At 39.9% G+C, this 144,179-nt stretch overlaps 1 protein-coding gene across 1 annotated transcript; it reads left to right on the forward strand.

Annotated features, from left to right (window-relative positions):
• The first annotated feature begins 13,309 nt into the window (after positions 1-13,309).
• On the forward strand, positions 13,310-107,046 carry Vcan (versican). Its single transcript, XM_051172618.1, has 15 exons — positions 13,310-13,810; positions 23,672-23,747; positions 28,955-29,329; positions 32,581-32,755; positions 32,835-32,962; positions 45,295-45,588; positions 51,806-54,733; positions 66,154-71,361; positions 74,450-74,563; positions 75,149-75,262; positions 81,168-81,326; positions 82,493-82,575; positions 101,250-101,394; positions 106,057-106,239; positions 106,385-107,046. The coding sequence occupies exons 2-15, from the start codon at positions 23,678-23,680 to the stop codon at positions 106,510-106,512; spliced, it is 10,104 nt and encodes a 3,367-aa protein (XP_051028575.1). The 5' UTR covers positions 13,310-13,810; positions 23,672-23,677; the 3' UTR covers positions 106,513-107,046.
• Positions 107,047-144,179: the final 37,133 nt, after the last annotated feature.

Here is a 144,179-nt window from a genome sequence, read left to right on the forward strand (position 1 = left end):
GTCGGTTAGCAAATGGAATACATATAAGAATGACTTCTGGGGGTAAAGAGAGCTCTTAGTGCACAAAGTACTTGCTGAAGAACTGTCAGAACTGAACTGGGATTTGGAGCCCCGGCATTTAGTAAATGTCAAGCCACTGCGGTGGAATACATATAGTCCCAACACTGAGCAACTAGTCAGGGGGTGCCTGGGGCAGGTAGCCAGACTAGTTGAATTGGCCAACTTGCCTTCAAGTGGGAGACGTTGCCTCAAAACATAAGGTGGGGAGTGGTGGGAGAAGATAGACATCAACCTCTGATTTTCTTATGTTCAAGCATGCCTGTGCATGCAAGTACACACAAACACACACACACACACACACACACACACACACACACACACACACACCATGCTACCATATATGGACATATATACATGCAACCACACATGCACATACATACATGCAAATACATACACACACCCCACAACACATGCAAAAATGTTTTCTATGAATCTGTGTATGTTAAATATGTAGTATAGTTTATTCACAGAAATTCAAATTTACTAGACCTGGAAAAGAGTTTGATACCTACAATTTTAACAGGTATACTAGGTAATTTTTCAAAAGTATACACTCAGTTTTCTGGTAATACCATTAAGTAATATAATTCATATACCATACAGTTTATTATTTAAATTATACAATAAATGAGATTTAATATATTCACAGAGTGAAGCATCCATAACTGCTGATACACTGCAAAATCTGTTCATTACCACAAAATGAAGCCTCATGCTCATTAGTAATCATTATGTCCTTTCCTTTGCTCCCCAGCCTGAACCAGCCACTTTCTGTCTGTATTGACATTCCAATTGTCATATAAATGAAACCATTCAAGATATGTTCCTCTGTAACTGATTTCTTTCACCTTGTGTGTTGTCAGGGTCCATCCATGATGTAGAATGTACCAGCACTTCATTCCCTTTTAACACTAAATAATATTCTGTTGCCTGGACATATCACATCTTACGTGTCCATTCGTCAACTGATGGACTTTGATTTGTTTCCAGCTTTTGTTTATAAGAACTGATGCTGTTATAAACTTTCATGATCAAGTTTTTATGTTTTCATTTATGTTGGGTCAAATAGTGTCTCCTGCACTTAATTTTTGAAAGTGGCTACAAGATTTGCACTCCAATTAGCAGCGGGGAAGCCTTCTCACTCCATGTTCTCACCTATACTTGCGATTATCTGACTTTTGATTTCACTATCCTAGTAAGTGCAGAGCAGTACTTCACTGTGGTTTGAATTGTGCTCCATGATTAATAACAACACTGGGAATGTTTTTATTAATTTCACAGTAAGCTACAAACACACACACACACACACACACACATACACACTTTCGGGAAATACTCATTCAATATACCCCTTTAAAATCAGGATTATTTGACTTTGAATGTTAAGTGGTAGAGTTTTTTTTTTAATTCTAAGTTTCTTATTATTTATATTTATATTATTTGCAAAGTTTTCTTACTTTCTTTAGAAATCATTGGAATGTCTTAAAGCTTCTTTTTGAAGCACAAGAGACAGGTTGAAGAAAGAGAAAAAAGAGGGGGGGAAAAGGGAGGGAGAGAAGGGAGGTGGGTTGGTTGGTTGTGGCTTCTGCTTTCCTGTTTTTCATATGATACTTCTGTTGGCTCCAACTCCTTAATGATTCTACTTTGCTAGGGATTTATTAAAGGCATGTACTTCCCTTACAACCTGACTACCCTAAATAGGAGGGAAAGGAGATTAAGGAGAACAAGAATGAAACCTTCTGGATAAGTTCCAGTGAGCAATTCCCCTGGCATAATTCTCAGGAGTCTTGCAGATCATCTATCCGACAGAAGAAGCTGCACCATCCAGTGGATTGAACCTGGAGGTCTCCATTGAGCTTGCTGCTGCTGCCAAATCCTCCAACTCCCTGTGCCATGGGCTGGAACCTCTGATTTCTATCTCCAGTTCCCCAGTGTCCTCCTCCTCCTCCTCCTCCTCCTCCTCCTCCTCCTCCTCCTCCTCCCTCTCCTCCTCCTCTTCCTCCTCCTCCTCCTTCTTTTTCTTTCTCTCTCTCTCCCTTCCTCTCTCCTTCTAGGTTCTTTCTCCCAATCGATGATCCTTTTGGCAATACAATACCCCGTCTGGAATCTCTGGCCCCTGTCTTTTGTCTTGGGCTGATCCTTCCTCTTTGTCTGAGTCTATACTAAGATCTTCATCAGTTTGTGGAGACAAAGTCTCAGTGGGGTCAACCATACCAAGACTGTTTTCACCTTGGGTTCAGACTAAGGTAAGGTTATATTCTCTTCACATATTTCTGCTATAATGTCACCCACAATGCTGTGGTGGAGCCAGGAAGGCTTTCATCCAGCTGATGGCATGATCCTCCCAACCCCCAGAACTGTGCCCAGCCAGCCAGAGAAGGTCTGCAATTAAAACAAATAAGAAAGCATGGTGATGGGACAAATGGACAAACTCAATAAGACCAAAGCATACAGAATCAACCTAAAAGCACAGCATATGGGCTTGGGAGATAGCTCACTGGGCAAAGCAGTGACTTTTCAAGTGCCAGGCCTTCAGGTAAATCCCCGGAAGCCATGTATAAAAAAGAAGTCTTGGTGTGGAGTCTGTGCTGGAAACCCCAGGACTGGAGATGTGGAGACAAGTAGATACCTGGATACCTCCAGCCGAGTGAGGGTCTCTTTTAAACAAATAAGTGAATGGCTCCTGATTAATGGCACCTGAAGTTATCCTCTGGCCTCCTAGCACACACATGAACATGCACACTCACACACACAGCACAAATCACTTAAGTATAGTGCATAGATTAACAACAAATTATCACTTATAGAGTTGGTGTGCAATATCAATATTCTCTTTTTATCAGTCTACTTTCTAAAGATAGAGAAGAACATCTGACTGGGTAATATTTTTGTTGCCTCCAAGTTTGGTGGAATAAGAGCACAGCAATAGCATTTGTTTCCCTCTGCTGAGAGCCTTCTGCCTATACATCACCATGACAGGACCACATTTTGAGACTAGAAGCAAGAGGAATTCAAGAGCCAGGTTTGGCTCTTTTTTCTTCCTAGCTGCTTTTTATGGAGCTATCCTTAGTTCCATGAAAATAGCATAACTCCATCTAAAGGTGAGATTGCCAGTGGTCTCATTACTTTTCACTAGGCTCTGACTCTCTACAGAAGCACCCTGAGAATGAGATTTCAGTATATTAGCTGTGGGGGACATGTTCAAACATGTCACACTGTAACCATCTTTACAGAAACAGAAAAAATATGAAATGACTATGAAACCATACAAATTATAAAATTCCTGTGAGCAAAATGGAAAGAAGCACAGTTTCTTATTTTAAACTTTATTACAAAACTATAATACTCCAAATGGCATGGTACTCCATAAAAACAGATGCACAGAAAACAAAAATGTGCAAAGTACAGAAGTAAGCTTATTTACACACAGTGAAGTAGTCTTCTGAAAAGTACATGAAAAAAACATTATGAGAAAAATAGTTTTTTTTTTTCAGAAAAAGGTATTTGAAAAACTAACCAGATGCAGAAGAAATTAAATTGGATGTTTATACTGCAAAAGTTCACTAAAAATGTATTAGTGATTTAAACATAGGATCAGAAACTGTAAGATGCTTCTAGAAGAAAACAGGAGAAATGTTCTGTGGCATGGTTCTTGGCAATTATTCTTTTTGATACAACACAAGTCAGACAACAAAACAAAAACAAACAAGTGGATTATATCAAATGAAAAAAGTTTTTGCATGGCAAAGGAAACAGTCAGTGAAAAAGACAGCAATAAATGGAGACATCTGATAAAAGACTGATAATTCAAAATATTTAAGGAACTGATAAAATCACTATTTAAACATGGTAGCCTAAATGAAAACGGGCAACACACTTCTGTAGACATTTTCCAAGGATGCCATTGAAATGGGTAAGACACGTAAAAAAAAGAGTGCTCTACATCACAATTCATCAGGGAATGAAAATCAAAATGGTGACATCATTTTACACCTCTCAAGATGATCAGTATGGAGCCTACAGAGAAGGGTCAGCAGTTGCAAACTCTTGTTGCTGTTTCGGAGGATTTTGGTTCAGTTCCCAGCATCCACATGGTGGCTCACAACTATCTGTGACTTCAGTTCTGGAAGCTTCAATGCCCTCTTCTGACCCCCACTGGCTCTAGGCATGCACATGATGAACGTACATACATGCAGGCAAAACACTCATATACACAAAATAAAATAAATACATCTAGAATAACTTTTTTGAAAGAAAACATGTAGGAAAAATGGAACATTACACACATCATTATAAAAATACAAATGTATGGATCTATTATGGAAACAATATGCCGTTTTTTTTTTTAAAGTAAGATTAGCATTTCAATATTATCCAACAATTCCACTTTTGGGCATATGATCTCAAAAGTAAAGTTAAATATCAAAGAGCCACTCACATTTCAATATTTATGATAGAATTAACATGTAATAACAGAGAGAGACAGACAGAGACAGAGAGACACAGAGAGAGACAGAGACACAGAGACACAGATACAGAGAGGGCTTGAAAAGTAAAAGAGCTGAGGACCAAGTGCAGCCCACACTTGTTGCAGCTCTTCTCCAGAGTGAGGAAGAAGGGAAGAACAAAAGAGAGCTAGCCGTCTCTCCTTCCTTCCTACTTCATGCTCCTTGAGCAACAAACACGGGAGCTTCTGAGAGGGAGATCCTTGACTAGAGCAGGAGGCTGTCCTCAACTGAAGGGGGAATCTGGTAGTTACAAGTACACAAAGAGTTATGGCTTCTACAACAAGAGTAAAGACGCCTAACCTCTTGGTGAGGAGAGGGCATTCAGGCAGTGAGTTCAGTCAGGACTGGAAAGAAAGCCGCTTCCCACTCTCACTGCATGGTTTGTCAGATAATCTGATTTTAAGCAACAGGAACTTATATTCTCTTCGCTCTTCCCTTCTGTTTCATCTTCCTCCAGGTTACACTGCCCTCTCTCCATTTCGGTATTTGACATGTACACTTTCAGTCTTGACAAAGCATCTCTGGGTAGTTCAAGAAGCAGTGTATAATCATAAGTAAGTCTCTGGCTTATTCACCAGGTTCATGCATTCTTAAAATCTGTTTTTCTATTTCTTCCTCCTGTATTAAAATATAATTATATTTCCCAGAGTGCATCAAGTGTTGTTGCTGTTGTTGGTATTTTTTTTTCTGTTTTATTTACACGATAATGTGCCAGTCTCTATTTATAATGGCTGGGAAATTGTTCCTTACTTCTGGGAATATAGTCTCTAGGATATAAAATCCTGGAAAGCCTATTGCTTAAGACTGTACATGAGAAGTGCAGACTTAGCAGCCTTGTTACTGAACACTCCCTTAGAGAAATACAACAGTGAGTGCTATTTGGCTGCTACAAAGCGGATCTCCTCACTGCAAGGGCTTTTTTTTTTTTTTTTTTTTGGCTGCCAGAGTAAGAGCTCAAGTAAAACAGAGCTGCTAGTAGCAAACACTGAGGGCACGTGACTCTAAGAGAGGGAACTGAACAAGGCTGGGACATCTTCCTTCCCTTTCTTGTCTCATCAAGAAACAATATGTATTGGTGTCTTCTCCCCCTTGGAACATGCCCCCCACCCCATTGGCTTCAGCTCTTTCCCAAACCTCTGTGGAACATACTATCCTCTTGGAGATAAAGATGTTTGCTGATAAGGAAAAAAGATGGGTCCTAATAAAAGGAGCGAATGGATGATGGGAATAAAACAACTCCCTGCTCTTCGTCTTCATCTTCTCATCGCCTTTCCCAGGATCATTTAACTCTGGCCTTGCGCTCTGGTGTGTCCTAGGTGGGCGTCACCCTCCAGTTTAGTTTTATTTGATTCCCTTAATGTCTTAAGATCTTAAAGTCCTAGAGCAAGTGCTCCCAATGCAGCCATCTTGCACTACACAACAGCGTGCTCTCTATTTCACCACACTCCCCATGATGGACCATATTTTTCTTCTCTGTCTTCTCTCTTGTTTTACCTAAACCTCGGGGCTCAGCTAGCTATTAGAGTATATGTTCCTTCTCAAAGCAGAGAGCATGTTTTATTTCCATCGTCATCTCTATTATATAACAAATGTCCCAGGGTTTAGAGTACTCTCAACTGGTGTAGACTTTCTACACACACACACACACACACACACACACACACACTGAAAAGAACAAATATAGAAGTGATTCCTAGGTCTGTGTATATGGACTTTCCAAAGACTGCTAATGGATAGGGGGCAAACTCACTTTGACCGTGAACAGTACCATCCTACAGGCTGAGCCTCTGACTAAATAAGAGGGAAATAGGAGAAAGCCAGCTTCCTTTGGCATCTTCCCTTTTTGCTTCAAACTAACCAAGAGAGGTGGCGGTTAGCCTTCAGCACACACTTCTGAAGCTATAATATTCTGCCCAATTGCACGGATCTAAACAACTATAAACTGACTCCTCAAAAACTGTGAGCCTCAGGAAACCTTTTTCTAGGTTCTTTGAATCAGATGCACTGCTGTGCTGACGAGAAAAATAATTATTATGGAAAGTAGCATAGGAGGAGGAGAGAGAGAGAGCCCTGCCAGAGAGAGAACTCATGTCTACTGTAAGGATCATTTAGCCACGTTTAAGAAGCATGCCTACTATTGGACATCACAACATGAAAAGGTCCTGCTTATGTGGATGTATAGTCTTTCTTGTTTTGTGTCTGTGAATTTATGACTCACCAATCGTTTTCAGGATAGTTCTCATGTGGCACCTGAGTGTTTTCCAGAGTTGAGACATCTGAGTGTCAAAGAAGGTCTTGGTAGGTTAGAGAAATTTGGAGAGACTCAGGAAGAAGTGCTTGCTAAGCATGTGCCTGGGTATCAGAATGGAGCTAGAAGGAAAGTCCCCGAGTGTGAGGAAGATGACCTTGGCTAAGAGGAAGAAGCTGGTGGGAGGATTTCCCTTCTTTTTCCATTTATCCTAGGACTTACTACCACAACCTGCTCTGACAGAGTAAAAAAAAAGCCCATTGTTGATAATTTTGCAACTTTCTCAAGCTGGGTAGTGATGAAAAAAATGGGGATTACAGCAAGCATAACTCCTACTGTAGTCACGGACCTTCCCCCTTTTCATTTCTAGACACATCTGCTCACCTTCCCACCGCAGCTCAGTTATCTTTTAGCCTAGAGCACTGCCTAGCTCTCTTCCCATAAAAATAAAACTACAGCCCAGACAGCTTTCCCACATGGCAGCAGGACAGGATTAACACCCCTTGGAGAAGCTTTTAACCAAGCACCCAGATGCTTCAGAATCTCTTCCCCCAACCCCTTAAAAGCATCATCTCTGAGTCATCATCCATCCCCTATAGAGTAAATGCCTGTTGCCTAAAGTAAAAACTGCTTGAAATGTTCCATGCTCCCTCCATACTTTCTTACCCATGTTTGGTGACCCTTGCCTCCGCATCTGCAGATTTTCTGCTGTGGGACTCTAGAATGAGAGAGGCACCTTGTCGTATGATGCTTAAGAAAGAGGCACCCAAAAAATAAAGGAGATGTAGGGTCCCAAAATATTCCTGGAAATGGGGGAATGAAAGTAGTGATTGTACATTCTCAGTGGATTGTGTTTTGTTTTCTTTTGAAAGACATTTTTAAAATTGATTTTTGGGGAGGCAGGGGGTTGAGACAGAGGGTCTCTGTGTAGCATTGACTGTCCTGAAACTCACTCTGTGGACCAGGCTGGCCTTTGAAATCATAGAGTTCTACCTGCTTTTGCATCCCAAGTGATGGAATGAAAGGGCTGCACCTCTACTGCCCAGATTTAAAAAAAAAAAAAAAAAAAAAAGGATTTTTAAAAAATCATACTATTTTAAATTCTTGATAGCCAGGAACACTTTTAGCAAGTTGTTCTTTTTTTTTTTTTCTTGGTGTTAATTCCTACCTGTTCCTGGAAGTACAGAGCCTCTCAGCATGTTCACTTTCTCTGGCTTCTTTTCTTGTTAGCATAATATTTAATGTTTTCCATTCACTCTTTGTTTTTTTTTTTTTAACATGGCACCACCTTTCTATATATCAACTATGGGAGACATTCAGAAGTTGAAATGAACCTTAAAGCTGTGTCATTTAACTGCTTCCACTGTGCAGAAATACGAAACATGATTTCTCCAATGTGCAATGGAGATAAAATGTCATCAGAATAGGCTCATGGAATACTGTGTCCAGTAAAGAATATAGTTATGTTCAGCATTGTTCCTCTCTAACACACTTGTGGTCAACGGGCTGCTTTTATTTATTTTTTTAAGCCTGTGACTTAACTGGTTAATAGAAATAAGGAAACTGTATTTTCTAGTACAAAACTACATAAAATGTGGTAAATGATTTGTTGAATTGAACAAATAAGAACGCGTGATGAACAGTCTGTGACAAGTGTTTGCTGAGTCTTCTATAATCTCTGATATTTGCTAGAGTTATTATGACAAATATTGGACTTCCATTTAGTCCTGTGTTAAAATGTGACTGATCATACATATTTTTGGACAAGAACCTAAAGTCCATGCTGTTCAAATAGTACTACAATCCTGCCTGCCAATCGATGTTCTGATGCTCATGTGAGTGTTCTCAAATTGTCCCTTGCACTCTGTACAAATGTTTCCTGTTTTACTTCCTGACTCACTTGCCATGGACACACTGATGGGGTCTTTTGGCTCTATCAGTTCAGCAACTTTTGTTAACTTCCTTGTGTCTGTACCTTTTGTGGTCTAATTAAATAATTGGGGGCTGGTAGCCACTGAAAACAAACAGTAACCGCCAAAGTTTTGCCTCTCCCCAAACCTCTGCATTGTTTTCAGCTTGCCTCTAAGATGCTAAGGTCTCTAAGGCTTCCTTGTGTTCAGAAACCAACACTTCATTTCCTGGTCCAGTCAGAACAATCTTCTACAAAAACTGGCCCATATTTTGTCAGAGGACTCGGGAGGAAGGGAAAGAGTTTGAGAAAGTGGTATGGAAGGAAGAAAGACTGAGAGGATTTTGTTCAGTTGGACTGCTTTCTTAAGGTCTTGATCTCTTTCTTTGTAGCTAGGATAGTGTTTGGATGCTTTGTCTGGGGCAGCCTCCCTGGGTGAGCCAGATGTGCTGAGACATCTGGCAGCTGTGTGGACAGACTCAGAGCCTCTCTTCTCCCTAATGAAGTCATCTTTGCTCGCAGCAGCCCAACCTCTCCCATCACACCATGTAGAACTTGGCTTTGGCTTGCATAGTTCTGTTGTGATGTAGATGGCCTTCCCCTGAAGTTCTAGAGAAATCTATCCAACCTTGTACAGAAAGCAAGAAAATATTTTTAAACATTTCAATTACCTCTAGATGTTACCATACAAAGTGATTGGTTTCATTTTGACATTTATAAATGTATGTCCTTTAACAGGGCATGGGGAGGACTGGTGAACAGAAACACTATCCACTGAAAGAAATATTTTACTCAAACATTTTTATTTGGGAGCATGAGGGGACAAGGGTCCAGTATCTGTTTTTTGTTTGGGAAAATTATTTTCTTGTAGTTGTTCCTTCCTCAGTATATTTGTTTGTGCTAAGTCTCTCTCTCTCTCTCTCTCTCTCTCTCTCTCTCTCTATTCTCTCTCTCTCTCTCTCTCTGTGTATGTGTGTGTGCGTGTGTGCGTGAGAGAGACAGAGAGAGAGAGAGAGAGAGAGAGAGAGAGAGAGAGATGTTATTATGCATTCCTATAAAATTGTTAAAAGGTTGAAAGTACAAAATACTTGTCCTAATTTCTTTTTTATATTTCTGTCAATCTTGAAGAAATGGCTCTTTTTTTTTTTTTTTTTTTTGAATTAAAAAAAATCATCTGAAACTTTCTTTAATGATCCAAGCAGCATACTTTGTCTGCTTGTGCCTAAGATCAGCAGATTGGGGCACAGAAACATGAGCTCTATGTTATTTCACTTTGAGTAGGACAGCCTGGTCCAGAGCCCAGCAATAGATACTGCCATGGCTAGAAGCACTTCACCGAATCATCATCAGGAGAACAGTGAAATGAGATCCCAATACCTTGGCGAGGAGTGTAGATGATGATAATGGAATTCCCTGGAGATACACCTGCCACCTATATCTTTCTTCCACGTCAAGTCCTTGAGTGGTTGCCCCAAGATCAGCCAAGTTCCTTAAGGCTAGACCAAAGGAAGACAGCAAGGCACAGTGCTTCATGCTTTTAAGTCCATGTAGACAGCAATAATATGAATGGATATGTTGCATTATCTGCCTGAGATTCTGGAATTTTCATACACAACATCCCCTGTGCATGCACAAGATCTCAAGGGAGCACGCACAGAATGAGATTTTAATTAGATTTAGATTTGAGTGTAATATTAGTGTAAATATATTATTAGCATTAAAACCTATAGAACAATATTTACCACTTTAAAAGTTCTGGTAATTTTTTCAGACATTGGAGAATCAGAAATTACTACTTTCTATTTTTCTTCAAAGAAAGTCTTCAAGAACACTTAGGTCAGGGCTGGAGAGATGGCTTAAACAGTGACGTGCTCTCAGGGCACAAGCGAAAGGCTCTGAGTTCAGCTATCTGGCATCTACATAAAGAATAGGGCATCATGGTTCATGTCTGTAACCAAAATGTTTGGGAGGTAGAAGCAAAAGGACACTGTCTTAACAACAACAACAACAACAACAGCAGAAGCAGCAGCAGCAGCAGCAACAACACAGAGAATGATTTAGGGAGATGCCAGGTTAAAAGGCTTAGAATTCACTTATACACATGCACATAAGAAAACACTAACATACATATTTTACAGAGAGAGAGAGAGAGAGAGAGAGAGAGAGAGAGAGAGAGAGACAGAGAGAGACAGAGACAGACAGAGATGAGACACAAAGATACACACAGAGAGAAAACAAAAAGTTCAATGTATTTATAGACGATCCTAAATATACCTTGGTGGTTTTTTTTCTAACTTTAAAAAACTCTTTATTTTAGGGTAGCCAAAGCTGAAGATATGACACCAGAGAAAGAAAGTAGGTTTTAAGGTACATATAATTTTATTTGTTATTTGACAGCGTTAAAAAAGTTGTGTAGTTTTCTAAGTAATAATTTTGGGAGAGAAGAAAAGTGTCAAGACACGCAGTATAAGGCGTTTCAGCGTAGTCCATCCCTTGGCAAGTTGACAGGGCTTAAGAAAGTGCCTTTGCCCTGTAGACCACTTGTCTGTAGATGATGCGAGGGAGGGTAAATGCTGGCTAGCTAGAGAAACACATTTGACAAGATAAAGCAAAACATCTCATGATAAAAAATTATCCACCCAATGAGTTCGTTTGTAGTAAATACTGATCAATGGCATGTCTGGGAAATGGATATCAATTTGTAGTAATAGTTGCTTACTTCTGCTCTACTTCTTTGTAAAGCTGTTTATTCAACTGTATTATGAAGGAAAAGTACGATAACAGAGACTTGATAAGCTCTTAGGCCAATGATCTGTCACAGCGTAGCCCCGGGGAAACCACTTAAACTCTATAAAACTCAGACTAGGTCCACTCAACTTTAAGAAAGATTAAGGATAACAACTTAAATCATTTCAGAGAAAAATCTACCTCAGTGCCTGGAATATATATATTCCAATGGAAATCGATTATGTTTTACTTTTCTTCTTAATGAATGAATTCATGTTGACTCAAAGAGTTGTGTTCTGATAAAATCTCTGGTCTGAGCAAGCATGGGTGAGTCACTTTCTGTCCCAGGTTACGCAGGAATAGAAAACGCAGTGGCTGAAGTCTGATTTCAAGATACTACGCGGCTCATTCTAAACAGCAAGTGGGATGAGATTTCAATTTTAGCCACTGGTAGAATAATCATTGGGTAAAGGTTAAATAATCCACCACAAGCCAAACTGATTTCTAAGTGGCCCTTAGACAGTTAAGTCAGTCATCACTGTGAGTGATAAGTAGAGGGGCACAGGAAGAACACTTTTGAGAAAGAAATTATACCGATAAATCTAACACATGTTTATCACTTAAAATCTACGATCATATTGATTCTATAAACCTTAGAAAAGGAAGCCACATGCTCAGGAGTCGAGGTTATAAGTTTAGAACTGTGGTTACAGCCAATCTAATTCAAGAAATCCCGAGTAAAAACAATCTTCCTGTGGTAGTCGCTACTGTTTCTGAAGTCCTGGGCTTGATGTAATTTTCTAAGCAAAACATTCAGAGCCAATAATTACAAGGATACTTCCATATTGGTGTAGGAGGGAAAAGTTTGTAATTGTTTCAGTACCCCTAGAGTTACTTCGACATGTCTTGTGAACTTATTTTGTCCCCACTGCCTAAGATCATACCAGACTTCAAAGTAAGGGAAAATTCAAAGTTGCCCTTTTCTGGGGGCAGAAATCCTTTGTGTTAACTGGTTGACCCTTTGCTCTTTAAGGTCCTAATGGAAGGCTTTTGTGACTCAGTGAAGGGTGCTCTTCCTTATATTGATGTTGTTTACATCGTTGGGTAAGCCTGAGTAGAAATTAAAAAACAAAACAAAACAAAAAAACCAAACATTTCCTGACAACATGGAAGGAATGGTAAATCCTAGAAATCTATGTTAGGTAGAAAATTATCCAAGAGGTTCTATGAAAGCCAGGGGGATGTAAGAAAGAAGGAAGCAGAGTTCATTTAAGGAAAGATGCGGATTTGTGTCAGAGAAAGGATTCTTTTTGAATGGGACAAGAGATTGCCTGGGGGGATTTCCTGTCCAGCCCTTTATTGCCAGGGTCTTTGTGTTGGGCCTGATGCCGCGGGCTCCCCATGGAGCAGTTCCCTAGAGAGAGCTGTGGCAAAGGCTTATGCATCTCTTTGGGGTTCAGGGTCTCACTTTCTAGGTATCTCTTTCAGGTTGGCAGGAGGCCTGAGCCTGACACCTCTTTCAGATGGGACAGGAAAGATCCGTTGGCGCATAAACATATTAAACCCAAGTTCTTTGCTGATTTTATAGAGTCCCGTCCTCTTCTAAAAACTGACTCAATTGCTCCGGACTTGCCTACCCCAACTAGAGCTAGGACTCCGTTCCCCTAATTCAGAGGTGGCAGCACGGGGCGGGAGGAAACAGGGGTGGGGTGGGGTGGGGAAGGGTGGGAAGGCGGTTGTGTGAGAGCGCGCAGCGAGGTGGTTCCGAGTCGCTGACTGAGGAGCCCAACCCCCCCCCCGCCCCCCTCATCCCCAGCCTATTGGTACTTCTCGCCACGAAGAAACGCTGAGAGGTGGGAGTGCCTGGTGAGGGAGGCAGGCGGTCCCTACCGCAGGCTCTTGGAGCTCCTTTCCGCTCCCTCCGCCTGTTTCCTAGCCTGGGCTCTTTGGAGTGGCTGAAGCTGTTGATCGCTTCTGGAGCCTGTGAATGAACCCTCCTCCTCTCCCTCCTCCTTCTTGCTGAGTCTCCTCCTCGGCTCTGACGGTACAGTGATATAATGACGATGGGTGTCACAACCCGCATTTGAACTTGCAGGCGAGCTGCCTCGAGCCTTTCTGGTGGAAGAACTGAAGGCGCGCGGTTGCAGCCACCGCGAGCACTAGGTGCTGTGGACCCGCGCTGGGACCGGCATCTGCAGCAAGCAGCGCATCCTCTCTTACCTCCAGCTCCGTCCTGTACTCGCCCCATCCTTCCCCGGGTCACCGCACTTCCTATGTGATCTGCCGGGGCAACGCGGAGCCCAATCTCACAGCTCAGCAGTGAATTTTTCCCCAAACTGTAGTAAGGCGCCTTTCAAGGTAACGCGTTTCTTTTGTTCCTCATTTAAAAGAAAGCGGGGGAAAACTTGTTGGGAAAGGAAAACCCGCCGAGCTCAGTAGGGGGGTGGCGGGGAGCTACCTCGCAATTGGAAGAGGGCTTTAATTAAAGCCAAAAGGACTAGCTGTAAGGCAAAGTTAAGAAAATGTGCGCACTTCAGGTAACTTTGAAGAGGCGTGTTAAAGAGAGGAATTCTGGCCGACCTTAGTGCTGAAAAAAAATCTAGACAAAAGAAACCCGGGGTGGGGTAGAGGAAAAAGACGAACGGAATAAGGGGAAGGGATTTTGTAGAGACATCTTAGAAAAGTCCTGCTATCTTGAGTTGGAAGGATGGGAGGGAGTCCTCACACCTTGATTTGTGTTGTCTTTAAACTGGTTAGGGCAAAAGTTTGAATGGGGAGTCCCCAAACTTGCCCAAATACAAGTGCTTGAACACCTTAGGGCAGACCACCTGGTCTCCTGGCTCCTGGTGTGTGGTCAGTATCTCGCGTTCCTGGAAAGCCACCCCTGGGCAGCTAGTTCCTGACGAGCGCTGGGTACTTGAGCTGCTTTGAGCTGCTCCGACCTGCGCGGACGTGACCCTTCCCTCCTACCCCTGCAGGCAACGTGGAAGGCTATCTGGCAGGGGTTGGGCAGGATACTGGGCTTGGGTTTCTTTGATGACTTGGGGGCTGTCAAAGCTCTCTCTCCCTTTGCCCCAGTGTTCTTTTGTCCTGCGCGTGGTGCGCCGGAGCCAGCCGGGAAGGCGCAGTGGATGGGGGGTGGGGTTGTTGGAACACCGGAGAGGTCTGGGAGGCTCCTGGGCGGGAAAGCTTTCCCTGAAACAGAGGAATATGCAGTACTTTTTTCTCCTCGCCCTGGGAAGCGAAATGGGGTATTGTCATCCTCGTCTTTACCAGCAAACCGGGACCCAAAGCGCTCTCCAGACAAAGGTGGCATGGAGACCCGAGTTAGGGACCAATTGGTTCAGTCTTCTCGCCTGGAATTCAGCAGTCCTCTGTTCCCTTCTATCTCTTTACTCGCTCCTATTTTCCAGACGAGTTGAGCAACTTTACCGCCTAGTGGAGTGGTCGCGGAAAGCTCGAGCCGGGAAGTCCCCGTGGACGCCCTGGCTGAGAGAGTCCCACAGCCCTGAGTAGGCGTGGGCATTGCGGAGACTTCTCTACATACAGCCTGTAGACCCGGGACATCCCGGTTGTCCCAGCTTGTTCTCGGTCTCAATGGGCGTGGAGGGGTCATGGGCTTAGACAGAAGAAATAGTGGTACGAAAATAATGTCATAGTCTAAACTATTTACTCTCGGGTCCAACTACGTACGCCTCCGCATGTCCTGCGTGTTCTCGGGATCCTATGAAAAGGGGGAAGAAATCTCTCTTGAGGCTGCAGGGCTCTACCGTCTCGAGTACACCCGCAGCGGAGTCTGGCTATCTGCATCCCCTCATCTTTGTGTCTCCCCTGTCCCCATCTTCTCGGTCTTCTCTTGCTCTGTTCTGCCTTCTCTCGGCTTTTGCGTCCCCTCCCCCATGGCTGACAAATGAATGGCTAGTGTGAAATCCCTTCCTTCTTTGCCCAAGAAGGCAGGCCCAGAGGGAGGAGCAAGGGGGGCGGTGCGCTCCTTAAGTCCTGCTCGCTGTTGGGTCTTTCAGACAAGCAGAGCCCAGATGTCTAGGAACCGAGAGTTTTGTAGTAGGTGTGGGCTCCCCCTGATGGAGGAATTCAGCACAAGACCCAGGTTCTCTTTTAATGGTCAATTTTCCACTTCCAAATCTGGGACGTGAATCTAGGGTTTGGAAAAGATAGAAAAAGGGGGGTTTGGTCATCCCAAGAGCTTTCTTCAGTCCTCCCGGCTCCCAACGGCGCGCTGGGCGGCGCCTGCAGCTAGGTGGGCTAGCACACAAAGTCCGCTATGGTGTCAGGTTTGTCGTTTCCTCACATTCAGTTGGCTCCTCTTTAAGAAAAGTAATAAAGGTACTTTCTCTGGCAAATTTAGCAAAGACCCTTCAACACAATGCTAGGGCCCTGTTCCAGGCTATTGAAAAAAAAAAAAAAAAACCCGGCCCCATGCAAAACTTAACTTCCTCAACACCAGGACACTCATTGCACTGGGGAAAAGGCCGGCGCCTAGAGGCCAAGGAAAGGAGTGGAAAAGATAGGGAAGGAGTGGGGACAATGGAGTGTAGGCGGAGAAAGAAAGGAAGGGAGACGGAACAGATGAATGCAATAGCCAGGAGCCGGAAGGACTCGTTCCGAAATTTTCATCTCAATTTCGTGTCTATTATGCTCAAAGCGATAACAAGCGCATCTTTGCCTGGTGCTGGCCTGGGAAGGAACTACAGAAGCAGAGGTGGTCCAGCCCCTGCCCACCGGAGTCAGGCTAGTACCACCCTCCCAAGCTCACCCTGATTTGAGGGAGGGACCCTGTTAGGCACTCCCTTCGGTGCTGGGGGTTCGCCACGTGGGCTGGGGCTTCGGCTCAGGGCGCGAGACGGGTGTGACTTCCTGGGCTCGGAGACAGCCGCACAGCTGCTGGGGAGATCTGCTCAGCCTAGATCTCCAGCGGCTGCAGCCAACTGGGGCGGGGCTGGGCTAGACCCGGGTGGGGCCTTGGCTGGCTTGGCTCCTAAAGCGCCAAAGGCTTGCTGAAGCTGGAGCGGACCCAACTTCTATTTAGATGGCACTAAATGCTCATTTTAAAAGCTTTTAAAATACTCTTTTCTCTTGCTTCTTGGGAGTGATATGCAAGGTTCACGAGTTTTGCTTTAAAAGGAGAAGTGAAGATTTACTTTTTCAATCAACTCCTGGCACAAAAATGAGACAAATTTGTGATTGCTCCATGCATTCGTTCTAAAATTATTCACATTTGCCTAAAGACCATTTTTAGACAGCGACAAATTAATGCTGCTGTAACTGAGTATCAATAAGGATCTTAGAGTGGGCACAAGTTGACTAAATGGCTGAAAAAAGACTTGGGTTGGGGCGGGCGGTGCAGGGCACAAGAGTGGGTGCAGCTGCTAAGGGCATAGGCTGGACCCTGGTACTGCTACTGCGATCTTCCCTTTAAATTCTTCAGCTTCTAATTCGGAAGAGATAAGTTTTTATGGTCCTCTCTCCTTCCTTAAATTCCATTTACAATTGGTCCATTTTCGTTTTTGTTTCTCTCCCAAAACTAAGGCCTAAATTGTGCTAAGAACCACTTGGCAACTGTGTCAAACTAAGAAAATATTCACATAAATGCCTAAAATGGAATATTTTCAGTTTAATAGGAAAACGCTAATGGAAGCCTCAGACAGGTTTCTGTGGGTGGATTTGTGAGGACAATGTAGAAAGGAGGGGTCCCAGAAAGGAATATGTGACAAATTGCATCTACATGTCCCCACCAATGCTGCAAAGGGTTCCAATGGATTCCGAAATATTGAGCAATTACTTCCTTCAGGAGGAAGTACACAGACCTTAATCTCCTTGTGGGGGGTGGAAAGAGGGATGGGATTCAAGACCATCACTTAGGATTTATGTAAGAGCTCCAAGTTGGGTTTTTCTTGGTGGCTTAGAAAATTAAGCCTCTTCATAACTTGTATTTCTTCCTTTATTTTTTTAAAGGAAGTTTGTAAAGAATTTCTCAAGGTTCATAGGTGTTTATTATGCAGTTAGGATTCCTCCTTTTCTTTGCTGATGCAAACTGCAGGGAAATCCCTCTGCTATTCCAAGCAGCCTCTCTCTATATATGAGTAACCTTCTGTCCTGAAAGGATATAAAGAGCTAACTCAAAGCTAAACACGATTAGTGTGGGTGATCCACCGGTTGCTCTGTCTCTTCTACTGCTATGCTTAAACACTCTTAGGTTAATGATTGGTCGACAATGGGACATCCTGGAGTCCTTAAAAGCACAAAGGTCAACGAACTCTGTCTTCCTCAGACAATACATACTTAAGCTCTTTTATTTTTTTTCCTGTTGGAGTTTAAACGTTTTTGTTGACTTTGTTCATGGACAAGCATCCCTAGATTCTGTATTTTAGATGGGATATGATTTGGAGAAGAGAGGAACTTCTAAAGACACATGGCTCTTTGGGGCAAAAGAATGACTGCTTATACTAGGTAGATTTTTAAGATTTCCTCCACCCACCTAGAGAAATCACTTAGGAGGCAGACAAACACTCATTGTTAGAGGTTACTTGCTCTGGTCTAGAAAAATGTGCTGCCTGTTGCATACACTTGGAGTCAGAACAAGGGAGAGCACATGTCTTGACCAAGATCCATTTGGATTAGTAAAGATTTGTCAGTTTCTTCTTATAATATAGGTTTGGCATATATAAAAATCTACAAATGCATCGTGGACACAAAATCAAATCTGATATAAACTTCTTGGAAATGGATGTGACAGGGGTAGTTTCTTTCAGTTGTCACTACATAGGATCTTTGTTAAAAGTTTGTTAATTACATGACTTAAAATTCTTCTAATATATATACACTAGTATAAATATAGAATGCTTGCCAGAAATGACCTATTTTCAGCACGTCAGTGGAGGAGAGTCCGTGCCAGGCTACTCACAATTGTCCTTAACTCCATCTGCAGAGGGATCTGACACCTCTGATCTCTGAAGGCACCTGTAGCCAGACACACACACACACACACACACACACACACTTTAAAAATAAAAGAAATGTTTTAAGAAATTAATTGCTCATTCGATAGTAAACCTAAGAATAATGGTATAAATAACAGACTTTAAAAAACCCATTAAGTTATGGCTTCGACCTGACCTGAGAGAAAATAGAGTAACCAGTACACTTGTTCATCAGAAAGTTTGTGTGGGATGTTATAGCTTGGGAAGCAAGTTAAATGGAACAGCTGGACCTTTGGTGTCATTATTTATTAAGGTTTATAAATCTTAAAAGACTAAATACCTTAAAAAGTTTGAAAATAGAAAATACTAATTTATTATGCTTATTAAAATATTGAATCTAGCAAAACCTTGGAAAATTACAAATTGATAGTGTTGCAGAAAAAAATATTTTTGAATCCCATGAGAATCCCATTCATAGTTATAAAAAATAAGTAGTCATACGGGGGCGGAGAAATGCCTCAGTGGTTCAGGACACTTGCTCATCCAGAGGACCTTGGCTCAGTTCCCAGTGCCAACATGGTGGTTCACAACAATCTGCAACTCAAGTTTCAGGGGATCAGATGCCCCCTTTTCACCTCTGTGAACACCAGGTGTGCACATGGTATGCATGCGCGCACGTGCACAGGCACACACACATGTACGTACATCAGAACACTTGTATATCAAATAAAGTAAATATGTCTATTAAAGAGTTACTAAAACAGCAACAATACACTGTACCATTATTAACCAGTCAGACAAAGACATTGATCTGGGAAACATGTAGTTTGGCTTGTAGAGACCGTAAGTTATAAATTATGGGAACTTCAATAAGTTTACTTCCTTTAGAAAATAATTTAGCAAACTTGTTTTTTTTTTTTAATTTACCAGCAAAAGATACTAAAAAGTGTATATATCCTTTTACTTAGAAATTCTATTTTCGATATTATGTAGCCAATGGTACAAATATCACTAAAGATAAATACACAAGGATTTTTCCTCTCTAGTGTTTTATCGATTGATTGGTCTGTTGTAGGGAAGGGTCTGTCTATGTAGCAAGGCAAGTCTGGCATGCTTTATGGACCCCGGTTCTCTCTTTGACCTTGCAATCTTTGTGTTTTGTTCAGCCTGCCTAGTGCTGGAATTACAGGTGTGCCTTACTACATATGGATTGAAACACAATTTTTTAATAGGAACGACTTGTGACCATTCTAAGGATTCATCCTAGGGAAATTGCTGCATTAGCATCTCTAACATAATCATGGAAAACTGGATGTTCTGATTGGGAGGTGTGGTTTAAGAGAAAAGAGGAAAAGGCACAAGTGCAGAGAGACTGCATGTAATGATAGAAAAATAAGCATTCATTCTTATAAGACACACAGCTACTGAATATCCTGGGCATTATAGAACTAGAAGTAAGGAAATATTAGACATTCTGTCTTGAAACTTCTATGTTGGCTAAAAGAGGAGGATCAATTCCCAATAGGTAAGTGAAATGGTGACGCGTGTTACAGTGAAAACAGCATGACGGAGATAGAGTAATGAGATAAGTCATCCTAACCAGAAGAGAGAATACTAAGGGACATCACTAAAAAGCCTAACTGAGCCTAGGTGCAGGAAGCTGTGTCAAATTCATGTGGTACAGCCAGTCCTGTGAAATCTAAACCGTGAGACATTGCTCAAAGATTCCTCTTGAGATGAGCTACTAAGTAATATACCATAGCATGTAAATATCTAATTTGTAATTGAGCTATCCAAGATAACTAGTGGTCCAGAGCAACTAAGTGGCAGGACGGTAGACAAAATCACTGTGTCTTTGTCCTTAGCTTACCCCTTGCTCCTCTAGGCTTCCCTGAGAGTGAGGGAGAATACTAAATATCTATTTAATAGAACCCTGGCAGCCTCTCCCTGGTGTGATGTGCCCCTCTTCTCTGGAGACATTTCCCAGGGATAGAAGTTCCGTTGACCTTGTCTTTTGTCTCCTAGGCAACTAAACAGCTGCAGTCAGCTGGACTGTGATTGTTAGATGACTTTTTCCTATTTTTGACTTTACTGAAGTATATGGCTAAATATAGCCACCTCTGGCTCTCTTATCTCCTCAGTCTTTCCATGTACAGAGATTTTTTATCACCAACAGACCACACTTGCAAGACAGACATTCTGGAGTGGACTAGAAATGGAGGTTGGAGGCGAGCTAGAAACAGAGTCAACTATCTCACTTCATAGGATGAACTGCAGAAGAGAAGTGCTACAGCTTAATTAAAGACACAGGTCTAGAGCTCACTAAGCTGAATAAGGAAAGGGAACCATATGTCCTCATATATTTATGATGATGGAACAATAGAAATACTGATCTGAGACACCCAATATGAGGAGTCACTCTCTGTCAAATTTCATAGTTACCAAAGCCATAACTGATCATCTTTCAGCTTGAATGTAGCTTAGGTGCTGACAGGGGCAAGAATGAGTGGAGGTAGAGAAGAGGCTAGCTGGATCATCAAATTACAAGTTAGGAGGGCCTTGTGTGGTGACTGCTGGTGAACGGACAGTTGGAATATAGAGCTATCACTAGATCTTCTGGTTTAGTTTCTAACGAAGTTGGAGATCTGGGACTTAGTTTGAGAGCTCTTGTATTTACTTTGGGGCAATTTATTCAAGCACATTTTTGTAGATGATACCAATACATTCAAAACACATACCACCTCTATGTTTTTAATGCATTGACTTCATCCTTTCTTTAGGTTTCATGGCTGTGACATAAACCATATGTCCTCATATATTTATGATGATGGAACGATACAAATACTGATCTGAGACACTCAATATGAGGAGTCACTCTCTGACAAATTCCATATTTACCAAAGCAGAGGAGAATATCTTTTGTAGAGAGAAAGACAATTTTTCTCTTTAATTTAAAAAATGGTAGATACATTATTATAAGGATTAAGCATGGTATATTAGCAGTTTTTTAGGGCTTTAAATTATTTTATTATTAGTGATCTGAAGAAAGAAGTAAAGCCTCTATAGAAATTTTAATAATTGTACTGATTGTATTGACTATTAGATATGGATGAGCATAATTCCTGTACATTATTTTCAGGTGTTTCAATAATTTCTACAATGTGTATTAATTTTGACTCTTAAATAACTAGATAAATAAGTTTTAGAGAGGCATAGTCATTTACTTATAACCTGAGAGTTTAAGTAGAAAATGAAGACTTTTAATTCAAGACTATTCAATAGTGGAGCCCAGACTTAAAAAAATATTTTACAAAGTTTTCTTGGAAAAAAAGGAAAAAAAAAAAAAAAAAGACAGAGACCAAATTTTCTTTAAATAAACAAAGAAAATAATATTTGGAAGTATGATTAAAAGAATGTTTCCTATCTAGATTTAATTAATATTTGTGGATTGCATCCACAATTTTATACCCAAAGTTCTCACCTTGTCTATGAAACTAATATCTCTTGTTTCTAAAATGCTGCCAGGCCACTGGGACACAAGTAAAGCCACAAAGTCATAAGCCACAGCCTACTGTTGGACAGCTTATAAGAAACCCAGAAATGCAGAAACACTACGAATTTCCCACTTAATGGTTAATGAGGTCTGTTAGCATGCTATGGTGAGTTCATGATAAGTCCGTTTAGATGCCAAGGTTAACTGAGGAGTCCTCAAACATCTTCTGCTCTGAATTATCAGTTGACCTATGGATGGAAAAGGTGACATCTACGGTATATTAGGTTTACAAATCCTTTTCAGGAAGTATCTCAAATGATAGTAGTTTACAGTTTTGCTTTAGCGTGGCTACAGCATGCATTTTGAGATTTATAAAATAAGACCAAATGCAGAGTATTAACGAAATAAGAGTAGCTGTCATAGAATATTAAATTATGTTTGAGCACAAACTGGACTTGGTTCTTTCATCATTTCCTTATTCAGTCCAAGTTGCCTAGGTAATACAGAATTTGTTTTCTAAGGAAGGCAAAGGCAGTTCATCAGAGTACCAACTTACGTATGAGCCAGTGAAGATATCTTCGGCTATAAGTAACAAAACATTTATTCAGACAGTAATGTACCTGTGTGTTTGCGCCCAAGACTATCGCAAAAAGGCTACACAATCAACTTATGCATAGAGAGGTTTCTTTTGCTCTATAGTTTTGGGCATGATTGAGTGGCCTTGTTTGAGGGCCTGTGGCCAGGTAACATGTCATGCGTGGGAACACGTGGTGGAATGTGCTGCTCATGTGAAGACAGTGGGAAAGAAAACAGAGAGGAGGAGAGATGGATCCGTAGCCCACATTCCCTTTGAGAACACAGCGTTGATGACCTGAGACTTCCCACCAGGCACCATGTCTGTTAGTTTCTCCAACTTCAGCAGAGCTACATTGAGGACCAAACCTTCAATACAAGGGTCTTTGAGAGATGTTTAAGTCCAGCCACTAACAAGTATCAACCCCGGTTCTCATCCTTACTAGGATGGTTTCCACAAATTCAGACTTGGAAGGGCTCATTTTGTGACTTAGCCTGTTAAACGTCTTTCCCAAAGTACACAGTAAATTAGTAGCTAAGCCAAGGTCAGCGTTGCCTGACTCTCATCGTAGAATATCTTCTTTCATTGTTTACTCTTGAGACTTGAAAGATGTGGAGAGCGCTTTAAAACTGGTCACTTCTGTAATTAGCAGCTCTTAAGTTACATTTATTTTGTTTGTCCAGCCAGCCAGCCAGTCAGTGGTGTTTGCATTTCAACAACAACCTTATTCTTGCTGTTGATAACATCTGCCAGAGCCACCCGTCAGTTCCTTCTCTTCTCACCTTGATGAGCGCTTTGCGCTTTCCGTGTCTCTTTTGCGTCACCTTTGTCATGTTCTCATTCTGTCCACATTCGTGTTTCTCTTTCTGATTAGATTTTGAGAGGGCTTCTTCCTCCGTGTGCCAGCTCTTCCTCTTATTTACATAGGCTATGATTCCCAGTGATGCCTGTGGCCTACCTAACTGTGGCCACCACGTGGAAGCCCAGGGTTGTGAGTCTCTAAACAAAGACTTGCAATTATTTTGGTAACGATTGTCCCAGGTTTTGACTCAAATTAATAATTAAGGTGTTGTGATATCTTCTATTCCCAGCCTCCTGTTTTTCACAGCCCACAGAGAACTGCCTCTTTCATTGTACTGTGTGGTTGCACCTTACTAACATACGTGTTTTAGTCTTCCACTACCATTAATTCTTGTGGTATACTTTGTTTTTAGAACAAGATGTTGATAAATATGAAAAGTGTCCTATGGATGTGGTCAACCTTATTAATAACCCACGCACTAAATAAAGGTGAGTAGAGTAACATTTTTTAGTTGATATCTGAAAAAACACTGGGGAATGTAAATATTAATATGGGATCACTACAATGAAGAATCATTTAAAAATCTATTTATTGCTAAGGATTTTCCTTAAAATATTATCACTGAATATAATCTTTCTTTTTTTTCATTTTTCTCTTTCTTTCTTTCTTTCTTTCTTTCTTTCTTTCTTTCTTTCTTTCTTTCTTTCTCTCAAGACAGGGTTTCTCTGTGTATCCTTGGCTGTCCTGGACTCACTTTGTAGACCAGGATGGCTTGGAACTAACCGAGATTCACCTGACTCTGACTCCCTGAGTGCTGGGATTGGGAAAAGGTTTGGTGGCTAATAATGGAAGAAGAGTTATAGTGAAAACCGCAGCAAGACATCCCTCACTCGAAACAGAGATTTGCATAGTGAAAACAAAACAACGTGTGGTGTATTCCCTTCTTATAACTAAAAAAGCATCAGCAGCTAACGGTATCATGCAATTACTATATTTGAGACCCCATCCTTTACAAAATACACAATCAAATTTTAGCTAACTTGGGGGATATTTATTTCTCTCCTATGAGAGACAGAAGCAGACTGTATAAAAGTTTAAGATCCACATAAAAACATTCCCCCAGTTTATAGTGGGGTAGGCAGCAGCAACTTGCTGAGCTGCCACAGGGCTTTCTAGTCAGTCATAAGACTCTAAAAGTCAGTGGCTCAGGGTTCAGGAACAGCATGCCACACTACTGAGTGTTGGATTTAACACAGGAAGAAACCTTTGCTTTAACAAGTCCTGTTGGGTTAGAAACCATCTTGGTCATTGATAATTTACCCACTTATTTTGATATCCCTACAATAAGATGAAATAGAGTGTAGAGTTGTGAGCTCACAAATTGAACAAGAGCATAATAAATTCCAGTATTCTCAATCTGATATTTGTCTGGTGACCTCCCTCTCTCCCTGCACAGATAGAGTTCACGCCATTCTTACCGTGCAGGGTCTACACACAGGATAAGGAGTAACGGGTCACCCATACATAGTGCTTCTCTCTTATTGTAGACACTTAGACCACAAACCATCTGTGAGAACAGTGACGTTTTTTGGTCAGGATCCATTTTTATTAGATTCAGACAAGTTCCTGCAGTGGGAAGATTTTTAAAACTCTGCACACTTTGTCTGTGTTGTACTTCAGACTATTAAAATAACTCTTAAACTATTTACATGTAGCTAACTTAGTTCTTGTGAGCTAGTAAGGTAAGGCCCAAGTATTAATACTCAAAAGCTTTGACCACAGATCTTTTTTAAAAATCTTATCCTGAAGACTGGATTACACGTAAGCTTACATTTGTGCCAGAGCAAAGTTTTGATATTTGAGTGTTTATGAATAGCTAGAACAATGCACAGCCCTTGTGAGACTGCCTTTTTCCAAGTGTGCCTTCATTGGAGCAGTAGACTAAGCCATGTCTCACGTTTTAGTTTCTTCCCTACTTAATGGATTTGGGTGAATCCCGTGTCTTCCCCTACGCATTTATAATTGTGAAAACAATTGTAATTTAGCAATAGATATGATGGAAGCAGAGATCATTTATCCTACACTATTATAAAATTGGTGTTTTTTTCCTACTAACCCCCTTCCCCTAAGCATACATGGTATTGTTACTATGCTTTATTTTGGTTAAATGATTCTTTAGGAGGGAAAATATGAACTCCTAGGACATACAGTAAGTGTAAGCTAGATTTTTAGGCACATAATTTACAAGTCTTAGAATCCCCCAACCCTGAAATATAGATCATTAAGTTATACAAACAGAAATGCTGGCATCCCTTGATGTGAGTCAAATTAAAGGAACGTGAACCAGCAGGGGTCACTTTTCACTTTTAGCAAAGTCCCCTGCTGGCTTTATGGATGTATGAAGGAGACCTTGAAACTACGAAAAGATCTCAGTTCTGGGAATGACTAAAGCAGGTGTTTTAAGACAAAGACTGCCTATGTGAATGAATTTAGGGTCAGGAGAAGAAGTTAATAAATGCCAAGGCTAGAAATTATTTGGTTAGGGCTGGAGAGTTGGCTCAGTGGTTAAGAGCACTGTCTGCTCTTCCAAAGGTCCCTGGTTCAATTCCCAGCACCCACATGGCAGCTCACAACTGTCTGTATCTCCAAGATCTGACACCCTCACACCAATGCACATAAATTAAAATTACATTTTAAAAAAAGGAATTATTTGGTTAGATATAATGAGACACGTGTTCGGGCTCACATTTGTCGCCAGCCAGCTGGGACCTTGCCACTGCCTCTCGGGGGGGGGGGGGGCATCTTCACCAAGACATCAGGCTCATTTCAGAGAGTGAACTTTTAACTTAGAGGTTTTATTTTTTTAAGCAATGGAAACGATATTGTTGCCTTGCTATTACGCTACAAAACGAACAACCCCTCCCCCCAAAAAAAACCTAAGTAGCACTTAAGCTCACTTCATTTTTAATTTTGTTAAGCACCGTCAACAAGCTATGTATTTAGATTAATAGAATGATTAACAAATCCTGAGCTTAATGTTATAGTTTTGGAATAAGTGAGTGATTTCTATCATAAATACACCAAATGTAATATTGTTTTGATCACATTTTTGGGAGGGGAAGTCAGGGCCTTGCTATGCAGCCCAGGATAGCCTGAAATTTTTTATGTAGCACAGGATGAACTCTCACTAGCTGAGATTTCACCTACTCTGATGCCTCTAGTCCTAGGATTGAAAGTGAGAGGCACTGTGCCCACTTTAGGCCTATCATCTGCTGTTGGCAATGGACTTTCTTTTCTTTTTCTTCGTCTTCTTAAAGGGAATAATATCTTCCTTTAATTTTGAAAAATGACCCAACTCACTGTTAAGGATCTGATGAGCTAGTTCGTGTGGACACATGCTTATTTTTCAGACCACTAGCACAGTGTTAGAAAAAATCAAAAACATCAGCAGTTAAAAGTCACAGTGTCACTTGACGTGGAGGTGACTCTAAAGTTTTGGTTTTTTTGTTTGGTTTTTGTTTTTTTTTTAAACACATTTTTATTGAAAAATAAAATAATTCATATTACATCTCATTTTCTATCCCATCCCCTACACCCTCCCATTCCTCCCTCCCTCCCACTTTCAACCCAATCCCTTTCCCTATGACTGTGACCCAAGGGGACCTCCTCACCCTGAATATGGTGCTAGGGTATCAAGTCTCTTCTTGGTAGTCCGCTATCCTTCCTCCGAGTGCCATTGGGCCTCCCCACAAAGGGACATGGCCAAATATGGGGCACCAGAGATCCTGTGAAAGTCAGTCCCCAGTCTCCACTTAACTGTGGAGAATGTTCTGTCCCTTGGTTAGATCTGGGTAGGGGTTTGATGATGACTGCACATTTTGTCCTTGGTTGGTGCCATTGATCAAGCAGAACCCCTGGGCTCAGATCCACCCATCATAATGTTCCTCTTGTAGGTTTCTAGGACCCTCTGGATCCACCTACTTCCCTATCCCCTATATTTTTCTCACCTAGAGTCTCAATAGGATGTTCTCACCTCTATCCCACTTTCCTGGTAGGTGCAGATTTTGATGGGACCTGCCCCTTGGGCTAGTGTCCAGTTATAAGTGAGTATATACTATTTGAGTCTCTCTGCTTCTGGGTTAGCTCACTCATTATGATCATTTCTAGTTCAATCCATTTGTCCACAAATTTCGGGAATTCCTTGTTTTTAATAGTTGAGTAGTATTCCATAGTGTAAATGTACCACAGTTTCTTTATCCATTCTTCTACTGAGGGACACTTAGGCTGTTTCCATGTTCTGGCGATTATCAGAGACTCTAAAGTTTTGGCTACCGGTTCATGAAGTGAGGTTTGCTTGTGCAACAAACAATGATTTCTATCATTTCTAACACCTGGATTAGCCTTGCCAGTGGAAGCTGCAAAGTGGCAGGAGGGCTGGGGCCCAGGATTCGAGTGAGGGTGAAAGGATGTTTTCTTTTGCATGCAGTGGTGTTAAGTTGTAACCAGTGTACCCTTTGTCATGAAATGTTTAAGAGCTTAAACAGAATAAGTACATTGGGAGGGTTAGGTGAGCAGAAGCAGGCTTTCCGGCCAGGGGCTAATGGAAGGCAGTGCTTCTCTGCAAAGTGATTGCAGCTGGGTTGCCATCCTCGTAAAGAAGCCTCATCCTTTATAAAGAGCCCAAAGAGGGCTCTTCAAACGTTAGACCTGCCCCCACTCTGGGCTCATGAAGTTTGAAATTCTTCTTTTAACTTAATTTCATTTTCTCTAAGGTAATGTGGTAGTTACCTTAAATGTTGTTCGTCTCTGACCTATTAGTGTAACAAGTTCAGGCTAGCCTTGGAAAGCTGCCTGCCTCCATTGCCTGGCCTGAGGAAGAGCCCTGCCCTCTCTCTCTGGTCTTCTCAAGCACGGTTTACAATTCTAGCTTCCACTGCAAATGTTAATTTTTACTGGACTTTTCTAAAGTAATATTTAGGGCAGTTATCCTAAATGAGGTTTTTTTTTTTCTGATCCATAAACATAAATGTTTACCTTTGAACTGCTTTCCCTAAAACCAGTCTAGATTCTGTTTGGTTTGGTTTTTATTTTTTTAATTTATTTTTTATTTTTTATTTTTTTAGATAAAGAAGGGGATGGCAGTGATAGAAATTAAAATAGAGATAGAAATAGAAATAGAGATACAGATACAGATAGATGAGAGGGAAAGAGAGGTGGAAAGACTTTTTTTCCACTGTAGTCTAGGCTAGCCTGGAACTTAGAGCAATCCTGCATCATTCTCCTAAGAACTAGTATTACAGGTGTGAGCACCAACCAACCCAGTTTGGTCTAGTCTTTTAGTCTGTGGTATTGACTCTAGCTTGCCTGATTCTTTTCTGTCCTTAATTTCTTTGCTTTCCCTTTCCTTATTTTATCTTTTTGTTGTTGTTGTTGTTGTTAAATACCAAGTAACAAATGCTTTCAAATGAGTTCTGCACTTCAGTGTACAAAGATGAGCATCATTAATCCCCAACTTTGTTATAAAGCGTTATTGAAGTTCCATGCTATTTTCTTTATATAAATCATTCTCACTTTTCCTGCCACATACTCAAGATGTAATGAAAGCTCTGTAACAGTCTCATATCCATTCACACATTCAATAGGCTCAGTATCAGCTTTTGGGGAATATTAATCTGATATTTTGTCTTTTCTCTAGCAAACATGGAAAGAAGCCCCCCTGTCAAAGGCTCTCTGTCTGGAAAAGTGAGCCTACCTTGTCATTTTTCCACCATGCCTACCTTACCACCCAATCACAACACGAGTGAATTTCTCAGAATCAAATGGTCTAAAATGGAAGTGGACAAAAATGGAAAAGACATAAAGGAGACTACTGTCCTGGTGGCCCAAAATGGAAATATCAAGATTGGTCAGGACTACAAAGGGCGTGTGTCAGTGCCTACACATCCCGAGGATGTGGGAGATGCCTCTCTCACCATGGTCAAACTCCGTGCTAGTGACGCAGGCATTTACCGCTGTGATGTCATGTATGGGATTGAAGACACTCAGGACACCATGTCACTGCATGTGGATGGTAAGGCTTTTAGACTGGTAAGAAAGGCTGTAGCATGGTACCCATGGTAGAAGTGTGGGCCAGTACGCAAGGGTATTTCTTGTTCTGGATATGAGCTAGTGGGAAACTCATCAATTCAAGAGGCTCTGCTTTTCACTGAAAACAAACTTACTCATTCAGAACAGGTAACTTTTTGTGAAGCATCTTTACCAATTGAGTCTAGTAAAGCACAGTATATTGGAACTATTGAAGACATGGTACATAGTTTTTAAGTCATTATTTCAGGGCTGAGACCTACTTAGTGATTGCATTTGAATACTATAAAAAGCTTTTCTTCATTTTAATTTCAATGCTGTATGTATGTTGTCTTAGTTAATTTTATATTGCCATGATGAAACACTATGACCAAGATAAGTTAAAAAGCAAAAGGAGTTCACAGTTACAAAGGAGCAGAGTCTATGGTCATTGTGTTGAAGAGTGAGAGACAAAAGGACATCAGGCCTGGTGCTGGAACAACAGCTGAGATTGTGCACTCTTATCTGCAAGCAGAAGGCAGAGACCTAACTGGAAATGGTGTGGAGGAGTTTTGAAAACTGAGGTCCCCCGCACCAATGACATACCTCTTCTAACAGGGTCACACTTCCTAGTCCTCAAACAGTTCTACCAACTAAGGACCAACTATCCAAATACAATAACCTCTAGGAGCATTCTTATTCCATGTATAGACATATGCAGATATAAAACTTCCCTTTGTTCTGTCTTAATTCTTAGTGTGATTTTTTTGGGGGGATGCTGAAGATCAACCCCAATGTCTTCTGTGTGCTGGGCGAGCCCTCTATCACGAACCACAACTTCAGGCTCTTTCCTTTGATTATGAATGATCACTGGTGGCTTGAGTCAGCATAGTGACACTGGTTGCCAAGCCTGACAAGCTGCCCTGGAACCGACACAGTAGAAGTGCATGCATTTGCCCAGGCCTTTGTGCACGCACACAGACACACAAAATAAACATTTTTTAAAAACCCAACAAAACAACTTTGAGTTAAAGAAATTATCCATGATTTATATCATAATGTCTTACAAAGGCAATCAATATTCGAATTGTCAGTTGGTTCAGAGGGAAAAAAAAAATCAGAATTTTAAAAATGTAACCTTAATACTAGTTGCTATCCATTAAGTTTTGTAATGACACATTTCACCTTTATCTTCCTTTTAATGATGGTTTATATGTCACTTGAGCTTAAGTTAGAAGACAAAGCAAAGAGAAATTGCTCTAATTGGGCACACACATAATGCCACAACTCTTGGAAGCAGAACGTTGGCAAGTTATTAAGCGAAAGTTTAATATCCAGACATGATGGAACAGATTTTCTTCCGACTCTCAATTTCCCTATAAAATGTTCACCTTTCAGAAATACATAAAAGGAGTTCTGTTAAAAACCCTTTCTTGTTTAGCCAAAAGGAAATGGTTTGAATTTCAGGTGCAACAAGCAAATGTATTGAGCCTCCTTTATTATTAATTTCATCTGTTTCCTGCTGTCCATGTGTCCATTAAATCCCTGGGTTCTTTTTATCCCCGAGTTCCTCACCATTGATTTTAGTTAGCCTAAGATTGTACCTTCAAATACATGTAAATGCATAGATGTGTATCACACACATTTATTGTCTAAAATTCTCCAAGACTTTAACAGAGTCTTATCTTTTAATTTTTTTTCATCATTAAAGTTTTAGCAATGGATTTGCCTGTTAGCTGCCCGGGAACAATGGCTATAGTCTACTTAATCTCCTTAGCCTTGGGATAGCTTCAAGTTATTCTGACAATCGCAGACACTTACATATGGACTGATGGTCTTTGCCTTAGGCAAGGAGGCCCTCTGCTCTGTCCCCTCTCAGCATCAATAGTCAGTGTATGAGGAAGACTTATAAGTCCCAAGATTACTTGAAACTTTAACTGCTTTACACCATTTAAAACCCATTCAAGTTTTTACTTAAAGCTTACAAACTATCCTAGGCTATTTCTCGTGGTTACTAGATGCGTGGCACAGATGTACTTCCCAGACAGTTTTTGAGAGGCCACATGAAGGGAGAGAGTGGCATTTGGTGACATTTTGAGAGATGAAAGCTCAGAGACAGGAAAAGGAATGCTCCTTGCCAGTCAGGGCATCTTTGAGCTGCTGTGCAGCTCCCTCTGTGTGGGAGCTGATAACGGGGCTTGTCTGCGAGGTGCCTACTCTCCTTCCTGCACATTTCTTTTGCTGGCATGCACTTGTCTTGAGACGGAGACATGGTATGAAGACTAACATGAGAGAGATGGTCTGATAGCGAGTCTCACGATGGGAGATGGATCTGTCTACCCTAGGAAATGACTCAGAGTTATAAGTGGGTGACAGATATCTCTGAAACCACAATTCATTCAAAGCAACAACAAAGGGTGTTCTTGAGTCTTATGGGTTGATGAAGTTTTACTTATAACATCCAGGTATTCCAGTCTATATTTTGTGACTTTCCTAGCATATCAGTTGGATTCATTTTGATGAATCATGATATTTAGTCCAGTTTAAAAATGGAACTAGAGGGAAGAAAGGACCAACATTTCCACCCTTTAGATGTTTTTTTTTTTTTCCCCAGCTCTTTGACATTCTCTTGAGACTTTGAGCACAGCTTTTTAACTACTACTTCAGCAATACATAAAATACAACCAAGAGGATCTCATGGCATACATGTCTTGCTTTTACTTGGCAAAGTGTGGAGAGCTTTATTTCAGGCCTCTGCTCAGATAACACTTGTATATTTGTGTCAGTCACAGCAGAAGACCAAACATTATGCTAGTCACACAGTGGATATAGTGCATACTCGGACAGTGTGCAGTAACCGACTTACCATTCAGATGAACCAAATAAATATCAGATCTACAGGATAAGAAAGGCGATTAAGACTCGTAGAGTCTGACTAGCTTATGAGTAGGGAGCAAAGAGAAGATTGCAGTAGGCATTCTCACACATAACGCCTGGTGTTTCCTCTACCTGATCACACTCTCTGTGAAAGTCAATGTCATCATGCTGCACGTTTCGAGGACATAGAATAAGGGGCAGGGCAGGACACCTACATAAATGGCATATTTGAAGTGCCTTTGAATCAGCGAGAGTTTTGCATACTAAGTATAAGTAACTGTGATGACTGTAATACGTGGTATATTATTTCATTCTGGAATTCTGCACAATACAGTGAGGGATTTGAATGCTGAAGCAGTCCGCGGTTTGCTCGCTTTGCAGGAGTTGTGTTTCACTACAGGGCAGCAACCAGCAGATACACACTGAACTTTGCGGCTGCCCAGCAGGCCTGTGTGGACATTGGGGCTGTCATCGCAACCCCAGAGCAGCTGTTTGCTGCCTATGAAGATGGATTTGAGCAGTGTGACGCAGGCTGGCTGTCGGATCAAACTGTCAGGTGAGAGGGCTGCAGCCACAAGCTTTTAAGTATCAATCTGCCAGTGAAAGTGGCACTCACCAGGGCTTTCCCTCCCCAGATATCCCATACGGGCTCCAAGAGAAGGCTGTTATGGAGACATGATGGGGAAGGAAGGGGTTCGGACCTATGGATTCCGCTCTCCCCAGGAAACCTATGATGTGTACTGCTATGTGGATCATCTGGATGGTAAGACATTTATTTAACTTTCTAAAGCAGTGGTTCGCAACCTTCCTAATGCTGTGTCCCTTTAATCCAGCTCCTCATTTTGTGCTGACCCCGCCCCAACAACCATAAAATTATTTTCGTTGCTACTTTATAGCTGTGATTTTGCTACTCTTGTCAATTGTAATGTAAATACCAAGTGTTTTCTGGTTGTCCTAGAAAACACTTGCAAAAGGATGATTGATCTCCAAGAGGGTTGCAGCACACAAGTTGAGAACTGCTGCTCTATTGCGTCACTTGAATTCATAAAAGTGAGAGAAAACTAGAACCAAGAGCACAGAGCAAGTCCTCAGGTTTATTTGCATTCCACATAGCAGGCTTTTATTTCCACGACTGTATGATTTTGTGGTGAGATAAGCCAAAATTATAGCGGAAAGGGAAGGAGGGATGAGGAAACGGTTATGCAGGGTAGAAATAGCTCAGCCAGTGGCAGGTTCTTCACAGCTATGGTGTCCTTTTAGAGCATTCAGAATAGAAAACTGTAAGGGCGGCACCTATTCTAGTGAGAGCCAGGTAGAAACCGTGTAATGTTTAATCGCTGTGAGCCCAAGTGCAGATAAATACAAGCCCCCCCCCCCCAAAGCAGCAGGGCTGGCAAATAAGGTCATATCAAAAAATTTTCCCCAGTTCCTCTTTGTCACAAATACTTTTTTTCCCCCAGAAGAGTCATCCATCCAACCAATCCACACAATCAAAATGACAAATCACCCACTGCTGTAGATTGTCTGCTATTCACCAGGGATGGAAAGGCAGCTTCGGATAAAGTCTTTTCTTCTCTTCAACGTGTTAGAGTCTGATTAATTTTAGCTCTGTCATTTTTCTGCCCGAGTAAAGAGTATTGGAGTTCAGTGCTTGATAGTAGCTAAAGAGTTGCAGATAGATTTACAATGGAAGGCACAAGCGATGGCATTTACCACTCTAGAGGCAGATGGTGGTGGTGGGGGGTTGCTGGGATAATGGAGCTGATCACTGAGGTGCGTTAAAGTCTCATGCAACAGTCAACATTATTCAAAGTGCCAGAAGTTCTACTCTGATTGCTAAGAGGAGCCACGTGAGTAAAGTGTACAGCCACAGGGCAAACTGCACATGGCAGACAATCCTCATGCAGCAAAAACATGTTTGTCCGCAGAGGCCTATAAACAAATATCAATAGGCAGTTGTGGTGAGTAATCTGAAGGAAACAATCCTGTCCAGTGCACCCTAGAAGGGCACGAAAACACTCCAACAACAATTTCATGGTTTTAAAGAAACCGAGGTCACAAGACTCTTGTCTTGTTTTCTTGGCATTTTTTTTTCACAGCACTCAGAATTCTCAGAGAACTCTGTTCTTGCAATTGTGTTCCAAGGGCATGGAAGTTTCTATGACTTTTGAAGTGGGTTTTCATTTATTGTGACAGGTATCTTAGAAGCCTGAGTAAATCATAAATATAATAATAAATTGACTTATTCTTATGACTTTGACTTCGTACACAGTGCATTAGGTATAAAATGAGGCAGGATGAGATAAATCTTCCAGCCTGAAAAGTATGTGATTTAATGCTTTTATTTGTTTGTTTTATTTGTTTATTTGTTATTTTGAGTCTGGCTGTGTTGGCCAGGCAAGTTTCATATTCCTGGACTCAAAAGGTCCTGCTGTTCAGCATCTCATGTAACTGGAGTTCAGGTGTGTGCTACTTTGCTAGGCTTTTAAAAAATACATTTTATTAATTTATTCATATTACATCTCAGTTGTTATCCTATCCCTTGTATACTCCCATTCCTCTCTCCCTCCCATTTTCTCCTTACTCCTCTCTCCTATGACTGTGACTGAGGGGGACCTCCTCCCACTGTATTATGAGCTTTGCTAGGCTTTGAATCTCCAATTGTATTCACTGAAGAATAGTTTACAAGACGTGAGAGCTAGATTATAAATGTTCCATGTTTTCCTTGTGTGCTGATTAAATGTGCCTCAAAAGATACCATAGCATTCTTGTCATAATCATTTGATAACAGTAGATGTGTTTTCTATGTTTTTGTATATAGGCAAAGGAAGACGTATATAATAGGCAAAGCTACTATTGATACACATATTATTAGAACCTTTCTCTTCTTATTATTTTACCTGCTTAAAATATCTTTAAACTAGTTTTTAATAACAGCTTTTTGAAATTGGAGATGTGGGCTTGGAAGGCTTGTCTCTAGTAAATAAATTTCCTATTGCCATCCCAGTAAGATGAAAATCTGTATCATGATTCATGGTTTTAGCTTAGAATAAAATCTTTCAGGAAAGTACTGCATATATCTGGGATGCTGCTGAGTCTACACTAGAGGCAGAGGTAGTTTAGGAAAGATATTTTTGAGATCTAATCTACTGAAAAGAACATTATCAAACTTTATTGACGGTGAATAGTCAAGCACAAACCCCTTTTTTCCTTTTTTTTAAAGACATGGTTTCTTGTAGGCACAAATCTTTTTATTTACTTATTTTTTTATTAATTTATTCAGATTACATCACAATTGTTATCCCATCCCTTGTATCCCCCAGTTCTTCCCTTCCTCCCACTTTAACCCTATGCCCCTCTCCTATGTCTGTGACTGAGTGGGACCTCCTTCCCCTCTATATAATCATAGGGTATCAAGCCTCTTCTTCATAGCCTGTTATCCTTCCTCTGAGTGCCACTAGGCGCAAATCTTAAGCTAGACTTTCTGATGGAAAGCCAGGCTTGGGTACTCAGGGACTCCCTCTGTTGGTCCAGTCTTCTGTGTCCCTTAAGGGACACTGCATTCTAGGGCTGTAGACTTTTTTAAAGTCTGGGTGGTAGAAGTCTGCCAAGGATGGCTTAGCCACTCTGCACCAGTTGGGAGTTGGTCCTTATCATCTGCAATGTCACTTCAGTGTTCAGGGACTAATATTGTCAGAGAGTAGTTCTGGGTTTCTGTATGGATCTTACCATGAAGAAGAATGTATCAGTCATCTATCTATCTACCTATCTATATATTTATTTTTAAACCAGCCTGTGTAACATGGGTTGGCTTTCTTTCTTTCTTTCTTTCTTTCTTTCTTTCTTTCTTTCTTTCTTTCTAAACCAGGTTGTGTAACATAGATTGGTTTTATTTATTTATTTACTTACTTATTTATAAACCAGGCTGTGTAGTATGGATTGGCTTGAAACTCAGTCCTTCTGCTTTAACTTCCTGGTACGGGCCTTACAGGCATGGGTTTGCTATTCTTAATAGGAGTCCCTTGCCACCTCTGTAGTCACACTTATTTCCAAGACAGATGTTCTGTATAAATCTTGCTTGTATCCCAATGTAATTCACCTCCATTGTATAACATTACTTGGGGTAAATGTTTTACATCCTTGAGGACTACAAACTTGTCATGTGGAATATAGCATGGCAAAACCAGCAAGCTTTAAACGATGCTGTTGTAAAACATAAAAGTTGGAAGAGTAAGAAAAAAGAATCACTACAAACAGTATGTCCATCACTGACTAAAATCTGTGTCAACTGAGCAACAAGGCTTCTGTTTTGTATTTGTTTGATGATTCTGGGGACACCCAGCAGGCTTATAATGATATTGCTGTGAAAGCATTTCCTCCTGTGTTTCCCTGAGGAAACTGGAAAATATTCTCATGCTGATCTTTTCTCAAACTTTGAAACTGGATTGGATTGATGGTTAAGGAGAATTTTATGGCTGGTGATCTAAATGGAAGATCGAGATCATTCTTACAGAGTTTCTCTCATTCCCTTACTAAGGTTCTGGCTTTTAGCTGAATTGAATTGACAAAGATTCTTATTGAAAGCTGACATCAGAAAATTGCATCTGATTTTTTAAAAAAAAATTGCTGCACTAATAAAGGGCATTTGAAAGTGAGGCAGAATTCTCATAAAATATATCTATTGCTGCATTCACAGATCTCATATTTCATTGTGGTCAGGGAAGCCAAGTGTATGAAAGATACTGGAGGCAGTTAAAATTGGATATCCCAACACTAATTTTTATTTAACTTTAGTTATTTATCATGAAAGATATTACATTAATAGAAGATTAGACATTTTTATTTCTTGATTTAGAATGTCATATTATACAGACACTATTCTTAACATTTACTCATTATATACATTATATCCGATTAGTTTTCTGGCTTTCCTTCAGTTTCTTTATAACATTGTTTAGCATATGAACATAACATTTAGCTTTATTTTGAAAACTAGATGAGAAACTATAAAGGGCACATATTCATCTATATCAATATTAGCTTGTGTTCTTTGAAATCTTCTAGGCCTTATGATGCTTTGCTAGATATCATTAGGAATCAGAATACTATTATTAGAGAAATCAACGGGAAGTAGAGTTCGCAATAGGAACTCAGAAGTCAAGATTCATGAAATAATCATTACTATATGTACCTTTGTTTTCCCATCATCTGATTTGGAAGATGTTGAGATGCCCTTTAGCTGTAGCTGAGATGATGGCAGGATTCAGAAAAACTAGAGAAAGATTGAGATCCCAGATGACTTGGATTTGTGATGAAGTTACATACCAATACACGTACTAGGCATTGAACATGCATTTACTATGCAGCCTACAGGGCATTATCACTTGGCAACAGTGACTTGAAGAAGACTAGTTGTTACCCTTATCTGGGCAAATGGCTGAACGGAAGCTCTGGCTTAATGCTGGTGCCAATACAGTGAGAAACAAAACTACACATTGTTGGTTCCGGAATATGTCAAACTGACAGTTCTAATTATGGTTTCTATGGAATACATGTTATGTTTATGTTGCTGGGAAGTCTGAGAATCATAACTCAGGCCTCACGTCTTCCCTGAGGCAGCTCACTTTCTCAGCTTCAAGAAAAGAAAGGGCAAGCAGACCATGGTGGCGCAGGTCATTAATTCCAGCACTTGGAGGCAGAGTTTATGTCCAGTCTGGTCAATATTCTAAGTTCTGGGCCAGGTGAGGGGGAACATAGTGAGACCCTTAAAAAATGCAATCAATAAATAAAGTACCTGTAGAGAAACGCCAATGTGGAGGGAATGTGGACACAAAAAGGCACACTTGGCATTTGGTACCTGTTTTGAGAGGGAAAGTGAGGCTTACCACACCACAGGGTGGGCCCCACTCCCAAGAGTAACTGGATGACTCAAGCTGAACCCAATGGGGAGGGATAGGGGCAGACATGGGAGGGCAGTGAATGTGATAAAGTGATTGTATCAACGTTTTTAAAGAATTAATAAAATATTATTTAAAAAGAAGAACCAATGGTGTTTCATCTTGCCATTTACTGCTTGTCAGGTCTCGAGTAAATTTTGTATCTTGAAACTTTAACTAGATACTTCTCTTAAGAGATTTAGAAGAAAGAGAGCATTTACTTTTGAAGCACGGCAAGGGGATGGAGTGAAATAATATGTGGGGCTTTTAATACATTGTACGACACAAAGTTAGTGATTAATAAATACTAGTCGTCGTGTGGTTTATGAGAATGAGAGGGCCCCTTTTTCCCACTGCACTCAGAGAAGAAAAGCATGTTGACACCATACCTGCGTGTATTAGGTTCTATACCTCTATAGGAGGTGAAATTTTTCTAACAACAAAGATTGTCAAATATTAAAAAAAAGACTTCGGACACTACAAAGTTTCATCCCTAGAGATTTCCCGAAATAGACTCGATCTGAGGGGGCTAGAGTGCAGCGCTCTGTCGAAGTCAGCTTGAGGCTTGGCACTTTGAGGACTATGAGGAGCAACCGGAACTGCGTCGTGAAGACCGGATCACTTTGAATGGGGTTAACGTAACGCTCGGGCGTTATTGAGCAATTACAAGATAACGTGGTGGCAGACAAATGGCTTCATATTATCCCTCCAGATTTGTTTGAAATAACTCTACTCTGACTAGCCACCATCTGCCCAAATCATGGCATTCAGCAGCATCCTGGTCTCTACCTCTCCACAGGGTCATTGGCACTCAGAGCATGGCCTTGGTCTTGCTATCTGAGGGCTTAAATCTTTGCAAAGGTGCTCTGTGAGTTAATGTGTTTCCCTGCTGAAGTCAACAGTGGATTAGGAGGTTTGTGTTCCTAGCTGCATACGATGGCAAAAAAAGAAGATAATCCCCAGATGAGATAGGTCACAAGCATGATGTAAGCATTTCAGCTAAAACCACCTCAAGCTAAAAAAATTATTAAAAATTATTTTAAAAAATCAATACCCTTTAAATAAAAGTGGAGTATTTTTTGGGGTTTCTTATGGAAGCAAGTGCTTGTCAGAAAATAATTGGCATTTCAAAGCCATTTTATTGTTTCTGCAGATGTGACCGATGAGGTCAGTTCGTCTCCCTTCATGGTTGACCCACTTAGCTCCCTTGCAAATGAATCAATCCCGGGATCCAGACCTGACTGACTGGCTCAGAGTTCCATCACCTCTAACTGTAGAGACCCATGTTTTCCATGCAGCCCCGCCTTTAAGGATTTTTACCTCACCTACATGAACTTGGTGCCTCTCTGGCTCTCTTGTGCATGCCCATTTTGCAGTGATGCTCTGCTTGTCACGGAGAATACTCCCCCCACCTTGCTCCCCACCCCCGACCACCACAGCCCATCTTCCGACATTCTCTATTACTGGTAATCAAAACCTTAGTGCTTCCAGAATCTCTTGGTTGCTTCTTCTGACACTAGGACTTATCGACAGCATCTTTTGCTTTATTTGGAGTTAGTTTCATGTACTTTGCTTTTGTTTTCTGGTTTATTTTTCCAACTATGATATGCTACCAGTTTTATTTCTGAAAATGCTTTAAGCACTCAGTTGAGGAAAGGCTACAAGTTTTTAAAATATATTTTAGTAATTTATTCATATTACATCTCAAATGTTATCCCATCCCTTGTATCCTCCCATTCCTCCCTCCCTTCCACTTTTGTCTTACTCCCTTCCCCTATGACTGTGACTGAGGGGGACCTCCTCCCCCTTTATATGCTCATAGACTATCAAGTCTCTTCTTGGTAGCCTGCTATCCTTCCTCTGAGTGCCACCAGGCCTCCCCATCCAGGGGACGTGGTCAAATATGGGGCACCAGAGTTCATGTGAAAGTCAGACCCCACTCTCCACTCAACTGTGGAGAATGTCCTGTCTACTGGCTAGATCTGGGTAGGGGTTCAAAGTTTATTTGCTGCCAAAGTTTGAGCAGGACCCCTCGGCCCAGATCTGCCTATCATAATGTTCTACTTGTAGGTTTCTAGGACCCTCTGGATCCTTCTATTTCCCTATTGGCTCAAAACAAAACAATACAAAAGCTTGTAGCATGGGGGAATGGCTACAAGTTTTTGTACTGTTTTGTTTTGAGCCAATATCAAGGGATGGGTGTAGGCATGAACACACATGATAGTTAGCCAAGAAATGCTTGATAGAAATAGTTTGTTTTCTTTAAAGTTTATCTTTCTTTCTCTCTTTAATTGTTTCCCATTACTTGGTATACTACTGGCTTTTATTCAGGTTATAAGGCCCAGTCTTAGTAGAACTGACACATTTACAGCACTTATAAATAGTGGCCCTTCAAGGTGTGAGAGAGCAGTGTATATGAAAGGCTATCCCAGAATGTGTAGTTAACTAATATGTGACTCGGAGGACAATGAGTATTCATTTTTAAACTGAGCATTGTGTATATGTGAGTATACGTGTATTTTAGTTAAAGTATGACAGAGAACGAGTGAAAGAGAAATCCCTTGAAAAAATGTAAATCAATACTTCGAAGCTAATTATTTTGAATTGCTGTTACCACCATGTGACCCGGAATGACAAATGTGTGTGTGTGTTTACACGTATTTACATGCATATGTATATATGGTATATGATGTGTATATGTATACACATATACATTACACACACATAAATACATATAAATCTCCTAAAACGCAAGCATGGATTTTGCTAGTTTACTGAACTGCTATTCACAGCACATATTTTCCATAGAACAGGACCATGTCATGCAAATAAAAGAGACAACATCGTTGATGCTGCCCTCCAAATTCTCTGGTTCATGAAAGCACAGTGAGATCTCAGCTGTGAGGACCAAGAGCAGCCATCACCTGTCATAGTCTTACGCTCTTGACTTTGGCTTTTTGACAGTTCTGCCAAGTGTCTCCTGAGAGGTCGCTTCGGTGTTTGAGCACCATGAATCATTTTTTTCATGCTTTAATTTGTTTTACCATTGCTTGCTGTTTCACCATGTGTCACTTTTTAGTTTGCCAAGAAGCATCTTTGCTGTCAGGCACTCAGAAGAATGGAAAAAGTTCAGGCCTGATCTCTTTTCAAGGGAGACTTGCGGTAGCTGCTGGTCAAACTGAAGTAATTTTCCTTAGTATTTCTCATGATGTTAATTTCCATGATTAAGAAAGTTTTAGTTTGTGCAGTGTGTCCAGACATGAAAATCTAAATAAAAATGCCTCCTCTCTGTCGCTGTCTGTCTCTGTCTGTCTCTGTCTTTCTTTTGTTCCTCCCTCTCTCCCTCCTACTTCTTCTTTCTTTTCTCTGTGTAGCCCTGGCTGTTCTGAACTCACAGAGATCTGGCTGCCTCTGCCTCCTGAGTGCTGAGATTAAAACCAGACCAGTGATTCTCCTCCTTCCTAATCCTGAGACCCTCCCCCCTTTTTAATTGGTGGTGGTGATGGGTGTTCCAATGGTCATTTATTTCTTTTTTCTTTTTTCTTGTTTTTAAAATTTTGTTCACTTTCTATCCTGATTGTAGCCACCTCCCTTATCACATCCCAGTCCCCCTCTCCCTCACTCATCCTTCCTCCCCCCTCCCCTGCTCCTCAGAGAGGGGAAGCCCTCCTCCCCTATCAACTGACTTCAACCTATCAAGTCTCATCAGGACTGCCTTCACCCTCTTCCTTTGTGGCCTGCCAAGGCTGCCCCATCAGGAGGAAGAGTTGCTCATGTTGTGGTGACCTCCGCCATAAAATTATTTCTGTTGCTACTTCATAACTGTAAATTTGGGGTTGTTATGGATTGTAATGCAAATATCAGATATACCAGATATCTTCTATGAGGTCCCTGTGAAAAGGATGGTCAACCGTATGAGGGTGCCATGACCCACAAGTTGAGAAGCCATGTTTTAGACCATCTCTGGAGAGGTAACCAAAATAGTAAACTAAATCTTGAAGCAATTAGCTTGAAAACATGTGATAATGTGACATATGATATTGTTTACACTTTTTCTTTTTGAATAGGCACATTGTCTTGTATATAAAATCCTCTGTTCTCCTTTATATTATGTATTGTATGCTAATATCAGTATGTATGTATAGATCTTAAAAACGTTGCTGTTTTGATGAGGCATCTGCCAGAAATTTATAATGGACTTCTTGTCAACTATAAGAAGTCATTCTTCTCCTGGGAGGCAACTGCTTGCTAAATCTAAAATTACCTTGATTTCTCAGGTGCATGTGTGCATGAGGAGTGGTATAGCAGTGCTGGCCTATCCTAGTACAACTGCAATTTGCCCGCGGAATACTTTGCACCTGCCTGCTAAACTCCAAAGGTGGTGCTGAGATTCAAACACGGGCGCGCTTTCCTTGTTTGCTGAGCTCCTTTGTTTGGTTTAAATTGCTGACTTAGCGCCAAGAGCAAGGAACCCTGCTCTGGTCCCCTTCTGTACCCACTGTCCTTGACATAACCATGGTAGGCAACTGCCTCCATACTTGGATGTGCTCTCTCCTGCTTTGGATTCACTTGTTTACTTCCTACGAACAGACTTCCTGGAATCTACCAGAACTTTAAGATATGCTTACTATAAATTATTTGTGAGTTCTCTACTCCATTGAAATACATGTTTTTAGAGCAAAACCTTTTCAGAATATTTCATGAAATGAGCTCAGTACCAGATGTTCTCTTTCAGTATTTGGAAACTGTCACATGTGGAGGCAGTGTGATTAGCTATGGACTGAGCATTAATTCTAAGTGAATAAGAACAATAATATAGTTATGTGGTGTGGGACTCGTTATCTTGTTATGGTTGTGATATGAGCAAAGGTAATGTTTATGCTAAGATATTATGGCAAAGGAAGGCTTAAGTCATTAATTTTGGAGCGTAGTTAAATTAAATGATTTCCCCTTTTTTCTTATTCCAAAATAACATGCCACAGAAGGTGAGTGACTACATATTATCTTTTTGAATAATGTTATTTTTTCTATTCTTACCTCAAGATAAGCTCAATCAATCTAGTTAACAATCTAGTTTTCTTTAATGAGTGAGGTTTTTTTTTTTTTTTCCCCTCACTCTGGTTAGCAGATGGCTCTTGTGAGTCAGGATCAATAGCAGTTTTGCCTCAGAACAGAGTGTTTAGCAGGAAGCTAAGGAGCCAGGAGCAGTGTCAGCAGGGATAACAAACCCAGGAGTTCTACCTTTGAGGGACAGATGTGGGGTGCTCGCCTTCCTAAACAAGCATCCATTTCAGGCCTCAGCCACCTGTGACACTGAGCTAAGAGAGGCTGCTTACGCTGACCTCTCCCTCAAGCCTTTTCCAAGTTGCTTCGTGCCATGTCGATAGATGAAACTCAGTGACTGTTCTAGGTGGCAACAGAGCTAATTTTTATTTGAGGTGTTGCTTGACAGCATGAAAAACAAAACAAACTGTTCTGCTAAAGAAGAGCTAGAAATGCCGTGTATTGAACATATATTTCTGAATACACACTGTGAACATGGTAGAGTGACTTTGGTGCTTTTAAACTTTATGGGGAGGGTTTTGTTCGTTATGTGCGTTTTGGGATGTGAGGTTCCTGTTGTTGTTGCTGTTTGCCAGCGTAGGTGATTTAACATATAAGCCTATTCTTAACCCCATGATAAAAATTAGTTTCTTTCTTTTAGTACAGCAGCTCTTAATGGGGTTTTGGTTTATTTTCCTCAGTACAAATTTTGGATTTATATCAAGAACAGCTGATATGTGTATTTTGGCCATTTTTTCCCTATGACTAATTTTCTTTCTCTCATAAAACTATCACACACTTAGACTAATGGTACCATTCATTTAAAGCAGTTGGCTTGTTCCATCTGGCTTGGGTCTACAGTAGATCAACACTGGAAGAATTCTGTGTCCCTGTTGTCTGATCTATCACAGCATTAGAGATCACCTCTGCGGCATGGAAACATGACCCTGGCTTCTGCAATACTGGCCTGATAGCATTTTAGCTTCCTCTCCATCTCAGTTGTACTCCTGCCTGTCAGGTTATATTTATCTAGGTGTTTTTCCGTGTTTCCTCTGACCTTTTCTTTTCTTTTTCTTTTTTTCTTTCTTTCATTTTTTTTCCATTTGTGCCCATATCTTAGAAGCATCATTTAATTGGAGTTAAATTTATTTTGGCAAATTGTTGTTACACTTGTTGCTCACATTTAACAAACTGCATTTCCCCCGAATTGTATTGTAATAGTTAGCTAAAATGAACAGTGTTCTCTGCTAATTGGACCTAGTGATGAGCACAGCAAGCATTCAGAAGTTGCTTATTGATTAATCAGCAGGTCTAGCAGCCCATCGATTTTGGCTAGAGCCCCTGATGACATTTGTGGTGACTTAATGAAGGTTAGAGCGCATGCTCTTCTCGTTCTCTGGGTACAGCAAACAGGAAAAAATGAGCAAGGCGGGGCTTTCTTTGCCCTGTAGAGGCCTGGTCCCCTGAGCTACTCTGTGTGAGCTGGTATCAGCCCGCCTAGCTTGCACTGCTGTGCAACTGCAGCCTGCAGCACTGTTACAGTTGACCCTGAGACAGGGACACACGGAAGAATGACATTCTTTCTGTTTCTAATGCTTCTACCCTTTCCCAAATCGAATTCCTGGGGATTTTTCTTGTCTAGTTGTTTAATCAATAAGTTTAATCTGGACGGCAGTAATATGTCGGAAGAGGGGGGTGGGGTCAGAGAACTGTGTTTGATTTTAGAACTAACTCTCTGGACAGGATGTTGAATAATCACTTGGAAAGCTTTTTTGTTTGTTTGTTTAATTTTACAATAGCTTAATCACACTTTATTAGCAAATGAATGCTTCACCAAATTGTTGGAAGGAATATGTGTCTATGTGCATACACACATATATCCCTCCACATGCACACATATACAGATACTTATGTAGAATGAAGCTTGTATGGTATGTTATTTTTATTATATAATAATAATAGTTTTATCAAAGAAACCGTGTGGCTGTTTGCTTTCTCACATGAGAAGCTGCCTTCTTACTGTAGAGCGTATCGCACGTCCTCTCGCGGTATTTATCAAAAGAGGAACAGGATGAAGACTACACTTAAGCCCCTTTTCTTCCTCCTCTTATTTCAGGCGATGTGTTTCACATCACTGCTCCCCATAAGTTCACCTTTGAGGAGGCCGAAGCAGAGTGTGAAAACCAAGACGCCAGGCTGGCGACCGTTGGAGAGCTTCAAGCAGCTTGGAGGAACGGCTTTGACCAATGCGATTACGGGTGGCTGTCGGATGCCAGCGTGCGGCACCCCGTGACTGTGGCCAGGGCCCAGTGTGGAGGTGGTCTACTTGGGGTGAGAACCCTGTATCGTTTTGAGAACCAGACATGCTTCCCTCTCCCTGATAGCAGATTTGATGCCTACTGCTTTAAACGTAAGTGTTTGGTATCTCTAAAGAATACAGATTAAAAAGCGGCAGCAAAGATAACTCATTGAGCTTCCAGTGGAGTCGGGATGGATTCTGTATTCTGTACTAAGTGCATGGAACGCCAACAGTTCAGTGATACAAATAGACAATACCAGCATCATAGTTAGCACAGTAGGGAGCTTGGCGTGTGTTTGCTTCTTTTCTTTTGTCGGGAATGCCAGATTGGCGTCTTAACTGCCCCCTGCTATACCAAGAATCATAGAACAGCTCCTGATTGCCATTGCACATTAATTGAACTGAAGCCTTTAAATTCAGCTTCACTGTTGGTATAACCATGTTAAGCCAACAGCAGCTGAGTTAAACTGTTGAATCCTATTTATTTTGTCTTTGATATCTTTTTTGGGGGGGTGGTGGTGGTTTTGAGACAGGGTTTCACTGTGTAGCCTTGGCTGTCCTAGACTTGCTTTGTAGACCAGGCTGGCCTCGAACTCGCAGTGATCCACTTGCCTCTGCCTCCTGGGTTCTGGGATTAAAGGTGTGTGCCACCATGCCCAGCTTGATATCATTCTTAATGCAAAAAGCAGTAACTTAAATTTAAGTCATTGCAGGTGAGTATTTGTGTGGAAATTGATAATGATTAAGTTTAATTCCTCCCTAAAAATCAGCAATCCTGTCAAGTTATCAATATAATATCTTTTTTGTTTGAAGTAATAGACTATGTACCTTTTGATGATTACTTTTGCTTTGAAATGGTTAAAGTACCATAAAGCCTCTTTGTAACATGTAGCATGAAATAGCTATGTTTAGTTAGGTTTACCTTATAAAATTAATTTTAAGTAGCATTCATGCTATACATATTTAAATTTTTTAGACATCTTTAAATTATTTTTAAATATTAGTCCCATTATATAATATTACAATTGTAGAATGCTCAACTAAACAAATAATTAGTAAAAGTTTTTATGGTTATATTTACTGTAGGTTCTGTAATATGCTAACTAACTAATGCTTAGATATTTCAGTGACCTAGGCTAAGCCTGAGATTGACTAATGTTATAATAAAATATCAATATAACACATGAAATATTTTGAACTAGCTTTCTAATTCCTAATAGGTAACTAAAATAGTTATAAAGTATACTAGTTTGTTATTAATTGGTCTCGAAAATGAAATATGCAGGCATTTTTCAGTGGAAAAAAAAAAAAAGGACAAAGATATGCACCTAAGCAGCGTGTTGGAAAAGACACTGGATACATGACCTAATGGCAAGGAAAAGTTTCATTTCACAGACTTTTGTTTCCCCACTAGGCTGCCTCTGCCTAAATCCTCTGCGTCAGGCTGCCCTTTCTGAGTGTTATAACCATCTGTTGTGTAGTAGTTTAATTCAAGCTGGCTGATCCATAAAAGGCCTAGTGAATTCTAGCTTTTCTTCTCAGGCTTTGAAACAACAAAGTTCATCATAATTTTTTATTTCAGAAAGACAAAATAACAATGAAAAATCTTAGCCTAAATATGCTCATATACATGTATACATATATGTCATGTATATTAACTTACACGAAATTCTTTCATTAGGGATATTAAAGCAAATCGGGTTATAAAGCAACTTTTACATTAGGCTAACAATGTGATGAAGGAACAGGCTTGGGTTGATAGTAAGGGATGGAAAAGGAAATGTTTATGTAAGGGGTGAATAGAGTGGCTGGCCTGACTATCTTAGTTTATAATTTATCCTGTGCTGTATAAAATTAACAGAAAAAAAAATCCCAAATAACACATTTTCTCTTCAGGGAAATGGAAATCCAAGCTTGAATGTAGCCATTGAGAATATTATTAAAGATTTGGTCCTGGCAGTCTTTAAACTAATTATCGAAATGAGTTTACATGGATACATGAAATAATAAGGTCCTTAGATTTAAATAGATTGACCACATTAAGTTTAACTTACATAAAAGCAGATTATATTTATTCTTTTTCTGTTCATGTAAATATATAGCATCTTATAATAAAATACAGAAAGCCTTTCCCTGTGTAACCTGAAGCTGAGATTCTTGCTTACGTTTTCCTCCCTTAAGACTACCATTTAAAAATGTGGCAGTGCCAACAACTTTCTCCAGGCTCTACTGCATTTTACAATGATTCTTCTACTATGTGAATATGTTAAGATTTAAAATTATTTCCAAATGATTTGACTGAGGCCCAGTTTTCCCATGCAGTCCAGTGGTGACTAAGCATAGCCTCTGCTGCAGTTCCCATGGTGATGTCTCGATAAGTTGAAAAAGCAAGAGATACATGCGTGCTGTAAGTCATTTGGTTTTTGTCAAGCAAAGAAAGTGGGTTTTTAGGCGTCACTGTGCAAAAACATACCAAATCTGATTTTGTTCTGGTGCCCTCCTCTTTACAAAGGCAGTTAATATCAGATAATGCACACAGATGGAATTACCTGGTTAAATAGATTTGAAAACAAAAACAAAAACAAGTCAACTAAATGCCTCTTAAAAATAACCTACCTATTCTCCCGTGATGAAAACTGCCTACTTTCTAATTGCCTTTGGCCTCAGGATTAAAAATATTCTGTGAAAGAATGCAGTTCAATGCTGTGAAAGTCCAGGTGAAATTTAAGTGACTCAAAAATAATTGAACTTTTTGAAAATCCCATAATATATGTCATTAAGGACCTTGAGGAGACGGGAAGGGACATATTTCCTAAACAATTTATTTTAATATTCTTTAGCCCTCAGTCTTAGTTTGTTTATTTTTTTTTTAATCAAAGTTTGAACATTAGAATTTGAGCTATTTTTTTTAAAAGTTGTTGATCAAATAAATTCAAATAGCAGCCTTTGTATTGAACACAGTTCTTTTGTTGTCTCTCTGGATCTTCTCCAACTGGAACAAGTCCGTTGAGGACAATTTTTGTGTCTAAACTTCTAGTTACTATTCGATCTGGGTTTGAGCCTCCTTGCTTCTCCATCCTTCCTTATCTGATTATGTTTGGAGCTAGAATCTCGAGCAGGCTCAATTGGTCCCCAACACTTCATGTACTTGCATATGTATTTGTTCATGTTTATAATCAGGCTGTTCTTCAACTCTATGATTACATCGTTGCCTTTTCTTTTTTGTGCCCTCAACAATTATGGGCCATTAGCTACCAAGTATAAATGCCTCCTTAGTCTGCATCTCAAACTGTTTCCGGTTTACTGAATTTGACTTTATTACTATCCAATCACTTACAAAACCTTAAAGTGACAGTTCTAGTTCTGATCCCACTGTGCCAATATAAACACTTATCATGGATGCGGCCCTCAAGTCATACTGTGAAATACCCACTACTTTTGTCACGTCTTCCCTTGTTTACATGTGATGCGTCACATAATAAGAAGGAGTTGATTCAAAGTCAGTCAATTCCTCCAAGATGTAGCCAGTGTAAGAGTTAAATTTGGGCTTTATGTTTTGTTAGGGGGATCTGCCTCATCTGTTCCAGCAGAAGCCCATAGAAAATAGTCCATAGGATGTAAAACGCCATAAGCATGTTGATGTAAAACATCTGTGTGGCCGACAGCTGCAATGATTGGAAAGGAGGATTTGTGGGAAAAGAAGCATGCTGGATTTTGTTGGCTTCCTCAATAATGTCATAAAAAAAAAAAAAAAAAAGATTTTCTAAAACCCGTGTATCCAATGTGAATGAAACTACGGGAAGGGTATTTTTATAATAATCTAGAATTGTCTTCTCCTCCTTATACAAATCGTCAGTAAAGTAGTACAGTGGCATTTATTCATTCCTATGATATTTCTTTGTAGATGGTGTCTGAAAAAAATCATTTCCTTTTTTGGAATGGCTGAAGCAAATGGCACATATTATCAGATACACTGGGTTTTGATGGAAATCAGCTGTTGGGTTGACAAAAAAGCCACCCAACCCAAAAGGAAGTCTGAGGTTTTTCCATTCCAAGTCATAGAATTAATTAACTTAATTGTAAGCAGACTTTCTTAAACAGGCCTCTAAAATTATCAAACCCCTCCTTTTTTCTGAAAACAAAGTCACATAAATGCTGGATTTATAAGACAGACTGCCCAAGACTCGCTGCTATCACCTTACCATGCAACAAGACTAGGGGAGAACAACAGAAAACTAGAGTCATAATTGACAAAGACATGTGCTTATTTAATTTTCAAAAATCTGAGTCCATTTTTTCAAAACACTGTAAAAATATTTTCATGGGATTACAGAGTTGCTAGGTTGAGCAGGAGGACCTGATCCATAGGCCTTCACTTTGCTCCAAATCAATGTCACCTTCTTCTAAGTTAATTTCATCAGCCACAAAAAAATACTCTAAGGGTAAAAGGAAAATTACCATCCTGTTGTTATTAATAATGATGTGATTAAATTTTCTCTTATACAAAAGCATCTAAGAATTTGTATTATGTTTCCATGGGAACTTCCTCCATACATATTTTTTACCATTTCCCTAAAGAATGCAGTTATAAGACAAACATGAAATCTGGCAGTTAAGTGAGGTAATGGTGATGGAATTTCAGAGGATAGAGAATTGAATTAAAAGAAAAATAGTCAGACACATTTTAGATCTTTAAGTTGTTCATGTCAATCAAAATTGACCAATGTTTGTGCCAGGAAATACACACAGAGGCAGATTTTTTTTTTTTTTTTTTTTTTTTAACAAGAGGAAAAAATGTTCTAACACATCTTTCAAGGTCCCAGTATTCCTTTTGGTTAATTTCTTTTTTAATATAAAAGGAAAAGAAGTGATGGATTTTTATATAGCTTGTAGTATAGTTTAAGTGGACACCACGTTTTCATTGGACAATTGATGATTTTGTACTTTTAACGTGGTTTGGAATATCAACAGCTAATAGTAAATTCCAGTGCCCTTCCCCTAAAATGGAACTTATTATGTCCTATTTGGACATCATCATGTCATGAAGTTCTGACCAAAAGCATGAAGCCAAAAGGCACCCAATTTTGTTTTTTTGTTTAACAGTTTGTTTTAGATACAAAGCTTTTAGAGGCTACTGATGCAACAATTTCTAATAGGAATGATCAGCATTGTTCAAACAGCTATTTTATAACATATGATTATAGCAAGATGGTAGCTGTGGGTTTTCTCACAACCATTCCTTATGTATTCACTGGCAACTATTTTTTGATTTTTAGAGAGTACTGAAGTACAATCCTTGCATGCTAAATTGCTACATTTACTCTGTGTTGAGGACTTTTGCGTATACTATTATCACTTTTGTATACAACCTCGATTTCCTTGAGCCAGGCCTCCTCCATAAACCTGGAGTCATTATGATGTAGCATTTTTTAGTGACAAGGCTACTTTATGTAGCATGAGTTCATTCTCTGATGATCGAGATTGTCCCAGGAATTTGTAGTTATGGGCTGAAGATGTGTCACGCAGCTCCTTTACTTCCTACGCACACATTTGTGTTTCATGCTAAAGACTGAAACCAAGACCCGGAATAAGTACAAACACTGTGTGTAGATATTCAGAAAACAGTAGAAGTACAACAAATGCCAACCATCCTCTGCCAGACATGTCATAATAATCTGTTGGCAACAAGTCTACAGAGCTGAAAGGAAGATGAAGACAAATGCCCAACACCTGGAGCCAAATGAAGAGTGGGTATTACCAGTTTAATATCCTGTTTTTATGAAAGTCTACACATTATGGACAATGGCATGGTTTATGTGTAACTTGGTTCCATTTGATGTGGCTTTTGGTTGTTTTGCAGTCTGAAACACTTCCTCTCCCCCGAGACACTATGCAGCTTGAAAAAAAAAAAAAAAAAAAAAAAAAGGCAATATTTGGAGAAACCCAGCATCAGGGGCTCTTGGCCTCCAGATAACAAAGTCAAGCTCTCCTTCTGACTACTGTAGTTCATTACAGAAAACCATCTATGAAAATTCTGCATTAATAACTTTTTGACATGTACTTATCTTAAAACACGTAATACTCATTTTTGTGAGAGCAATTATTTATACAATCAAGTATCACACTTACAGCACAATACAACTTACCATTTTGTGGTTTTTATGGGATCAATTGTCCTCCTTTTTGTTCATTTAGGTTTAGATTTTTGACTCCTTTGTATCACAGGTCACTTGGGTCCATTTAAAAATACACAGCTACACTTAAGCACTGGTCATGCAACCCCTTATTAGTGACTTGTCTAATTAACTCTTTGAAATTATCTTTCTAGCTAAACAGAATGTATCAGAGGCAACCACCATCGAAATGAATATCCTCGCAGAAACTGCATCACCCAGTTTATCCAAAGACCCACACATGGTACCCGACAGAGCTACACCAGTCATTCCGTTAGTCACCGAATTACCTATTATTACCACACACTTCCCTCCTGCAGGAAATATAGTCAATTCTGAACCCAAATCTGTAGTCCACTCTCAGGCTATCACAGACAGATTAACTACAGAATTACCCACAGCTGCTGGGAGCACCAACAACACTCAGGATGTGGATGGCTACTTACTTTCTGGGTCAGGACCACTTGGAAAGCCAGACATATCTGAAATTAAGGAGGATGGACTCCAAAGTACAACTGTCATCTCCCAACATACTACTGGCTCACAGGATGGAACTACAGAAGATATGCAAACACATGAATCAGTCATGCAGATTGAACAAATAGAAGTGGGCCCCTTAGTAACTTCTATGGAAATCACAAAGCACATCTCTTCAAAGGAGTTACAAGCAACTGAAACGCCATTTGAATCCACAGAAGTGACCATGAGTCACAAAACTGAAATGCCAACAGTAAGCACCAGTTCTGAATTGGCAACCACAATCCACCACAGGGTCACCTTGAGAGAAGATGATAGTGAAGACAGGCCACTGACAGGTAGATCTGATCAGAGTACTCGGGTCTTTAGCCAAATACCTGAAGTCATCACAGTATCGAAAACATCGGAAGACACAACCTACTCCCAGCTAGGGGAATTAGAGTCCTTTTCAACACCAACAACTGTTTCACCTATAACTCTGCTTGACATAAATGGATCATTCATAGAGAAAGAGAAGGCACACAAAAATAATGGTGAGATGACCGAAGATGATTTTGGTCAATCAGAGCCTACACCCCCCTTCTCGTCACAGCATCTTACAGAAATAGAATTGTTTCCATATTCTGGTGACACAACATCTGTAGAGAGAGTATCCACAGTTATTTATCCACCCTTACTAACAGAAGTGACGCAAGGAAGAGAAAGAACAGAAACACCAAGACCAGAGTTGAAAAAAGATACTGACTCAGTTCCAGAAAAGGTCACCAAGGATCCCTTTATAGGAACAACAGAAGAAGGCTTCTCTGGAATCAAGCTCTCTGCATCTTCCTCAGAGCAAATCCACTTTACAGTGTCTTCAGGGGAAATGAGCGAATCTGTTTCCCCAGCATTGACAACTGGGAAGCTAAGTGTGGAGCCAACAGAAGCAGGATACGTAGAAGAAATGACAACTCTGACTAGATTAGAAACAGATGATGTCACACAGTTCCACAAAGATGTTACCACTGCCTATGTGACCCACAGTACTTTAAATACGGAAGTGGTCACAGTATCAAAATGGTCATGGGATGAAGATAACGTGACCTCAAAGCCTTTAGCGTCAACAGAAGTTGAAGGCTCTACAGTATTGCCTCCTGTCTCACTTAGCACTATAGGAACAAATGGAAAGGATAAAGAAACCCCAAGTCTTAAGGATGTAGGAGAGGAATATACTCTTTTCCCCGACGGTACCCAAAAACCATTAGAAAAGGTTTCTGAGGAAGATTTAACATCTGAAGAGTTTACAGTTACACTTCAGCCAACTTCATCAATTGGAGGTGCAGAACAGTCAACTTTGAGAGCTTCTACAACTAGATATGGGGTTCTGCCCGCCGCAAGCACAGAAGACCAAGTCATTAACATGACCGTGGAAGGAAGTGCTTTAGCTGAAGACGCCTCCAAACCACTATTTACTACCCTCCCATTTGCTCACACCTCTGAGGTGGAAGAATTGGCATTTGTTAATTATAGTAGCACCCAGAAGCCCACTGCTTATGTAGACACATCCCATACTAGTCCTCTTTCTGTAATTCCAAAGACAGAATGGAGTGTGCCCGAGCCCTCTGCTACACTGGAAGATGAAGTTCTAGGCAAATCTGATCAAGATATCATTGAACAGATTCATCTAGAAGCAACTATGTCCCCGGAAGCTTTGGGAACAACAGAAATCATACAGGGAGAAACCCGGGAAGAACCACAAAGACCAGCGAGTTCATTTCCTGCCCTCAGTTCTATCACAGTTATGACAAAGGAGACAACAGCATTTGAAGAAGAGGGGGAGGAGTCAGCACACACAGTCTCAGAAGACAGATTTGTTACAGGTTTTGAAAGAGTCCCCATTTTAGAAACAACTCCAGTTGGCACAATTGAGCATGGTGCGTCGTTTTCCCCTGGTGCGATAACGCAGCATGAAGTGGAAGTGGGTACAGTGGTAACACTGATACCAACCATTAGGCCAAAAGTGGTTTCAAGTACAGAGCCAGAGTTAAGTTATGAAGTAGAAGGTAGTAGCCCAACAGAATTTGCATCAACTTCGAGGCCCATTGGGACGCGTGTCACAGAGCTTTTGGAGGAAACTACTGAGGAAGGAAAAAAGACATCCCCAGATGATACAGATCTAGGCTCAGGATTATTTGAAAAACCCAGAGCCACTGAACTCCCAGAATTTCCAATAGCTACAAGTGTTATCAGTGTCCTTACGTCCATAGACAGCCTTTACAGAACTCCACCATTCCGGCCATCTTCCACGTTCACTGAAGAACCATATGTCTTTGAGAAGGAGCCCAGGGAGAAAACAACAGGTGACATTATCCTTACTAGAGAATCTACAACACGACACCCTCCCACCACTCTCACTGATATCCTAGCTAAGAAAACAGAGCCGGATATCGATCAAGAGTACCATGTGACCTCAAGGCCTCCTGTAACACAACCAACAAGACCACCCACTTTGGAAAGGAAAACAACCTTTGAACCTGAGGCATTGTCCACTTCACCACCCCTAGCAGGGACAAAATTTCACCCTGACATAAATGTGTATGTTATAGAGGTCAGAGAAAACAAGACAGGTAAGTCTTTGCTTTCAAGACAATCAGCAGTTTATCTTAAAAGTTAAAATGCCCATTGTGCCATTAGATGGTATAGCCAATAACTGGAGTGTCAGACATATGCTAGCTTCGTGCCTCTGTACAAGAAGTGGAAGGATGTGTTAAACGGTTTGGAAGAATGTTAGAGGCAGTTGTATTTTGAAAGTTGTAAGAAGCCCTGCTTTGACATCTAATACAACCACTTCATCACGATTACATCACTACAGAATGTGCAGAACACAGTGTCTTAATTTCAGTGTCTTTCCATACATTACTACTCAAGTGACGCACTAGACTGTGTTAACATTCCATTGGTCTGCAACCATTAACCTTTAGCACTTACCATGTAGAGGACTAAATGGGTTCACATATCCCTAGGCTTCACCAAAAGATCTCTAAAGATTTGTTTGTTTCTCTTCCAGGATTTTGCAGGCTTATCACATAAGATGTGGAATGGGTAATAGGGTCTATGTTAATTCAAATTTAGCATCTTTAAGATACTGACTGTTTTTCGTTTGTTTTTAACTGTAGCTTTGACCATTTAGAACCATGTACAATCCAGCCAAGTTCTGGGAATTTCTTGGAGTCATGAACAAATGTCAGAAGGTGGATTTGTAAGCATTATATTGTCTTCCTAACACTCAGGACATGGCATTTTTACTGTGGTTTCTTTGTCTTCTCTAAAAGCTGTTTATTTGCGTTGCCGAGGGCTTGCAGACGTCATTGCCCCATAGTCTTGTTCTTACCTAAAAGTGAGAGTATACCATCATGTTGAATTTGAAAAGCTGAATTGAGAATGCATTTCACAGTCCTCTGGAGTATTTCACCTTTGTTTGTGTCTTTTAAGTATACTGCTTTTTATTGAAATGTTTGGTTCATTTTTTTTATTCAGTTTTTCAGAGACAGAGTTTCTCTGTGTAGCCCTGGCTGTTCTCGAACTCACTCTGTAGGCCAGGCTGGCCTCAAACTCAACAGAGATCTGCCTGCCTCTGCCTCCAAATTGCGGGGATTAAAGATGTGTGCCATCACTACCCAGCAGGTTCAAATTGTAATATAAGAATTAAATGAATAAATGATTGCTTTTCTGTGTCCTGGCTCAGAGAAGCCATATGGGAAATATATCTGTTCATTAGATTCTTTCTTGGTATTGGAATACGCCCTGCTGGGTATCACTCAGGAAAGAGATGGTACTTTCATAAGGCTGCTCAGGAGCACCACTGTTGAAAAGCATTGGTGCCACCAATTCAGTTGTATCTAGTGTTGTAGACAGAAACTTTATGGCTTCTCTTAGCTCCTTTACCCCAGAATTTTCTTGGTGTGAAAATATTTGTGTGACACAAATAATAAATCACCCAATCCTGCATTACTGAAGCCCATCTCCTCAGCATAGCTGTGCAGAGGCCAGGAATCAACCATGACTTTTTTTTTTCTTTTGTGACCAGTACGGTATTTTGTGAATCATAAATGCTTTCCTGTCTTCTACATTACAATCACATCTCTTAAATCTGAAGTTGACAATAGAAGTGTTACCAAGAAATTGAAGTTAGGACAGCATGTGGTTAGTAGAATGAAAAGAAACAGAAAACTCTAACCATGGAGGGTGTGGGCTGGGGAACAGAGATGAAAGAAGACTGGTGTCAACCTTTGATGTCAGAATTTGAGAAGTCCATACCAATCAAGTACATATATTCTCAATTAATCCTTACTCTATCGTTAGTGACAGACTAAGTTGCATCAAAGAGTATGAAAACGGTAACCTAAGGCCTCTTCACAACTCTCCTGAATAGGACATTGTATGTTCAGGGTCTGGCACTCAGACTACAAAATGGAAAAAGGCCTGAACTCGATCCCATCCCTGCTCCCCACCTCCATGGAGAGCTGGTGATCATCACGTGTCAAGCAGGAGCACTACTGATAAATAGTAGTTCAAGTGGAGGGTTTGCAGAGTTTATGCAGAGGTGTGCCTTTCTTTACGGGAGTCTGATGGTCTCCCTTCAGCCTGACCTGCGTGCTTGGTTTCTTTCCTCCACTTCTAAAGCGGAGGGCCACACTAACCACACATTCTGAGAAAACTGTGAACTATCCAGCCATTTCCATAAAGCAGGAATGGAGTATGTGCCTGTCAGGAGGATCCATGGAACACCGGGGCAGTCTCTCTAGCATCTGTTTTTATGTGTTCTAGACACGCGTTCTTCTTAAAAATAACAGCATGCTTTGCTATTTTCAGAAGCCAATGAGACTTACTCACACCCAACTACTCAGTTAACACATTTTGCTAGTTTTGTAGCAATAATTTAATTTTCTCAATATTTTGAACTTTGCCCATGAAAGCCATAACGCAGATGTTCAGTTAATTTCTAAGTCAGGTGTGTTAATGAGGGGAGCCTGGAAAGCCAGTCTTTTTATATTTCCAGACTGGAAAATCCTTGGTGCATGTGCACCTTTGTGTAAACCTATTCACCCGAATAGAATTGGACTTTCACATTTACTCTGTATCCAAGTATGTAAAAATGCCACCCGGGCTATAGCAAACCCAGGCATTTATACTTTTCACTGCATCCAGAGAGTGATAAAAGCTTGACTTTTATGAAATGCCATGAAACAAAACATGCTACTCAAGGCGTGCTTGCGTCATACACTCAGATGCACGTTAATGGTAGGTTAGGTTCTGCTGCTGCGGGCAACTGTAGTTAACAGTTTAAAAATCTGAAGGAACTTCTCAGCCCATAAAGGTTTTATGAGCTGAAAAATGCTGCGGGGTGTGGTTAACAGTGGTTCAGGGGTGCTGAAAACTTGGCTGTGCTGTTTCAGGAGTAATTTGCACACCTGCACCTGGGAAAATTATTAAAAGGCTTTCTTTGTGAACATGTATGAAGGCTACAGGATTCGGCAGTATGGCAAAGGTTTTTGTTGCTGCTCCTTTGCTCTGTGGCTTGGAAAGAGTACTCAGATAAATTACCTGAAATATTATAGATCAGTGTAACTGAATTGCAAATGTTAAAACAGACAAACCAAAAACAAAGGAGCACTATCTTTAAGTCAAAGAATAATTTGGAAAAGTGCAGATGTTAAATGCCAAATCTCTTGCCAGTACTCACAGTCATAACCTCCACATATAGGCTGATACATGCTCTCACATATCAGTCCTGCCCAACCATGTTCAGCATGCTCTTTTCTGTTTTTCTGACATCCTAAGTGTGAAAGTATGAGACAGGTGTAACTGTAAATATTAGATAGAAACGGCATGAATATAAGAGACTGATGAAATTCTTAATATAGTTAGTAATATGTGCATCAATTATATTTTGCAAAAGACAGAATGTTAGCCTCTATATTAGAATTTGTTTGCTCAGGTTCCTCGTGCAGAATTACTGCCTCTTACTGGTGACATCATTTAGAAATAACTCCCATCTGTTCTACTTCTTCTGCTACTTTTAAATAGGAAAAATATACATAAAGCATAGGCTGTTTTTAGAGCTGTGATCTTTTGTGGAAGATGAACAATAAGAGACAATAGCTCCACTGAGCATTCTGGACAAACACTGATAATCAATGACTGGATGCTTTCCTCTTATTTAAAGTGATTGTATAAGAAAGTTTTATATAATTATTATTTTATGATTTGCCTTAATTCTGGACAAAAGTATAATTATTTTTAAATTACATTATTTATCTTCAATACAGAAATTTAAAATATAACATAGTGTTATGTAATTTTTTAAAATCAAATTTTATCTTTATGGAATTTTATAGCCATATGTAACATACTTTGTCTTTTTTTTCTTGGAGGATCAGAATACATTATTCAATCAGTATCTTATAGGGGCTTCCATGTGTTAGAAAATAGTGGCTGTGCTGGTTAATGTGTGGGTGGACAGGCCAGCTTCTGGAATGCCATGTGTCTCAGACCAGGATGAGAACGGAACTGCAGATATAACTGGAAACAAGGCAGAAACACCCATTCCTGGGTGAGAGGAATAATTAAAGGGGAAAATATCTTTAAATCATTTATCTTATTACTTTACCTGTATGGTTGTGTTGCTTGCAATTGTGTGTGTGTGTGTGTGTGTGTGTGTGTGTGTGTGTGTGTGTGTGTGTGCGTGTACCACTTGCATGCCTGGTGTTGAAGGTAGGCGTCAGAAGTGGGTGTCAGATCCCCTGGAACTAGAGTTACAGGTGGTTGTAAGCTGCCCGGAGGATGCTGGGAATAGAACATAGGTCATTTGCAAGAGCATTCAATGCTCTTAAGTGCTGACCAGTGCTCTTAACGGTTTGAGCCCCCCAAGTATATTTTTGATAGGACTTATTATGACTACCTTTAGCTCATAGAAAAGTATACATTTATTGATAGGTACTTTTGTTGTCTCTGTTCACTATGTTAAATGAGGCTTCAATCTTGTTGCTATCTCTGTGTTATGTATAATGTTATTTGTAATGCAAAGAATGAAATAGAGCTCTGTCTTGGTATATCCTTGACTAAAGAGCATGTTAAAATTTTAGTTCCCTGTGGTGCATATTGGTTAATAGTCATACCACTTTGAGTGTAAATTGCAAGTAAGTCTGACTTCTTTGGAGTTTGACTGTAGTGTTGATTCTGTAGGGCCCGTGAGCAGAATCCATCAGCTTCCAGATCTTCTATGGGCATCATAATTGGGCTGATGATGACAACAGCCATTTTAATTCTTTTCTCAAAAATGGTTCTTTAGTGAATTCTTTTAAGTATCCTCATGCATTGTCCATAACCTCTGCTTTCATAAAATATAGGGATACAACCTGATATCCTTTGGTTGTTGTGAGAGTATCCCAGCTCTCTACAAAGGGTTGCTTTCTTCTTCCTTAGCACCCTTGGTGTCACTCATGTGTGCAGTGACTACTAGAAACATATGGAGGGTTCTAGATAGTACTCAGAACTCTTTCTGTAAGGGGCTAACTAAGGGATGAGATGGCATTGAAGAAACCAGAAGGAAAACAAACAAAAAAATCTCTGCAGTGTCATTTTAAAGAGGTAAAGCTGGAGTTTTTATAGTTTCTAAGGAGATTTGCCAATTTTTATCATTTCATAAATGCATAGAATTACTTCTTAATGAAGCCAGTTTTCCATATAACATGTGGTTGTTTAATGAAGTGACTTCACTTGCAGATCAATTCTAAGAGTAGTGATGATGTCTGGTGGGGTTGGGGTTGGGCATGGCACTAAGGTGTTTCAGTACTATTCAGGGACATTGACGTATTATGACTTATCCCAAAATAATAGATGTGAGAAGAAATAGAAGATATCCTTTTATACAAGGGCATCCCATGAAGGCCTGAAGATCCATCTATCTTACTTAAAAGGGATTCCTTTGAGAGATAGTTCCAATACTTTTGAGTATGCATCAGGATACAAACAAATACAGTAGCAAGGTTAGATCTGTTGAAGGAAAAGCAATCAATACTACCTATGCTGCCTCTGAATGATCAGGGCCATGTGTTGTATTTCTCCATAAATGATGTAAAGTTTAAATAGAAAAATTTAAAATGTAAATCTTACTGCAGGATCCCTTAGTGCTTTTACATAGCAAGAAAGTGTTCCTGATATCCCATGAAAATGGGAATTTAGTGACGTCAGCCCCATGCTGAGAAAAGTGTTTGTTTTACTAAGAGAAAAAAAGAAGTAAATTTATTAATGTATGTTTCTGCGAACATACAGGAACACAATATAATTCTCATTTTCACCATCAATAGCTCATGTTTCTTGTCTTTCTGGCACTCTTACATTATCTTTTGATACAGATTCTCTGCTCATCTTTTCACACTACCTTCCAGAAACATCCAGTGATGCCATTGCATAGCTAGGGAAGCAAACTAAGACAATTTATCGTTTAGTTGGTTGGATGACCTGAATACTCAGTAATTAAGAGAGTATGTAGCAAATAGGGTGCCATGCTTCACTAAATACACGAGAGAGCAATCACACATTAAGATCAGCAGTATCTGTACTAGTCAAATCCCCCGCACTCATCTGAGAGAAAACTGTAATGTTTGCCCCATCCTCAAGCACCATTCAGGTTCCCTGGAGATCCACAACCAAACCCACTTGAGATGCCAGCAGGTGATGAGCCAAGATGCTACTGCCTGACACAGTTTGGTAGACCCAGGGAAACCTCCCAGTGCATAATTTTCCAGCACTGCTTCTCCACTTCTATAGATCTAAAGAAAGTAATCGTAACTCCAGCCACCCCAGACAACTGAACTGAATTGCTAGTTGAAGAATAAGCATTGTCATTTATTTTCTTTATTAAATTTTCCTGAGATATTGTTCATATTTGGCGTCTTTATTCTTAAATGCACCGCAAGTAGTTTTGCTGAACAAAGTATTGGACATCTATATGTATGTGTGTTAAAGGACCTGTTGGAGAACCAAAGTAAAAAAGATAACAATGTTCCAATATAGGGTTGGCTTTTATTTGATCTATTAAAAAAACTTATGTGTATGACTGTTTTGCCTGAAGGAGTGTCTGTGCACCATGTGTGTGCCTGGTACCCCCAGAGGCCAAAGAGGGAGTTCGAATCCCCTGTGTCTGGAGTGATAGTCAGTTTGAGGGCTGCTAGGTAGGTGCTAGGAATCTAATCTGGATCCTGTGGCAGAGCAGCCTGTGGTTTTAAACTGTTGAGTTATCTCTCTGCCCCTATTGGCTGTGTTCTTTTATGAAAACTGATTTTCAGAGAATTTCACGGAACATATTTTAATTATGCTCACCCAAAATCTGCAGAGATCCACTTCTTCTGCCCAACCCACCTGATTTCATGTCACCAGTTTGTCGGCCTAGCAGGGGGATTGTTTCAGGAAGTATTTTGAAGTCTAATTACCCAAGTTACTTAATTTTTATGTGGTTGTTTCTTACTCTTTGGAAATTCTTCATATGTCTCCGATGGCTTGACTATGCTGTCTAGAAATCTCTTGCTCTTTTAAAAGGGGAGTTGAATCTCCTGTGCCCTTTCTAAGGAAGAAGAGTGTACAGTTGGCGGTGTCTGCTTCATTATACTCAGGCCAGATGACTGTATCTAAAAACAGCCTTTGCACTAGAAGAAACTTTGTTATCTGAGGATTATTGGAAGTTGAAAAAAATATATATGATGCCTATTGACCGTCCCTGTAACATGCCTGCCTCTTCAAAATGAGGTATTTAGAAGCAGCCCCATTGCTTACATATGTGCGTGGGCCCTTCTGTCAGAGGAAACTTGTGAACTGAGAAGTGGGGGCTTGGTGTAGGGGGCAGGGGCTCAACATAAAAAGGCTGTCAGGGTGAGTCAACACGCTTGAGTGGTGCTCCAAGAAGGCCGTGGCTAGCTAAGTCATAAGGAGGTAAGGGTCACAGAACACAGTCATCTCCCAGGCTTTGATCTTGTTCATCTCTGTAGTGTTTGAGAGGACTGTATTTAAATAAACATCACAGGCTACCTGAGCATTAAGGGAATAAAGGTGCAAAAGTATCTAGCAACATTTGGGGGAGGTATTTGTATCTTGATTTCTAATGTTGCTGCTTAAAATACTAAGCTGGAACAATTTATATTGTCCCAGAGTTAATAAATATAATTTTTAGGTCTCAGGATATCTTAAGCAATTTGATTGGAAATCAAATGTGTTTTTCCCCCATAAAGTGCTAACTTATTATCATATTTCAATTAAGAACTGAGGAAAGAAAAGATTCATTTGTCTGGTACTTGGATCTTCAGATATATGGAAATTTCACATTGGGAAGCGTCTCAGGCTTCTCTTTAAGGTCTGCAAGTACCTTAAGGCACCTTCAGTGCTGATCTCATTTTTGGAATAAGAAACCTGATATTTTTTTGATATATCTCAAAACCAATTCCATTTTATAAGAGATGCAGCCTAATCTACCTCTGCTGAGTAGATTGCAATAGCCTATATTTAATGAAAGACTTCTAAACTTAAACTACAAAACTCCCTGAAGAGGGCATGAACTTTGACCAGTCACCTATGCATCATAGCAACTATGCTTTGTGTCTGGTTACAAAGTGACTGCAAGACTTGTGCTACGTCTGCAAAACTGTGCCACGAAGTACTTAAAAACACTTGGTGAATAGTTTGAGGTCAGTTAGCCATAAAGCCTTGTGTGAAATGCCATTTAAAAAAAATCATTAAGCATGGTCCTAGTATATTCAAGTCAAGCTGTTAAAATACACCCTTATAAACATAGAAAAGATTATACATGCAGTCCACAGAGTTGACTGTGGTTTGACTCCTGAAATCTAAATAAAAGTTATATTATCTTTAGAGTAAAATTCTGAAATAAAGCACTCTTTTATAAGGACTCATTCTTCTAAGGACCTGGACTGTCAGTGACTCTGTTGAGTCATTCTTGTTAGAGTGAAATAGAGCCGAGCACTATTTCGCAAGGAGACATGACTTTGATAATAGCACAGGTGTCGTCCCCCCCATATGCCAAAAAGAAACTTTTCTGGTTTGCCATAATGATAGTTGTTCCAATTCTTTAATAATATGTGTAGTGGGTGGGGGTGGTGACAGGAAAGAGAGACGGGGAGGTAATTTTGGAGAATGAATAAACAAAGAGGACTGAGTAGGATTTGATGACTCGCAAGGAATTACTGGTGGCAACTCAGGCCATGTGGCAAGGAAGAATTCACCTAATTATGCATACGCTAGATAGATTTTTAAAAATATAAGCTCTGCCCCTATTCATGAAACATTGAACATATGGGAACAATATATACTGACAAAATAAAATGTGCAAAAAAAAAAAAAACATGAAAATTCAAAGCCCAGCTAGTGAACATTTTCCTATTCCAAAACTCATGTGAAGAAAGCCAAGGAAACCATTTGCAAGTTGATACAATGTGAACAAGGGCCACTTGTTGCTAACATGTTAGGACAATCCTTTCAGAAGAAAGAAAAAATTCTCATTCTGAACTTTTTGTTTTAGTTAAGTCTCATTTAGCAAGAAGTTTTCTAGGAGTCCATATAACATGAAGAGTGGGGTTTACATATTCTATTAAAAATTTTTTTTGTTAAATAAGTACATTTTAGGTGCTCTTACCACAAACAAAGCCATGTGACATGACATATGTTAGCTTGCTTTTCTTTGCTAATCAGTCTACCATCCATAAACATATAATAAACCTAAAATATCTGGAGTGACTCCAGCTGGCAAGAACTATTACAGTATTTATCAAATGAGATTATTACGTATTAATGAAGCAACACAAAATGAAACTCATGAGAGTATAAGCCATTTAAGACAGGCACCTTTTGATGTCAAGTTAATTTTCATGAGTGTATACAAAAGTTATAACTTGATCTGGCCTTATTTGACTATATTCAAATAGTAACTGTATTCAAATATAGTAACTATATTCAAATAGAAGCTACATGCTTTTGTGATACAATTATTAATATTATATTTCAAGAGAGTCATATGCAAAGGCATTTTAATGTGTCTTTTCATATGCTTTGAACATTGTCTTTACGTTTTCTTCTCATAGTACAAAGTGAACCTTTGTTCAAATTATCTGTGGTTTCTATTACATCTTCTTTTAAAGCTTTCAGTGGTCAGTATAGGCTCACAGCTATTATTAGAGAGACTCATTTAATCCTTTTCTTAAACTTGGTGTTAAAATTACTTGCAACATCTGTGCCAGAAATAGCATGGATCTGTTTTCTGTTTTGGTATTCCTGGAATTAGGCAGGTATCTAACTTTTTTTTTTTTTTAATGACTGAAATATTTTTAAGCATTTGAATATCCAGATGACTTTGCATAGATGAATTAAATTTGAGTGTTTACGTTAGAATAGAGATATAAGAAAGATGCATGAAGTGTAAAGGTTAGATGCACAAATAGTATTTTAGTAAAATGATTCGATTGGTATGTCCTAGCACACAGACAGCAAGATCTTTTTATGTCAAATATTGGGATAAAAGATAAAATGGAATTTATATAATATATGTCTCCTGAAAAGTTGACTTTTTCAACTTAAAACATTAAGACACTTCTGCAGGGTTTGCCTTGGTAGTCTGGTCAACACTGCCTTATTGCACAGTTGTCTGGGGAAAAGCAAAGATCATGTGGATTGCCCTCAGCTAGTTTTTTCTGTTTTCTGATTGGGTGTTGGATACTGGTCTCTCCCAACTTGGAAGGAAGCAGCCTATAAGAGGAACAATACAGCAGAAAGGAATGTTTTTCTCTTTTAGAGATGGGATTGTAGAGGCAGAACTGGTTCTGGCATAGTTCTTCCTCTGGTGTACTTCTCGGGCTCACCCTAAGCCCATGTGTCAGGGATCTAAACTGGAAGCTAACTCTACACTAGCGTTCCTCTGCGCAGGTGATAAGGCCCTGTGTGATCTCTGCATCTTCCATGCCTCAGTGCCCTGACAAGTACCCTTTCCACTGTGACAGTACTGGAAATTGGGCAGCTGCAGTAGCAGGGCTCCATCAAGGATCGCTGAGTGTTTTTCTCCTATGGGTGAAGCCTTTAGTTTTCTCTTTCCCTAGAACCCTAGGCTGGAAGCTTTGTTGGCGTATTTCTGGCAGCAGAAAAGTCAGCCGGGCTTAGTCTGGTGCCATATGGTATTACAATCCAAAGAAGGGGGTTGATTTGCATCACTTGAGATATGTAATTAGAATATTTACATACAACATTGGGCTTGTCATTTGTTAAACTGTCAATAGCAAGGAATAAAATCCTGGTCCTGGCATGTATCCTAAAAGACAATGATGTATAGGAGTAAATGGCTCCTCCTGGTCTTTTCAGGAAGACCTGTACCAGTCCCCTCCCTGCCTCTCCCCCCCCCACCCCCCCCCCCCCCCCCCCCCAGTTCAGGGAATCCTAGTTTTCGTGTCCACAGGCTCTTTCCTCATTGCTTCAAGACTACATGTGGCCATTGTGTCATACATGGGATAGAAACAAACTACTTTTCTGAAAACAGACACTTAGGGCAGAGAGTGAAGAGGCTAGAAGGAATACTGTCTCCGTTCTTACTGAAAAGAGAGAGACAATGACCAATTATTTTTATTTGTTGTTTGATAAAAATGGTCTTAATTTCATTTTGTTTTCGCAGCTCACAGCCTCATCAACTGCGTATTTCAGTACCGAAGCATCTATGTAATTTCTTTTTCGTCTTGAGAATTCTGTTGTCATCTTAAACATACTGAAGTGTTTTTATAATTTGTTTCTACACTCTTAAAATGACATTTTCTTCTTACTGTAATGGTACAACAGCAAATCTGAAGAGCAAGAACAATTTACAGAAAGGTCATTTCACATAACTTGTAAAGGTTCCAACCCTTCTTTTCTGTGCATATGAATGTGGTCAACCTTGTCTTCTGTCATGCCCTGCCAAATCTTCCATTTAAGTATTGTGAAAACTCTTTGTTTTTTTCAGGTCGAATGAGGGATATGGTTGTAAGTGGTCATCCAATAGATTCAGACTCTAAAGAAGATGAACCTTGCAGTGAAGAAACAGATCCACTGCATGATCTGTTTGCTGAAATCTTACCAGAATTACCAGATTCCTTTGAAATAGACATATATCACAGTGAGGAAGATGAAGATGGAGATGAGGACTGTGCAAATGCAATGGAGGTAACAACCACCCCATCAGTGCGGTACATCAATGGGAAACAGCTTGTCACCACGGTGCCCAAAGACCCGGAAGCTGCAGAAGCTAGGCGTGGCCAGTATGAAAGTGTTGCACCGTCTCATAATTTCTCAGAAAGTTCTGCAAGTGACACCCATCAGTTTATCATAGCAGAATCAGAACTGTCAAATGCCATGCAATTTAACAAGTCTAAAGGCGCCACTGAGTTGTTAGAAATCACGTGGAAACCCGAGACTTACCCTGAGACACCAGAACACTTTTCAAGTGGTGAAGCTGATATTTTTCCTACAGTCTCAGCCCATGCTGGGGAAACCACCAAATGGGCAAAATCCATCACAGAGAGCAGTCCAAACCTTCAAAATCCAGAGCACAAACAGCCTAAGCCAATACTTCTGTTTCCTGAAGAGTCTTCAGGAGAGGGTGCCATTGACCCAGCGTCCCAGAAAACAGTCTTCTTTAGTGCTACAGAAGTAACATTTGGTACAGAGACAGACCAAAGTCCTACCATATCTACCTCTAATATACTTTCAAGTTCTGTGCCAGTAAATGTCTTGGAGGAAGAGCCAGTGACCCTAACAGGAATGCTTCAGTCTGATGACTCCTTGTCTACTGTGGAAAGTCAGGTAGAGATAACAACTAGACAATCTGTAGAGTTCTTGGCGAGTTCCTCTGCTCCTATTATTGAAGGGTCTGGGGAAATGGAAGAATATAAAAAAGAAATCTTCACCATGGTAACTGATTCACCACAGAGAGATCCTACACATACACTCATCCCTTTGGATATGAGCAAGATGAGGATCCCAGGCAGCCATTTTGATAGTCCTGCAACTACCATTCCTTTGGGTTCACAACTACCTTCTGCAGATGCAAGGCCCACACAATTTGGAATTCAAACAGAGCAGGTTCCCAGCATGTCTTTTGAAGGAAAGAAAAGGGAAGAAGGCAAAGAAGGGACAACAGATGCAGCCCATGGAGTGGAAGTCCAATCAGCAGTGCAGTTACCCCAAGAATTAGAAAACTCAAGTGTAGCTCCATTTAGTGATTCAGACACCTGGGAAGGCTTGATGCCAGAGACAACACCCATGCAGTCTGAAAAGGAAATGGCAAACTCTACTCTTTCTTTTAGAGAAACAAATCATGCTGTCAATTTGCAGGCACAGCCCTTTGAGCATAGCAGTAGCAGTCAGCCCAGGGTCCAGCAAGTGCCGACCACTCTCTCGGGTTGGCCCCGCTCTCTTTTTATGGATCCTGGCTCAGGAGATGTTGGTGCTGATATGGAATCCATGACTGCTCCTTCATTTTCATTAGATTTAGAGTCTGAGACCAAAGTGAAAAAAGAATTACCTAGTACTCTGTCTCCCCGTGTGGCAACTTTATTCCCCTCTGAGGCAACAGGATTAGCTCTGAGTACTGTATTGGCCATAGAAGTTGCTGAAGTGATGCACCAGACATCCAAGGAAACACTGGTTTCAGAAATATCAGGAAAGCCAACACCCCAGCCAGAAGTAAGGGATTTATATACAGATTTTCCTTTGGGAGAAGATTTTAGTGGGGACTTTAGTGAATATTCAACAGTGTCTTATCCAATAACAAAAGAGGAAAGAGTGGGCATGAGAGGCTCTGAGACTGAGCAAGTTAGGGAGATGCAGACTTCATCATCTATACCACCTACCTCAGAAGCCATCAACCTAGGGCCTGATTCAAAAGGACTCAGCAGTACCATAGCCAGCACCCCAGCCTTCCCTTGGGAAGAGTTCCTGGCTTCAGGTGAGGGCTCAGGTGAACAGCTGGCCTCAGTCAAGAGTTCTGTTGGCCCAGTGTTTCCCCTTGCTGTGGACATTTTCTCTGGCACAGAGTCTCCATATTTTGATGAAGGGTTTCAAGAAGTGGGTGCTATCACAGAAGCAGATACAAGATCCATTACTTTGACAACAGCAGAAACTGGAAATACTCTTGATGCGACAGAAAATAGGGACATAAAGGTAGATAGCACAATTTCAGTGGACTATCCCCAAACAATGGAACCAGCCAAATTATGGTCTAAAGAGGAAGTCAGTCCTGTACAACAAGAGATTGAAAGTGAATCAGTGTCTCAGGAAAAAGCCGAAGAACGAAAGACTTTTGAATCTCCCCAAGGCTCTGTCGCGCCAGAACAAACAAATTTGGAATCCCAAACACTTACTGAAGCTGAATTCCAAACTCCAGGTACCTTCATGTTAACAACAAAGAAAATGCACTACACTACTAAGGAAACGGAGGAGGAAGGCATGTCCATAGCTCATATGTCTACTCCAGGTCCAGGGATAGAAGGCTTAGAATCATACACTACTCAGCCTGAAGCTACTGGAAAGTCACACTCTTCCTTAGATACTGCTTTAGTGACGGAATCTGTATCAGCTACAAGTGTAGGCATGGCTTCCTCAGCTCAAGAGGAAGAACATACAAAGCTTTTCCAAGAGGGTGTGAAACGACCAATTAAGGAGCCAAATGCTGATCTCTCATTCTCAGGACTGGGATCAGGAGAGGCCTTGCCGCCTCTACCTACAATATCAGTGAGGTTGACTGAAATGGAGCAGATCATTAGCACCTTGTACCCTGAGACACCTCACATGGAGAGTTCTGGACCGAGCATTTTAATTGATAAAGTGGAAGACCGTGAGATAATGGAAAAGGTGTCAAGTAAAATTACAGCACTCGCTTCTAAAACAGGCACCATCCCTCAAGATGGGAAGCAAGCACCCAACACAACTTTGAATGAAACTGGAACTGAAGAACCCACAACTTCACCTCTCTCTTTCACCAAGCACTTGGACACGGAGCGTTCTCCAAGTGAGACCCTCAGGTGGGAAGAGGAAATCCGGATCCCTGGACCACAAACCATGACTGAACAGATCTCTGAGGAGAATTCCTCAGCATCAGAAACTGAAGCAGCAGCAACCTCCCCCACTGTTTTTCGGACTCGAACTTACAGTACTGAAATGACCAAAGCCTTTGATACACCAGCATCAAAGCAATCCGACTTATTTTATGTAAACTCTGGAGAAGGGTCTGGAGAAATGGATGCTCTTGAGTTAGTATACACTTCTGGAACTACTCAGGCAGCCAGTCAAGGAGACAGCACATTTGTTTCTGATGGATTCCTGGAAAAGCATCCAGAGGGGTCAAGGACTGAGGCTGGAGCGACTGGCGAATCTCCAACAGTTTCATCAGTGCTCCTGCATCACTCAGAGTTCAGGGAAAGTTCCCTGTATTCTACAGGCACATGGCCAACCACCACGGTGCCACACGAGAATCCCACAGAAGGCACTGCAGGTGGTTTACAAGACCACATCAGATTTGAAAGTTCTACCTTGCAACCGACCAGAAGAAAACCCACTGAAAACATTATAATAGATCTAGACAAAGAGGATGGTAAGGATTTAGGGTTGACAATTACTGAGAGTGCTATCATTGAAATTCTACCCGAGTTAACATCAGATAAAAATATTATTATAGACATTGATCACACTAAACCTGTATATGAGTACATCCCTGGAATACAAACAGACCTAGACCCAGACATACCATTGGGATCACATGGTAGTAATGAAGAGAGCCTTCAAGGTCAAGAGAAGGACGAGGTAGCAGCTACCCTTTCTCCAACTGGGGAAGTGTTTGAGGGCTCTGGTGATGTGCTTCTTGCTGGTTACACTCAAGCCGTGTACAATGAGTCTGTGACTTCTAAGGATGGAAAACAGGCAGAACTAACAAGCGTTAACATTGCAACCAGAATCCCAGTTACTACCATAGAAACAGAATTAGAAACCCTTTTCCCCACAGTGTCAACTCTGCACATTCCTAGTAAGCTAACCACAGTTAGTCCAGAGGTTGACAAACCCAGAATTGAAGCAATTTCCCTGGACGATATATTTGAATCAAGCACCTTGTCTGATGGCCAAGCTATAGCAGACCAGAGTGAGGTAATATCAACACTGGGACATTTGGAAAGGACACAGGAAGAATATGAAGAGAAGAAATATAGAGGTCCTTCTTTTCAGCCAGAATTCTTTTCAGGAGCAGGGGAGGCATTGACAGATACCCCTGCTTATGTAAGTATTGGTAGTACACACTTTGTGGCTCAGCATTTAACAGAATCCCCAGTTGTAATAGGAGGATCTGCCTCCACACATTATACTGAAACGACGTCTGCAGTTTCCTCCCTGGCAGAGCTGTCCCGTCAGACACCACCTTCTCCCTTCCCTGTCTACATAGACAGTGGGGTTTCCAAATACCCAGAGGTTCCCCACACGAATGCTCAGCTAGGTCCTAGCACTGCCTCATCTCCAGAAGGTTCTTTTAAGGAAGTCCGTTCTCATATTGAAGCCACCGTCAAGCCATCTGGTGAAGATGTCCACCGAAGCGAGCCTCTGTTCTTGTCTCCTGGCCCCGCCTTAGACATTTCAGAAGATGAAAGTGAGCCCCAGTTACTAGAAGAACTGGAATCTTCTCCCACGCCACTAATTGTTGAAGAAGAAAGTGAGACTTCCCAAGATTTTCTGACCAAAGGCAAAGATCAGACCCCAGGAGAAACAGCTGGAATGCTTGGCAGTGTTAGAACAACAGAGAGTGGACTTGTCCTTACAGCTGCGGATGACACGGAGCTAGTAGGTATCACACAGCGGCCTCATTCTACTTCTGCGGCTTTGCGGGCTGAGACAGGTGTGCTCCCTCAGCCCATCCCACAGAAACCTGAGAGGCCCACCCCGCCTTCCTTGGAAATTAGCCACGAAGCATACACATCTTTAATTGGAGAAGAACCCATAGTCACGACATCTGAAAAACAAGTGTCGAAAAGAATTCTTGATTACAGCAGCCAGGCATTAGTCAGCACTCTGGATCTAAATTCTGCACCTTCAAGACCACCACTCTCCATTCTGGACAATTCTAATGAAACTGCTTTCCTGATTGGCATTAATGAAGGGTCCGTGGAAGGCACAGCAGTATATCTACCAGGTAAGACGTCAACATTGATGCCTCTGTTTCCAAGGCTGGGATCAGTCCCTTGCTTCTCTATACATGTGTAGTGCATTTATTGTGATGTAAAATTCATAGAGACTTTTATATTGTTCAGGCCAAACCACAGTAGTGAGTCATAACTCGATGCAATGAATGTAAGTATGTACATTTCTGTATGTTACAGAAAGACCTTGCATTTTTTTCCCCTGCGTCTTACAGACAGTATTCATTTGTAACATGGATAAAGTGAAATAATGCTCTAAAATTCAATGTGTTTTCATCTACAGCTGAAATATTGCCTTGTTGTGTGTCCTACAACCATATGCTATAACTGTAAAAATGGAGAAAAACAAATTTTTATTTCAAACCCCCGCCCCCTTCATAGAGGTTGTTATGAGAGTGCCATAGTCTATTTGCCAGGCCTTTAACGTGTGAGAATAGTAGCTGCTTCTTGCCAGTGCCTCATGCTTGGTGCCATCAGCCACAGTTGGTACTCTAGTGTCATTCCCTTTCTTGAAACAGTTTATACAGTTCTAACTCAGCTCTTAGTCATAGTGTGTTTAGTACATGTTTGCATTCTAGCTCTTGAGAACTTAGTTTCTATTTATTTACTGATCATAAGAAGCATAAATTTGATACTACTTCATATAGACAATTTCATTTAATTGTCACAAAATGCCTCAAAACTCATCCTTTTACGTGATCTCACTGTAAAAGGATAAGACATAGGTATTCAGAAAGGGCCAGTAATTTGTCCAAGGATGCACAGCCATACCAAGGCAAAAGTGGGGTTTGAACCCAAAACAATCCTACTCTGATATCCATGGTCTTTTTACTGCCCTTTTACTGGTATTCAATGTAGCATCAAATTAACAACTGATATTAGTAGAAGTGACGTTTTTCCTAATCTAGCCTAAGCATGTTGAAAAGTCAGTTTTTATAGACTGTTCCTGGAATGCTATTATGTAAACAGGAATAATAATGGAGCCCACTAAAAACCACTAGCATTTAATGGCTACCTAGAAAAGGAATGAAATCGTGGGGTGGGGGAGGGAGGGAGGGAGGGAGGGAGGGAAGGAGAACCGATTTTGAGGACTGTGTTGGTTGAAAATATGTCTTGTGTTAAATGCTGTACTTTAGGTCATGGCTACTAGAATGATTCTTCTCGCCATATGAATATTACTGTGACACATGTTTCACTTTGGGAATCAGAAGAATACACTTATGATAAACTTGAGATTGTATTAAAATAATAATAATAATAGTTTAATAAAATAATAATAGTTGGAACATTTTGCAAATAAAATTGATCCAAAGTAGTTGACCTTGGGGACATTTTGGAGTGTCACTATGTAAATATATAATGACAACCTAGTGATCTGGCTAATATCCATTATTTCATCAGTAAGTTGAAATGCACTTAGGGATATAGAAATGATGGGAGGGGGCCACACCTCTGGCTTACCCAAGCCACATTATTTACTGAGGCTCTACATTCTGTCTTCACCGAGCTATGCCTGTACTTTTACTGAGTAGACAGCAGGCCACGTGGGAGCGTCCAAGCCTATGCGCGGCAGGTTCAGCTTTCCCAGGCCCACACACACTACTCAGGGAAGAGCAAGACGCTGACAAGTCCAACCTGTCTTGTAACTAGAACTCCTTCAAGCTCACGGGAAAAGCTCTTTTTCTGCCAAAACCTGTCCCGTGATCTCAGTGTGGTATCTTGGTGTCTGTGATGGGAATGAAAACACAGCGCAGGACCACAAGCACAGCCACCTAAGTGTCGGCTGGATTCTGTTCAGACGTGGGTCTGTCATAGACTGCAAAGTTGTAGCCTAGGCAGTGCATTTTAGTATGTGGGAAAAGCAAGACTGTTAAGGAGGTTTTAAGACTATTTGGAAATACAAGAGAAAGGAATTTAGAAAAAATCAGGCAGGTTTTAGAGAAACTGAAGGACGCATCTGAGTTTGCCTGATTTTAATATGAACTACAAGTGGAAGTGGAGACTCCTCAGGCCCTTCTAGTTGCCCAGACTTTACCTAATGCTAAGGAAGGTTGGTGTTGAAATTCTCATCTGGGAATGGGTTGTGTATCTTCTATAGCCAGGGTTTCATCATAACTTATATACGTGTTTGTGTTCAGGATTTGGGGGAACATAAGATATTTGAGAATGCAGTTGTATCCATGCAGTCTCTATTTTATTTCAGTTGTTTTGCAAAACTTTGTAAGGCCATTTAGCTCTCTGGTCATTCTGAGAATTAAGCATTTCTGAAATAATACTCAAATTCTTCATAAAAATACGTACATTTATCATAAAATATGTGCTTCAGAGGTATAAAATAAATCTAGATAATGCACCTTAAATTATTATGTTAAACTGTTATAGTTAGGTCTTTGCATCTACTTCCTGGGAAGGTTGCTAGTGATATTTATGTTTTATTAAGAAAATTGTAATAACATTTGGGGCTTCGTTTTAAGTGAGCGTTTTGTGTTTGGGATTGTTTTTATACAGTCAAGTTTAATCCATGTGTTGCTTTTCTTCAAGTGTAGTTTAAAGGAGTACAGTTGGAACGTGTTTTTGGAAAAGGCATGTTAATGTAGCAGAAGAGACTTCAGTGCACACTTTGGAAGACAGGCTCTGAGCATTAAGTGGTAAAAGGCAATAGTAATTCAAGCACTGGTAACAAGCCAATCTGCTAAAAGAATGCATGTTCTGTGTACCCAGCCATTTCACATGAACTAACACCGTTTAAAAGAATACATTTCCATCCACTGTGCACATATGTGTAATCATTTTATTTAACTAAAATCAATTGCCATTATCATGCCGACTAAATCTGCCATAGAATGTTAGTTGCCAGATGTGGTATGATGTATTGTTTACAAATAATAATGATTGAATCCTAGAAATGAATAGATGGGATTTGTAATATTTAGTTATAATGCCAAGGAACACTCCAGAGTAAAGTTAATTTTATATATAGCATCTCTAAATTGCTATGGTGAAGCTTCTGACATTTTGTGCTAAAATCCATTCAAACCTGGGAGAGGAGGCTAAAAGTTCTCATTTTCCTGAACACGATAGGATCTGATCGCTGCAAAACAAACCCATGCCTCAACGGAGGCACCTGTTATCCAACGGAGACTTCCTATGTGTGCACCTGCGTACCTGGATTCAGCGGGGATCAGTGTGAACTGGGTAAGATGCTCTTGGCTGAGGACCTAGAATACTTTTCCAGCAGCTATGATGGAAGGGAAAGCATGATGGACTCTGTCAGCAGTCTCAGAGCAAATGTGTGTACATGACGTGTATGTTAGGTGGGTTAATTAAACCAGTTTTTGTTGGGTTCTGTCTGTGTAACCCATACCCGGCAGGGCTTCACAAGGCGACCTTTGCTCTGTTGTGAACAGCTTAAGCAAGTGAAGCTTCACCCGCTGGGTGCGAGTTCTTTAGTAGTTCTAGGACTCACTGGATTCACCTAGTATCCATGGAAACAAGCAGCATACTCTGGATACTTTTGACACGGCTTTAGAGTTTCCCATTTCAATAAAATAACATTCATGAAAGAAAATTTCAGATAAAAAAAAAAAGAGAGAGAGAGAGAAGGTTTTTTTAGTGTGGGCATAACATTGACCAAAATATTAGACATGATGTACTTATAATAAATTACTTTTTATAAGATCTGAACATCATATTTAGCTTCCATCATGTGTCTTATCTAGCAACCTTCCACTAAATAGAACATTTTTACCCTCTTTGTTCCTGTTCACAATTTTATTGCAGATTTTGACGAATGTCACTCTAACCCTTGTCGGAATGGAGCCACCTGTGTGGATGGCTTTAATACGTTTAGGTGCCTCTGCCTTCCGAGTTACATTGGTGCTCTCTGTGAACAAGGTAAGAACTATTTAGCATTTTTTTTTGTGGTTAACATTAATTATGTTAATCTGGGGCCTTGCTCTATATACTTTATATTGGAAAATTCACAGGTTACATTAGGGTTCCTTGTGCATCAATAGCGATAGAATGGACTTGACTGCATTTGTTTTGCTTATAATTTGGAATTATATGGGCACACTGAGTCAAATTTAAGGACATCTGGTAAAAAAAGAAATACAGTTGTAAGTATTATTTCTGGGCGCACAATAGGCATTTCCCATCTCATGACCTGTATGTCAGGACTAATGAATCCAGTGTTAGTTGCATTTGCCTTATCCCCTTAAGCACTTGAGATTCTGGGGCATATGTTCCTGGCCAGGCCAGCCATGTCTAGAGGAAGCCTGGATGCCTGGTGCCTTAGCTGTGGCTTGCCACGTGCTTTATGGAGGATGTTGTGCAGTGGCTTCCAGGAAACCATCCTATTAAAGAAGCATCTAGGTTTTCTGAATGAAAGAAAGGCCTGGAATCTCCTACAATCCTTGTAACTTACATTTTATGGCCAAACTAAGAGTATAGTTCAGGTGGTTGGAGATAACACGGCTTACTAACATCATTCCAAAACAGACTGTGTGCTCAGCACTCTGAGCTTTGTAGTGCTGACTCCCTCCACTTACAGACATGCAGTGGTTTGGCGTTGATAAGAGAGCTCAGTTGCAAGCTTCTATTCCATCAAACAAAACGAAATTGTATTAGACACACAGACACATTGGCCTGGCATCTCCCACTTTGTGGCATTAATCCAGATAGATGTTCATGACAATGAAAGCTAGAGCAAAGCCAAAAGTCACTGAAGTTACTGTTCCAGGAGATGGCTGATGGCTACATTTTAAAGATATTTTTTCCTGTTTTTAAAATTGCATTGAATAAGTTAGCTTTAGATTTTAAAAAATTGTTTACTTTATATCTCGAGTATAGCCCTGCCCCTCATTGACTCCCCATCCTGCCTTCCCTCCCTAATCTCCCCTAGTCCTGAGAAAAGGGGAGCCCTTCCTATCATCTGACATCAGCCTATCAAGTTTCATCTGGGCTGCCTGCATCCTCTTTCTCTGAGACCCAGCAAGGCCACCCCACCAGAGGGAAGTGATTAATGAGTGGGCAGCAGAGTCCATGTCAGATGTAGCCCCTATTTATGGGATCCACAAGGAGACTGTTCTGCTTATCTACTAAATCTGAACAGAGCGTCTAGGTCCTCACCTTGCACGGTCCTTGGTTGGTGCATCAGTCTTTGCAGCACCCATCCCCACCCCATGACCCCCAGCCCAGACTTGTTGATTCTCTGCACTCCACCCTGAAGTCTGGCTGTGAGTCTCACCATCTGCTTCTATCCCCTGATGGGTGGAGTCTTTCAGAGGACCTCTATGATAGGCTCCCTTCCTGTTCCTTCTCTTCAACTGCTTCCTGTGTCTATTCTATCTGCCTTTCTGAATGAGAATTATTCATCCTCCCTAGGGCCCTCCTTGTTATTTAGTGATGTTAGGTCTGTTCATTGTAGTATGGTTATCCTGTATTATTTGGCTAATATCCACTTCTCAGTGAGTATGGACCATGAGTGTTTCTGGTATGGCTTAACGTCACTCAGGATGATCGTTTCTAGTTCCATCTATTTGCCTGCAAATTTCAAGATTTCCTTGTTCTTAATAGCTGAGTAGTATTCCATTGTGCAAATGTACCAGAGTTTCTTTATCCATTCTTCAGTTGAGCGGCATCTAGGTTGTTTCTAGATTCTCGCTATTACCAATAAAGTGGCTGTGAACATAGTTGAGCAAATGTCCTTGTATGATGGAGCATCTTTCAGATATATGCCCAGGAGTGGTATAGCTAGGTCTGAGAAAGTGCCAGATTGACTTTCACAGTGGTTGTACAATCTTGTACGCCCACCAGCAATGGAGGAGCGTTCCCCCTTTTCCACATCCTCGCCAGCATGAGCTGTCACTTGAGTTTTCCATCTTTGCCGTTCTGACAGGTGTTCCTGGTCTCGGTGACCCAGTGATGATGCCTTACAGTTTTCCAGATGCACCCTGTCAGCCGACTAACAACTTCTATGCCTTGTGTTAGGAACTAAGGCTTAGAGAAGGCATGTGGTGCATTCAAGGTGACATACGTGAACTGTTCCTGGGCAGCTTAATTCTAAAGCCCAAGGATTTCTAACATCTCACAACTCCCAAAGATACAAGTCTTAATTAAGGAAAGTCTAATGAATTAAGTGGTAGAAGATTCTCAGAAGGGACTTTGGACCTCTTCCCTCTGCTTTGAGAAGAGACAGATTGCTTCATCATTAATGATACCCCCTAACATGTGCATCTGTCTCCTTGTTCAGCAAGTCTAGCCTTTCTCTGTCTTACTGGCTTCCAGCTGTTTTTCCAGCACAGCTGCGCTCTTGTGATTCACAGGAAGGGTTTTTTTCCTCTCTCTCTCTCTCTCTCCTTTTCAGGTTGCCTAAGAACAACTGCCCTCTTCATTAACAGTACCACTGTTGTCTAAACAGCTCTCTGTCCCAAGTTCCCATGACTGGGTCATTGTTCTTCAGGTGACCTTTGCTCTGCATTAGTAACTGCTAGCATCTCCGTGACTCTGAACAGGACATACATTCTGGTGGAATAATCACAAACTCCAGAAAAGGGCATTTTGAGCAGTAGAGAAACAGGCTCACACAGAATGCTGTAAAGCTGGGGATAGAGTTTGCTGGGGCAAGGGATCAAGGTGGGGACACTATCTTAAGGCTTAGCAACTCTATATTAGAGGTGCTGAAAATGTTGTCTACAGATTTTTTTTTTTATGGAGCAGTTTTAAGAGTGACTGGCTTCAGCAGTCAGAAGCAGGAGTTGCTGGGCCTTTGTGTTGTAGCTTTTGCGCTATAAGGACTGTGAGGCATAGGATGCCCATAAGTAATGATGAGTGACTTTTTAAGAAAACATCATCTATGGCAGCCTGTGACAGAGCTCAGAGGTAGAAGAGTTGCCTAGTCTGTACAAAGATCTGGGTTTGATCCAAAGTTGAAAATGGGGGGAAAAGGAAAACTAAACTTACTCCAAAAAGTAAAATGAAAAAAAAAATAAGATTCACATTATTTTTAGATAAAGTTGATAAAACACCAAAAGCAATTCTTAATTCTTCCATGGAAATAATATTCTAGGAGATACTCCTTGGTTATGTAGTCCTCCAATACATCATTGTTGAACTCATGACTAATAGAAACTAAGGTTGTAGAAATGGATTTAGACTTTACAAAAACCCAAGTGCCTTAATTCTATGCAGTGGTCTTCATACATATATTTACAGCTATTGGAAAGCTATGGTTTATCAAGGATTTGTGGGACAGACCTACGATTACACCTACTTGTGAGGTTGAACAGGAGGGTTACACGTTCAAGGAAAATTTGGGCAATTTAATGAGATGCTGTTTTAGAATAAAGACACAGAAAAAAATGTTAAGGCTATAGCTCAATGGTTTAACACTTGCCCATCATTCATGGGGTTCAATTCCTAGCTCCACAATTTTTTAAATGGGACTATTGTTGATTCAAATAGAACAAGTGGAAAGTTTTCCCACTTTGGTATTGATACAAGCATGGCTTCTTAATATCTAGGCCCGTATTCTTAGACTATATGCACTTATTAACTGAGGAAGGTATTTGTCTGTTTTGTTGTGCTATAATGAAACAGATATCTGCTTAATGAAGGAAAGGGGTTTCCTTAATTCTCAATCTTGGAGGCTAAACATTTAAAGCAGGGTAACTTTATGTGTTTGGTTTCTGATGAGGGCTACCTGCCACATTCATGCCATGATGGAGAAGCAGGAAGTAATTTCAAGCAGAAGGGAGCAATCAAAAGAAAGGCAAAGCAGAGACCCAAGAGGGGGCAGACTTGCTGTTCTTATAGACACCTACCCGAAGACTTGAGAAAGCATCACCAACCTCATATAGCTCATCTGCTTCCATGCAGGCTCATCTCCTGTCCCATGACCTCTTGATACCCCAGTACCAGGGACCAGTCTTTAGGACATGGACCCCTGGGAAATAAGCTACATCTAAACTGCGAATAATGACATGGTTGAGAGTTTGAACTTTCTAGTTTTGTTTTTGTTAATGACAACCCATTTTAATGGCAAATAACAGGGGGGAGGGGAAACAAAAGGGACATCAATTAGTTTATGGAAAATAATAAAGTGTGAACAGATTTATTTCCTGATACATTATTCATACATTTGGATCCAAGCATTATCCACATTATCTTAGTATAAATGACAAGTTGTACAGTTAAGGCAAGCTATGCAGCTACAATCTTGCAGTATTGATTTTATTGGGAAAAGTATTCTATGTGTTTTCCAACTCTCTTTCTGCATAAGGAACATCATACATGGAAATCAGCTTCTTCCCTGGCCTTTCCCCCAACTACTGAATTTTTCCAAGCAAATGACTCCCAAAGAAACACTAATATCCAATGGACCAAAGTAGGCTTCATTTGGGGAGTCTGCAGGAAATTTTATATTGGGCCATATAGCTATGTTGTACATCCTTTTCTGTGATGTCCACACAGTATTGTAAGCATCCTTCCAGGGCACATTACCCAAAACAGTAAGTCAGCCTCTGCCTACAACTAAACAACAGCCCTCTCAGAGTAAGCTGGACCCATGGCTGCTTTCAGAGATGAGATACCTCTATTTAATATTGTGGCTGGAAGCACGAAATCTCTCAAAATGAAACTCTCCAAGGATACAAAGAGGAGTCCATTAGACAAAAAGAGTTGGGGGGTTTGAATTCCACTGCAGCTACCAGGGGTAGCATATAAAACAAGCAGTTGAGTTTGGTAGTTTAAAAAAAAAATCTATTAATCGGTAAAATTAGGGGAAAGTAAATGCATTAGGAGATCAGGAAGGTCTCTTTGGTGTCTAAAATTCTGTTAACGCTGCAGTTCTATTTGTTCTTTACTTGTAAGTATTTCAATGCATTTGTGAGATACATTTTGTGAAGACCAAGGTTATTTCAGTAGAAATGGTGTGTACACCTTCACCTGTGAGTGGGTGGCTATAATGGGAGACTGTCATAAAATAGAGTGCATTTACCGTTTAGTGTTGTAAACTGTGGATATATTTGAAAAACATCATTATCCTCATTATCCTATTGGGATATTGGCTATGTTGTGCTTATTGCAAGAGAGAACACACATACTTGGATCTGAGTGACTAGAGTGAGAGAAAGTAGTGAAATTGAAGAAGTTGGTTATTTTGTTTTTAATTAACTCAAAAGCTTGATCTTTTGCACAGAACCTCCCTGTTGTTCCTCTTGAGAAGTAGAAAGCACACATTGCAAATTATGTTCTCAAAGCTGCCTACTCATGATATTTTGTCGTTTCATAAATCGTATATGACAGGGGCCTGTGACCTCCCAGAGAGCTCTCTGGGGGCAAAAAACAGTTCCAGAACTTTTGAAGTCATTGTGCAAATATAGTGTTCATGGCCCTATTAACTGGAGTCTCTTGGTCTTATCATTTGTGAATGGTTTGCTTAGAAAAGTTGCGTTGAAAAGGGGTGAATGGCAAATACTTTCGCAAGTTAAGTTAGCGACTCTACAGCCTGTGAGGATTTTGGATGGTTGCTATGCTGGCTTTGTCTCCTTTTAAAACTGTTTTTAATTAAGGGGATTACAATTAGATAGTGCCTTTTCAGTCCAAAGATATACAACCACTCACTTCACTGGTTCACCATACTATGAAGTCTTAGTCACTGTGACCAAAATAGAGGAATCCCTTACTTCAGGGACATTACATAGATACTGGTCTGGATGTCCTCTCAACACAAGAACTGAAGAACCACGTTCAGATGACGTAGATGAGTTTAATAGATCTTGACCTTGTTTCTTCCCAGACACCGAGACGTGTGATTACGGCTGGCACAAATTCCAAGGGCAATGCTACAAATACTTTGCTCATCGCCGCACATGGGATGCTGCTGAAAGGGAGTGCCGCCTGCAGGGTGCCCACCTCACAAGCATCCTGTCTCACGAGGAGCAAATGTTTGTGAATCGTATGTACCAGATGTGAATTTTTTTTTGAACTTCACTCATTCTTCCCACTCTCTTAGCTAACCCCAAGCCCATTTAAAGTAGTTCTCCTATGTCTTCACTCAGTTTATGAAGTTTCTCACCTTGAACGTTACATCAAATCACCTTTGCTACTACTGTTTGCACTTAAGAAGACCTTCCGATATGGCACTTAGCATGCCAGCAGTGGCAGGTGGAAGACCAGACAGAATTCGGGCTGAAGCATAAGCAATTACTATTTGATATGCCTCCCTCACAGAAAAAGCGATTTCTTATGGCTCAGTAGAGTTCTCATCAACACCATTGACGTTAAGCATAACATTGCTTTGAGGTTCTTTTTATTTATTTCCTGCAAATTAAAATGGAGCTGTGAATAGCACCTTAATCCCAACTCTGTGCATACTGGGTCTCCTCCACTGGTCTCCTGGCTTTATATAGTATGCTGGTAATACCTAGTCCTGGGCCTGCATCCTAATATCCTAATGCAGGAAAGAGGGGCCAGTGGCCTGTTATTTAGCAAGTGGGTAGAACTACTCTGCTCAGAAAGCAGGGTTTGGTGCTCAGCTGACTGTACCCCCAAGATGCCATTCATCCTTCTCAAATATTTTTGTTAATTTATAACCTGCATAGAGTTCATTGAACTTTGTTGCATGATATTTTAGCTAGTGACTCATGGCATGGTAAATACCTTTGAAAAGTAACTACGCAGAACTATTTGGCCTTAATGTTCATCATTTTCAGAAAAGAGATGTATTTTTTTCCCAAGTGAGGCGAGAATGTGTAAACTCCAGTGAATTTCACCGAGCCACTAAATCTTTGCCGGTGGCACAGATAGATTAACAAGATAAGTAAATGCATATTTTCTATTATGAATAAGGATAGAAAAATATTTAGCTACAGTGAAACTGTAGGCAAATGACTGCCTCAGGTATTTTAATATTTTCATAATGCTTGAAATGTGCCTGTTAATTTAATGCCCATCGGGTAGAAGAATAAGGATAAACTAGGAAAGAATTTTTAGGAACAACTAATTAAAAGACCAGAGAAGAGGATGGTATGACTGACTCTGAAAAAAAAAAAAAAAAAAAAAAACTTTTTTTGGACTAGTTCTTTGAAACAGTGGTAAAAACATCTGTCTTATGTCACTTAGGTGTGGGCCATGATTACCAGTGGATAGGCCTCAATGACAAAATGTTTGAACACGACTTCCGTTGGACTGACGGCAGCGCTCTGGTAAGATACTGACGGAGATGACAGCATTTGGGTACTAAGCACTGCTTTTATGTCATAAAGTAAGCAATGGGCTGGCTAGGATTGCTCCTTGAAACAAGGAGGGACTAAAAAATTATTTACAGCTAACATTTCTAGTCATCGGTGCCCTCTTCCAGAACTGTGGCACTGATGAGAGCCGTAGACTGTGAGGAAACGAACAGGCAGACAATGGGAGTTGTGTTGGGTCATCCTTTCAGAGGGCTATCTTGGCCTTTTTAGCTTCAAAGCAAACAGCAAAACAATAAATGTAAGGGAGGCAAATAAGTTTTTCTTCCTGAACAAACGCAATGAAACTGCTACGAAGCATGGCTCACTTTTACATAGAAAAAGGGCTCAATTTTTAATGTAAGGAATTTGCAACATTGTAAATCTCATTCCATTTCAACACTGCTGAATAATCTTTCTTTTTTGCATCTTTTAAAAATTAATTTATTCAGATTACATCTCAATTGTTATCCCACCCCTTGTATCCTCCCGTTCTTCCCTCCCTCCTGCTTGCTTTCACCCTTTTCCCCCCCGCCCCTAGGTCTGTGATCTTGGGGGACCTTCTCCCCCCCACTATACGGTCATAGGCTATCAAGTTTCATCTTGGTAGTGTGTTTTAAGTAATCTTTCTTATTCATTACTTATTTCTGTTTCTTAAAGTAAGAAATATAACCTTGGAAATGTGGAAATGCTGGCTACAAGTCCACTTAAACTGCACGCGTTTTTGCTTTGCTTTGTATGGCTTCGTTTCTTGCTTCGTTCGTTTTAGTTTTTGGGAAGGGGCTCACTACATAGACCAGGATAGCCTGCCGCTCAATACTGTATCACAAACTACAGTACAAAATAGGTTGTGAAATCTGAATGAGTAAAGCTGTTTTGAGTGAAACACAGGATAATCTAGTGTTTTAATACTAGCCAAGTTCTGATTTGCCACCCTGGACTTGCTCCCTGCCACTGTCTTTAACAGCCACTTGGGGGAGAATATTTAAACACTTGGCCAAGGCCTTGCTCATTCCAGGTGTTTTCTAGCTAAATCTCCAGCAGCTGTAGTCCCTGGGCAATCCCTGCGTGTTTCTGAAATGCCGTTAATGTTGAGATCCACTCAGCTGAACAGTACTATTAAGTTCTAAATTGAAAAGGGGGGAAAATGCCATCAATTAATATTTAGGTTTCAGCTCTTGTATGTAAATTACTTAGGTGCTTATATTTCACTCACTACCTGCCAGTCAGCTGGATTCATGTTTGGCAAAAGGTGAGGGTCATTCTGGTATCAGTCCCAAACTCTTCTCTGCCTTTTAAAGCTCTGTCGTGCCCAGGGGTTGTTGTCTGGACGCTGGGGGCTAGGCCTGCCTCTAGATGTCCACTGAGTTCACCTGGAAGGTTGAGTTCTTCTAGAGTCAGAAACCTGTGGATACAAGTCCAGTGCCCAAGCTGAGGACTGTGCCCAGTTTCTTCTGTCTCGTCTCTCCTTGATGTGAATGAGAGCACAATCGCAGGCTCCCTCTCTGTCATCACGATGTATATGACATTAGTATTACCTGTCATTCAAGTCACAAGTGCACTTCCGGAAAGAAAATCTGATTTTCCTGTGATGGAAATATATGATAGGAAAATAACAACAACAGTAATAACAAAAACCTAAAACCTCAGAGAGGGAGGATTTCTTTTGCTCCCTGGTTATAGGCAGTTTTAGCACATTGTAGCAGGGAAGGCATGTCACAATAGTTGATAAGTGACAGGAGCATGACGGGTTCTCACATCACTGCTGCTCAGGAAGAACATAGCTGGATGCAGGGACCAGGCAGTGATCTTAAAGTCCTACTTCTAAACACCCACTCTGCCAACTAGATCCCGCTTCCTAAAGGCTCCGCAAACCACCCAGATAATAGTACTTCTGGCTAGTAAGCCTTCAATCCATGGGCTGGAGAGGGGCATTTCATAACTAGATTGTACCAGTACTAGTTAGAACAGGCATTGAACTTTAATGTTTTCTCTTATCGAATTCTGGTGCAATAAATGGAGTCCTATGAGAGTCTCTAGTTGCGTCTAACTACCACAGTTTTTTTCCTTATCAACACCTCAGAGAGAAGTACAGTTCCTTGTGAGCTGCCATCTCTTTTTGAAATTAAGTTTGATAATTTTATTTTCTTTTTATTTTTTTCCCTTTTTAAAACATTTAATCAAAGCTACACAGAGAAAATCTGGCTTGAAAAACAAAAAGCAAAAAACAAACAAACAAAAAAAAAAAAAAGAAAGAAATTAATCACTTCACAGCCTGATCCCAGCCCCCCTCCCTCCTCTCCTCCCAGTCCCACCCTTCTGTCCCTTGCTCTCCTCCCTCATCTCCTTCTTTTCAGAAAAAGAGAGTCCCCCAGGAGGTACCAACCCAAGCTGGCTATTCAAATCACAACAGGACTAAACATATCCTCTCCCACTGAGGTCAGACAAGGCAGCCCAACTAAGGGAAAGGGATCCAAAGGCAGGCAACAGAGAGCCTCTACTCTCGTTGTTAAGGAACCCACATGATGGCCAAGCTGGACATCTGCTACATATGTGTAGGGAGGTCTAGGTCCAGCCTCTGCATGCTCTTTGCTTGGTGATTCAGTCTCTGTGAGCCCCCATGGGCCTGGGTTAATTGACTCTGTAGGTCTTCTTGTGGTGTCCTTGACCCCTCTGGCTCTCTCAATCCTTACTTCTACTCTTCCATAAAACTCTCAAGCTCAGCCTGTTGTTTAGCTGTGGGTCTCTGCATCTGTTTCCATTAGCTGCTGGATGCTGGATGAAGCCTCTCAGAAGACACTTATGCTAGGCTCCGGTCTACAAGTTAGCAGAGTACCATTAGTAGTGTCAGGGGTTGGCCCTGTCTCATAGGATGGGTCTCAGGTTGGGCCACTCATTGGTTTTCCGTTTTCTCACTCTCTTCTCCATCTTTATCCCTACATTTCTTATAGGTGAAACAAATTTTGGGTCAAAGGTTTTTTGGGTGGATTGGTGTCCCCCTCCCTCTAGTGGAAGTCTCACTTGGCTACACGAAATGGTGACTTCAGACTTCATATCCCCTGCTGCAAGGAGCCTCAACTACAGTCACCCCCATACACTCACAGGACACCCCCCCCATCTCAGAGATGCTTCTGATTTCCATTCTCTGTCCTGGTGTTCCTTCTCCCACCCCCATCCCAGTGTCCCTTCACCTGATATCTATTACTCTCCCCGCCCCCTCTTCCATCCAGTTCTATCTACTTCAGGTGTCTGTTTTATTTCCTCTTCTGAGGGAGCTTCAAGCATCCTCCTTTGAGTCCTCCTTGGCGTCTTTGTGTCCTTGGATTGTAGCATGGTTATCCTGTACGTTATGGCTAATAAAGCTTGCATTGCTCAATCCTGTAAACTACCTTAATATGACAAGATTGGCTTCTCTGGCAACTAAATGGAGCATAAAAAATATCTTAGAGACCATAACTTTTCTGACACATGCATACAGGTGAGCGAGCTTAAGATATCAACATTCTACTATGCCCTGAAGAAAGCAAATCAAATCACTTTTGGTCATGTCTGTTATCTTTTTACTCATTCAATGTTCTTCAACAATTTCACTTAAGTATGCAGTGTTATAGTTCATTTGTATTATGCATACTGTCACTCTTTTCTCTCTTCTCTGTCACCTTCCCTTTTCCCTACAGATACCTTTCCCACATTCGCATCTTTTCGTCTTGTTTTGTGACCCATTGAGTTTAACTAGAGTGGCCTGTGTGACTTCGAGTTTGAATGATACATTGGAGCTGGATATGTTCATCATTTGGGTACAAAACTGAAGACAATGGCTGCATCCTCCCCTGAAACTATCAGTAGCTATCTGAGGTTTATGCATCAGGGAGGATAACGACCTGGAATTCATTTTGGATACCTGTTGAGAGGCCCAGTCTTGAGAAGGCCCAGAGTAGGCAGCCATAGCTGCTGTGACATCATATTTGTGATGGCTGTGCTATGCCCAGAAGATAATATTTTGCAACTGCCTTTCCATCTACTCTCTTTAATGATCTTTCTGCCCCATTTGTGCCCATGAATTTTTAATGTAAGCAGAAGGATCTAGTATAATTAATCTAATTATAACTTCTACATTTGAGATTGTCTCTGAATTCAGTAAATTTGAGAGCATTGCACTCTTTCAAAAGAAAAAAATATCATATCGGGATATTTTCAAGGGAAGACAGAGTAGTGTAACATAAAAACCAGAGAACATCAACTGGAGCTTGAGTCTTAATAATTCACTCATAATCATTAAAGTCTTAGGGCCAAGCCTTTACTAAGACGCTTTGTTTGATGAGGGCAGCAAATGAGTCATGTAAACAAGCAAAGATTATCAAAGGAAACACAAAAGTACATCCAGAACAAACTGATACAGCCTTGGTTTCTTCTTAATCCAGTCTTTGTGTTAAATAAATAAAAACATGCTAAGGAGTGTCCCCTAACTTTGAACATTTGGTAACAGGAGAGCGCAGCTGCCCACTGGCCTGCCTACATTTGACTGATCTCCGGCCCAATTTTTATCTCTTTGGATCCACCCTTTCCTCTGTCCTCTTCCTTTCTGAAGAAAAGAAGACACAGCCTAGGTGTCTCCTGAACACTCTCCTGGTTCTCTGTATATTCCCCATTGCCTTAATAGGTTCCATATGTGTGCAGGCCATTGGCTAAAATAGCTCTCTTTGTTTCACTGTGTTGTCCAAGATTTTCTGCTTTTGAATATGTCCCATATAGTCGTCGAGACTTCATCTGGGAAAACAGTATTTGCTTACACTTGGGGAACATAAATCAACCATGTGTAATTTCAAGGACTTCATTTCTTTATTAGATTGCTTTCTCTTCTTTTCCATTTTCTCACACTTGTTCTAGATCTTAGGAAGTAAAGTGATATCAAAAGAAAAATGACCTTTGCTGCTTACCTGATACCATCTTTTGCTATTCAGTATCCAAGAACAATCCATATAACTCAGGAAAAAGAGTTTAATTTGATCTCAGAGTCAGTGATTTCATTTATTGAAATAATTAGGCTTTGTTTCCAATAAGCTGACAGTGCAGTCATGTCATATTTAACATGATTGTACTTCATAGCTAGACTAATTCAATTCATGTGTTTCTGCTAAATTAGTGATGCTATTTGGCTAAGTCATCAGAATTGCCTGTATTACTAGATTTTGATTAATCCCTATATTTTATTGGCCTCTGTAAGAAGAGATTGCTAATATTGATAAAAAGCCAAATTTTTCTTTATGATACAGTTCAAAAATCTTTCATTATTTATTTGGGGTGTTTGTCCAATGAATTTTACAACTATAGTTCTGAATACAATAGTATCCAACCTTATCTTGTGATTTATATTTCCATCATTATTTTTCTTAACATATTTTAACTTTGTTTCTTGGCTTTTTCCTAGTTGGTGCCCCCCCTTTACCTTTACTATGTCTGAAGGCTCAGAATACCCAGTACTTTATTAGAAACCCTGGCAAATGACATCAGCTATGAATTTCTTTTCTTGTTATCTTACTAACATGTTCAAAGCCACTGTCTTAAATCCTCCAAGTTAAACATGCATGAAAGCCTGAGAATGTGAACAGACTTTTCTTAGCTGACGTTGAGGTTGTTTCTTTGACCAATTGTTAAATAAATAATTAATCTCAAGTGCTGTGATGTATTTCTGGTTCCACTGACAGTAAACTCTCTCTCTCTCTCTCTCTCTCTCTCTCTCTCTCTCTCTCTCTCTCTCTCTCCTGATCAAAATAGTTTTTTTCTTCCCATAATATATCCTGATTACAATTTTCTCTATCTCCAGGTTCCTCCCTATCTCCCCTCTCCCCTCCCACCATTAGAAAACAAACAGGCTTCAATGGGATAATAACAAAGTAAAATATAGTATAAAATGAAAACAAACATATTGGTATAGGAAAAAATGACAAAAGGAAAATAGTGCAAGAGAAGGCACAAGAAATAGCAGAGATCCACTCATTCTCACACTCAGATATCTTATTTGAAAAGGTGTTTTTATTATTTTAAAGATTCATTGACAATGAGACAGGTTAACTCCTGGCAAGACCCAGCCTACCCCAAAGAAGATGATGAGCATCTAAGAATCTCCTTATGGAGAAGGCTTCAAATTTGGCAAACAAGCTGCAGGGTAAAATGTCCTTGTTTCTGCTGCAGACAGAATTCTGCCCCAAAATGGGCAAGCTTGATGCAGGCAGAGTCGAACGCCAAACTCTGCCAAGACAGAGTAAACAACTCCTCAATTGCTCCTGCTTCACAACTATGTCTGTCAGACATATTGGGCCAGAAGGCTGAAGATGATGCTTCAATGTTATAAGGAATTTTGGGTGACTCTTCAGGCAGCAAACCTTCTCTCCATCTTTTCATTTAGGAAGCTGCTAACCTGCACTACTGGAATACTCAGATTATTAATTTTATTCCTTCTCAAATCTCTGATGGGATTGAAGGCCAGATAGTTTAGTTTTACAATTAAGTTTAGTTCTTTAGGGATTAAGATGTTTTTAGGTCTAGACAGATGTTTTAAGTTGATAATGACAAGATATGATAGATATTGATTTACATTCAGAATTTTAGACACACCAAGATAGGAAAGATGTTTTCTTCAAGGCTGCCAAGTACAAATAGGCAAAACATTATGAATGTAACATTTATATAATTCCTGATTGTCTCATGGTTCTTCTTTCTATAAGTAGTTTATTGTGTATATGTGTAATAATACAAATATACATGTAAAAATGAACAAAATAAAAAAATAATACCAGGGGAAAAACACTAAACTGGAAGCTTTGATATATGCCCAAAAAGCTGTAGGTTAAAAAGAGAGAAGAAAAATTGAAATAAAAGAGTGATAAAATAAAATTTAAATAAGAGAGGGGGTCAGAGAGGAGCCTGGCCATGACATGATGAGAAGAGAAATCTCCAAAGATGCGATTGACTTCATTTCCTGTTGGTTGTCTACTGCTGGCCATGCAGCCTTCCCTTAAGAGTAGTTTGTTTCCCTAGCAAAACTTCTTTGGAGAAAACTAAATTTTCATCTGCAAGTGGTTTTCACTTGGAGATAGACACATAAGTCTGTTAAGCAATGCACTGAGAAAAAATATATATATATTTGGAAAATAAAAATAATGCAACCATAGCCCATAACCTGCAGAGACATTTTTAAAGAACAGAGAAAAGGAGTAGGACATGGTGGCCAGCTAAACAGTTACTCTTCTTCTGCAGGAAGGTGGTTACCCTTTTGTAAACACAGAAGGTCCTGTGCTTGGCCTCCTGCATGTCCTGGGCTGTGAGAGAACAGGGAGTGCTAACAAATTCAGGGATGCGGGCAGGGCTTGTCTATATGTTTCTAATCACGAGAAATGGCTGCATAGGCTTTCACAAGAAGTGATCCAAAGTAAGACCCTTATGCATATTGTTTTCTTAATTTAGGTTTGTCAAAGTAATAGGTAGAGATGACTTTACACTTTTTTTTCCATGCAAAAAGATGATAAAGGTTTGAGGTGATCAGTGGACTCAATGTGATCACTTCAGGTTGCTTATATGTACTGAAATATCGCACTATATCATACAACATGCATTGTTGCATGTCAATTATAAAAATATTGGGTCTGGAGAGATGGCTCAGTGGTTAAGAGCGCTGCCTGCTCTTCCAAAGGTCCTGTGTTCAATTCCCAGCAACCGCATGATGGTTCACAACCATCTATAATGTGATCTGATACACTCTTCTGCAGATAAAGCACTCATATGCAATAAATAAATAAAATTTAAAAAATATTTTGAAAATTGGGTTCTCTGACAAAAGGATCTTTAAGCTTGACGATTTCCACTGGGAAGTCTGAGAAGGCTTTCTGTCTGCGTACTCGCGCAAGCTTCATTAGTGATGTGGTTTTAGCTCCAAACCAAATGCCACATCTCTGTGAACAAGTCACACTGCGTGTCAATATTAATTTCATTATGTTCTACTTTGAAGCCTTCATTATATGATCTCCAAACCAAGAAAAACATTCTTCAGCCTTTAACACAATACTCATGAATGGAAGACTGTAGATTCCTTTCTACCAAAGACCACTATATTGTCAGTGAAAAATTTTACGTCTGTTGTGGTTTAATTTGATTTGAATCAACAGCTGTTTCTTCTGAACTTACTCGCAGGAGATTATGAGTCACCACGTAGTTCCAGAACATAAAACTCTTGTATCTACCTTTTGTTCTTGTGGCTCAGATGTCTAATGATGGCTTTAAATCACCGATTTAAATCACTGATGACTTGCTACCGCTGCAAAATTATCTCGTAATTGGCAAGTTTGCCTTGCAGTGAAGAAAACTTAATGAATGCAGGGGTCCCTTTAGCACTGCTGCAGGAAACTTTAGAACCACATGCACATGTTTAGATTGAACTGCTAATTAGTTTAAGGCAGTGGATAACCATGGAGAAAGCAAAGAAAAAGAAGTCGAGTGGTTTGGGCACTTTCTCTGGCATTTGGTTCCTTAGCATTTCATGACTGATGACTTGTGCAAACAATATGGAGCAGAGGGACCCTCGGGCATAGTGCTTTGCATGGATGAAGTGCATGTTGTCCTAGGAGGCTGTGCCTGGAGTGGGGGCTGAGGTGGGGTTGGGGTGGGGGCGGGGGTGGGGGCCGCCTGTCTCAGCGTGTCTGCTGCAGGTGGGAGTAACACACATCCCTTGGGAATGCTGTTGTAATTACCGCTTTGTCAAGTCAGTGAGCTCACAGCATTTCACAAGATTAGTGCTGCGCTCAAGAGTGGCCAGACTGTCTCTTCTGCACAGAATTTTGTCCGCTAGGAAAATAATGGCACATTGCCACTTTCACAGCTAGCACCGGGAGACCACACGTTAATTTTCCTTCCCTTCAGCACATTCAGTTTGGTAAAATCCAACTGCAAGCTTCCAATGGGTAGTGATACACGAACAAATGTCTCTTTCTCTTCGGAAACAAAGCTGCTCTTTTCTTCTTCAGTTGTGGGCTCCACTAAATGATAACAGAAAAACCATAACCTCCCGTAAAACATAAATAAATCAGGACCCAGATGAGTGTGCATGGATTAAAAGCGGGAATATCTACCTTGCAGGAAGGCCTTTGCCTTCCTCAAGTAGAACAGTTAAATGTGACCCCTGCAGACTACAAACACACGTCTATTGTGTCTTAGAATTGTCCAGAATGGAAAGGCATTTGAATGTTACCAAATGTTTTGATTTTTGTAGTAAGAGTGCCCCACAGCTTCTTTCCCCCCTCAGATAACCATTTGCTGGTTATCTGGTTGTTCTGGAAGACTGAAGTTGATATTAGTAGCCAACTCCCTACAAGTGGTGTGTGTGTGTGTGTGTGTGTGTGTGTGTGTGTGTGTGTGTGTGTGTGTGTGTTGTACCTTCCTCTTGTCTCGCAAAAGTGTGTTGTATCTGGAACTTGCTTGTATTCTCTGGAGAGTCTGCTTGCCTTTGGTGGCATGGGCTATCTTTGGGTTTTGTTTGTAGTACTTGGAGTTCAGTCACGTCATAATGGGTCCCAGATGATGGAAGGAGTTTGCACTGAGAGCTTGTAGTATAGGCATGATATTTTCAGAACACAAGTTTTCAGATTCACGCAGCCTGCGTTTCATTGTTGTACATTGATGCATAATTATTTATTGCACCAACTCTAAAGACGTTAGGTGGATCTACTAGACATGACGTTACTTGTGATGAAATTTCACCATCGATCTAAGCCCCTCAGATACTATTAATGGGAACAGGGACATACAAGCTTTTGTAGGTGCTTATCTTAGACTTTTCAGATGCCAGCTGTAGCAGTCAATACGGGTGGTGAAGTCTTACACTCACACAACTGGAAGGACCCGCGACGGATGAGCCTTCAAGTTTTTTTTTTTTTGTTTGTTTTTTTTTGTTTTTTTTTTTAAATTCTCCAGGTGGAGTTAATAATCATAATTGTAAATACTAGTCTGGCAAAGCACTATCATATTGAGCGGTCTATGTCACCACCTAGTGGTCAAATTATGCTTTGTATTTTAAGATGAACATCTCTTGAGTCTGCAGGAATGTTGTTCAGGTTCCCATAGCCTTGCAATGTGTAATATTATAAACCCAGTAGTTAAATGCAAAAAGAGATAATTTGCAAGCACAGCAGCAGGCTAACAGGTACTCCTAAGCTTGATGATGTCCTGGCAGCTAAGGTTAGAATTAGCACCGCCCGTCACTACACAGGCAGTAATGGGATATTTCCTTGGCTGGTGAAGTGTGAGGACTTCTGTGATTTAGTATAAATTTTTTTTCCCTGGTGAATTAAATCATCTGTGTTTAGAGAAGAAGGATAGATGAAGAGCAGTGATCAAAATTTTCACAGAAAATAAATGTAAATTATAGTTGGAAATTTAGTGAATTTCCCCTCCCCCAGATTGTCTTTGGAAAGGCATCAAGATTATTTTTAATCAATAGGGTATGAGTGATATTTAAGCATTTTTAGCACTATCAAAATAGTTCCAAAACATAGTCTTTAATTAGCTACTTCAGGAAATCCAAAGTATGGTGACTTTTAAAGTATAAAACATGATGGTATGTAAGCTGAAGAGTTATAGCTAAAATAATCTGGTTGGATACAGAGGCAGAGCGAGTCCTGGCAGTCACAGAGTCAAGACTTACAATCCAATGGCAGTGATAATCTGAGATACCATCTTGAACTGTCCAGTGTGGGCAGCCAGCATTTACAAAGTGTTCAGTTGGCTTTCAAGTCTGCATAACAGACAGCTCAGACTTCCTATCTTGCAAGGAACAGGTCTGTCTGCTCCTCTGGCTGTTGTGATTCCTCTCTAATATATTTCGTAGGAACTAATATGCTACACAAGTCTGTATAAATAAAGACATCCTCAAATTCTTCCATATACCGTATAGGTGCCAATAAGTACAAGGACTCTCTGACTAGACCCTTGCGCGCGTGTGTGTACATGAGTATTTGTTTCTGTGTGTATATGAAAGAAGGGTACATCTCAAAGCCCATGGCTCCCACACAGATGAAAAAATATTATTTAATGTCTATGACAATTCCTGTTTACATTTTTCCTAGTTGTACTAACTAGGAGCCAGCAGAAAAAAAGGCACCCAAGATCTCTAAAGAAAGGTTGATTCTCACTGTGCTTATTTGACCAAGTTAAATAAGGTGAAGTGTGAAAAGACTGTTAAGGAGGGCTAGCTACTGTTATTTAATAGGTCTCAGTCTTAAGATGATAATAAGAGACTTAAACCAGGTATTTTTCAGAGTTTTCTTTTAGATTGATTTTTTATGTGTATTCATGTTTTGCCTGTATGTATGCATGTATGTGCACCACCTGCATGCCTGGTGCCTTCAGCGTTCAGAAGAGGATGACAGAAGTTGGTGTCTGATCTCCCATTTCACTATGTGGGTGCTGGAAACCAAGCCTGTGGGACATACCCAAGAGCAGCAAGTTCTCTTAACCACTGAAGCATCTCTTTAGCCCCATACTGGACATTTTAAATATTCTATGAATTCCTTCACCTGTGCCCTAAGGGTTTTGGTCTTCAAATTGAAACTCACCTTTTTAAAAGATGAAATAGTAATCTACTTATTGTTACTTTAAAAGTATATATAATTTCAATCTTCTTGTATCTGTTGAGGCTGGCTTTGTGACCTACTATGTGATCAATTTTGGAGAAGGTTCCATGGGGTGCTGAGAAGAAGGTATAATCTTTGTGTTTGGGTGAAAAGTTCTATGAATATCTCTTAGATCCATTTGATTTATGGTGTTGGTTAATGATGTTATTTCTCGGCTTAGTTTCTGTTTCAATGACTTATCCTTCAGTGAAAGTGGGGTGTTGAAGTCTCCCACTATTATTGTGTGGGGATCAATGTGTGGTTTAAGCTTTTTAAATAGTTCTTTTACAAATGTGGGTGCCCTTGTATTTGGAGCATAGATGTTCAGAATTGTGATGTCCTCTTGGTTGATTTTTATCTTTGATGAGTATGAAGTGTCCTTCCTCATCCTGTTTGATTAATTTTGGTAGGAGGTCTGTTTTATTAGATATTAAAATGGCTCCACCAGCTTGCTTCTTGTGACCATTTGCATGGTATATCTTTTCTCAGCCTTTTACTTTGAGATAATGTCTGTCCTTGTGGATGAGATGTGTTTCTTGAATGCAGAAGAATGATGGATCTTGTTTATGTATTCATTCAGTTAGTCTGTGTCTTTTTATTGGAGAGTTGAGACCATTGATGTTGAGGGATATTAATGACCAGTGACTGTTAAGTCTCTCAATTTTTGATGTTGGTTACAGTAGAGAGTTTGTGTGTTTGTGTTTTTGTGATGGTGGAGTTATCTATTTCCTGTGTAGCTTTGGTTGTAGCTTGTCCCTTTGGGGTGGAGTTTTCCATCGAGTAACTTCTGCAAAGCCAGATTTGTGGATAGGTCTGTTTGAATTTGTTTTAGTCATGGAATACTTTGTTTTCTCCACCAATGGTTATTGATAGTTTTGCTGGGTATAGTAGTCTGGCCTGGCATCTGTGTCTCTTAGGGTTTGCAGGATCTCTGTCCAGACACCCAGCTGAGAAGTAGGGTGTAATTCTGATAGGTTTGCCATTGTATGTTACTTTGCCTTTTTCTCTTGCTGCTTTTAATATTTTGTATTTGTTCTGTATATTGTGTGTTTTTATTACTATGTCGGGAAGATTTTCTTTTCCAGTCTATTCTATTTGGTGTTCTGTAGGCCTCTTGTGTGTTTATATGCAACTCCTTCTTTAAATTTTTCTTCCTTCCTTTTTTTTTTTTTAAGGGAACAGAATAAACTCCTTGTGTGTCTATTTCTAAGTCTTACATAGAGCTCGAAAAGGGCTTTAATAACCCTCTGTAGAAAGGCAGTGATCCAGTGATCCACGTCTGTATATGGAAAGGTGAATTAGGTAACTCACATTGTTTTGGTTTGTCTCTTCATCCTTGGGAGGCTGATTGCTTGCTGAAGACTTGGTACCACTGATCATGGTGATAAGTTACATATTTTAAAGAGAAAACATCACATATTAGAAGTGACTGGGAATTTTGACTTCCTAGACTCCGTATGATCAGAGATTTCCCTGTAGTACGTTATTGTTATTGAAAACTGCCAAAAGCCGACTCCACTCGTCATCAATACTACCCACCTGCCATGCTGAGTCAAGTGAGAGAGCTGCAGAGAAGGGGAAGAAAACTAATTCTGCACCCATCCAAAGAAAAACCCAGTCAGTTGCTTTGAAATCTGAGGACCCTCCCTGAGAGTTTGGATGAAGTCAGCCTGTGAGGTCATGTGGGCTTCGGAGAACCTACAGGATAATTTTGACAAGAAAGAGTATAACAAGTAACTAGGCATGTATAATTTGGTAGACTTAAATGGATAACTTCAGTCTGCTCTGAGTTTTCCCCAGCAACATTAGGGTTGCTTGGACCAGCTTTCCTGTATGTGGAGACAAGTTTTATGTAACAGAACCATACTTATTAGCTCTTGGAGTTCATCCAGGGTTTTCTCAACCATTTTATTATCTTGACAGGTGATATATTTGAATTTGGTTGTGGGGAGGGGTAACGGAGTAGTAACGGAATTTGCCTTAATTGAAATGCTTGTCATTTGAGAACTTGTTCTGCAGGTATGGAGAGCTAGCTATTTAACTGGAACTCCCAGAGTAATTTTGTCATATGATACAAAGCACTAAGCAATTTCATACTTGGTCAAATAATTATCTTTTAATAAAACGGAAGAAAAATGTACATCTGAGTTGACATTCCTCCACGTCATAGTCTTTCTTTGCCAGCAGAGGAGAATAAAAGAACAAAACAATTTTAGCATTTTCTCTTAAGGCAATGAGAATTCAGGGTTCATAGTGGGAAACGTGAGTCTTAGAGGCATAACTATGGAGCTAAATGGCCAGTACGTATTCTAGTTAAAGGTTTTGCACACAATTTTATCAACCCATGCTGGCTTCTTAGAATAAGTCCTAGTTTGCCAATCCAAGCCCAATAGTGGGTTGAGTCAAGTGAGCTCAGAGTAGATCATTCAAGACTGCAAAGCAGGTTTGACTGGCTTGCACTTTGTGGTGAGAACTTGGTAAACAAATATCAAACAAAACGAGAAAACACCAACACCCAAGATGCTTCTTGATAGCTCGAAGGAAAAGAAACCATTTTGCATGGGAGGTGGTCGGTTTTCTCTGCTAGTGTGAGCATCCTTATTTTGTTGCTAGGGATGAGGAAGGTGAGAGTTTATATTCTTATACCTGGATTGATTTCCTCGGGATGGATTTTTCCCTAGTACTTAATGTTTATGAAAAATGCATTATTGGATCTACAGTCAAGTTTTTATTTACTTATTAGTTTAATCATTTGCCAAAAAGTCAGATAAGCCTATAAAATATTAAAGATGAAACGGCAAGCCAGAGTTTGCTCTACTGAGTCAATTTGGCACTAACATGAGCAAATCTGAAGCACCCTAGTCAAGCTACCTGACACAACTGAGTGATCAGGAGGCAACAGTGCGAATCACCTGAAGGCACTAGCCGTTCTTATAGAAACCACATAGCTAAAACTTGGTTCTGCACAATTAAGCCAGAGCTCTGCCAAACAACAAAAACCACACCTTTTGAAACACTGCTAGGTGGCAGAGGCAATTCTCAGCAAAGGCGATTGTATCTTTTTCGAGTTTAAACCCCAAGAAGCAGTTTGCTAGCATAGAACTCTAAGTAATATCAGCATGAAATGGCACAGGCGCTTTTCAGACCAGTAGGAAGTGCCAACTAAAAAGTACAAACCTGTTGAGGGACTTCGGAAATGTGACGTGGCATCTGCTGAGGTTAGTTTGAACCAGGTTGGCCAGAATCTGTGAATACTTTTAATAAATGCAGAGGTAATTTCATAATCTTTACTTTCACTGATTAGAAACCTGACTGTTCTTACTCTAGAATTCAGGAAACAAGTAAAATTATTGTAGCCTGTGTGCCACAGAACTTATATAAACTTTATAAAGTTTTACTGGATTTTTGTTTGTTCTTATACACATATGGAATGGCATCTGAAATGACGTGTAAGTTTGGTGTTACCATTTATATTTCTTTGAATAGTCTTCCAGAATGAAGTATTTAGTGGTTATACAATATTCCATTTTCCTGGTCACATCAAAACTTATTCAATGTGGTCTTCCAATATAATGGTTTTCATCTAACTTTCTTGTATAGACTATGTATCACAAGTGTCCTTCTCATCTTTGGTTAGTTTTTGAGAATACAGTATTAGGAGCAGAACTATTGATCCAAACATTTTGAGCCTTTTTAATTTTAATTGATTGATTAATTAATTAATTCACTTTACATCTGGATCATAGCCCCCTCCTTCCTCTCATCCTGGTCCCACTCTCCTGTCCTCTTCCCCTATTCATCCTCTCCTCCTCAGAAAACGGGAGCCTCCCCTCGCCAGGGGGGAAGTGATCAAAAAGTAGGCAGCAGAGTCCATGTCAGAGACAGCCCCTGACTAGGGGACCCACCTAGGAACCCTATACAAATATAGCCTACAGCCAGCTCTGTCTTTATTTTGAGTTTCTTGACATACATTGTCAAGCATTTTTCAGAAAGCTTATTTGTACTGGTTAAATTATGGCTGCCATCTCCACTATTCTTAGCTGTCAGCAAGGGGCATCTTTGATTAGAATAGTAAATTGGATAGGCAAAAATGTCCACAATTTATTGTTTCTAAACATCAAACTTAAGCCACATATATATCATGCTTAGCTCTGATCACTGAGGACGCAGCAGTAAAGAAAATCAGGCAGTAGTCAGTTCTTACTGTGCATGCATTTGCTAGCTAGAAGAAAGACAACAGACGAGTACCTTGTGTAGGACATTAGAGTACAGTGAATGTCAGGAAGAAAACAGTGGTGATGAGCAGCACAGGGCAGACTGCACAGTAAAGGATGCACAGCTTTAGTCAAACCCATGGCATTCAAGTCATGCTGACCATGGATGTGGCTGAGGGACCATCTAATGGAGATCACTGCCCTGCAGAAGTCTGACTCTTACCCCGCTTAACAGCCGCCAACTGTCAATAACTCTGCAGCAGAGGCGGGAGGCTCATGTGCCCCTCCCCAGCCATGCTGGAGTGTTGGTAGCTTCATCTTGACCAGATATATTGCTGAAAACCACAGCTGCTGTAAGTTCATGAGAGAATGCTCCTATCAGGTCCAGATAGGCTGTTTTTACCAGTCTCTCTGACCTCTGACCCCAACAATCTTTCTTTCAGGCATTCATTCATTCATTCATTTATTCAAAAGACACCACTCCACTTTTCAGCAGCATGGAGAACGTGAATTTCCAACCTCCACTTCCTTGTTTGTGAAAGTAGAGTTTAAACAGATAAGCCTTGGTGGAGGAGGGCGAGGGACGAGAGATGAAAGTAGGGGGAGAGAAGCAAAGAAAAGAAAAAGAGAAACGTGAAAATCCATTTCAGAGCAAATATCAATTCCTGGCTCCAAGAAAATCTACCAGTTGGAGAGCTTTGGGGATGGAGGGGTAATGGGTTCCCTAAGCAGCTTCCTAGATCTTTGGGGATAGGGGATTCCCTAAGCAGCTTCCTAGGGCTCCGGAGTATGACTTTATGCTACCATTTATATTTCTAGGGAGGTATTTAAGTTCATCTCAATCCTGGAGTACGTTTCCCCAAGAGATCTAACAACTCATTTTTGGTGTGTGTGGAAGAGAAGGAAACAAGTTCATTTAGCTCCATGGCCCTGCACACTTCTGTCGCCATTCAGAGACTCTTTCCCTTGCAGGGAACCCGCCTCCCGTCTTAGATTGGCATGACAGAAGAGGCTTGAAAGTAAAGCTTGATCTGGGTAGGGGTTTAAAGTTTACCGCCTGTATTGTCCTTGGCTGGTGCCTTAGTTTGAGCGGGACCCCTGGGCCCAAATCTGCCTATCATAATGTTCCACTTGTAGGTTTCTAGGACCCCTCTGGATCCTTCTACTTTGCCATTCTCCCATGCTTCTCTCATCTAGAGTCCTAATAGGAGAAGAGACTTGATACCCTATGAGCATATACAGGAGGAGGAAGTCCCCCTCAGGAACAGTCATAGGGGAGGGGAATAAGGGGAAAAGGGGAGGGAGGGAAGAATGGGAGGACACAAGGGATGGGATAACCATTGAGATGTAACAAGAATAAATTAATAATAAAAAATTAAAAAAAAAAAAGAAAGTAAAGCTTAGCAAAGAGGTTGAAAGAAAGGCAGACTTTCAAATTTTAGGTCAATTTACTTACAAATTACCTTCCCTTCCCTCCCCCAAACCCGTAAGTTTACCATGTTTAAAAGTTCTTAAAATCATTTTTCTTTTCTGAGAAGAAAAATTATATCCCGCTCTAGCATAGTCATGAAACTTTCACTATTTTTAATGTAGAGTTTATTGGTACTCAAAATTATTTTATAGATTAAAGAATATTTTGTGGAAGATTCTCTAACACTAATTTTTGAATACTAAATAGAATACTAAATTAAAAAAAAACATTCTGCAAGCGTTCAAACAAAAAAATTAGTATTTGAATGTAAAATAGGTCTGAAATATGCATGCATAAGATAATAAAACAGCCAGATCTAGCCAATAGTCAGAATATTCTCCACAGTTGAGTGGAGAGTGCGATATGACTTTCTCACGTACTCTGGTGCCGCACATTTGACCATGTCCCCTGGAGGGGGAGACCTGGTGGCACTCAGAGGAAGGACAGCAGGTAGCCAAGAAGAGACTTGATACCCTATGAGAATATACAGGGGGAGGAAATCCCTCTCAGGAACAGTCATAGGGGAGGAGAATAATGGGAAAATGGGGGGGTGGAGGGAGGAATGGGAGGATACAAGGGATGGGATAAACATCGAGATGTAACAAGAATAAATTAATAAAAAAAATAAATAAATTTAAAAAAAAGATAATAAAACAGCTACTGATAAAATTAAGTAAACAGAGTGATTTCATAATATACTCTCAATTCGGAATGAGTGCTTTTATTCTTCATTTTTTTCTCCAACTTTATATTTCCTAAGTAAAATCTTTACTCAATTTCAAGCCAAAGATGCATTTAAAACTGAACTTAAAGAAAGACTAACAGATTTGTGTACCCCCAGCAATAGTTGCTTAGGTGTTCCATAAATCAGACCTTGCATTTCCTACCATGTTCAGGAGGCTTCTTAGCACTGGTGTTACTATCTAGAAAATTCCATATTTGATCAGAAAGAGATTGTGAAATTTTTGTCTGCTTCACTTCTACTATTATTACAGTTAATAGTAAGATAATGATAAACTTTCTTAAGTTACAGGCAAAATGCATGTTTAGAAATCTATGGTAACTATACCAAAGTTTCTCAAGAACATTTCATTGACGAAATATAGCTATTTGTTAAACAAAGCCTTTGAGCTACATGTGTTTCCCATAAGAGTTTGAAAGTATTTACCATGAAAATAATTTCAGTTCTGTGGATGAACAGAAACAGTTGAGTCCGTCCCAACCAGACAGCCACTGGGGGAGGGGGTGTCTCACATTGCCCCCTGCCTGTGGAGTATTTATCTTCGCTCACTATTTTTTTTATAGCAATATGAGAACTGGAGACCCAACCAGCCCGACAGCTTCTTTTCTGCTGGAGAAGACTGCGTTGTGATCATCTGGCATGAGAATGGCCAGTGGAATGACGTTCCCTGCAACTATCATCTCACCTACACCTGCAAGAAGGGAACAGGTAAGGACCGCTGCTGCAGGGCTCTTAACCCGCCTGGCCTCTGGCAGCGTGTGGCAGGAAGCAAAGGTTTCACCCTCCCTCGGAGTTGCACATTAGAGCTGCTCTGCGGTTTCCTGCTTCCTAAGGATGCTTTTCTGTGCCAGTGGAATGAAAGGGTTTGTTTTCAGTACTATTCCTCTTTAGATTTCAGGTGCTTAAGATAAAAAAGGTAGCATTTGTACAGGAAAACCGCCCATAACATCTTTAAGGAATTGCTGGCCAATGACTTGTAGAAATTTTTGTTCTGGTGAAGAAAGGACTAAAGGACACTGGCAGCAGAGTTGCTGGGTGTATCATGGAATAGTCAGTATTGTTTCTATAGGAAGCGCTGGAGCACTTGGCTCCTGTTCAAGTGTTTCAGTGGGTGCAGAATGCAGAGCTGGGAAAGTGCCCCAGAACGGCCTACAGGCTCCTGTTCACCAGTCTTCAACTCACAGTTTACTGCTTTTACTCATTGTTTGATTTTTTTGTGGGCATTTGAGCATTTTTAAAGCATTCCTTTAGAGGTTTGTTTTCCACTTGTAATCCGGGGAACAAAACTACCACCCCTGTGCCTGTAACTGAGTGCTTTCAACAGTTGATAAACAGGGACATGTGTAAAAGATGTCCCAGGATGAGAACTGCTTGTCTAATGTTAAGCAGTAACAAAGAAATACCAAGAAAGCTGAATTTGAAGTTTACATTGTGTTTGTAATGACTTTTATGTTTAAATTACTGTAGCATAGAGTATAGCTGTATAGTCATCTTCCTAAAACAAATGGATAACCCATAGCAGAATTATAACACTACTTGTGATAATGATTTAAACCATGACTATCTGGTTCCTAGGCCAACCAAGACCCACCTTAAGAAAGAGTACAAACTATCAATGCAACTTATAAAACTCATTTGCTTTGTTTTTTAATTCAAAATTAATATAACATATAACACAATATATTGTTTCAAATATAATAACTTAATATATAATATTATATATAATATATGTGAAAACATGCTAGGCAAGACTTTATCACATATAACAAATTGTACTGGAGAAAGAGAACATTTAGACATAGCCCTAGTCTAGATGAAGCTCACCTGATGTCAATGACGACTGTGCAGTTCTCTCATCCATGGTAGCACTTATTCTCAATGCATTATCCCATAATAAGATGTACACCTGTGCGTTTTCTCAGCACTTCTGCATGGAACTGGTAAAAATAGCAAGTCTAGTATTTGCTGCTGTCCTTTTTCCAGAATAACAAGTCTTTAATAAACTGTTTGTCTTTACTCAAATGTCTTGTTTGCCTTCTGTGACCTCTGAATGGTCCCAGAGTCATGCTGTTCGTTTGTGGGCTCAATATGCTATTTCCTGAGCTAGCTTGTCCTTTGCCACAGTTTCACCATGGCAACACTGTTGACACTTTGAGCAGGGTATATAATTTTTATTGTGATAGACTGTCCAGTGTATCAGAAATACTTAACATCCTCCAGGCCCTCTGTGTGCTGAATGCCAGCGGTAGTCTTGCCTCCAAGCCTCCTCCAACTGTGCCAACCAAAAGTCCGTACACACAGCCATGTTCTATGGGGGATAAGTACAGTTTAGAGAGAAAAGAGGATTTGCTCCAGGTTGAGAACTTTAGCTTTAGAGCCAAGAAAGATTCTCATGCATAACACAATGTATTTTAAGTTTCCCAGTGAGAAGTGAGTGTTGAAAGACGCTAACATTATTTCACTAAAGAATGGATTCTTTTCTCCTGGATCTAGAAGAGTTTCCTAATGTCAGTGTTTACAGGCTTTGTAAAAGGTAGTCTCTTAGATACTTCATACACCTGTAAGCCTAAAGCCCCAAGTAGTTCTTCTAATTATTTACAGGTAAGAAAAGATGCTTAATATATAGAAAAGTGGTGTTTCTAAGAGAACACTTCCTTTAAGCTGTCCATACATCTTTGGAGCCTCTTGTTGCTGCTTCCTAATCAAAACTCGTGCCAGAATTAATGACTTGATTCCCTCACTTTTTCCTGTAACATTGTCCAGAACAACAGATTATTTGTTTCCCATTTTTAAAACTTACATAGGGAGAATTATATGTAATCTATACCTTGCTTTTTGTTTGTTTGTTTGTTGTTATTCTGCATTTGTCATTGAGATTTATCTATGCAGGTGTTCGTAGCTGCATATTCTTTGCTTTTGCTGTTGTGAAAGTGGTTTATTATATTCAATTGCATTTTGTATTGAGATTAGTCCCCTCGCCAGTGGATTGCAGTCAGTGTGTTTACTGTCTTACAAAATGTTTCTGTGAATATCCCTCCCTAAACTTGTTCTTGGTAGACGTTCATGAGTTTCTGTAGGACATATTTCCAGGGGCGAAGATGCTGGGTCATAAGATCTATGTACCATCAGATTTACTAGCAAATGCCAAATTCCATGCCAAACTTAAAGCAATTCACACTCCCATCAGCCATGTGTGAGAGGCCCCTGACACTTCACATCTTCTCCAACATTTGACATTATTGGACTTGAGAAATTTTGGGCCACTCTGGTGGGTATGAAATGTTATCCTTTTTGATTTAATACGCATTTTCTTAGATATTTGTTAACTATATTTTCATATATTTATTGGTTGTTTATGGATCTTCTTTAGTAAATTTTTTATTCATGTCTTTTCTTTATTTTTAGAACTTGGTTCCTTTCTCTTACTTTGATTTGTACGGTTTCTTATTACATTCTTAAACCCAATCTCCAGACAGTTACATATTTTAAAAATATATCTTCCTTCTTTGTAGGTTTTCTTTACTCCTGCATTATGGTTTTTGGTGAAGATAGCTCAGTATTTTTAATGTTATTTTATTATTTCAATTTTTCTATGCTTTAAAAAGTCTTTATGAACCCTATAATCATAAAGATAATGTGTATTGTTTGTTGAATTGTTTTATAACTTTGCCATTTGTGTTTATGTGTTTAAGCTACCTAGAACTGGCTTTCCATGTGTTCTGTGAGGTAGGGAAGCAAATGTGTTCTGCCACATGAATACCCAATTGTTTATGTTTTAAGACTGCCTTGCCTACTGCTCTGCCATGTTGTTCTTGTCAAATATAAAGTTTATATGTTTGGATCTAATTCCAACCTACTTTTCTAGCCTTGATACTACCATATTCAACTGGATTGTTTTTAGCTTTTTAAATAATCTTTACATATAAATAGTTTTGAGGAAAACATGCAATTATTTTCTAAAAATGATAAATATAAATTCAGCTTCTAGTTTGTCAATAGAATACAGGATCACATATGATCTTGTCCAGTTGATTATTTTAATCTTCTGTCTCACTGTAGCCTCATTCTACCCGATGCTTGCCAGTATCAGGGACCTATTATAGCTTTTAATATTATAATAAATGCAGTGTGCAGGTGCAAGTTGGATAAAGCAGATGTAAATTGGAGGGACTAAATATTAAAATTAAACCTGAATTTATCATTGAAAAAACAATGTTTTATAAACAGCCTTCTAATATGTAAACAAATTTAATAATTATAAACATTTACTGTACTAAGATTTTGAAGTAAAAACAACTCAATTTCGGGTGCACAGGAAGTCTAGGTTCAGTCAGCCCGCCATAGTTACATAGGTCAGGCACAGTAGCATGAGCTTGTGATATCAGCACTCTCTCTCTCCCTCTCTCTCTCTCTCTCTGCTCTCTTCTCTCTCTTTCTCTCTCCCCTCTCCCCCTCTCTCTGCTCTCTCTCTGTCTCTCTTTCCTCTCTCCTCTCCTCTCTTCTCTCTCTCTCTCTCTCTCTGCTCTCTCTCTGTCTCTGTCTCTCTCTTTCTCTCATTTTTTGAGACATCGTTTCTCTGTTTAACAACAGCCCTGGCTGTCCTGGAGCTCTCTTTGTAGACCAGGTTGGCTTCTCACAAAGATTCACCTGCTTCTGCCTCCCTAGTGCTGAGAGGAATTCAATGTCATTCTTAACTGCATAGTGAGCTCAAGGCCAGCCTGGAGTATACGACACCCTGTCTCAAACAACAGACAGACAGACAGAAGACCTGAGGCAGGAGCACTGTCCACTCTTCCCTTGTTTTAGTATGGAGTAGGTGGGACCATATAACATTTTATTTATACTTAGAAGTATATGTCTATACTTCAATGGTGTTAAAAATTGTATTTCTTTGGTTTTGTTTTTTTGTATTTTTTATTCAAGGAATTAGTGATAGTTAACTGATACGAATACATCATTACACTAAGATGGTTAATAAAAGATGAGCGATAATAAGAAAGACAATACCAATAGGCCATTCACTAGTGATAGACAGGTGTTTTTTTAAAAATCTGTAGTTATTTTTTTTTTAAAGTGACTTTCTAGATGAATAGATAAGTGTATGGCCGTTTGATCATATTTTCATTTTAATGAAAATACCACTTAAAATGACATGCTCTGGGATAAAATGTACATCCAGAGCCTCAACCTAAATATTTAAAATTGTTTTCAAATTTTAAATTCTATATCAACGTCTTTTGCAAAGGTATGCGATTGAGGGTCCCGGGGTGTTACACAGAGTAAAGAAACAGAGAGAGACTGAGTCTGATGCTTACAATAATTGAAATGCTTAGATTTTACTTGGAAATAACACAATTTGCTTTTTCTTAGTTGCTTGCGGCCAGCCCCCTGTTGTAGAAAATGCCAAGACCTTTGGAAAGATGAAACCTCGTTACGAAATCAACTCCTTGATTAGATATCACTGCAAAGATGGTTTCATTCAACGCCACCTTCCAACTATCCGGTGCCTAGGAAGTGGGAGATGGGCCATGCCTAAAATAACCTGCGTGAACCGTAAGTGGTCCTTTAGAAACAATGGACAACCATGCTTTAACCGCTACTAGACGCCTACCTTTTACGGCGGTGGTATCAGTAGTTTAGGGTATGGAGCAAGTAATACTGTTGTGTTTTCTTTCTTCCTTTGTTTTTTTCCATGTAGCGTCTGCATACCAAAGGACTTATTCTAAGAAATATTTTAAAAACTCCTCATCAGCAAAGGACAATTCCATAAATACATCAAAACATGAGCATCGCTGGAGCCGGAGGTGGCAGGAATCGAGGCGCTGATCCTTAAAATGGCGAACATGTGTTCATCATTTCAGCCAAAGCCCTGACTTTCCGTGCCTTTCCTATCACCTCAAGAAGAACTCGCAGTTGGCTTGGATTTTGGGACTGCCGTCTGGTCATTTGGGGTTGCTGTGCTCTTAAAATATTTTCAGTGAAACATGGAATTTTTGAAGTGAATAAAATGAAAGAAAATGAGCGAAGAAGATAACCATTTCCGGCCTATCTAATTTCTTTTCTTCTCTCTCTGCCTCCAGTGCAGACCATGTATGCCAGCCTACTGTACTATTTAAAAAAACACACTTTCAGCTCCAATGGCCATGTAAATAAGATGATTTAATGTTGATTTTAACCCTGTATATAGAGTAAAACATCACACTGAGTTGAGGCATATTTAATGATGATTATGGCGATTTCGAGGTCTTTCATCATTGGTTTGGCTGCTTTGCTATAGTTTGTTTAGGCTGGAAAAAGTTATGTCTGCCCATCGACTGCCAGCACGTTTGAGGACGGCTTTCTTGGACAACCAGCAAACGGAATCTTGCAATGCTCTGCACCTACGTCATCCATGGGAGCCATGCTTGTCCAAGCTGATGCCTGGCTGATAGGAGACTGATGAAATTCTCGGAGCTCCAGGGTGTAACTCCATTTTGTCACGTTCCTTTTCCTTCACTTACACAAAGGGCCTGAATGGAGGACTTTTTTTTAATGACCTGAGACATTTTTTAGGGGTCAAAGTGCTAATTATTAACTCAACCAGGTTTCCTTTATAATGGCTTTCTTAACACTAACGCTGGATCAAGGTATTTGGAGTGAACATAGACCAAGGGTTGTGGAGGGTGGGGGGTGGGGTTTCTTAAGACAACAACACTCGTGCAAAAAAAAAAAAAAAAAAAAAAAGCATCCATTTTGTACATATAGCCATTTTAATCCTTTATAAAAATTTGAATGTTCATGTATGAATGCTGCAGCTGCGAAGCACACATAAATAAATGAAGTAAGCCATACGGATTTAATTTATTGGATGTTATTTTCCCCAAGACCTGAAATCAATGTAGTATGCTAGTCATTTTTCAGTGTTAGCTTTTGTACTTTCTTCACAGGTTGAAACCTTATAACATAGGTACTCTGTTCTTGATTCAATAATGTGATGGATAGAATACTCCAAGTGTTTATTGCGGAGAATGGAGAAGTGTTTAGCTATCGATAAGTGCCGTTTGCCCATCCAAGCAAGACTGTAAGTGTAGAAATAGTGTGGGAGTTTCTTCCAGTTAGGTGGAGTGCATTTGTCGAAGTTTTTGCTCCTCTCTTCCCACCCAGTTCCTTGCATTTGAATAGTGATTGCTAGAGATGACATTGAGTCATTGCCCGGATATGCTGAGGCTCAAAGTTACAACCACTCATGGAAAGAAGGTGTTTAAGGCTCCTTCATTCACGTTACAGAATACAACTTACAGAAAAATTACAAATAAAACATGAACAGAAACCAAACCTTAAAAATTACATAACGCCTGCAAGCGTGGAATCATCATCATATGGAGCCCCATAAAAATGGACAAATCCTCATTTTACACATCAGGTCAAAGAAAATTTTCAAAAATGAGGAGAAGAGAGAAAGAGCAGACTGGGGTAGGTCCCTTGTTGATTGTTTCTCATGAAACCCCCTTCGGCTTAGAGGAAATGACTGTGCTCACAATCATACATAGTGTCTTCGGCAAGATCCTGGGTCTCTGCAGTAAGCATAGCCCAATGTGTTCTAGAACACAGAAAATCACTGTGTTGACTTATTAGGGCTTTTTTCTTTTTCATTACGATGCACATAATACTTCCCTGTATTTATATTATAACATGTATAGTGTAAAATGTGAATGACCATTTTTTTTTGTGAATGAAAATCTAAAATCTTTGTAACTTTTTATATCTGCTTTTGTTTCACCAAAGAAACCTAAAAATCCTTCTTTTACTACATTGTGACTTGTCTGTTTATTTGCACCTCTAAACCCTACTACAACACCAAACTTTTTATGATCTGGTCTCATCTACAGGGGGGAGGGGGAGAGCTCCTTGCTTGGATGAATTAATTTTATGGTTAGTAAGGTAATTATCGCATTCACCTGCATCAACTGAGCTAGTCAGTGTGGTAATTAAGTCGTTTGCCCGCCCTCCTCCCGCCCTCCTTCCGCACCGCCCCCCCCCCCAGACTGTGCATGAATCTCCTGTATGGAACAGGTGTGAGAAGAAAGGGACGGCTTATATTAGAGACTACTTCCTTGTGAACCAGCCAGTTTCTCTCTTGGACCATTTCACAATAGGCCTATGATGACCACCGTCCATTTGGAAGGAGATTTGGGCACTGAGAGATGAAGTTCTTTGTCCAAAGTTACGCAGTGTGTAGTGAAAGCAGATAGTTTACAGAACCTGTGTGATGAGTCAGGAGAAAGTTAAAATGCTATGCTCCTGATTCCTCTGTATCTAGAAGCTTAATTTAGGGGATACATGATTGAATCTAATTATTAGATGATGTCCAAGCAATAAGGTTTTCATAGTGATGCCTTTAGCTTTTATTCATTCAGCACTAGCTAAGCACGCACTGTATTCCAGGCATGGTCATCGTCTTGAGATCCAGCACACAATACACTTGACATCCATGTCTGTATAAAAGTTGTTTATATTGGATAAAGCCTGTAGGCTTATTTTTACCTTTTTTGAAAGTATGGAAGAATAATCAAGTATCCTCATATTTTATAGAAAATGTAGAGCAAATCATTTTAAGATCTCCTTCCTGGGGTATCAAAACTACACATAAAAGTGTAGAAGAGATTCTTAAACTAGGCAAGATGATAATCCCAACACTCAGGAGTCCGAGACAGGAGGATTGCCAGGAGTGGGGGCCCTGTCTGAAAATAATATAAACAAAACAAAAGCAAGAGAAACAAAGACTATTTTTCTTTCTGAGGTTGATGCATTAGCACATGGTCTGTCTTTTCTTTAATGCATCTTTAAATGGAAATTATATATATATATTTTTTATGTTCACAACAGCTTATTTATTGGTTACACCAGGTAACCAATACTGGGAGAAAGTGTGAGATTTGCACTCCTCTAAGTCAATATTAGGTGATTATCGATGCTTTTAAATACTAAGTGTCAAATAGTTGGAAGTATGAACCCTGACCTCAGGAGTTACTTATTAAGGTGGGATGCTAGGGCGGCAGAAATAGAAAAGAAGTTTAAGAATCTGTAGGAGGTCTTTGTTGCCCTGAAGGGAATTCACATAGAGCACAAAAGTAAGAGATACTAGCACGAACTATCTGCCCTGAAGTTATATATTACGTATCATATATGTAAGGAGTTACTTTTTCATTTAAATGTTATTTTATTTGTGCTTGTGTAGGTCACGCATGTGCCTTGGATATCCAAGGATGATTTGTGGGAGTCGGTTCTCTCCTAATATTTGGGACCTGATGATAAAACTAGAGTTGTCAAGCTTGGTGGCAGGCATGCTTACCCTCTGAGTCATCTCCCTGGCTCACATTTTCTGACGTTTTGAAATGAATACATCAAAAGAAAATGGATTGCGAAAGATACAGTGTGGATTTAGTGTATGCGCTGTGTAGAGACATTTTCAAGAGAAAGATCTGTGAAAGAAAATGTTCCAGAGAAAGGCACACAGTGTTATCAAGCAGTAGTAGACTTAGCAATGTCTATTTTTACTGTGTTTCTTTTTAATTCTAACATTAGAAGTCCAGAGAAATCGGTTCTGAAGCAACCGCTCCATTGTGTGATGTTCGCACTGACATTTAGGCACTGCTCTTGCCTCTCCACTGCAAGTCTTATTTGCTAAACAAACCAGGATAATTTGTTCAAGGTACTCTTTTCTAAAACAAGCTTAAACAGAAAGTTTATAAAGGACCTTGAATGAGTCATTTGAGACTGTGTAATCTTTTCCCATTATTACTCATTCCAGTATGTTTGCCTCCCAGCCGGACAAGAAAGAGCAAGCGCCAAAACAGAACAGGAATGGGTCTGTTGAGGTGTTTACAGAACAAGCGGAGTCTGGGTTTTAATTGAAATTTAATTCAGAGCTTATGTGAGTCCATCAAATGATCCCTGGCAAAGATCAAAAGGGCACTGCTGTGGGAAGCTACTATCAAGTGATTTTTGGTAGTGTACATTCTAAAATGATGTAAAGGTAGGTAATCCACAGATCTCAAGTCTCAAGAGTTTTATACAATAAACTTTAAAAAAGACTGCAAAATGGCACTGTTTTGTTATATTTTAAATATTACAGTTCTGAATAAACATTTTACCTCATTCCACTTATAAAGCGTGTGTGTGTGTGTGTGTGTGTGTGTGTGTGTGTGTGTGTGTGTGTGTGTGTGTTGTACCTATGTATGTTTATGTGGGCAAGTACACATGTGGTTGCAGCGTCTTCCTCAATTGCTTTCTACCGTATTTGAGACCGCGTCTTTCACCGAACATAGAGCTCATCAGTTTGATAGTTTACCTGGACAGTGAGCTGCCGGGATCCCCATGTCTTTACCTCACCCACCATGCCCAGCAGTATGATTAAAGATGTGCAGCAGCATTCCTAGATTTTATGTAGGTGCTGGGAATCGAACAGTAGTTGTCATCATCACAGAGCAGGCTCTCTGCTTTCACAGCCCCTCCAAGCCTCAGCATGACTCTTTCTGTTTTGTTCTGTTTTTTGAGACAGTATTTCTCTGTGCATCCCTGCCTGTCCTGGACTCACTTTGTAGACCAGGCTGGCTTCGAACTCACAGAGATTCACCTGCCTCGGCCTCTGCCTCCCAAGTGCTGGGATTAAAGATGTGTGCCACCACACCCAGCCAATTTAGTAGAATCCAGATATCATAGCAACTTAATATGTATGTGGTATCATCTTGTAACAGTTTTACATTTATTTATTTATTTGTTCATTTAATTTGTCTGAGTGCTTGTGCCTGTGAAGGTCAGAAGAAGGGGTAAGATTCTCTGGAACTGGAGCTACAGACAGTTGTGAGCCACGATGTAGGTCATTGGAACCAAACCCAGGTCCTCCACATGAGCAACAAGGACTCTTAACTGCCAGGCTCATCATTTTTAAAATGTGAAGAAAATTTGTGTTTTTTTAGCAGTTAGAAATTTTTATATTTTTCTCTTCTCAACTGTGGACTTATTCTTCATTTTTGCTCCACCATGTATTTTATCCGGTATTAAACTTATGTGTATTTGAAAGTTTTCCATTGATTAAGCTATCAAGAAAAATACACATTAAAACTTGTCCTTGGCATTTGAAGATTAATTTTTCTTTTGACCATGAAATTATAAAAGTTAGCAGTTTACTCAAATGAGTCATCATTGTAATTTATTGGTTTCTATTTGATCAGAACGATGTAAAGCCATTATAAAATTCGAAAGTCAATTATGTTGTTTGTAAAGTTCTAATAGAAAAAAAACTGAATGAGACAATTTGAGCTGTCTTTGCAGGATCAGTTTTCTATAAGCAAATAAATGTCATGCTTAGCACATTGTCCTGTTGTTCTGTTTAATAGGCTTACACAGTAGGAAAAGGTGTTGAGAGAAATACATGGAGACGCTTGTTTTATTAGACAGTGGTATACAATTTGCGAAGCTCCTTCGCCATTGTTAACTCTCAGAGTTTTCATTTAATTGCCTCTACACTTATGCTGCAGTAAGAATCTTCTGGGTTTTCTTTTTCTTTCTTTCTTTCTTTTTTCTTTTTGTTGTTGTTGTTGTCGTTGTTTTGTTTTGTTTTGTTTTTGCCATGAGTACCCGATATGAAAAAGATTTGTCACACTGTCATCAAGTCACTCATTTTAGAAATAGGTTATAATCTGGTGGTGAGGAGCCTAATGCACACATGGCCCCGGGCTTATTTGTGAATCTGAAGCTCCAGAAATTGCTTTGAGGCTCTGTATCCCCATAAACCCCTTGCAGCATTGTGAGGTGCTTTGAGGGCAGGCCGACCTGCTTTGGAGACCACTGAGTGGTACAGTGGCCAGTGGCTTTTTTTGCTTTGTTTTGTTTTTGTTTTTGTTTTTGTTTTAGGACTTTCAGGTTTCCTGTGGGCCACGTTTATAGCATATGTTTATGCAACACAAAGTGGCTATAACTTTCAGCCTTTGAAGGATCCTGTGGAGTCCCAAGGAAAACAAGACTTTCCAGAGAAAATAATATAGGATAAAAGTGATTATTTCTGAAAGATCTGAGATGCACTTGTAAACACAGGAAGGCGAGTGAATTTGAAAACTGAAAAAAGATGCAAAGAAGACACAACTTCCCAGCCTTCACTGCTTGAGAGAAGGAAGTTCACATATTCAACTGAGTAGCACAAGACTTCCAGGTGGAAGATTATTTTTGTAGGATATCAGGCCATCTTCTTTTATGTTCCTAAGATTGACCACACCATTTAGTAAGTAATCATATGTACTTTCCATGGTCCAGGAAATAAAGGAAAATAAGGGTATTGTTACAAGTGGGACTTTTTAAGTTTCTGTTGTTATAGATGGAGTGACATACAGGCTGATGGAGATGGGTAAGACACACAGTGGGAAAAGAAAAAGACTTCCCAAATGTTGTAAAAGCCTTTATTCTTGGCCAGTTCTTTGTTCCATTTTCATCCTTTCTTGATATTTGTTCATAACCACAGCCTAAACACGCATTATGCTATAGCTTCTAGTTCCAGGTGGTTGAGTTTTATAAAAAATACTAAGCTTTTGTTTCAGAACAAATTATTAGCTAGCCTTGTCCTTAGCCAACTTTCTTATCACTTTCTCGCTATGCACCTGAGTGTTGTGGACTGGGTATCCAACAGAGGGTTGCTAGCTCAGAAGTCCACGAGCCTAGATCTGGGTCTTCTCAAAGTCTGGTGGAGAGCATCAATCACATGAAGAGACAGCAAGCTTTCTAGCTTGAATCTTCCTCTCTGTGGAAAAGTACCTATCAGAAGAGGCGGTACCCACCCTCAGAGCCTCCTTAATTCTGATGACCTTCCAAAGGCTTCACCTGTTAACACTGACACAACAGCAACCCTTGCTCATTGAGGGCTTCAGAGGAGGCAACTATTCAAACCATGGCACTCCCATCTAACTTAACACCTATGTATGGTCAATCATTACACTATATTAATTTTCAACACTGTCTGCAATATTATTTCTTTTTAAAGCACCCCATTCCTACTCTAGGTGTATGTTTGTGGTTTGTGTGGTGTACACACATTGTGGGAGGCATTTGGGGGACATCAGGTATACCTCTCTATCACCTTGGAGATAGGTCTCCCACTGAGCCACGAGTTCACCATTTTGGTTGGTGTGGCTGACCAACATACCACAGCGATCCTCTTTTCTTTACTCTGCCAAAGATCTCAAAGATACTTTGGTTTATTTCTTCAGGAAGAATATGGTGCTAACTCAGCTCCTCCCAATCAAAGGGTAAATTAACTGCATTGCTTTGGAGGTCTCTCCACTGGTCCTTTGGGTTTCTTCCCTAGTAGCTTATTGTTTACTTTTAGGAGGTTATTGTAGGGATTTCTTTTCTGCACTGCCAGATCAAAGCCCCAGAATCAGGACAGCCCATTGCTTCAGCCACAGAGACAGTCATGGGGGGGTGATGCTGACCCTCACCCCTCGCCTAGGCAAAAGCCATGGTACGCTGCCTCAAGCCATGGTCTGGGGCTCCAGTGACTCAGCCTTCAAGCCTCTGCCTCAGGTCCCAAGCTCATACACGTAAATAGTAAAGTTTGGTCATTTTACACATCCTCCAATTCGTTACTCTTCTTTCTCATCCTCCTTCCTCTCTTTGCTTCTCTCAGCAAGCCTGCCTCTCCAGCCACAAAGTTACTAAAGTTCTAAGACATTTTTTTTTCAGCCTCTACCATGCGTAATTACCTGACTGGCTAGTCTTGATTCTGTGTCCTTTGGTCTAAAATTAATAAATAAAATGTGATATTTCTCAGCTGGACACCGGAGTCGAACTCAGGTTCCAACATTTGTTTCATAATTGGGAACAAAGAAGAGAATAGGAAAATTAAATTATGTGTGTAACTTCTGTTTCTGAGACGAAATCCCAATATTTTTGGAATTTTGTGATTGTTAATGATTTGAGCAAAAGCAGGGGGCCATTCATCATGCTGAGAGGACTGGTCCCTTTATGATTGAAGAATCCACTTGGACTCTGAGGGGCTTCTAAGCATTAGACCAAGTCCACAGGTGGAAAAAACTCAAGAAAGGAGAACCCTGGCTCCCCTGCACTGTGTGTGTTTTGGGTGGTGGTGGGGGAGGGGAGATCCTGGCCCTGTTTTGTTGTTATTGCTGTTGTTTTGGTTCCCTCCTTTGGGAAGTAAGGCCTCTGTTTGTAACTCATCCTGGTGTCAAACTCACCCTTCCCTTCTCAGCCTCTCAAGTACTGGGGTTGTATGTGTGACCGTCACACTAAGTTAGATGTTCCAGTCTTACACAGCGTGTCCTTCCCTTGATTTAAACTTTTACTTTAGTACATTTTCTGTTTATTCTCTATGGGGCATTTATACCAGAGAATGGGAAAATTATTGTCAATCAAGTGAAGACAGTTATAGCAACATCATGTGGATGTGCTGGAATACCTGGGGAGGGGCCCAGGAACTCTGAATCCAGTCTAATAAAATTGTATAGTTTTAAGTACTCGGTTATTTAGTTGTGTTTGAATGCGTCACGTTTCCTCTATGTCCAAGATGGTCTTGTTAAACCTTAAGTACATTTTTCAGCACTAAAAGATGGACCATGCCCTCATATTGGTGGTGTGTGGAGAGCTGGAAAGATGGGGGCAGTCTATGGGAAGGAATGATACTCTGGAGGAATACTGGCAGTGCCAGAGGGCTGGCTGGGCTCAGGGTGGCCTGCGCTGTAGTTTATGGAAAACATCAGTCTCTGCAATGGGAAAAAGACTGTTAAAAGTGTGTGTGTGTGTGTGTGTGTGTGTGTGTGTGTGTGTGTGTGTGTGTGCGTGTGCGCGTGTGTGTATGTTTAATAACATGTGCTCTTGAAAATATCAGGATTAAAGGAAATGTCACTTCTTAAAAGTGAATGTGGCATCAGCAGACAGGGGGACTATTTGAGGGAAGCGAAGGAATCAGTAAGGGTAAAGGCAGTGTGCAGGTGACAATGAGGGTGGCAAATAAAGACAAAGTATAATTACACATGTATAAAAATGCTACAGTGGAAAACATAATCTTGTGTGCTACCCAAAAAAGAAAATATTAAGTATAAGAAAATTTTTATTAAAATTTTATTAAGTATGAGAGAATTTATATTACAAAGACTTTTTAGTAAGTAATCTCTCCGCTTTCTTTTCTAACTTTTAGTCTCTTGAGGTATCATATAAACTGGCAAGATATTATACATATATATATATATATATATATATATATATATATATAATTCAAAAAGAGAAATTATATAACAAGAAAACAAAATCCAGCAAGATGAAGACAGGAAATGAGCAAAGTAATTACAGAAAAGAAGCAAGGGCAGCGAGCATCACAGTTTGAGGGAGAACTACTTGCTCGGCTTCTGAAGGCTGTGCCTTAGGCTAAGCGGAAATACACCCTTAAAAAAGCAGACATTCTAGAACTTCCAGTACTATATTGAAGAGATATAGAAAGAGTGGGCAGTCTTGCCTTGTTCCTGATTTTAGAGGAATTTCCTTGAGGACTAAAAAGTCCTTATTTTGGCTATTGGCTTGCTGTCTATAGCCTTTATTATGTTGAGGTATGTGCCTTGTATCCCTGATCTCTCCAAAACTTTAAACATGAATGGGTGTTGGATTTTATCAAATGCTTTCTCTGCATCTAAGGAGATGATAATGTGGTTTTTTATTTTCAGTTTGTTTATATTGTGGATTACATTGATGGATTTCTATATATTAAACCATCCCTGCATGCCTGGAATGAAGCCTACTTGGTCATGGTGAATGATATCTTTGATATGTTCTTGTATTTGTTTTGTGAGTATTTTATTGAGTATTTTTGCCTCAATGTTCATAAGAGAAATTGGTCTGAAATTCTCTTTCTTTGTTGGGTCTTTGTGAGGTTTAGGTATCAATGTGACTATGGCCTCACAGAAAGAATTTGGTAATGTTCCATCCATTTCTATCTTTTGGAGTAGCCCAAAGAGTATCGGTAGGCCTGGCAGCACTCAGAGGAAGGATAGCTTGTTGCCAAGAAGAGACTTGATACCCTATGAACATATACAGGGGGAGGAGGTCCCCCTCAGTCACAGTCATAGGGGAGGGGAGTAAGGGGAAAATGAGAGGGAGGGAGGAATGGGAGGATACAAGGGATGGGATAACCATTGAGATGTAATATGAATAAATTAATAAAACTTATTTTTAAAAAAGCAGACATGGCAATTAATAGGGAAGTGTGCTTCCCTCAGAGGTGTGGCCCCTAAAAGGCTGCTCATACTCCAGTAGATTGTCCTAAATTCCGGCACAAGCAGGTGCCATCACGTGCACTCAGTGGGTTTTTAAAATAAAAAGAGCGCAGGGGGCTGGGAGGGAAGTGATGAATGAGGAAGAAGTGAAGGGAAGGATTGGAAGGGAGGAAACTCAGAGTGGATCTGATGAAAACACATTGTGAACATCTATGAAATTCTCAATAAAATTATTTTTAAAAAATAGCAGGCAAGGGAAGTTTAGCCATACTCTGAAAAAGGAGGAAAAAAATCATTACATGTGTGATATCTATCATACAAAAGTTGTGAAAACAGAAAAAACATAGAGCGTATACATAAGAAGACAGCTTAATTAACAAGAGGAAAGAAATGCGGATGTGTTTCAGGAATATGGTGTGTTGTCTATATGTGCAAAGCCACACATTCAATTCTTAGTACAATACATATATAACTAACCAGGGGACATTGGAAGCTTGTCACCAACAAGGCAAATCTCATAGGGGACTGGGAATATCTACGTATAGAAGGGATACATAAATTTTGGATTATATTTAATTAAATGAGCGTTTGGACACAGAAAAACAGACCTGCCAGTCTACGTGGGAGGAGGCCAGACCAAAGCACCAGAGAAATAACGGAGAATGAATAGGCCAGTGTGCGGGTGCTGGAAAGTCTGCATCGACGCTGAAAACACTGTGGGTAATTAATGTTTATGGAACGGTTTCCTAAATCGTAACTCCTTCTCCTTGACACCATGAAACAGCTTTGGATGTGTATTGAATTATGTCATTGCTCTTTTGTTGTTAGTTTGGCCTCTTTGCCCACGTAATATCTGTTCATTTTAAGCTTATAGAAAAATTGCAGTAAAGCGCAACCTGGAATGCAAACACTCAGGAGCAGTTTTGCGTTCGATGCCTGCTTTTAACCCGTGTGGCACTAGCCTGTGCTGAAGGAGCTATTTACTGAGTGCCAGTCCTTCTCCTAAGTATGCTGCCATCTGTTTCTTGTCACAAGAGCATGTCAGCAGTGAACATAGGGCCTCTACTGTTCTGTATTTCACCAGGTTCCTAACACCTGCAGTGGTGCATGGCATGTAGCAGACACTCAATAAATACTTCTTAAATAAATTACTAAATCACTTCTCTTAATGCTAACACCAGTGAGACTGTCCCTTCTCCTTACCTATAAGGAAACAGAGGCTACAGGAGATTTTGATGGCTCTCGAAAGTTGTGTAGCATCCAAGAAAGAGATCTGGCCTGCACAAGTGGAAACCGTCCCTGCAGCTCATGATGAGATTCGGTTATAGCTCTTTCGGTAATGATAGAACATGTAAGCACGGGACAGTATTAAGTATAATGCTGAAAGTACCAACAGCATTGCTTACCCTTTGTTGCAGTAGAAAATGGTAGGGATTATTGTCTGAACAGTTCTATTTACTGTTTGGCATCAGAAATAAAGGACAATCTTGCTTGTCTCATGTCATTGTTGTCCTGGAATATGCTGCTGTTTGTCTGCCACCTAAATAAGGAGCCTGATGGCTTAGTGAACAAGAATTAATTAGAGTGTTGGAGTTTATGAAATATCTCCTGAAAAAACAACGTTTAGAAGAATACGCACACTTCAAGAGCTGGCTAAGCTGCAGAAAGTGACATTGACTTCATGCTGGATGTCAGAGCCTTGTGCCTTTCACACATTGCCCAGTTTGGCAGAGTTAATATTAGGGCAACTCTATTTGAATAGGATTAGAGGTTGTTTTCCAGCATGATATGGTCACACACGCATTAAAACATTACCCAGTGATGGCAAAATAGATACATGGAATTCTAAAATGTTTTTATTACTGATACTACTGTGTGGACTACATTTTAAAATTCCCTGTACCTATTTCTTGGTATTGTCTAATAGACTGGAAAGAGATGATGATTTTTAGGAATTGCTTCTTGTGAATTAATTTCGATTCAAGTTGAAACTAAAGGAAAGCATATCCCTTTTCTTTATTTGGTGCTTGGTGGTGAGTTAAGGGGCAGGGATCCAGCCCATGTGCATCTATTAGTTCAGGCAGATAATAAAGGAACCATTAGAGAAAAACCAAGGCTTCCATATTGTTGCGCTCTAGGAAAACAGGACAAAACATGACACAGAGTTAGACAGGATGGGTAAAGAAAATGGACAGTCTCTGGCTCTTTGTTGGCTGACAGGAACTGAGCAGAGAACATTGTGGGGATGTCTAGAGACCCAGGAAGAACCAGAGTTCTCATTAGGAGTTGGGGATGGTGTGATGTCGTCTGTCTAGAAGGAAGCAGTGATCCGACTCCTTACTGAGATCCCAATGAGACTGTGCCACAAAAAGGGCAGAAGGCGAGGCCAAATGTGTTTCAAACACTTCTACCTAATATATCAATACAGCCCCCTTACCTTAAGGTCTCTTAAACACTGTAAAAAAGGATTCAAAAATAGCACTCCTATGTTGAAATAAGAAGTGAGAGCCACCTGCTCAGCTCAGCTAATGTGTTTTTTTAATACAGTCCCTCTAAGTGCTAGTAATTTGCAGACAGGTTTACCTGCAAGAGTACTGCTTCCCAACTGTGCTACCCAGTCACCCCAGGATCTTGTTAAAATGCAGATTCTGATGCAGGATGGCCAGGATGATCTGAGGTTCCTCAGATTTAACAAGCTCCCAGGTGTGCTGATGTTACCAGTGGGTAAAACACACCTTAAATATCTTGGAGTGCCGATCACAACATAAATTTCCCTTAGGTACTTATTAACTTTTCCAGTGCCAAGTTCCCACAGTTTCTGAATCCACGGATTCTGATCCTACGCAGTTCTGATAAAGTCATGGGTAATTCATCTGGAAGGGACCACGTAAAGAATGGTCTCAAACATGGCCGCACCTGGCAAAGCTATAGCATAGTCTTATGCTGCTAAGCACTGTCATTTTTCCTGATCTTGTCATTGCCTCTCAGCACGTAAGAGGTTTGAGAGCCGTTCCGTTGAAGCCTTTGGGGTCACAGAAGATTTCAGATTTTATTCTAAATATAAGATTAGTCCCCACTTTTGAAAGTGTTTTGTGTCTGGATCAAAGATGCTTTAAAGCAGGTTACTGGTGGAGTCATATTACCTGAGCTTTGTACGTTCTACCTGGACAGGCGATCTTCATTGCACACGAGGGAGCCTCTGAGAGGTCAGACTGGAATTTCTTTAGTTATTGTAGAGAAATATACTAAAAGGCACCCATTGGATAATTTTGAAATCTACTCATGGCAATCTGACTGTATAGTTTTTACTCCAAGATTTTTATTAACTTGAGTCTGTTCCATTGTGGGTGTGGGTTATCAGGGTAGTTACTGAAAGCCTGTAATTTGAAGTGACAGATAATTGGGTTCCCTGTGAATATCTGTGTAATGCATAATACAGTATTAAAGAGTAATTATTTAAAGTGCAGATGAAGCTGATTAAAGTCAGTTCCAGGAGTCAATGGTTCATATTAAACTTGAAACTCGATAATTAACCAGAGTTTAAAAAAAGGCCATTTCAGTCTAGCTGTAAGAAATGATTTTTTTTGTCATTTTGTATTAATTATGACATGCTAATATCCCTAATTTCACTTGGCTTCTATACATTAGCCTCATGTGCTCAGGATGAAACTCTGAATGGAAGTTCTGAGTCCAAGATAGGAAGAAAATAATTTGTTTCACACTTGTATTAATATTTAACCTTCTTCACTGAATTAATACTGTGAAGTTTCCAGCACAATCCTCAATGGAAATAACAATTCCTGAAAGGATATAAAATTGGACTGTAGAATCAGGTAGGGTATCATTATTTAAATAAGATTTGATTATACCTGCTATCCTTCCTCTGAGTGCCACCAGGTCTCCCCCTCCAGGGGACATGGTCAAATATGAGGCACCATGATACCCTATGAGCATATACAGAGGGAAGAAATCCCCCTCAGTCACAGTCATAGGGGAGGGGAATAAGGGGAAATGGGAGGGAGGGAAGAATGGGAGGATACAAGGGATGGGATAACCATTGAGATGTAACAAGAATAAATTAATAAAAAATTTTTTAAAAAGATTTGATTATACTTTTTAAAGTGAAAAATGGCATATTAGAACAATGAATACATGCCATCAATAGTTCATACCCACACAACATACTATAGTAAATACGTGATCTATAATTATAGTGTATGATGTTATAATATAGGAAACATTACATATCAAGGCATAAATATGTGAGTTTTCACACACACATATATTACACACACACACACACACACACACACACACACACACACACACACACATTGTCTTCCCTTCCAGATGTTTATTTTACACTTGTCCACTGGATTTTGATTTTAACTGGTCCACCTGAAGCTTTAAACCCTGCAGTAGTATCACTTACAATGATGAGACTAAAAAGATAAGAGTTGAAGCTTTCCAGGCATGTGATTTATGTAATAGGCATTGGTAAATCATCCTCTGTGACTTTACAGCAATGATCACTGGATTCTGTAGTGTGCAATTCTCATTTCCAATATGCCTTACGGCTACAAAGATAGTTGCTTTATCAGCTAGCCATCTGCACCTTGGGAAGCAACACCGTATTCTAACTTATTAGAATCCTGATGGGCGTGGTAGATTATAACCTCCAGGTACTTAGGGTTTTTTTTTTTTTTTTTTTTTTTTTTTTTTTTTTTTTTAGCAACAGCAGCCATCTTTCAGGTCAATTTTCAAAATAAAAATAAAGTAACTCTATGTGTAAAATAGTTTTTAACAGATACTTTAAAAAGAGTATTTATTTCTTTAACATGTATGAGTCTTTTGCCTATATTTATGTCTGTGCACCACATGTGTGCCTGGTGACCAAGGATGGCAGAAGAAGACATCAGATTCCCTGAGACTGGAGTTACAGAAAGTTGTGAGCTGCTGTGTGGGTGCTGGGAATTGAACTCAGGTTCTGTGGAGGAGCAGCCAGTGCTCTTAATGGCTGAGCTATTGCTCCAGCCCCCTATAGGTATACAAATTTGTAACATAGAAAAATCATATTAATTTTCTTGAACCCAAATCCCTTTTGCTATTGAGAAAAAAAATTCTTTTTGGTCCAATCTTTTTCAAAAAGCAGCAACATATGTGAGGTTTCCAAAGCTTGTTGGACCAAAAAAGACATACTAGCCATGTCACAACTAGACTGCATTTGACTCAGCTGATTGTCCATAAACATCTTGTGTATACCCTCTTCATTTGTTTTCCACAAATCATATTATCCTGGGTTTTCCCTCCTTGCATACATCTTTCACTGTCCCCTGCATGCTCTTTCTACTTATGTTTGCTACTCGTTGTTATTATCCAGTCTTGCAATTGCAAATATTATCTATCTGCTCCTTACTCAGCCTTGACCAGTCCCTTGGACTCCAAATACATCCTGTTAGCCATATCCGAATGTTGATCTCAGCGCTAATACATCTGACCACAATCTCACCTCCTGTTTCCTCTAGTGCCTCTGTGTCTCAGTGCTTATTCAGCCACCAACTTGGTCCAAGGCGACATTGTCTTCTATGTAATGATAGATTTTCGTCTAAACCTATATATGGGTCCATTCTCATTCCATTTTGGTTTGTTCGTGTCAGAAACACTAGACTAAACATATTAAATCCTCAGTGAGCAGACATCCCTCCACTAGGGGACACCATTTGTGTGGAGCCCCATGTAGCCCAGATCCTCGGCACCAAGGATTCTTGCTGCTGCTCGTACCCACTGTGTCCCAGCATTACTAGGCACCTTATTCGTCCTTGAACCTGATAGATCCACTCAGATCTCAGTGTTCTGCCAATTACTTTCTAATCTGCCTGAATCATTCATTCTCTGGATAGCCTCCTGTGCTATTCTTTCAACTATTTTAGATCTTTAAAGAAACGCCACCTGTCCAGTCAATCTTCCATAAACATGTTTATAAAATTCCAAGGACCCTTTGGCTATACTCTTGGGTTTATTGATATTACTTTAGCATGTCATATGCACATTCATACTACTATCTATTTGTTCTTATTGCACGGTAGGTTCCATGTAGAATGGTATTTTTGTATTATTTGTCCTATAGTACATTCATTCTTAGCGACCGAAAAAGCATCTCAACCTTATTAGATAACCTGTAATATTTGTTAAATTACTGTATTACTGTCTCCTTGTACTATTCTTTTGAGGTTTGACTGAACAACTGTATTTCAAGAAAATATTTCTCAGTAGCTTTCAAAGCCTGTTTGTTCTAATAGCTAGTTTCCAGGTCCAATTATATAAACCTGTTAATTGTTGTGTGTTGGGTACTATACTAGTTGCTGAATCGTACAACTTAAAACAAATATTGCTTCTATTACTCAGAAAAGACACTGGACACACAATAACATAAAGATATGTGGTATTATAAGTTGAACTAAAAGGTGTGAGCTCAAAATTTATGTGAAGAAGGAACAGTGGGGGGTGGTGGGGAGGAGAGTGATACTGGATAGTATGTGAAGTTTACCTGAAGGTGACATTTAGTCTTAGTTAATGTATAAAAGGCAAGAGGAAGCTGGTAAATAATCAAGACTTGAAAAATATTGTAGTGCCCTTCTAGAAAAAAAATTCAACATGAAAACATTAGTCAGTAACCAAAGGAAAGCTCTTGTGATGAAGGTGGAGACTGGAGCTTCTGTAGTGTTATGCAAGACAAAGAGCTTGATCTTTTGATCTTTTGATCCAACTCCATGGATCAAATATGGACTTCATCTTTCAATACACTAATCTCTGAAGTTGCTTAAGTATAATTTTTCTTAGTTTCTCATCTCTAAAAATGAAGATGAGCAATGCCTACCTCTTTCATAGTTGCACTATCAAATGAGTCACTGCTTATTAAGTTTTCATAACAGTATTTCTCAGGTAATATTTTGGTCTATTTGTAGGGCTATAAAAAAAGTAAAAAAAAAAAAAAAAAACCCAACCAACTGAGTGGCATATAGGAATTTGTTTCTATGTTTCCTGGAGAAAAAAAAAATGTTTATTTTTTACAGTAAAGAGTGAAATCTACCTCTGGTAGATGTCATATGTTCCTCCCTTAAGAGTTAATCCCAAAGCCCACAAGAAGACCATCAAGGCTGGAGGACCTGTACCTGGGAGGTGGTGGTGCACAAACTGCTATAGCAATTAAGGGCAATGCATGTAGTAAATCTAGAGCCCCTGTTCAGATCTAGCCAATGGACAGTTCATTCTCCCATCAACTCTGGTGCCCCCAATTTTATCACTTACCCTTGGTGGGGAGGACCAGTGGCACACACAGGAAGGGGAAGCAGGCTATCTGAATGAGATCTGATAGGCTGTGATCAGATGGTGGGGGAGGAAGTCTCCTTCTGTCAGAGGTCTAGTGGAGGAGAATAGGGCAACTGAAAAGCAGGAAGGGAGATACAAGTGAGAGGATAACAACTGAGATGTAATCTGAATAAATAAATTATAATAAAAAATTAAACAAACAATAAAGCATTAATTCAGTTGGTCATTTGGTCAACAGACTGAGGGGCCAACCCTAATGAAAGTGGGTTCATCTTAGGACATACTAAAAAATGTGGAGGAAAATTAATTATTCCTTTAATAAGATAATGTACTTTTCCTTCTCAGAATTCCCTCCCCTTAGACCAGTTGCATATAGAGTTTCAGCCATGCAGCTTCATAAGGTAGCCTGCTTTCCTGAGTAATTCACTGAAGCAAAGATTTTTGCTTCCTCCTTAAAAAGATGACTCTTTTAAGCAGGGTTTTCCCAACACTGTGTATTTCCCTCATTCTCCATTATCTCCACCCTGCCATGAGGCTGCTTGTCTACCATGTGGCTGTCCTCCCATAGTGATCTAACTAATGCAGCACATTTTTCTCCTCTCTTCCTCTTCTCTAATTCCCTCCTCTGGGAAGCTGCTGATATTTACAGCTTGTCTACCTTGTAGCTTTTCTTTTAAACTTTAATAAGATTATCTTTGAGATTCTTTCAAGGGCTGCTTTTAAAATTACTTTACCAATGAGTCTAGGGACCCCATTCTATTCAACAACATGGGCTGCTTCTGCTAAGATCCAACAGATTCGCTAATAGCATACTTACCCTAGATAGGACATTGACAATAGAAGAAAGAGGTGCTTCCATTGAAGTCTAACTTGACAAAGCATTGCATTCATTGGGGTTATTTACAGGATTATGAGTAAGGTTTACTTATAGGAGTAGGGATGCCTCAAAAACAGGTGAAAAACACTCATCAAAGCATGGCCGATGGCTCACTAAAGTATCCCTGCAGATCTCTGAAGGACTTGCTGGCAAGTCTTGACTGGAGAATCTTCCCAGACAAATTGGTGATCTAAGAATTTCTTTCTCACCAGTAGTCTTTACCAATATAAGCTTGGGAAGGGACTTATGGATCTTGTAAGTTTGGGGAACTTCCTGAGACTTGTGAATTGGAGGAAATAGCTACATAGAATTATTATAGTTCTGCAGAGTGGGAATTTCAAAACCAAGGTACCAAATTATTCAGTGCCTGCTGAGGATCTTCTTTCTAGCTTCTATGTGGCACCATCTCTTAGAGTCCTAATGCAATAGAAGGCACAACCTAACTGTCTGGGATTTCTTTCCTAAGAAAATTAATATCATTTATCATAGTTATGGTCTCAGACCTGATCACTACCACATGTCCTCACTTCCTAATACCGTCATTATCTTAGTAAGCATTGCTATTTTTGTGATGAAATGCCATGACCAAAAGCTACTTGGGGGAGAAAGGGTTTCTTTTGCTTACACACTCATATTTCAGTTCATCATTAAATGAAACAATGGTAGAAACCCAAGCAAGTCAGGAACCCAGAGGCAGGCCTGATGAAGGGGCTGGAGAGGAGTGACGCTCACTAGCTTGTTCCTCATATATTTCTCAGTCGCCTTTCTTATATAACTCTGATCCACCATCCTAATGTTGATGTTGACACCACCCACAATGGACTGGGACCTCCCACATCAATCACTGATTTTAAAAAAACGCCCTACAGGCTTGACTATAGCCTGATATTATAAAGGCATTTTCTCAACTGGGGTTCTCAGATGACTCCAGCTTGTGTCAGGTTGACAAAAGCTAGCCAGAACAATCATGAGGGTAAGACTTAAAATATCAGTTTTGTGATGACACAAACCTCAAGACCAATATTAAAAGCAACATTTATTTTAAAATAAATTTAAATATTGGCCCTCAATCCAATCACTTCTCACAACATTTAGATCTACCTAGATGTCCAATTTGGTCTCTATTCATCACAAAATATAATCCATCCCTCTCATGAGACAATCAGATGGAGTACTTTATTATTGTGTGTGTGTGTGTGTGTGTGTGTGTGTGTTGTATGCAAGTATGGAGGCAAATATACTTATGCATGGACACAAGGAGTCTCTAAAAGTTGTTTTTATAAAATTGGGTTTCTCAGTTTCTTTTACCCCAGCTTTCACCCAAATAATTGAGACTCTATTATATTATTTTAACAAGCTTCACAGCACAATATATGAGCAGTGATTACTCTATTTTTAACTCTCTGAGATAATCTGGCTTCCTCCCAGGGTACATCGCAGAGATACTTGCACTTTATGGCTTTCCTGCTCCAACTCCTCTCTCATGATTTCTCCTGGACCTCTGTCTGTGGCCTAATACCCTACTTCTATAACTTCTCCTATAACTTCTTTTCCCTTGTTGCACAGGAAGTCCATCCCTATTCTCTGCCCTGCTCAGTGATTGGCTGTAAGCTTGTTTTATTGGCATATTAGGGGACAATTGTGGAGCAGTGCTTACACAACATTGAAACAGTATTGTAACAGTATTGAAACAGTATTGTAACAGTATTGTATTGTAACAGTATTGTATTGTAACAAGGATTGTAACCAGATTTGGTGAGGGTGGGGCATGTTACAGAAATCAGCATTTGAATTACACAATACCATTAGGCTTAGAGAAGCCAGAGGTCAATTTGAGATGTCTTTGTGAGTCACTCCTAATTTTATTTTTTGAGATGGGGGTCTATCATTGGTTAATCTGAAGCTCATCAGTTGGATAGAGGCTGACTAATGAGAGGCCGCTTCTCTCTACTTCTCAGAACTGGGACTAGAGGTATGTTCCTCTATGCCCATTTTTTAAGAACATAAGTGCTGAGGATCTGAATTCAATCCCTCATACTCTACAGGAAGTGCATTACCCACTGAGCCATGTCCTCACCCAGGAGGAATGTTAATCATTTAATTGACCCACTCAAGGCCTTCTATATTAAACCAATCTATTTGTAATAAAATACTGAGTGTTTCCCACAGCCTCTGACGTCCTATATTATTTAGTCCTTGTTGGATACTTTCAACACATTAACCACTGCCAAATGCCCTTAACTCCCTGTGCTTTTCTATCACAAGCCAACCCCACCCCATTGCCTATAAATGTAATGTTCCTGAGTCTGGAGTCTGGAATGTTCTTGCCCTAACAGTCTTTTCCTCATGTATAAGGATTCTGCTCAAATGTCTTTTAAAGATGATTTCAATGAGCATCCCATCTAAGTGGGCAATTCCTTTGACATCTATTCCTCAAGCAAAGTACATGCCATTGAACATTTACATTTTACTCTTAGTAACCGAAATTATAACATTTCATTGCTTTTCTTTTTCTTGTTTCAATTCATTGGATCCAAGAGCTTTTAATTGTAATATACAGTATTCAAGTATTTCTTTAATGAAAAGGTCCCTTTATATTCTGAAAAATTAATGAAAAACCATTAAATATATGGGAAGCTGTGAAATATTTCCTCTTTTTCAGTTGCCTCCTTTGCTTCTTTTTTCATTGGAGCACTATCCAGTGCTATCTCTTGGTCACTGTCTAAAAACTATTGCTTTATGTTTTTTCTATTGGGATTTGGGTCACTTAAAATAAAGTGGACACCACCCCTATCACTTTCCCCTGTGGGAACAATATAGTTCCATGTGTAACATTTTCATAAGTAAAAGTGTTCTCTGTGTGTGGGGCATGGACTTCTGACTAATGTGGAATTCTTATAAAGACAATTCAGGCTGATTAATGGGTTCTAAGTCAGGAAGCCTTGGCTTTGGAAACATGGAATGATATAGAAAGTACATTTAGATAGGCTGACACAGTATTTCCTTTATTTTCTTTTTCTAAGGCTTATTTTTGTTATTTTCAATTCCCTAGTAACAAAAAGTAGAATCAGCCAGATTCCAGAATAGATGCTTTTGGGACCCAGAGTCAGCGATATGACTTCAGATGGCATAGTTGTTTGAGTAGTTAATTCTCATTTCCATATAAGGTATATAATTTTGAATCTGAATGCTAAAAACTGAGAAGTATGAATTATATATCTTCAGGAACATGATATTTCTCACATTCAACATATGTTCATTGTAAGATGACATCTCACCTTTTCCCCACTGAATATATATTTCAATATTAAAATTGAATTGATGTGAAGGTTTTCTCAATAGATCTATATTTGGAAGCTGGAATGTGGCACACAACAATAAGAAACATTGTCTACAGAAAATCATCTTTCTATGCCATTGATTTCTGGGCAGAACATTTTAACTCAAATATCCCACTAGTTCCTTTCTGCAAGCGAGAAGTGGATAATTAGATATGAATTCATCTATTAACACTTAGGCTTTCTATTTTCATTTTGTACAAAACAATTTTCTCCATCAGTTAAAAATGCTGAAAATAGATGGCTTTATTGTATCAAGAAAATTCTTTGTTATCCATTCCTTTGTGTAATGAAAGAGAAACACAAAATGAAGTTTGAAAAAAGACTTTTCTGTTGGTAAATGTTCTGGCATGTGCTGCCAATTTCGCATTCAGGCCTAATCCATAGCTGAGAAGTTTTATGTGGATACTTTTGATGCCGGTCTTTTATTTATAGCAATAAAGCATGGATGGCATTACGGTATCTTAGAAGGGGTGGCGAAGTTACCTTAACAGTTCTAATACACAGGGCATACCTACCAACTAATAATTTTACTTTATTCACACATGAGTTTCTGATATAGACAGAACATTATAAGATATTGCTTGCTCACTGTTTTCTGGTTAACCCTGATACTCTTCAGAATGTTTAGCTTTGGGACATTAATTTGATTTCAAAGTTATTGCTGAAGTATTTTGGTTAAAGAGCTCATTGGAAGAGTTCACTTGTGAAAAGTCTTGTTTTCTATACCTCTCTGGAAGCCTGCCTGGAAAGGAAAGGAAGTAGGAGGTAGGGGTGGGGTGGGGTCCTACAAGAATTAAAGACTATAACCTCTTATTCAGGCTTCTATGGACAAATAGCCCAATGAAAGGTTCAGTTGCCCTAAAAATGTTTCTGAGACTGTATAACAAATATGAAAATGTACACACTTAGTTAAGAAAAAATATTCAATGATCATAGGAATAGCAAATCATTCTCCTAAGTATTTTAGAAAACTCAATAAGCAAAAATAAAAATCCATTAATTCCCACCCACCCCTGTAGTTTTTATATTATGTTTTTTTGTTTGTTTGTTTGTTTGTTTGGTTTTTTTTTTAATGTTTGCTAATGTCTCTTCACTCTAGTGGAGCCTCAAGCAAACACCTGGCTCCTCAATATTGCATAATACTGAAGTCCATGATCAGCTCTTTAGCTTTCAGTTGTTCTGGCTCTTGTAGAGTCTTACCACACAACCTGTACAGCTGTGGATGTTGTTTGATGTTTTGTAGGCAACACACACACACATGCACACACATTCTATACTATTGTCCTCTTTCTTTTCTGAGTTTCTATCTGCTCTTTGCTCTTTTTCTTTTACTTTGGCTTACTGTTTGATACTTAATTAGCTCAACTCAACCAGAACTGAAAGTTGGGCTAGAAGAGATCATCCTCTGGAAAATACAGAACAGAGAGCATAGCAGCTGGAGGGAGTCTGGCTGGTCATATTGCATTCATAGACAGGAAGTGGAGAATGAACTGGAAATGGCTTTCAGAGTATAAACCATCAAGGTACTCCCCCAAGGAGCCATTCCATCCACCAGAACTCCTCCTTACAAGGTCTGTAGCTTTCTGAAACAGCATCAGTAACTGAAGACTAAGTATTTAAACAACCTATTGAGACATTTCATATTCAAACAAAAATTTTGAGTGACACTGTGTATATCCTTGGCACCAGACACTATGTGAAGTCATTAATACATTTTATCTCCTTTGATCTTCACAACTGTTCCAGACAGGACCCTAAAAATTATCTTTCATCAGAGGCCTAGAAAAAAATAATAACTTTCCTGAAGCAAGGCAGCTAGTAAATGTAACATCCAGGCAGTGTGTCTCCAGAGCATATTTTTTTCTAACCCCCACTCTAAGATTTTTTTCATCGTTCCTTAGTGTATAATCATGTTTGATTTATAGAATGTGATTGCTTAATTTTACATGCCAACTCGATCATGAGATATCTAGGTTTATGAATTTGCTTTGTCCTGCCTAGAAAAGAGTGATGGGCACAAGATGTTTTATAAAGAATAGAAGCTTCATAATTCCAAAGAAAGAAAGTCCATAGTTGACGGCTGTCAGGTGTGGGTATTCATTAGGGCTTAGTCTCGAAATCTATGATAGTGCCTTAGGCACTAGATGGAACACAGTTTCTTATATAACTAAGAAAGAAGGAACAACCCATTCCCAAGTGCCCTTCTCATTGAAACCCTGAGCCATTTATGAAAGGAGAGTCCCCTGGACCTACAATACGCCCTGGGCCCCATCTCTCAATACTTTAGCATTGGAGACTTGTTTCCAACACACAAGATCTGGAAGGGAGAAAATTCTTGAATCTATGAAGCTAAATATCATCATGTATTTGTGTTGAATGGAGTAAAACAACTTGCCCTCCCCAAAGCAGGTAGAAAAATCTTGCAACCCTCTGAAAGAGCAAGTAGAACAAAAGGGTAGAGGAAAGTACATTTGTCATCTCTCCGTCTCTCTCTCTCCGTTTCTCTTCCCCTTTCCTCCTCCTTTCCCTCCCTTCCTCCTCCTCCCTTTCTTTCCCCTCACCTTCCTTCTCCTTCTCCCTCTCCTTTCCCCCTCTCTCTTCCTCTCCCTCTCTGACTGCTTGAGACTTGGTCAGTCCTCAATTTGAACTGGAACTTATACCATCCATGTCTGGGATCTCATGGATCTACATGTTACATGCCAGGTGCTGTAGAACTTTTTAACCTCCACACTGCATGGACCAATTCTTCTCTCTGGGTTTTATTATTTTTCATAATCTTAAGCAGCAGAGCATTTTTTTTTATATAGAAAGCAAGGACAGGGTTCACCCCGCCCTCTGCCTCCGAAATCCGATTTTACTTTCTACAGAAGGCTTCTTGGGATGCCTATCAGAACTGAACACTGCAGTTGCCTCTGGGGCAGGCTGCAGCTCAATTCACTGTAGCTCTTCATTTCTCTCCGTAGGGGAACAGTGGGAGCATGCATTGGCCTTGGTTCACCTCTGGCACAGTTTTATTTTTAGAACTCATTTGCAATGCTAACAAGGAAATCAAGCAGTGCCTAAACCTTGCGGTACCCTTTCAGAATTTTCTCCTCTGAATCATGTCTGAGTTTCCCTTGGCAACCAATAAGTCTGCCCCACCCCCTCCTCTACTACTTCATCCAGTCACCCCATGCTTTTAGCACTTCATGGCTGGGTTAGTCATGATTCCTGAGAGGAACAGAACCCACAGGATGGAGTACATGTTAAAGCGCCAACAATGGTTGTCTCACACCTAAGACCGGGAACCTAGGAGTTGCTCGGTCTCTGAGGCAGTGGCTGACTTAACGCTAGAGAAGCTGACAACCAAGGAGCTGTGCAGTCCGCATGGCTGGGAGCTCCTCTGTGAGTCACATCCTGTGCCCCAAACCTAGAAGCTTCCTGAAAAAAAAAAAAAACACCTCATGTTCCCTAGTGGATAATGGAAGCCTGGAAATACTGTGTAGTTTTTTCTAACTGGAAATGTCTCCTTTAATCTCAGGCATTTGAACACTTGATCCCCAGGTAGTGACAGTGTTTTAAGAGGTTATATATAGGGAGGTGCAGTCTTGCTGGAAGAAGTGAGTCACTGGGCCAGGCTTGGAGAATGGAAAGCTTTAAGGCACTTCTGGTTTACTTTCTGCTTTGTACTACCATTAAGGATGTGAAGTCTCAGCTTTCTACTTCTGCCTTCATGCCTTCTACTTATTGCTATTCCTCCACTCTGCCATGATGGCCTATTACCCCTCGGGAAAGGTATGCTAAAATAAACTCCCTCTTCCTTAAGTGTCCCTTAGTCAAATAACTCGTTTGTGCTCAGTTGACAAACAACAACAAAACACCACCCCCCCCCACCAGAACACCTAATTTGTGCTTATTTCTTATGACATCCTTATAAAATTAATAAAGGTTAATATTTAAAAAATAACTTTTTTTTCTAATTCAACACAATGTCCGTTTTGTGAGTTCTTTTAGGAAGGCAGACATGGTAATCAACCAGTTTGGTTTTATGCCCACTCCTCTTGTCTTCTAGAATTTGTCTAAGTTACAGATTGTTCTCATGTGTTTAACTTGGTAATTTTGGAACATCTGTCTCATGCCCTATATTGGTTTAATGGATCCATCGACTTTCTAGCTCTCAACAGGGTACAGGATTCCCATACAGTCAGCTTTCAGCACCTTAAACTTGGCTGTAGAGTCAAAGAGCCCAGCAAGCGCTTCTTCTTCACAATATCTTTGACAAGGAGAAAGGTATGAACTCTGTGATGATCCAAAGTGATTGTTCGCTTGATGGGATTTAGACTGACCATGGAAACAAGTGTTTGGGCATGTCTGTGCCTGCTTATGTAGATTAGTTAACTGGTGTGGAAACATCCCCTAACTGTCGATGGCACTGACTCATGAGCTAGTGACCCAGGCTTAATTATAAGGAGAAAGTAAGCCAATCACTATTCACTACTCTCAGTTTCTTGACTGTAGACACAATGTGACCATCTCCTATCACCATGACGTCTGGTATCATCTATAACTGTAAGTCAAAATAAACCTTTCTGTCTTTCATTTGCTTTTGTAAAACATTTGTCATAGCCAAGAGTAATTAATAGTCTTTTTCAAAGACTATGCCTTTTCTCTCCACCTCTGAAGTCATGGAAACAATTCAACCCAACTTCCTAAACCCTACCTCATAAAATCCTTCCTATACTTTATATGCAAGCTCTGAATCTTCTAACGTCTTAAATTACAACACTGGAACACAAAACTTGCAATATTTAGTAGTTTTCTCCATCATTTTCAGTTAAAGAAAACCCACATCTCCTGTGATGTAAAAAGCCCAGAATATGTACTGCAGAGTGAAATAGCAAGGAAATAGGGAAGTTCTGGTTAAAGACAAAAAACAAACACAAAAAACCCCCTAAAGACCATTCAATAATTGATAAAAAGTAGCAATATAGAAGAAAGAAATAAGCCTGATGACAAAGAAACATGAACTCAGGTGCCTAGCATGTGATTTTTCTACCTGTAAAATTATACAATTTGTATTTAGTCTCCAGAGACTTTGTATTTTCACTTTCAAAAATAGATGAAGCAGGAGACTTACCTGGAGTTGTTTTGAGGACTAAATATAATGAGATAATTTATGCAAAGTTCGAGTGCTTAAAACACAGAAAGGGCAGCAATTCGGCATGCTGATGCCATGGAAACACTGTAAGACTGAGTTGATTTCTATATCCTTACCTAAGAAACCAGCATCCCAAAAGACCAAGTGTTTGACCCCAAGTTCTATCCAACTGTGTTTGTCACTGCTGAGTGTCTAAGATGCCATTCTAGCAATGTCTGCACCTTAGCTTTCTTCCTTTTGTCAAAGAGAGATTAGATTGGTGATGAGCAAGAGGTTTTCATTTCTTCCTTTAGGCCCTAATTTTTGAGCCTTGGTGTATGTTGGGAAACAGAAATTTATTTTTTCATTTTTTATTTTAGTCTGCTCAGTTTCTGGATTGCCCATACAGCTCTCCTGGAGAATAAGGTGTGTCCTACCATATTTTTAGAAGACGAAACCTAGGAAAGCTACCTTGAACTTGCCAAATGATGGTCCTCACACAAATAAAGGCATGTCATGCATATTCTGGGCCACTAGATGTCACAAGCGAGGAAGTGTTCTGCTTTGCTCTTCATAGTTTGTCTAGGAAGAAAAGGCACTATGTTGTAAGGCATCTTCCACGGACTAGAGTAAGTGATGGTGTCATATCAGTGGTAGGCAAAAAGCACTTGTAGTATCTTCTTATAGCAAGGGTTCAGGAAAGTGTCACGGTATTACCACCTTATTTATAATTAGATAAAAGATAAAAAAATGTTTGCAAAGATTTCACTTTGAATGCTAATGATCCAATACAAGGGGGAGATAAATGAGTGTAATTGATCAAAAACTGTGAAAGTCGACTCTAGGGATTATCTGTATTGTTTTCCACCAGTAGCTTACAAAAAGCTTCCATGGCAAGGGCAATGCTTTCAAGAATTGCTTAAAAGTTTACAGCCACAACAAATGGCATCTATAGAAATTAATGACAAATACACAGTAGTGCCTGCTGTCACCCAATAAACCCAATCTACAGTGAAACCAGAAGGATAAGGCATGGGGTAAGTTTTCTTGCTGCTTAAGTTATTTACCATGAAGAATGATTTCTTCTTTAATGTTTAAATGTTAGTCATTTTATTCAACAGATCTCTGACGAGCTTGAGGATTTGCATATCTGAGCTTAGTCTTCATCTGACCTTTGCTATGTGCTCTAAACTACATCTTTCAAACATAAAATAGAATATTACAATCTATAATCTGAAGACAAGTGTTTGAGGTCCACATCTATCTATTTTTAGTATATCTGAATTGCTTGTCTCTAGCTATATATAGACTGGTTAATTTAGAGAACACCCCTGATTAATATGAACTAGTACCTAACAAAACTATAAGCTTTAATTATCCTAAAAGTTTGTTATAGTAGAGTTTAAAAGGACTCGAACTGCACATATCATTTAAAGAATACATAGGTACAACATTTTAAAAAGAGTTGATATATAGTATGCTGTAATCAAATACAACCCTAATTTTGTATCAATATACAAATATTTGAACAACCAAAAACCATGCAGTCCACCTTGTGAATAGGGCATCGTTCTCTTAGACTTGTCTCATTAAATATGAGGCCACTGATTGCCTGATATAGCTGACCATCAACTGCATCAGCAAAACTTTCAATCATACATACAGTCCATAGAGTAACTGACAATCTTGCCAATCCTGCATATATAATCATTAAGACTTAACAGTAAAAGGTAGCTTAAAGGACAGAAGTTGGCCTTGGCACTTAACAGGGCAACTGAATGAAGTTGGCAGCTCTCAGTAGAGATGGCTGTAAAGCCATGAGTCTCCCACAACCAAGATGGCTGCTAGCCATGTGTCTTCCCTTGGCCAAGATGGTGATGAAGCTATGATTCCACCCTTTTTATCCCAGAATCAGCATGGTGGCCAGCCACATGTTGTTAGAGGCCCTGGTGGGCAATTTAAAAACATAGATATATTCAGAAAATAAGACCAAACATATAACTAATGCAGTGATTTTTAACCTTTTTGAGAGTGAAGGTAGAACATAATAACCGTAATTTTTTAGAACACAAAACACAAATTTCAACAGTATAAACAATTGAATATCTCTAAAATTAATATATCCCAAGTTAAAAGTATGTTTCAAATTACCCATTTCCAAAGTATGCAATATAGAAGTCTGTCCATATGAATCAACCTTTATAACAAGCAGAGAGCTCATTAGTACCAAGAGGCTCTAAAATTGTTGACTTATACCACGTGGCTATCTCAAGATGGTGGAGTTACATGGCAGGCTGCAGATCATATGGTCCACATGGGTCCTAATTAAAAGCATCTGTGTTACAAACACATATGCACACATATATGTCCAAAACAAGAGTTTGAATTTAATTTTAAACATTGCAATCAATAATCAAATTATAAATCCTTAGATACGAGTTTACACTATGATATATACACTTAAGATATATAGGCTGGAGGTGCAGCTTTAATACTTTATTACAGAAATATTGTTTTAAATCCTATCTTTTATATTCAGAATTTTAGATGCACCAAGATAAGAATGAAGTTTTCTTCAAGGCTGTCAAATATGAATAGCCAAAACACTAAGAATGTAACATTTATAGAATTCCTGATTGTGTCATGGTTCTTTCTGCTATAGATAGTTTATTGTGTGTGTGTGTGTGTGTGTGTGTGTGTGTGTGTGTGTGTGTGTGTGTGTATATATATATATATATATATATATATATATATATATATATAAAATGTATATGTAAAAAATAAAAAATGCTTAGTTTAAAAGAATAAGCCCTATCTTCAATGAGTCTATTTTTAAATACAGGACAAGAATTACAAAACAAATCTTAATTTAAAAGTACCTTTGGAGACCTGTTTTCTAAGTTGGCTCATGCCACTTGTTCCAACTTTAAATTATGAGTTTGACAGATCTTACAGATTTTTAACTATCTCCAACAACCAGTAATTTATAACCAAGGTGTTCAGAAAACAATAATAAATTCAGTACATTTAAATAAAACAAGTCAAAATCAAACATATAATGGCCACATACATTAATACATTTTAGATAGATAGACAAAACTTTTCTTGCTTTCTCCTGCTGTAATTTCTAGAGAAAAGTACCTGGTCACCTGTTAACTCCAGGCTGGAGCTGAGGCTTGTTTTTAACTGAAGCCAGTGGCTGGGATCAGGTGACCAATGTATTGTGCTACAAGGGCCAGGCTTGAGGCTAGAAAAAGCTTCCGGCAAGGCCCCAAAGCAGAAGATCAAAAGCCCTGCATCTCCTGTGTCCTCCTGGTGCCTCTTGCGTGGAAGTGATGGGGCATTTTAAAAGATAAGGATGGAGCAGGCAGACACGGGCAGTCCTGCTTCTGCCATTCTTCAACCGCTGTGCACTCAAGCCATAGAGAGCACGTGTAGTTGGGGAACAGGGCTAGCACCTGTTGGCTAAGCGTTTCTGTGTCCCATATCAGCAAGGATCCAAAAGCCCCTATTTCACGGCTGGTAGCGGGGAGGGTCACCAAAGGGCCTTCTGTGCTTGGGGCAGGCCCTTCCCCCCAGGCCTCGCCAGTAGGAAGTGGGTGGTGCCAGGCTCCAGCCGCCATGCATTCAGCAGGGAGTGGGAGCATTGGCCAGCATAGCACCTGAGGCCTGGCCCATATCTAGAACTTCACCAGTTACAAGCAAACAGAAACAAAAGGACCACACAAACAAAAATGTGCTGGTATGGTGCACAAAAAGGATAACAATTCAGAACTGCGGATTGTGGGGAGTGGATATTCACACACCAAAGAATGAACCTTGATCCCCTGCTTTACCATGTACAAAAATCAATTCAAAATATACATATGATATTAATATAAGGTCTGAAACTGTGAAGCAATTTCTACAAAAAAGCATATAGAAAGATATTCATGATATAGGCATAGTATGTCTGAATTAGTTTTACTTCTTTTTATGTCTGGATTATTTAAAAACATAAATTTACATGGAAGTTAGTGATTAGTCTAATTCTATGTCCTACCACAACCATCATTTGGACACGGGTGCTGTACCTTACTCCTAGCCTCCCAATACTCCTTACATGAACTTTGCTTGCTGAAAGCACTGTGCCCGTAAATTAATCAGTTAGTAAGTTAATTCTAGATAAACATTTGTCTTATTTAAATAGTATGAAATCACAGCTTGTATTTTTATTTGTGAGGATTACCTATCTAGAAATAAAATTATTTTAGTGGCATATAAACCTAGTTATAAAAATGATATTATTCATTTCAATCACCACTAACCAAATTTAGCATTAGCAAAATTATTGCCTACCAGGTTAGAAAAGCTCCATTGATAAGCAGAGAAATAATTTTTCCTAAAGTCAGAGGACCCCATCAATGTCAGTCAAAAGGATACATTAGCCAGGTGCAGTATGGCCCCAAAGGCCTAAACACGTCTTACATAATGATGACATAAATTCAATTTATCAAAATAATCCAGTAGTCACAGTTCCAGTTACAATTAAACCAGTGAGTTTTGGCACACATCAGTATAATGCAGAGTATCCCAAACCCACTTCCTACAGGATCTGCTTTGCCAGAAGCATAGCTGTTCCACTCTTGGCTCATGGGACGTGTTCAGCTTGTCTAGAAACCTCAAATGACCTGATAGGAGATGCTTATGCTGCAAGGCACATTGATTCTTCCCAGCCTTCTGCTGCTGTCTCTCATTGTTTCTAAGCACTGCAGCTCAAGAAAAACTCCCTGCAAACGTGTCACCTTGGAATACTGAGTATGGTAAGCAAAAACAAACAAACAAACAAACAAACAAAACCTGAGATAAGCACATAGCTGAAAGAAGTGTCAGATCATCTCCCACTCTTACCATGGAACCATTTGGTGTCCTCTTTTATATCTGGAAGGAAGGAAGGAAGGCTACCCAGAAAAAAAATAAATAAATAAACAGAAGCAGGTCTTAATAATTTCCCCAAATTTATTATCATTAAATGATACATCTTTCTTAAAAAAAAAAACCTAACACATTTATACAATAAACTACACAACTATCAATTATTTATCAATAATTTCCCCTTGGTTTTAGGGTCTTCATTTTTTTTTTCAAAATCCCTGTATAGTGGTGAAATTTTGAGTAAAACTTTGTTATAGAGAGTTGTAAAGGAGTTACTGCTCTTTCTACAGTATGCAAATATGAGACTAGAGTCAGGTCTTAGTGAATCCCGGGCTGAAATATTGTCATGTCAGTGGTACATAATGATAAACTTATTTGTGAGATTTAACAATTTATGGGACCAAGGAACTCAACTCGAGCAGTAGATAGTATGAGTCTGAGGATAACCTATGAGATAGTATGAATGAGCATGGACTCATTCGAATGGTTACTGTCAAATCCCAGAGGGCAGATCCTACCCATAATCATTGGCGGGGCTTCTACCAAAACTCCGAGATTTTGCAAGGATATGGAGAAACTGGAACTCCTAGGAGTGGTGCTAGGTGTTGGAAATGTTAATGGCCTGGAAAAATAGCATGGGAATTCTGAAAACGTTCACATTGGAATTACCACAACGGTACCGTGGTACTTCTGTATGTCTTTTGTGAAAAATCCAAAGCACCAACCACATTGAAGAGATAGTTATGCATCCTCTTGAATTTGTTATCAGTGCAAGTTGCTGAAACACTGAAGCAAAGTAAGGTACATCTACTAAGAAATGGATAATCTAAGTGTGAGATATTCAGGCAATGGCACATTAGTCAGTCTTATAAAGAGGTGAATTCTGGCATATGCTGCAACCTTTCAGGGACTGCATTAAGTGAAAAGAGTCAGCACTGAGGTCTAGCTGATTATCTCTTACTAATCAATATTCCACTCATGTATTGTAAACTCAATGTCCCTTTTAATAATATTGGGAGGTTAAGATTAAGGGAACAGTTTTGGGTCCTGAAGTCTCCAGTATGAGAGGATGAATGTTGTAATAAAAATGTATTTTGGGAATGATTTTTCTCTTCACACGTATGTGTCATATGAGAAACAGCGTTTCTCTCATGTAGAAGATATAGGTTTCAAGGAATCATTTTGAAAGGGGACACCAGGCCTTATCAGAAAAAAATGTTAGTACTTTGATTTTGGATGTTCCTATCTCTACAATTGTGAAAACACACTGTCATTATTTATAAATTTTCTGGTATCAGGTAAGCTGCTATATAAGCACAGAATGGAGTAAGACGGCTAGTTACTAAGAAGACAAATGACGTATGTTTCTTCTTATGAGAATCACTTGAAGTGGCTGACATCACAGAGAAAGAAATCAAAAGAACAAATGAGAAGAAGTAGAAAATATTGCTCAATAGATATGAAATTACAGTTTTGGAAGACAAAGGATTCTGGAGAGAGATGGTAAGGAGGGTTTACATCATCTAAGCTGTTCACTTAAAATGGTGACGTTGGTGTGATAGTTAAGTTCAGTTGCCAACTTGTCATCCCTGGAAAGGGGATCTTTTGTTTTTAGTTTAATGCTTTATTCACTTTACATCTCAACCACAGCTTTTTCCCTCCTCGTCCTTTACCCCTCCCTGCCTCCACCCCCAACCCGCCTGCCCTCCAACCCCGACCCCAGATCCATTTGTCCATTTCTCTTCAGAAAAGGGCAGGCCTCTCATAGATATCAATCAGCCTTGGCATACCAAGTTTCTGGAAGACTAGTTACCTCCCTCATATTAAGGCTGGATGAGACAGCCCAATAGGGACAAAAGGTCCCCCAGACAGGCAACAGAGGTAGAGGCAGCCTTGCTATTAGGAGTCCCACATGAAGACTAAGCTACACAACTGTAACATATGTGCAGAGGGCCGAGGTCAGTCCTATGCAGGCTTCCTGGTTGGCAGTTCAGTCTCTGTGAGCCGATTTGGGCCCAGGTTAGTTGACTCTGCAGGTTTTCTTGTGGTGTCCTTGACCTTTCTAGCTCCTACAATCTGAAAGAGACTCTTTTTTTAAAAATATATTTTATTAATTTATTCATATTACATTTCAATTGTTATCCCATCCCTTGTATCCTCCCATTCTTCCCTCCCTCGCATTTTCCCCTTACTCCTCTCCCCTATGACTGTGTATGACAGGGACTTCTTCCCCTGTATATGCTCATAGGGTATCAAGTCTCAGATCTCTCCAATGGACAGGACATTCTTCACAGTTGAGTGCAGAGTGGGGACTGACTTTCACATGAACTCTGGTGCCCTATATTTGACCATGTCCTCTGGATGGGGAGGTCTGGTGGCACTCAGAGGAAGGATAGCAGGCTATCAAGTAATTGGCTATTCTTAAAGTAGGAGGTCCCATTTAATGAAGTTGGTACTGGACTGAGTGCAAGAGAAAGAGGGAGTTGATCACAAGCACTGCTCTCTCCTGCTTGCTGATGGATGCTATGTAACTAGCTGCCTTGGATTTATGCTGCTGTGATTTCCCATGCCAGGATAACTGTAACTGTATCCGTGAGCTAAAATAAACCCTTCCTCTCTTAAGCTAATTCTGTCAGAGTATTTTATCACAACAACAAGAAAAAAAACTAAAATAGATGATGAGTTTTTGTGTTTATCTTACCACAATTAAGTGTTGGGAACAAAGAGCTCACCACATGGTTCCATTTATATAACAACCACAAAATAACAAAGGCAGGAATATCTGTCATAGGACTTAATTAGAAAAGTAACAAATCTATGGAGAATCTGTCCATTGTTTGGGGTTCCATAGTGAAGAAGAGGGAGCTGGAGTTGATGGCCTGAAGTGCTTTAAATCTTGGAATTATCTTCACTTCAAGTAGTTATCTTCCCTTCCGTGGATGTGCTCTGACAGACAATTCTGATGCTGCCTTTCAAGATGACTGGTACTTTATAGTATATACTCATTTATAAGTGGATAATATCCCAACTTAGATGTCATCTGAGAGACTCCATTGAGCAGGGGATTGGGACAGATGATGGGACTCACAGCTAGACTCTGGGCAGAATGCTGAGATTGTTTATGGAAGAGTGGGGAAATAGAAGGACCCAGAGCAGACAGGAGCTCCACAGAGAGAGGCCACCAATGCTGTCTGTTTGGACTCATCAAGTTAGTAATATCCCACTCCAACTTATTGTAACCTGTGCTAACTTGAATAGTTTCTTTTCATTTGACAAAGAATGGACACCTTCATGGGTTTAGTCAGGGTGACATCAAGTAATCCAAATTGAAGGCAATAGTTTAGTTTGCAGAAACTTTGATCACTCAGCTCATCAAAACATAGGGCATCTACTCCGGACATCACTGACTTTCATGGTGAAGGTAAGGTTTTCTGTAAGCTGTTTCATACGTTCTTATTCCTTTTATTTAGCAAACATCTTTATTTAGAAATGTTGTTCTATTGCTGTGAAGAGACACTGTGACCAAGCAACTTACAAAAGAAACATTTAATTGGAGGCTTGCTCACAGTTTCAGATGGTTTGTCCATGATCACCATTATAGGGAGCTTGGCTGTAGGTACCAAGGCATGGCCTTGGAGCATTACATTATATCTTATCCAGAAGGAGGGAGGGAGGGAGGGAGGGAGAGAGAGAGAGAGAGAAAGAGAGAGAGAGAGAGAGAGAGAGAGAGAGAGAGAGAGAGAGAGAGAGAGAAGAGAGAGACAGACAGAGGGAAAGAGAGAGAAAGACAGAGACAGAGATAGAGAGACAAAAAGACAGAAGGAGACAGAGAGACAGAGACAGATACAGAGCAGAGAGACAGAGAGAGGCACACACAGAGGCACAGAGAGAAAGACAGATACATATAGACAGAGAGAAAGGGAGAAAAAGACAGACAGAGACAGAGCAGAGCCTGGGCTTGACATGGGCTTTTGATACCTCAAAGCCCACCTCAGCAACATACCTTCCCTAACAAGGCCACACCTCCTAATTTTTCTAAACAATCTACCACTGGGAAACAATCATCCAAATATATGGGCCTATGAGGGCCATTCTCACACAAACCACTATAGCAGGTGACATACCACACAGCAGCAACAGCTCCAGTATTGGAGACATATCTCTAATTTACTTTAATGAACAAAGAATAAGCTATAAACATTGAGAGTCTTGGTGAAAAATTATTACATAAATAATAGACATGAATTTTCCATATCCTGAGATGCTCTTCATGAATTTGGATGTTTCTGCTTCATCAAACCACAGATTTGTAGCAAGCCATCATCACACGGAAGGATATAGGTAGGAGACTGGGTTTGGGCAAGTACTGAAAGCATGAATTACATAAGTTGATGGATCAGACAACAGAGGGCATACCCACTTATTAGAGATTGGTAACCTCAGATTCAATCAGCATCTGTGACCAATTTACTACAAACAAAAATATGTATGTGTTTTATGTATAATACTGCCTAAAACAGAAAGAAGTGGACCATGGTAGCGTTATAACCTCATTTAAGAACAGTTCCCATTAATTAAAGAAGTGGCATTCTTCCATTAGGTAGAAATTGCAGCCTTCCATATATTTGGTATCATTTTCATTTGGAAGGTGCCATAACTAGACAAGGGAATATGCAGGCCTCTGTGGTTAGGTGCTGCAAACTAAAGGCTCAAAGGGTCAAAGATTAAACATCCCATACAAAGTGAAAAAAAGAGTCATGAGATGTATTTCTTAGAAATGATAATTGGAAATCTTACCATGCCAACTCCTTCATTGCAAAGGGGAACATGGATAATAAGGGGAGTAAGAGGGCTCGTTGTATTCAGGCCCCTTAAGGGTTTTCAACTATTGCTGTCATCTTTCAAGCTTGAAATACCTAAACTAGGAGGCGGTGATGGTGTAACCATGTGTTATGCCTGGGTACCACAATGCTAGCATTCCTTTAACACGTCTAATCTGGCTGACATCACACGAGTGGCGGCCAGGCAATAGTGACAGTCAATCCCCAGGTTTGGAACTGTAACTTAACTCTAGTAGACCTGGCTATCCATCTGGGTCCAGTGAGAAGTGAAACCACGATGAAAAACCTTTTCCAATACTTTCACTATTGCTGGTGACAAGGGCCGTTAGGAAGCGTTGATTTTTTTTTTTTTAAAGTATTTTACTGTTGAGTTTACAGGGATTTTCGGAGATGTGGGGCTCAGTGGTTTACTTCTCAGGATATCACAGCTATAACACCATCTTTACTATTTAGCAGAAAGTAGTGTTTCAGTCACGCGCTTATCAGGTTGGATTCTATTTGATTGTATTTGTAAAGAAAAGCCAAACCGAACTTTTGCTATATTATATGAATTTCAGAGTGGACATGATTTTCAAACAATAATTGTATCTATCAGAATCTTCCTACTGATGTGCAGTTACTATGCTTTTATTGTTTTCTGACATAATGTGTACAAAAAGAGAGAGAATTTAAGAACAGCCCTTGGTCCCTCATATTTCTGATTCCGTGTTAGTTGTTCAGAGACAGGGATTTCTCTCTTCTACAAGTAAACATCTCTTCCATTCTGATAGATCAGGTAACAGGATTAGAAGAATCTCATAGTCTAGGCCAGTGGGTGAGGAA

The sequence above is a fragment of the Acomys russatus genome, chromosome 30 (genome assembly GCF_903995435.1).
Source record: "Acomys russatus chromosome 30, mAcoRus1.1, whole genome shotgun sequence".
NCBI classification, from domain to species: domain Eukaryota; kingdom Metazoa; phylum Chordata; class Mammalia; order Rodentia; family Muridae; genus Acomys; species Acomys russatus.

Excerpts from the sequence above, each read along its gene's own strand:
- Vcan (XM_051172618.1), top strand. The coding sequence starts at position 23,678 with ATGTTGATAAATATGAAAAGTGTCCTATGGATGTGGTCAACCTTATTA. Across the intron at positions 32,756-32,834 it reads CTGTCGGATCAAACTGTCAG|ATATCCCATACGGGCTCCAA; the intron begins GTGAGAGGGCTG and ends TTCCCTCCCCAG. Across the intron at positions 71,362-74,449 it reads CACAGCAGTATATCTACCAG|GATCTGATCGCTGCAAAACA; the intron begins GTAAGACGTCAA and ends TGAACACGATAG.